At 34.2% G+C, this 144179-nt stretch overlaps 5 protein-coding genes across 11 annotated transcripts in view; 3 read left to right on the top strand and 2 right to left on the bottom strand.

Annotated features, from left to right (window-relative positions):
• The window catches only part of LOC106110484 (DNA repair protein RAD51 homolog 1), a 3796-nt gene extending 1093 nt beyond the window's left edge, over positions 1–2703 (top strand). For both annotated transcript variants that reach the window (XM_013292328.1, XM_013292329.1), the window contains 4 exons: positions 1–27; positions 691–899; positions 1828–1957; positions 2362–2703. The exon at positions 1–27 is cut by the window's left edge and continues 121 nt beyond it. In XM_013292328.1, coding sequence (XP_013147782.1) covers positions 1–27; positions 691–899; positions 1828–1957; positions 2362–2607 — 612 coding nt within the window. In that variant the 3' untranslated portion in view covers positions 2608–2703. The remainder of the gene's footprint in view (positions 28–690; positions 900–1827; positions 1958–2361) is intronic.
• A 350-nt stretch (positions 2704–3053) lies between these two features.
• On the bottom strand, positions 3054–9330 carry LOC106110482 (NAD-dependent protein deacetylase sirtuin-2-like). Its single transcript, XM_013292327.1, has 7 exons — positions 9138–9330; positions 8809–9051; positions 8469–8675; positions 7920–8069; positions 7456–7648; positions 6825–7008; positions 3054–6330 (listed from the first exon to the last, which is right to left on the bottom strand). Exons 1-7 carry the CDS (start codon positions 9250–9252, stop codon positions 6199–6201), a joined length of 1224 nt encoding a protein of 407 aa, XP_013147781.1. The 5' UTR covers positions 9253–9330; the 3' UTR covers positions 3054–6198.
• A 2317-nt stretch (positions 9331–11647) lies between these two features.
• On the bottom strand, positions 11648–17492 carry LOC106110428 (sodium channel protein Nach-like). The gene is made up of 9 exons (XM_013292252.1): positions 17386–17492; positions 16779–16985; positions 15341–15509; positions 14405–14550; positions 13978–14104; positions 13427–13576; positions 12573–12762; positions 11789–11966; positions 11648–11669 (listed from the first exon to the last, which is right to left on the bottom strand). Exons 1-9 carry the CDS (start codon positions 17490–17492, stop codon positions 11648–11650), a joined length of 1296 nt encoding a protein of 431 aa, XP_013147706.1.
• Positions 17493–27134: 9642 nt separating this feature from the next.
• On the top strand, positions 27135–135006 carry LOC106110500 (protein doublesex-like). Of its 6 annotated transcripts, none has more exons than XR_001226090.1 (5): positions 27135–27731; positions 64397–64540; positions 67653–67734; positions 70782–70956; positions 99407–99488. XR_001226090.1 is itself a non-coding variant. In XM_013292352.1 (4 exons), exons 1-3 carry the CDS (start codon positions 27224–27226, stop codon positions 99589–99591), a joined length of 837 nt encoding a protein of 278 aa, XP_013147806.1. In that variant the 5' UTR covers positions 27135–27223; the 3' UTR covers positions 99592–99615; positions 133595–135006. The 6 variants fall into 6 exon arrangements, 2 of the variants coding, with proteins under 2 accessions (XP_013147806.1, XP_013147807.1); XR_001226091.1 differs by having other exon boundaries at positions 70644–70956; XR_001226093.1 differs by having other exon boundaries at positions 67653–67751.
• A 6303-nt stretch (positions 135007–141309) lies between these two features.
• Positions 141310–142433, top strand: LOC106110443 (protein UXT). Its single transcript, XM_013292272.1, has one exon. The coding sequence runs from the start codon at positions 141437–141439 to the stop codon at positions 141884–141886; it is 450 nt and encodes a 149-aa protein (XP_013147726.1). The 5' UTR covers positions 141310–141436; the 3' UTR covers positions 141887–142433.
• The last annotated feature ends 1746 nt before the right edge of the window (positions 142434–144179 follow it).

Below are 144179 nucleotides of genomic sequence, written 5' to 3'. Positions count from 1 at the left end.
TGTCACACGTTAGCAGTGACATGTCAGGTATATTTTAATCTTCAATGTTATAACAAAGTTTCCGTTTACATGCACATTTTAGTACAATATCTGCATATAGTCATCATGTGAGCTAAATATCACTTCATATTTTCATGTATTGACTTGAGGAAATTTTAGTAAGTATTTGTTTTATAGTAGACATTAACTAAGATGACTGGATTTTCCATAACATCTGACAAATGTTTGTAGCTAACAAGATTGCAGTATTTGTATGTTATTTATGGAATAAGAATTTGACACAATACTTACTATTTACCACAACCCTAAGTACGACCTAGCAACCTACAATAAGAATCCTACACCCCTAGGTTTTTTTTAGTGACAGAATGGCCACTGTTTGCTTTAAAGAGGCATTTACAGATTCACCAGGCTTGAGTTGGCTGAGTGAGCTGTTACTTCGTTATTATTACCGTATTGGTTTTACTCTGGTTTCCCTTCAAAACATATAAATCTTTTGCCTTTTACACCCCTCGGTTCTCCTGATGAGCCAATGGCCACAGATCAATGCATAAGGATTTTTTACCCTATTAGTCATTTGAATGTATGGATTTGATAGGTCCAATATGAGAAAAATCCTATAGGTCGATTGGTCAAACTATATCCAACTGTGTGGTACTAGTTGTCTATAGTCTAGAAATTTAATTTCAGTTACCAATAGAACAGTCTGGAGGTGAAGGTAAATGTATGTATATAGACACGGAAGGCACGTTCCGGCCCGAGCGGCTGCTGGCGGTGGCGCAGCGCTACGGCATGGAGGGCGCGGCCGTGCTCGACAATGTCGCCTACGCCCGCGCCTACAACACTGATCATCAGACGCAGCTGCTTGTACAGGCCTGTGCTATGATGGCTGAATCTAGGTAAATCATCTTTTATGAAGTGAAAACTTGTGAAATCTAGTGGTAATAGACTTAAGCGACAATTGTATGAATTTTTCTTAATACTAGCAGATTTTTTTGTTAATTTCCTAATCTTACTTGTTACTAATATTATAAATGCGAAAGTTTAGATAGATGGATGTATGGATGGATGTTTGTTAGCGTTTGTAACCTAAACGGCTGGACGGATCTCCATGAAATTTGGCACAGGTTTAGAGCATAGTCTAGAAGAACACATAGGCTACTTTTTATCCCTGGAATAGTTACGGTTCCCGTGGGATTCATTAATTTAGTTTTTTAATGTTCACTCGATCATTCTGCAACGGTTCAACATATCTTATTGAAATTTGGCACAGATTTAAAACAAAGTCTGGAGTGAAACACATGAGATAAGCTTCATCCCCGAGAAATGTCCGGTTCCCGAGGGATACGTAGCTTTTTGTAATTTTTATAGTTCGCATGTTTTCTAATACCACGCGGACGAAGTCACGGGCAACAGCTCGTTACTAATATTTCCTTTAGCCATTTCTATTCGACCCTTGACTGCAAGATCTGTAGTCCATATTCCAAACCATTAGGCTATTAGCGCTTCGACATCGCTGTCGTATATCGCATGGATGACGCGAAAAAAATAACCAGATATTAAAATGAGCGTTAAAGCGCGAAGTTAAAAATAAGGAGCGTGTAAAAACACTGACAATAATTCACAGCTTTTTATTATGCTGTTGGGCGACTTATTGCTACCTAATTGCTTATTTGTAAATTGAAGAGCTTGTCTTGGTAAGATACAAGGTAATCTGTAAGTGGAAACCACAGATTTCAGCAACTGTACCAGTTTTGAGCTGCGAGTACCAAATTATTTTCATTTTTTAACATCAATTATACATGTCATTATTGTTTTTTTTTTCAGATATTCATTACTGATAGTAGACAGTGCAACAGCGTTGTATAGAACAGACTACTCAGGCCGTGGTGAGCTCAACTCCAGGCAGTTACATCTTGGCCGCTTCATGAGGATGTTGCTCCGACTGGCTGATGAGGTAATATTTATTTTATTTTCTTAAACCAACTATTTTGATAAACTATAGTTATTATTGTCATACTTCAAAGTTATAAATGCGAAAGTTTAGGTGGTTGGATGTTAGTTTTTGCAGCGTAAAGTACTGAATAGATCTTGATGATGTAGAACATAGTTGGGAAAACACATAGTATACTTAGTTTTTTTTTTAATTCCACCTAGATTGAGTCGTGGGTGAAAGCTCTAATCGTTCCCCAGTAAACGCGATAAGTAAAATAAAAAAAAATAAAATTGAATCTCACTTCATTTTTTTTCTGAATCTTTTTCTCAATATTTTATAGTATATTCATCTTTTATAGTCAGTCATGATTTTTTTAATTAAGGTAAAAGTCGTGTTACTCTTTACTCACAATTTTATTTTTGTAGTTTGGTGTAGCGGTGATAATAACCAACCAAGTAGTTGCCCAAGTGGACGCTGTTGGTGTATTCAATGCTGATACAAAGAAGCCAATTGGAGGCCATATTATAGCACACGCGTCCACTACCCGGCTGTACCTGAGGAAGGGGAGGGGAGACAACAGGGTATGCAAGATATACGACAGCCCCTGTCTGCCGGAGACGGAGGCTATGTTTGCTATCAGCACGGAAGGTATCACCGATGCAAAGGAGTGAATTGGAAAGCTGGCTTTTTTAATTAAATGTATTTAATATTAATGTGATGTTTAATCTGTAAGTTTTGGTTATAATAAATATCTATTTTAATACTAATTATTATCTTATTTAGACTACCTTACATATTGTAAATCCTAGTTTGGATGTTCTTTACTACGGTTATTTAGTATAAATATAAAACATAGTCTGAAAGTACATGTAGACTAAGTTATTTTATTTTGTAATTCTGCGGGGACAAAGTTAGGCGAGCTAGTATTATAAAAAAGTTTATTGTTGGTATCCTAGACGTACATCCATTTACACAAATACTTGTGAATTTTACTAACATTATAACTGCGAAAGTTTGATTGGATGGATGTTTGTTGGAGTTTATAGCCTAAAATGCTGAACAGATTTTGATGAAATTTGGCATAGATGTAGAACACAGTCTAGAAAACATACACCAATTTTTTTTTTTAATTCCATGTCGACAGAGTTGTGGGCAGAACATGATCATTTGTTGAATTATGATAGGATCATGGTCTCACTGATTTTTAAAATGCAATTGAGAAAAAAGAAGATAACTCAGGGCAGAAAATCATTTTATTAACTCACTAATTTAAGCACTTCAACACTAAAACATGCCTTTATTAGGTAAAATTTTAAATTAACTTTAAATAAAATCCACCTTAATGATTATGATATAAAATTGATTTTTTATATATGTGTTACATAAATATATGGATATACATAGATACATGTTTAAAGGCATTCAGCATTGCTTATTGTTTCAGTCTTTGACTCTATGCAGTATTTAAGACTCAAAAGTAAAGCATCTCTTTTTATTTCATTTTCTGAGAATTTCGAAACATTTAAAAATGTATTTATTTGAGTCTTAAATACTAACGAATCTCACAACTTCATATATTGCTAATTAATATTTTTGTTTAACTTTTGTATAATGGAATCAAAAATATTCTCAACATATTGACGTTATTTTACTGTAAGCAGTCCAATATGATAGTATTTTTTATTATTATTAATATTGTACATATTTTAAGAATAAACGCATGTTCGTTTTAAAAATAAATAAACTCATCTACTCAAGTTTACTCAAGAATCCATAATTAATAAAAAAGTTATTTTTTTATTAACAAACAAGCAAATAAATAATTGTACTTCGTAAGTAACTTATTATAAGAGGAAAAATTAAGAATGCATGCAATATAAAATATTATATTTGGTTTTTAAAAATTATCTCAAAGGTAGGAGAATATTTTTTTATGTTTTAATAATTCAGTGATTAAAAAATACCGATACCTAGATTATCTCATGGGCGTCACCACATGCCCCTTCCGAGACAGTCGAAAATAGTAAAAATAAATAAAATAAATTAAAAAACTAAGATATATAAGCAAAGACCCACATGTTAGCTTTTTAACTATTTCGATATATTCTGTATTCTTAAAAAAGTTATTTGGTCTGTTTATCGATAATATTTATCTTTATTTAAACAATAATATTGTTAGGAAAATATTAGGAAACGGAAGGAATAGTGGGGGGGGGTTAGTTTTATAAAATACATGGCGAGTAGCTAGGGCGCTTAGTCGCCAACAAGTTCAGTGTTGTTCTAGTCACCACGGAACGTTCGATATCTTTGCGTTGTCGCATTGGAGTTCAGTTTGTGTTTTAAATTTATTTACAAGTCATTGCCTCCGTCTATATTATAAAGGAAGTCATTTGAGGAAACATCTAACATAATTAATTAAAAAAAACGACTAATCAGTTTTTCAGTAAAATATTACTCTTTGAAATAAAAAAACTTAGCCCCCTTGATTATCAGTCTACCCCCCACTTGTCATCGCCTAACCCAGATCAGCTGGCGACGTCCATGGACTATCCTATGATTATATGATAATATATATAAGAATTTTAGATATTAATATTTATTGATTAAAGATTTTTTTTAGTTTTTAATTTAGTTTTTAATAAAACTATAGGAGGTTGTCATATGTTAGGAAAGAATTACTAAAGAGTATGAAAGCAGGTACACGGGTTATTTTCTGCACGAATGAAAATGCACTAATACTAAATTACAATAAATAACTCCCATAAAACTATTCACAATGCACTACTATAAATTAAAATGTCATTTGTTGATATCAATTGTATCAGGAATATATTTTAGGAATATTTTGAAAGACTTATTAATTGGAATTTTTAAACATTACTTTTGCAGCTTATAGCAAAATATTTTTATACATTCGTCTATGGATTAAGCTCATTATTGACGTATTGCATAGACAATTATTGCCATTATATAAACTTTTAGCTATATGTTTTTTATTTTTTTAATTAAATTATAAAAAAATCTAATGCTAGATATGAAATGCTTTGCCTTTTCTCATTGTATACACGATAAACCATAAAATGCACACATGCTAACCTAACCTAAAACTGTACTAGTCAAAGACAGACGCGTTTTGACAGTTTTAGTTGTCAAATAATTTACTTAAAAATGTTTTTTTTCGTTTTTGAAAATATGAAACGTTTGAAACTTGTCAAAACGAGTATAGAGATATTGTCAGTTAATAGAATATTAAGGGCGTCAATTAAGAGCGTCGCTACTTGATTTAGGTGTGTAGGTAGTAGTAGGATTTAGGTAGTCTCCCCATGACTACCATTAGTATTGTATTATGGTAGTTTTTATATTTATTTAACATTTTTAGTGTCAATAGGGAGAGGGGGAGTTGCGAATGAAATGTCAATATGTTCCGACGCGTTTAAAATAGAAATTAGTACTCTAGTTTAGTTAAATTATTGATGTATTTCATAATAAAATGCTTTAGTCAGAAAACTTCATGAACAATTCGATTGACACCATTAATATTTTATTACATTTAACTTTTAAGATATAGATTTATTATGTTGACTTACATTATCATTGACAAACAAGAGGAGAAAATACATGTGCCGTTGCAATGAAAATACTCTATTACTTGCAATCATAGACTATATTCCACTGGAAAGGCTAAAGCTAGTAGTTGCTAGTATTTTACAAAATGGTGGTAAATTTAATTTCCGCCATTTTAGTGGTGACGGTTGGTATCGGTATTAGAAACTGGAAATTTTCTGACTAACTTCAACCGGCACACAGCTTAAAAGCAATCTATCCAAGCAGCGAGCACTCCAGTGGATATTTGTAAGGATTATAAATGCCAGTAGCTGGCACATGTGCACGAAAACTTCACGTTCTAGCTGCAATCACTAGCATGGTTTAATTTTGTGACAGTTACTGATATACAAGTTATCCTTAATTTAGGTTACTCTTAACCCTTATTGGGGAGGAGCTGGTAAGAGGGGGATACAGAGCTCCTCTTGAACATTTTCCTGGTATGAGAACATATTACGCGCATGTAACTGTCTAACTAGTGATTTCCATTTTACTGGCATGTGTATTACCACCGTTTGACTGGTTCATAAATGGCCATTAGTTAGACTTAAGTGCAAACCAGGCCGACTTGGCAACATTCTTGTTGACTAATCCAGTGCTTGAGTACTATCTACCTGTACTGGCCAATTGCGCAGGCAGGAGCAGAAGCCATGGTTTGCTTACAGTTTAGTTTCAGAGCTGGTCCCCGCTAAGTCCGCTGTCTCCGGGATGGAAACCTGAACCTGTGGTGCAATGCCTACTTCCCGCTCCAAGCGTTCATGTTCTAAACTCACTAATGCTTGTAATTCCTCCTGAAAATATACCAGTTAAATGCATTTGAGGTCATGTAGAATTCTAAATAAACCAATGGTAAAGTGAATGGAATTGATGTCCTTTTATTCTAACTGTTTCTTGCGACTTTGTTCGCGAGAAAATAAAAAATATAGCCAATTTTGTTCTCAGATAAATTACCTTTCTAATGGTGAAAAAAAATTTTTCAGTTCGGCGCAGTACTTTTTGAGTTATTTCAATACGTACAAAAATACAAATGTTTTCTCTTTATACCATTACTATAGATTAGTATTGATGTTCAAACACTTTTTTTTAACTGACAACAGAACTATAGTAATAAAGCAATAAGACTATTCTATACATGTTGCAATGTTAACTTTTGTCATAACAGTAATAAGACTAATCTATACATGTTGCAGTGTTGCCTTTTGTCATAATGGTAATGAGACTATTCTATACATGTTGCAATTTTGACTTTAGTTGTAAGCTAGGGTAATAGTTATCGGTGACATACCCCCCATCCAAGGCGTTGTGCGAGGTCACGGCAGCCGTGGTCGCAGTCCCCGAGACGCGCCACGTCGCGCACGGAGCGCTCGTCCAGCTGCAGCCCCCCCGCCAGCCCGCACAGCCGCAGCAGGGGCGAACGCTCTCCAGCCTTCTCACGGTTGATCAACAACCTCGGACACCACTCCGGCACCCTACATATTACCCAATACTTGTCTTGTGTACTGTGATTGACAGTGTTGTAAATGTGACAAAAAAAAAAAATTGTTTTAAAATGTGTGAAGATAATGACTTTTGAGAAATTTATATTGCCCAAATTTAATATTCACTAACTTGACTTTTCATGGCTCCATTGTCTTTGTCAATATTTATTCTAGTTCAGAATTCATTACTTCCAAGTACTGGCATTTAAAATTCAATTTCTAACACACAATCTATTCCTTAGAAATGTAATTTCTTAAATAAGTCTTACATTACTTTTGAAGATTAAACATTTTTCAATATTTGTTACATAAGCCTATATTTATTTAATAAGGCGACTTAGAATTTTACAGTTTTCACCCCATTTCTTTTCATAAGACGCAATATTTACCTAATTCCCGCACATTACAAAAACATATAGTAATTAAATAATAACTCACATATCTATGAGAGATGCAAAGGGTTGTACTTCTAGGGATGATCCCATAATGATGAGCAAGTCGCACTTCTGGAAGTCTTCCTGGAGACAGGTCTGGAACCTCTCAGGCAAACTCTCACCAAAGAATACAATATCCGGCTTGATAATGCCTGGACATTCTGTGCATATTGGTATTTGATCGGCAAATATTATTTCTGGAAATTAAAACTGTGAATTTGACATTTGAAAATATTCACACTCTAGCTGTTGCTTGCGACTTTATCCGCGCGGAATTACAATAACGTAGCTTTTTATAGGTGACAGAATTTTTGAAATTGGCCCAGTAGTTTTTAAGTTAATATAAAAATACAAATTATGAATCCGCCATTTTCGAAATCGCCGCCATCTTGGATTTTTCGTAGATTTCGTTGTTTTAGCCAATGTTTTGATTAAATCGTTCTTGTTGTAAAATTTTGAACATATTACCTTTAACATATTCCAAAGAGTATTGTTTCCTACAATTAAGACAGTGTGAGGTGTAGAATGTTCCATGTGCTTCAACAATTTTGTCCTCCGGTAAGCCGGCGACTCTCTCTAATGTGTCAATATTCTGTGTGTAATGACGGAGCAATAATCCTGAAAACGCCTTTATATCAGTGTCAGTGTTAATATTTATTTCATACTATACTGTTTGCAAATTTATCTGTGGAATTTTAGCTTCACAATATTTTAATGGTAGTATTTCTAAAAATTCTAATTTAAATGATAAGTAAGATAATTAATTATTTATGGCTTACTCACATATACTTTTTTCCGAAGACGGCACCGTAGTATATAGTAGAGTAAGCCGTAAATAATTAATTAAAATGTCTCACGAAAGTTTAAATAATTTGATTTTTATAAGTAAGATTGTAGATTCCATACTACAAAGAAATGACATGAACACAATCATCTGTTTTGGTTTGGTTTATAGCACTTTTATATTAGTTTTTAACATGTTTCATAGTTTAAATGCATCGAAAATATAAACTTTACCTTTTTCATGTAGAAGTCTGATGAAATAATGTGAAATTGTTGGTTTAAAACTTCCCGGGTACAATTCTTTGGCCAATGTGAAGAATGGCTTAGGATTATCTCTGAAGAAGCTAATATCAAATATTGCTTGTGGTTCCGGGAGATTGTACTTTTGTAGATTGTGATATAAACCTGTTTCAGGACTCCTGAAGTCGGGAATTCCAGCAGCTAAACATATAAAAAAAAAATTAAGAGTGCATTAAAAGTGTGCTATGTAAAACTAGGTTTCAAACAAATCATAACATCTTTTACATAACATGTATTTTTTGATTTATATTAAAAAAGGTAAAAGACCACTTACAAGTAGAGATTCCTGCACCTGACAGTGTTATTATATTTTTGCATTTATCACTCTGTATCCATTTCACAATTCCGTCTAAGGAAACTTCTTCCAATACTTGTTCTGTCGGTGTCGAAGGTTCTGATGGCTCATAAAAGCCTAGCTTTGATGCTAAATAACGACGAATTGAATCAACATCTAGATCGCGAAGTCTGGAACCTAAACCTTCGAATGCATTTGGCGGGATGTTGTCAACGACAGGTTCTGTGTACAAATACAAGATAAAAAAAATTATGACAATGTATATCATGTAACATATTAATTATAGCACAGATTTTATAATCCCTTACCATCACTGTTTCCCGGTGGTGAATTGTCGGACATTTTTGATAAATATCGCAAATTGCGACTCTGAAACTTTGTCCAAACCTGCCACGGTCTTTTTGACAGATAAATGACGCGCATTCTCGGAAATAGCTATGGAAAAATTTAGCTAATGCTATAGACGCGTTTGCATTAACTGCGTATTTTGCCAAATCTAATAAGTTATGTAACTATTTGTAAGTAATTATTACATTAATTATATGAATTAAGCGAATGCTATGATAAATTATGTACAAGGAATACTTAAAATTAAAAAAAAACTTCTAGTCCTATTTAGTGTTGAAAGTACTACAAGTGGAATGTTAGGAAAATATAAATGTTGTATATTATAATTATGCTGTCTTATATCTATTAATCAACTGTTCTAAAAATAAGATATAATTTTTCTTTCTTCCAAATCGATTTTATAATCGTTAGTAGTCGTTTAATCGATATTTATGTCAATTCAGATAAAGTGTTGCTCCGAGAGTTTTGTTTGGTGTTAACATTATAATCTATTAAGAGTATCTTATTATATTAGTATTAACTAATTTTCCTATGTAATTCTACATCATTTTTTACTTAGCGACATATTAGTTGCGTTTAGTGTATAAACACAAGAAAGCTCACTGAAGATGGCAAATAATAATAAAAGAAGAGTTGCTTACATATATTGTAAATTATTTTAAAAATGCTACTGTTTGGTGTTTTCTTAATTAATATTTTATTGTCAATGGAACTAAAGATATTAATCCAAATTGTCAACTTTCAATAAATCTAATTAGAATTACTATATTTGATCCAAATAAACTGAGCAAGTTAAAATAAAATAATTAAATGATTAGATATAAATATTCAATATGAAATAGTTAGAACTTTTAGTTGCTAGGAATTAACGGCAGTAACAGTACTGTAACCTTCTCAAAAATAGCTTAATAACTAAAATAGGGAATTTAAAAACAAAAAAGTAAAGAACTTCAAATATGCTAATGATAGATATGCTTAATAAAATCCCAGCAACACTGCCGACGCTACCTGCAATAAAGGTAAATAAATAAAATAGTAAAAAGGAAATTTCATCTACCTAAACGTAACACCTGCAGTGATATTACGATTTTACAGCTATTACATTCTATGTGGAGGAATTTTAAAGTTCCGTCGTGTTGATTTATGGTTAACTTGCTTTCACCCGCGACTTTGTCCGCGCGGAATAAAAAAAAACAAAATCAAGTAGCCTATGTGATATTCGAGACTATGCTGTACATCCTTGCCAAATTTCATCGATATCCGTTCAGCCGTTTAGGCTACAAACTCTAACAAACATTCATCCATCCATCTAAACTTTCGCATTTATTTGTTAATCGGTGCAATTTATCAATACTATTTATCTTTATTTAAAACAACAATATTGTTAGGAAAATATTAGAAAACGGAAGGAATAGTGGGGGGTAGTAGTATAAAATACATGGCAAGGTGTAGCTCGGACGTTCAGGCGCAGTCTCAGCCTTCAGTCGCCAACAAGCTTAGTATTTTTCTAGTTATCGCCACGGAGGGTTCGATATTTTTACGTTGTCGCCTTGGAGTTGAGTTTGTGTGTGTTTTTTAAATAATTTATAAGTCTATATTTTAGAAAAGTCAGTTGTGTCGAAACATTTAATAGTACTTACTAACTAGTTCATACCAGTACTGTACCACGTCCAAGCGATTCAAGGTCCCATGAAATGCGGATTGGTATATGGACACAAAACATTTATTCGTTACATTAATTTTATGTGAGCCAACACTGCGAACAGAAGTATAATAATTTGCAACTCTTATTAATTATCATAAAATAGTTTCATCTGTATTTCGGAATATCGATATTGTTAATAATCGATTTTAAATGATTACATTTAAATATGTTCACAAATTGCAATAAAACGTCATAATGTTGTTTGCTTCTCATATAATTCATACTTTTTTAGTGGTGCAAAAGGAATTTTGTGATCAGTGACGTGGTCAAAATATTGGGTCGTGTGATTAATGGCAGGTGGTTTGCAATCCCTCTTCTAGATCAGTGTTCAAAATTTTTAAAGACGTTAGAACTAATTCATAAAAAAATTATAAGAATTCTTAAAAAAGGGTAATCTTCAAGGCTACTTAGCACGTTGATGAAACGTTACTTTATATATAATTAGCTTTTGCCCGCGACTCTGTCCGCGTGGAATAAGAAAACAAGAGTGAGTAGCCTATGTGTTCTTGTAGACTATACTCTATATCTGTACCAAATTTCATCGAAATCCGTTCAGCCGTTAAGGCTACAAATTCTTAACAAACACCCATCTAAACTTTCGCATTTATATTATTAGTATGAAGTAAAAATGAGTTATTATTATTCCATATATTCGCTTATTTACTACATAATAAATTTTAATTGATTTATATAAATATAAACATGCATATTTGAAAAAATAGAGCACCACCGGCTGCGAAATCCGACGTCTTAAGCAACCAGTGGTCAGGACTGCAGAGTCAGGAACCTCCTCACAATGCGTGCAGATTCTATTATTATTATTAAGTATGATAGTATGATTTGATTCAACTCAAAAGGTGGTATAGTTTTTATTTCGTATTTGGGTCAGAAGTATTATATACTTACCTATGTAATTTCAAGGTTTTAATGTATTGGTGTTGGTAGTTAATTTTGGTTGCTTGGCTTTCGTGCTTTGTAAATTCGCAGTCTGGATGACATTGTGGGCAGTATAACGACTCCTGGAACTCTCTATCTAAGCCTTCGGTATTTTTTGAACCAATTGGATATATGAGAAGAAGCCTCTCTAAAACCATTACAAAATATACATAATGATCTTCATACGAGATAGACACTCATTGTAGTTTATAGGATAACCTAACGTAGTCATAACTAGTGGTATTTAATGCAATATGTATTTTGAAATAATGTACTAACAGCTGAATATGGAAACGAAATTTAAACATCTATATTCTTCGAATATTATGGCGGCTCGATCGCACGCACTAGTCGCTGAGCAGAACACAATTTTAGGTGAAGCAGCACTTCTCGTGACGCAACTGAAGGTCAGCGGCCAAAAATATTGCAAGGCTTTGATGTAATATCTCAAATAAGGCAACGTTTCAATTCCAAATGCGATTAATCGGCGTTTATGAAGCGAAGTGTTTGAGTCATTACAACATTATCTAACTAGGTAAGTTTTGACTAGACGTATAGGTTGTTTGTTCTCACAACAGACAAGTCATGTTAATTTCGACCTAAAAAGGGGCACTGGCTTCTTTAGTAACCCTAGACTAGTGTCGCATATGATTTTTAAGGCAAATTTATCACCAAGTGGTCATACTATTTGGTGATAATTATAAAGATATCTTATTGTAAACTTCAGAATTTAATTAATTAAAGTTAACTTTACCTTTTATTTTATCCAGGCATGATAAATCATTTAAAGTGCAAGTAGGCTTATCTGAAACTATCGGGAAAGCGTATGGTGTACACCCACATAGTGCGTGTATTGCTTTTATCCGACAGTTGTAGATGCAGGCGCTATAAGAATACATGTCTTCGTATTCTTTCTTACGTTCGTCGCGGAAGAGACATTTCCGCTGTCAGAAATAGAATAATAGTTAGTGGCAACATTATAAATAAACAAATGCAATTCGAATTATTAAAAGACCGGATTAGCTGTAACTCCGACAACACATAAAATCGTATGACACCTTAATTGTCTAAAATAATGATATGAAATGACATAGATACAAACCAACATACATAATGCCATACTATTAAGAAGAAATCGGAACCGTGCCGGAGTTGCGGCACAACACTAGAACATTGGCATACACGTGCCAGCCCTATGACAACTGTCAATGTCAATCACAAGTACTTATGGATAAACGCGCCATTCTGGCAGGAATAAAGTAGATAGTACAGTAACAAAATAGATTTACGTTGTTTACGATTATGTTATTGTCTAAAAATGCATACCGGTGTAAAACATAACTATCTTGTCCCTCGAGAAATCTGGCGAAACTAACCTATGACAATGTTGTTATAATTTCCCTGAACTTCCGCAATAGATGAAACTTAGCAACAATAGCGCGATAATAAACTGAGCATTTAAAATTGAAGATGTATAGTAGGATAGTATAGGCTTGGATAGTCTTGGTAAACTTGTCTTCTGTCTGGTGATGGCAGAAGGAGTGTTACATGTACATTTCAGTCTCGTCTTCGGTCAAATGTAGCGGTGAAAGTGTTGGGTGTACGTACCGTTTCAGGGTTGTATTTGCGCACTTCGGGCGTGGCCACTTGTTTTATGGATTTGAGGCCGAGTTGCAAGAATTGACCCGGCTGTACAAAACGCTGCGACACCCTGCCACTGTTCGGGTCCGCGTAGTGCGTTGGCTCGAAGATTAGAATCTACGATAGCATATGTCATCATTACTTTGAGATTCGACTTGCGACTAAATTAAATGAATACCGACTTCAAATATGAATAAATATTAGTAACTATAAAAATTGATATTTATAGTTCTGTTTTTACCGACATCAAAAAATTAGGAGCTTCTCAATTTGTTTTTTGACATTTTTTGTAACATCTTTAATATTAACAGGTGAGTATTACAATAAATATTATGTCGTTAACCGAAATTTAAAAAATAAATGTATGATCGTCGCGCCCTTACAAGGTTAAGTTTGATGAACTGCTTAAAGTAGGTTCAACTAGTCATAAACTGCATGAATTCATATTCAGATAGAATCAGATAACTAGTTTGTGATTAAAAAAACAGCCCCTTAAATATGAATAAAAAATTTCTTACTTCTACACCTTGTCCAGGGCGAGTAGTATAAGTATAGTCTTCTATGAGAGGATCGATTAATAAATTCAAACCGAATAGGGGACCAGGATAATATTGACGTTTTACTTGGGAGATTCGTTTGGAGGGTCTGAAAATAAAAAATACATTTTTCACCTTAGTATAAGAACCTCGCACAGAAGAGCGCGGAACGCGGCCGGTGTTAGTGTGAGAGAGAGGCATCGGTAATGTAAATTATAAATAGGATAAATCGGTGTGGGCTTTCATTTGTAAATCATGTAGTATTGTAAAATATTAAATGAAAGGATGGATATTTGTTAGAAGTTATCTTTGAAACGGGTGAACGAATCTCGATGGCACATTTGTAGAATATAGTGTGGACGGAGTCAAGGGTACAGGATTAAAAAAAGTTTATATTATATTTCCGTACGTTCCAGCTGCGTTATAATTAAGGATGTAGTTAAAAGTGCAACAGAATCCCTTGTTTGTGCGCCGGATATCGAAGATGCTTTCGCAATCGACCTTCTTTCCTGCCCAGAAGCACAGCAGGAGCATTTCTTTACACTTTGGCGCCAACTGGAGGTTAACATTGGATTATGTCAGTGATGAACTGCAAACTCTGTTTATAACAAGTAGCAATATGAGGAATAACAGGAAAAAAACTTCGTTAATTTGTTATTTTACTAGGATAAGAGATCATACGGAGGACGCATAGTATTTTGCAGAATATCAGCGTTTTTATCCCCAGGGGTACTTAACATATAGCTGAGCGAGAGACCCTATCAGTTCTGCATTGCAGTGCATGGTTAGAATGTCTATCGGCCTTACAAATAAACGCGGTATAAAGTTAAATTTAGGAATAAACCAAGTATAAGCAAAATTTCTACCAATACTTGTTTCACTTATTTAAATAAAATAGATTTTAACAATAGTAGAGCCCGGTTTAACATCTTTGCACGAATGGGTCGGCTCGCCCGGTGTAATACCACGACTACACAGAAGACAGGCATGAAGTGGGAGCAATTCTGTGTTTCGTCTGATTCGTGTGGTGTCGGAGACCCAAATTTAGTTCCTCGTTCCCTTCCCATCCTTTTCTTATAAGAAATTTGATGAAAATGGATTTGACAGTGGAGGAGACGTATAGGAAGGGTAAACATCCTCTTATGTGCGTCTCGTCCTCTGTCACTTAAGGGTAGGCAACGCATCTATGGTCAGGGGTAGCTTCGCCAGTTTGGCGGATTCAGGTGGCCGATTGCTCGTTTGCTACCATATATAAAAAAAATAATTAGTAGGTCGTCACACTATCGAATTAAGGGTTACGAACGAATGTTCATTAGACTGTGAATTTGTTATTAAATAAACTCACTTTTTTCATAGTAGATATAACCTTAGGCTCATATTTTACTCCGTCATTATTGTTAAGGAATTCTTCATGTAGGAAAGATTCTATGTCAACGTCATAGGAATAATCGAGCAGTCTTCCCAATTGTCTAATTCGGCTAAAAGTTATGTTACCACTTACATTTGTCTTGAAACTGAAAATATTCAACACTTCGTATAACGATAAACTTAACTGAGTATGTGGGTTGTACAAATATTTTATTGGTAAAAGTTATTTTTTATAGGTCAAAATGTTATTTTTTTTACAGATATTCTGAATGGAAAACAAGACAATCATGGTAGGAAATTTCCTCCACACTATACAGAGCTTTCTGAAATAGCCAGGACCTAAGTTTGTTTTTAAATGATCGTTTTTGATGGTCGGACGTGTGCTAAGACGTGACGTAGTTAGTAGTATTAGTAGGGGCTAGAGTTTCCGCAACTCCACGGCTAGCGCTTATTTTGCGTGACGTAGTTATAGATTGTCTAAATAAGGTTGATTAGCTTGATAAATCGCGCGTATGAAGTATCGAAAAGTAATATATAAACGTAAATACCATACTTAATTAACGGGTATCATAGTGCCGAAAATGAGCGCAAAGTGACCAACTATGAACTATCGATATTCGGTTTAATTATACAAAAGTATTAACAATTTCCACTTAGATTATGCCCACGCACATCTACCTATACTTTGATAATAAAGAGTAAACACACACTTCTTTGTTGCATAAGATGTCAGCAATTATTGCATATTTTTGAAGAATTCTTTTTTAGTCAAACGCCCTACGCTTACGTCACGCTTTAGGTAAATGGTATTATATATATTAATTTATAACCATAATATATATAAATTTATGGTAAATGCTTTGGATTAAAGCCCTTATGTGGGAAAGAGACTATAAGTTGCTGCCAACATCAAGAAAGCAAGCTTGCCATGGTTTGTCAGCGTCATGTCATTTTGACATTTGCAATTGATAATTTGACACATGTAAACAATAAACTAAAATTCTCATAATTTTATGAGGGTGAAGTCGCAGGGGAACAGTTAGTTAGTATAAATATGCATTTTTCATTCTTTGTATTTGATCTTTACTTTTCATGTAATCAAATTGTGGTATCTTAGTACCATCCACCGGTCCACATCAAAACAATCCATTTCAGACAGTATAGTTTAACAGGTTAGATTTGTCAGAAAATATGTCCTATATTGACATAGAAAATAGCATAATAACTTGACATGACAGCCACAGGAGAAAGAACTTAGAAATATTCTGGAAGAGCAGTTTTGTTTATTTTTAAATTCCACGCAGACGTAGTCGCCGGCAAGAGTTAGTGCTTATATAATTATGTTGGTACGTCTGTGTGAGGTTCTATTTTTAATTATTGTTTCCCGGAGTGTAATAGGGTTACAATTTACTTACATGTTCCGCTCTAATTCTAATAGAGCTGTTTTGCTTATTATATTTATATTGCAAATGGCAACTGCTGGGAATTCTATTTTGGATATCGGGTACATAGATGATTCCATATTGACTATCAATGGGCTGGAGAGACTTCCGAACCATAGATACCAGAGAAAATAACCTCCTATTCCGCACATTAAACCAAAAACCAGCAACCATGCAAGCCTGCAATAAATAATGTAACCGTTATCTTTTTAAAATAAAGATAGGCATCGCAAATTTATAAAAAAAGTCTATAAATTACATTTTAAATTATCATTAGAATAAATGCAGAAGGAATAATATAATAATTTAAAATGTCACATTTGACCTTGACATTTCATTACAATCCAGCAATATAACCTTGTAATGGCGAACATATTTTTTTTTCCAATATGTACCTACATATTTAATGCAATAATGACCATCGTTACAATGTTGTATCAGTAAACCCTTCTTTTTGAACATTAAAAAATGTAACAAATAATCGAAAAAAAAAAACATCGATTTTTTTTTTTTTTGCAACTATTGAATTCGATTCAGACTTGATTAAAGTACGTATCGATTCATTCGAATTAAGAATTACCTTTTCGTGATTGACGTGTTAGGGTCAGTCATCTGCTTGAAGCCTAAAATGGAACTATTTTTTGTATATCCTACAAAACATTTCTTGAAGATATCCCTTAGAGCCATTTCCATGTTAATTTTTCTACGTTGACGGAACTTTTTGCGTCTATATTCATGCCACCAGAGTTCCCGCCCTTTTATCTTCAAATTATATAATTTTATAGCAGACATTATTGCGGGACAAAAATCAAATCCAATGTGACGAGCTTTGATTTTAAAAAGAATAAACTGGCGATTCAAAAATAGTAGGGTTCCGTTGGTTTAATATTATCTTACACTAGCTGTTGCTTGCGACTTCGTCAGCGTGGATTTAAAAAAACGTTTTAAAGCCTATGTTACTCAGTTGTTATGTAGCTTTTTAACGGTGCATGAATTTTTGATCTCGGCCTCGTAGTTTTTGAGTTATTTCAATACATACGAAAATCCAAAAATCCAAATCTTTCTTCTTTATAATATTAAGTAAGTATAGATATAGATTGAAATATATTGGTTGCAGGTTTTTGGTTTATTACGACAGGACAGGGTAATGTTTTTCGACTAATTTGTATTTTAATAAGAAAATGTTACATACGATATTTAGTTTTTTTTTCTGTTTTAAAAATAAATGAACCCTAACAGTGTTGCGTGTTTCAATGCAATTTCCTCATTATAAATATTTAATAAAATAATGATTCGTGGCCATCAAAATGTTCGCAATTAATGTACAAACTTTATTTTCTACTATTAACTACGCTGTAATATAAACATTAATATCTCTTATAATTATAACTTAGTTATAATGTAGCATTACTATTGGAAAAGATTTTTATTAAATCGCTTCAATACTTTTGAGTTTATTCGTCACATTTTAAAATATTTCCATTTTTTGTTTTTTTTTTATAACACCTGAATTCACCCAAATGGATAACGACCGCTGCCCACAAACATCCGCAATTGCAGATGCGTTGCATACCCTTAACTGACGGAGGAGGAAACGCACATAAAGCGCATATTTCCCCTGCCTATGCGTCATCTCCACCGTCAAATCCAATTTTCCTTCCCATCCTTTCTTCTTAATAAAACATTGGAACGGGAAAGGGACTAAAATTACGCCTTCGGCACCACACTCATCAGACGAAACACGGAATTGCTTTCACTTCACGCCTGTTTTCTGTGTGGTCGGTGTGGTCGTGGTATTGCACCGGGCGAGCCGGCCCATTCGTGCGAAGATGTTAAAGCGGGCTCTAACACTGTTCTATTCCTGTTCATAATATTAGTATAGATTATAACAGAATATTAATATTTTCACTTTAGTTTCCTTTCCTTCACATTGTAGACATCCTGTTGCTAAAACGATATTTGTGTTTATGTAACATACTGTATTTACTTTTAGTAATAATCTTTGAAACTATAATTTCTCAGAATTTGCCCTAGAACTGGTTAAATGCTATGGATATCATTCAAATCAAATTTGTACAGTTTTTTTTTTATTTTAAGTGCCATTTATATAACAACTAGCTTTCTCACGCGACTCCGTCAGCGTGGATTTAAATAATAAAAACGTAAGTAAGTGGCGTATGTTTACTTCCAGACTAACCTCTATCTCAAATTTCAAGATCAGTTCAGCAGTTTAGGCTACACAATGTATCTGTCTGTCATAATAAATCTGTCTTTAATAAAAAGTCACACACTTACGACACGCTTTAGGCTATATATTTTCACGGTATAAAACTTTTGGATAAACACGTTGGAAAAACGCCTTCATGTAGGAAAGGGACCATAAACTACAAGTTGTCAACATCAAGAAAAAAAATTGCCAGGGTTTGTCATCATGTCATGTCATTTTGACATTTGCAAATGATAATTTGACACATGTAAACAAAAAATAAAGTTCTTATAATTACACGCGGATGAAGCCGCGTGGCAACAGCTAGTAATGTTATAAAATGCAAATAGAGTAACTCAAATATTCACTGTCATTTTTTTCATTTTAACAACAACATGCGTCAACCACACACAGTACGACAGGCGCGAAGGGGAAGTAATTCCGTGATTCGATTGAGTGCGTGGAGACCTAATTTTCATTCATTTATTGAAAATTATACAAAACACAATTGAAATATACATACAAATATGGCCTCGCAAAAACCATATGATTAGTTTGTCCGCGGGTGCGGTTGTACAATATTATGTAGAGTGTAGTAGTAGAATATGCAATAACAATTTTTACGTTTGAGATTATACAACATACAAAATGTACTGTAGTTATGTAAATAAAATACATATAATCATCATTCCAGACCTCCTTTCTCACCCTATCCTTATAAGTAACGGATGGGGAGCAATGAGGAGGGAGAATACGACTAGAAAGCTGAATAAACACTCTTAGGTTTCCCACTTTTGTTTATTAACCTTTCTATAAATGCGGATGTCTGCATATGGCATTCACTTCGTTCTTTAGTTTATAGTATTAAATGAAATACAGATTATTTCATATGTCTGATAACTAAGTCAAATAATAATAAAAATAACAGCATCACGTCTAAATAATAAAAGTCAACATTAAAATATCTTTATTGTAATGTCAGGACGATGACTAGTTATACAAGTTCACTTTCATTGTTTATTGTATACCGGATGATGGAATCTATGACCCACTGTAAAGTGCCATTATGTAAACTCACCATTCGTCACACCTTGCTTTACTTTCACACTAACTGTAAATACTAAAGATCTTTAATTGTTCTATTCGTATTAGTTATTGTAGACCTTTATCGCCGGAGTTAAGGTGGCCGAGAGAAGATACGCTTAAAACTCGAATAAAAATCACGAAGCTTTTTATAGAGGGAAGAATGCTTTATAGCACTTTATAGATATGGGACGTACATGTCTGGTGTGTCTGGCTCAGGGTCATTAGTGTTCACCTAGCCTAGCATGATTCCCCCCCTTTGTCCCCCCACGGAACTACCTTGAAGTATTATTTCATTGGTATCTGTAATTGCGCTTTTCCTGCTTGCAATCTGCGCTTAATCTCATTGAGTCTGTTAGATTGGCTCTTCGCCGTTCTTGTTCAGTACGATCTACTTTCTTTAGAACTACGGCGGCGTATTTGCTCACTTTGTTCTATGTTTCTTCCATTAAAACATGTTGTCCATCATGTTCTCCACCGTTGTAGGTCCGATGATGTTCTCACTCCATCATGAAGCATAACACATACTGTATGCGCGTCGCCATCCGATGGTGAGACTGGGGGCGAACGATAGACGAGATGACCTCAAGGTCTACAAAGTATTGGTGTTATGAAAGATTTTCTATAATACTAGCTGTTCCCACGCGACTTCATGCGCATAAAATTATAAAAAAAATCATTTTATTTTTTACATTTGTCAAATTATCAATTGCAAATGTCAAAATGACATGACATGATGACAACCTTGCTTCCTTGATGTTGACAGCAACTTATATTCTCTTTCCCACATCAGGGTTTTTAATGGCGTGAAAATATATAGCCTAAAGCCTGATGTAAGTGTAGGGCTTTTTATTAAAAAAAAGAGTTATCCAAAAATATGCTGTAATTGCTGAGATCTTAGGCAACAAAGAAGTGTGTGTTTACGCTTTATTATATTTGTATAGATTGTTCAAGGAAGCAGATATTAACAGTAAAAGACAGTTTTGAATCAAATATTACTTGATAACATTACAGTAGATTATGTCAGATTGTACATTATGCGCCTTTAAAAAGTAAATAGAAGAATAAATAATCAATGGACCATGAACATTGTTAGATATCATTAACAACGGATTGTTGAAATGACAAAGTTAAATTTATTTAGTCTGTACTTTCAATTTCAAATAGTACAATACATAAGTACAAGCAACACTGGGCTTTTTTATTTAATTTATTCTATTCGATTTGCCCGTGACGTCTTACTAAGTTTATTTCTAATACGTGACGTATTAGAAATTAACAAAGCCTAGTGCGAAGTCGTTCGAAGCCTATGTGTTTTTTAAGATTATCTGCTATATCTGTGCTTTTCATCAAGATCCGGTAAGCATTTATAAGTATCTAAGGTTTCGCATTTTAAGATATATTACTTAGTGATTAACAGTATATTGGCACAATCTGTACACTTCTAATTTATTCATCTCTATTAATTTTTAATCGTCATATCTAAATTTAAGATGACAATTGACGTCAAAATAAAAAAAACATTCCGCTAGATTTATTCTGACCTAAATAATACAATGTTAATCAATTTTAATTTGTAATTTTTTAATAAGTAGACAAATGTTTCAATTGAACAAAGTACTCGTTAATTTCTAAATCTGTGTTGCAGTCGGAATAGAGAGCAAAAACTGTTATAATGGAAAAATTATTCATTTAGTTTGATCAAGGTCTAATTAGAATTGATTATTCTTTCATAGCAATTGTTCGATTGTTTTATTTTGCACAAATGCTTTAATATTTACAGAATAAAGGGACAGATAATATAATATAATAATTGAATTGAATGCCAGTTATTATTTGATGAAAATGGTGTGGATCGAAACAATGCATCGAAGTAATATTTAACTAAAAATTACATTAGGTGATTACGATATGATCACAAAGGTGCATAAAGTATGTTCGTTTGCATTAATATATGTTATATTGTCATTTTCTTTATAAATATAGTTGTTGCTCGCGACTTCACCCACGTGAAACTAAATACAAAAAAAAGCATGGCCTTTGTCACTCACTGATAATGTAGCTTTTTAATGGTGTAAGAGTTTTTGACCTCGGTCTAGAAGTTTTTGAGTTATTTCAATACCTTATTATAATCTTACTTCTTACTAATATTATAAATGCGAAAGTTTAGATGGATGGATGGATGGATGGATGTTTGTTATAGATTGTAGCATAAACCGCAGAACGGATTTCGTTAAAATTTGTTATAGATGTAAAGGATAGTCTGGATGAACACATAGGCTACTCACATTTTTTTTTAATTTCACGCGGACGCAGTCGCGGGACAAAAAAAGTATATTATAGATACAGATAATTACGGCCAGTTCACATGAGTTTGAATTTGAGTTCCAATATTCAGCCGTGAAACTTTATTCGAAACAGGAGAAAGCTCTACCCGTGATTTTTACGGCTGAATTTTTAAATGAATCTTGAACACTTCGGTTCGGACGTGCCGCTTATAATCTGATATTCAAAATTTTAATAACTTAAGGCGCGGTTTTATTTAAACGTCGTTTCAGAATATATTGGTTAATATAAAAAGTATACAAATCTCACGCTCCTAGCTCCTAGGTCAATTTGATTACAATTCTCCATAATGCACGATGCAATGATTACATTATTTCAGCATGTTGCATAGTTCCTTTTTTAAACATTTACATACCTATGTATACACATTTTAATATCATTGCTATGTGATAATAAATAAATAATAAGGTGACTTTTTAATCATTTTTATTATAACACTAACTTTTTCCCGCGAATCTACATCAAACGAATAGCTATCGATCGCTAATACGATGATACAATGTCAAAACTAGTTAAAAGCACTTATTTACCAGTAAAACAATACATTTTACAAACTTAATAAGACTTAGGGCCTGTCCCATCACTCGCTGATAGAAGCTCAGATAGTTTAAAAATCTCGTCACTGTCAGATAAGGTGACAAAATCTGATATTTCCATAATTTTACACGTTGGGTTGTTATCAGACAATTTACAATTTGGTGGGACAGGCCCTAAATTTCGATCTGTCTCGAATTATTAACATAATCAAATAAGTTAAAACTTTACGTATCAAAACTCTGATTACATGCAAAATTTAAATTCCACATCTGACATATTGTTCACTTTTTTCCAATGAAAAATGAGAGAGATGAGAATGTTTCTATACAAGTTTTTCAACAATGAGAACCGACAGACTGAACAAACATGAGACAACTCGTATGAGATGATGAATCATACTTACAGAGAGAGAATAGTGAACATTGTTGAACTATTTATTTAAAATCATTTCTAGACTGGCGATTGGTCATTGATTTCTATTGTTAATACATGTATTCAAGATCTGTCTGTATGTATTGTTTAATATGTTGCAATGTGTTTTTGGGCTGATTAAATGTTTATTATTATTATCCATATATCTTTATTTCTTACTCTCTATATAATACATTTTACAAGAACATAAAAATTAAAATAAAATATATTATATAAAAAATAGAGCACCACCGGCTGCGATATCCGATGACTCAAGCAACCAGTGGTCAGGGCTGCAGAGACAGGAACCTCCTCACTATTCGTGCGGTTTCTAAAATAACCGCCTCTTGAATCGTCCAACTGTCTAGCGAGAGCTTCTTGAGGTGTTGGTCGAAGCTCTTCGCTATCAGCCCGTGTACCGAAACGACTATCGGAATAATGGTAGTTATTATTATTATTAATGGTTAGATTATAGCTCATTTAACTAATTTTGACCGAATTTGGCATATAACTTTTGTGGCGCAAGACTAATTTGTACACCCAGGTAAACAATATGGTTAAGACAGACTCCATCAATCTTCAAATATACGTCATTCTCGGACTTGCTTAGTTTTGGAAATGGAATTAATAGTAAATGGTATTCTTTTAAAATGATAGTGCCGTGAATTCTCAAGGCTCCATAATCTATACTATTACAATAAAGCCTAAACACACACTTCTTTGTTGCCTAAGATGTCAGCAATTACAGCATATTTTTGAATAATTATTGTTTTTAATAAAAAGCCCTACACTTACGTTACGCTTTAGGCTATATATTTTCACGCCATTAAACTTAGGGAGTAAACGTTTTGGATAAAATCCCTAATGAGGAAAAGAGACCTTATGGTCTCATTATAAAAAATTATGATGCTGCCAGCATCAAGCAAGCAAGATTGCCAAGGTTTGTATAATGTCATGTCATTTTGACATTTGCTATTGATAATTTGACAATAAAATAAAAATTTCATAATTACATGCGGATGAAGCCGCACGGGAACAGCTAGTAGACACTAAAATCACTAAGTTTCACACATTTTTAAAGGAGAAGAGAGATTCGGCAGTTTTTTATACTTTTTATGGGATATCTTGTTTCTACAATTCATCCACTTTCTTCGATCTTTCTTTACCTTTCTTATCCACAAACAATTGTATTACTTTCTCGTTTATGTGATCGTCAACTGTCCTATTAACCTTTTGCTAAGCTTACCTTCATTAAACCATATTTCTTCACAATCCGCCAACCCTTAAGGTTGTTATAACGTGTTTAGGTTTTGTTTTCATAACCATTTCGTTACATAAATTCGGATTTGAGGTTATAACTGAAATAAACATTAAATTTCTCGTAAAAGTCATCAAGGACTACGTCTAAAGCGATGAATCTCATAAGTGGTCGCCATTTTGTTTTTAACATAAACAGCAAACAATTTAATTAATTAATTTTCGCAATAAAATAAAACAAGATCGCAAAAAGTAACAAGACTGTATTGTATTAGGAGTAAATTATTTCTTACCACAGAATTGTATTCAAATGTACAAACTTAGTTAATATGAACGTTTTCAGTAATGATATCCGTAAATCTCTAACGTGTTGACCACAACCGTTATTTGAGTATTCACTCTATTTCACAACTTGGTATACTATATCATTAAACTGTTAAAATAACAATAGTATTAGTGACTAATGCAGATCACACTTGGCCAGTACAGTTGGTGAGTAGGGCTCTGATTAGCCCGTCAATAAACTGGCGGAGTGCGAACCCTAACAGGCGTCAATGAGTCGCTTGCCGTCGCAACTGTACTGGCGTAGTGTGAACCGAGCATTATGGTCCGTTCGAACGGTGTAATACGATTTGACAAAAGACAGGTAAAATTGGAGGAATTCTTTGTTTTGTTTGAAGACTGGTCATCATCACTACTCGGAGCTACTGACCTTCTAATGGACTGAAGGACTGAGCTTGTTAGCGACTGTAGGCCAGAGAGTTGCGCCATTCCTTGCAGTCTTTTATGTAACTACCCCCACTATTACTTCCGTTTCCTAATATTTACTAACAGCAACATATATTTAACACATGTCAATGACTGATCTTATGAGCACACATAGTGATAGTTGTCATCATGTCTGGTTGCTGGTTTGCCGTTTTCTTGTAGGAATAAAAGTTTTATAGTAGCTGAAATAGATTGTTTTGACTAGAATTAATAGTCTATTCTATTGTTTTTAGCTTTGTCACGTTAAAAGAATTAATGAGACCGTGAAACGTAGAATAATGAGTGAAACGTAAGACAAGCTATTACATAATGCTTACAATATTTATGACAATATACTATGAAGTTATACATAATGTTTGCTGAATCATTAATTTTACTCTTACTAATATAATAAAAGTTAAGTTACGAAAGTTTAGATGGATGTTTCTTAGGGTTTTTTTAATACGGCTACATGCCGCTCTCTTATTCCCCTAACACATTTTAAGTCAAGGTGAACGGGTGTATCTTTATTTCTTTATTTTCAACTTAAAACATAAATTTACATTAATATCTTATTTCTATCTATCACAGTTTAAATCACTTTATTTAAGCCTAATTAAAAAACAATGCAATATTACAATACAATTAAATTTAAAATACAAGTTTATTAGAGTTTGTAGCCTAAACGGCTGAACGACTCTCGATAAAATTCGGTAGAGATGTAGTGGACAGTCTGGAACACACATATGTACATAGGCTACTTACTTTTTTTTATTTATAAATTATTTTATTAATAAATTATCTGGAATTGTGTAAATAGTAGAAGTGGAAAAAAAAACTCCATTGATAGTCTACAAGAAACGCATACATTTCACCTCACACATACGTCGATCACGAGGCATGCACACTAGCAACTGTCGTGTAACTACGATAGTATTACGTCAATGTGTGCGTACACACACACATGAATCTCGTCGTTTATCTACGATATGGATGTGTTAAGGTATGCGTTGTTGCACACCTGCAACAGACGTGTAACCACAATAGTATAACGTCTGTGTGCGCAATGTTGCACGCGATCGGATTTGATGGAAGTGCAACACGCTGTTGGGGCCTTTATTCGTGTGCTTCAATATCGATATTAACATAACATAATTTAAAGTTAAATCTTTATTAATTCCTAATGTTACTAAAACTTAAACGTGTATGTTTTCTCATTACTGAATGTTAATTGTTTTTACATAATGAAAATGTATAACTAACGAATATTTATAATCACAGTAATTAAATATTTCCGTGTTAAATATAATATCAAAGATAACTCAAGTCAGCTGTTAATTGTTGGCTCAGATTATGTAATCATACTTATCAGTATTTACTTAATAGATGCAATGCACTGTACGGATATCAACAAAACTATACTGTAGTGTATGGAGTTACGTTTTTATTGCTAATCTAAGACCTGGCAACGTAATTCCTATGCAGGCGTTAAGATGGCTTGTCAAGATGTACTTCCTTAGGTATTCTATTTTTAAATTGCTAATGGAATTTTAGTATTTTACCGAAAAAAATGGAATTAGGAATACTTTGTTTCCCGTGTCGTGGCCTAGAAGGAAAATGATTAAAGATAATATTAAAATGCACCGAGTTGCAATAATGCATCGCACAGCAATAAATGCAGGCATGTAGAGCGGTGGGGCGCGGGGCGGGGCGGTAGCGGTCGGCGGCAGTCGCATCGTGACCGCGCGACGTGCCGCCTGTGTAAACCTACGCCACGGGAACACGGTAGCGCGTCAGCCCGCCACCGACAGCCCGCCACCGACAGCCCGCTATGGTGTCCGTAGGCGCGTGGAGGCGCCGGTCTCCTGACGAATGTGACGACCGCAACGAGCCCGGGGCCTCCAGCTCGGGAGTGCCGCGCGCGCCGCCCAACTGCGCCCGCTGTCGCAATCATCGGCTCAAGGTCGAGCTGAAGGGCCACAAGCGCTACTGCAAGTACCGGTACTGCACCTGCGAGAAGTGCCGTCTCACCGCAGACCGGCAGCGCGTTATGGCCATGCAGACGGCGCTACGGCGTGCCCAGGCGCAAGACGAGGCGCGCGCGCGAGCCGCTGAGCACGGACACCAACCGCCAGGCATCGAGCTGGAACGAGGCGAACCGCCTATAGTGAAGGCACCTCGAAGCCCCGTCGTGCCGGCGCCGCTGCCTCCTCGCTCGCTGGGCTCTTCCAGTTGCGACTCTGTACCCGGCTCTCCCGGGGTGTCCCCCTTCGCGCCGCCGCCGCCCTCGGTGCCGCCGCCGCCGATTATGCCGCCTCTGCTGCCTCCACAACAGCCCGGTTAGTACTCCCTGCTGATTTGTGACCTCATTGTGCTAACATTTGTGTACCAACCAGTGCAGGTTGCCCGAGTTCATCTAAGATAATGGGAATTTAGTGGACAAAAACGTGACTCATTCCGATATGATAACGCGAGTTGTTCTTGATTGTAATAACGAATGTGCATTATTAAGTAAATATGCTAAACCTGTGTCGCCCGGCGCTAAATGCGCGGCCGATATTGGGTAGTCGTGAGTTACTATGTAGAATTATCATCGCTTCTGTTTGCCTAACTGCAGTTTACCTTTACCTATTACTGGGTTTGTTGTGTAGAGTAAGAAAATATAGACTAGCGACATGTTTACTAGGCTTATATTGTTGAGTACTGAAAGTATGCGCGCGACATTACCGTACAAACAAATGCCGTTGCATTGCGACAACGGTACACCGTGAATATTCATCGTTACCATTCTTTAAATTAAAGAACTGTATCTAAATATAAAAATAGTGTTACATATCTTTGATGATAGAGTTAAGATAGTAGTTATAAGGTAATCATTTATCTAGAGACAAAATCTAAATTCGATCTTGAATTTTTTTATGAATTAGCAAATAACTCTGCACATTTATATATACAACAATAGATAACATAACTGATAAAAAATGTTAGTTGAAAAGTAACATAGAAGTAGAGTCACCTTGCAAATATTTTTAGTGAAATACACACAATAAGTGATTACAGTGCTATAGAATTTAGATAAAAATATTCATTTAAAAAATTGGTATTAGAAATATCACTGAAAAGTGAAACATCCTGTACAAAATAATTACAGTTTAAATGAATATTACAGAGTCATAAATATTAACAAAATAATATATTTTTTAATAATTTAACAACGGCAACATTACATTTTCTTTCATTTTAATGCGACCCAAAATGCCGTCGCTGTACATCTAGTATTAAAATCAATCAACCTCGTAAAAGACAATAAAAGCAAGTTACTAAGGATCATTTTCTGTTTACAATTGTGTACTAATTTAAAATCTTAGGGCCTGTCCCACCACTGCGGATAGAGGCTTAGATATTTTAAAAATGACGTCACTGTCAGAAAAGGGAACAAAATTCGGTATTTCCATCACATATGTTGCACGTTGGATTGTTATCAGACAATTTACAATTTGGTGGGACAGGGCCTTATCTTCGGAGTACCTACATATGAATAGGAAGGTACTCTATCAGTATTTTATTGATATAAACTTTTCAGATTTATGATATACCCTCTGATGTTAAGTTTTGTTTAGTCAGAAATTGATATTGTGTTACAAAATAAATGACAAATGAGCGTTACGTGATCAGCTTTGTCATACAGCTATCGCTGCAACACACTAATAACATATTTACATCTTTCACTCTTTTAAAAAAAGAATAACATTTTTTACGCGTGTTTTTCTTGTTACTGTATAACATAAGTCAATTTTATCCACATTCATCATCATCAACTTGCCCTTATCCCTTATGGAGGGTCGGCACAGTATGTGCTGCTCTTCCATACATCTCTATCAGCCGTCATATCTGAAACCACTCCTTTCTTAAGCTTATCCTCTTTCACACAATCCATCCTTACTTTCTTTGGTCTTTCTATTCCTTTGTAGCCATCCACATTCATTTTTAACACTTTCTGGTTTATGTCTCCATCGTCTCTTCGCATAACATGTCCATACCACGCTAACCTTTTGCTTCTCAATTTCTCCACCACTGGCGCTACTTTCAAACTTCCTCTAATATACACATTGTCAACTTTGTCCATTCTAATCACACAATTTTTAATTTTATCCACATTATATAAAATTATTTCACATTATCTTACAATTTTTAGAAAACATTCGTAAAAACTAACACTATGGCCGTCGTCGTGGATTGAATTTGACGTAGTTTTGTTTTCATAATTTAGGTTTCCAATTGAAATGTGATATTACATCTTTTTGACACCTTAGTTTAAATCAGATAAACCTATTGTTTCAAATTTTGCAAATTATGAATTCTCGACATCTATCTATACGTATAATAAAATTAAAATGTCTGTTAAATTTTTGTCCGTGTGTCTGTATACCGCATTTGTGCCGGGTGATGTCCGAAACTGCTGGACCGATTTTGACGGGAAGGTAACATCTGTGAAGAAAAAATAATTAACCTAAAGTACATTCATCTATTCATAATATTCTCATCAGGCTAATTATTATGTTTTATTCATTTAAGTTCCGATCCGATGATATCCGCGATGAACGCTAGAAGGTAAAAAATTTCAATTACCTATTTACAATATAATAACATCGATTTAAAATCGTTTACTAAACGATCTAAGGTACGATTATGTAGCGTCGACATCGATTCCTTTAAACGAGGTTTAGAGGAAGCGCTTTTTGTGCTCCTTCAGTTAAATCAAGTAAACTATCGTGTAAAGACAGCAATAATTCGATAAAAAAAATACTAAAAAAGTCTTGACTCGTGTTCGCAGTTTAACCTAATATCCCCAATGACACGAACGTCACCAGGCAACACGATATCTCAAGTCTGTTACATCAGTGTAGATAAATGCCACTATTCAAAGTTGCAACTGATAACACACAGTCTGTTTATAGAGGTGAATATGATAACATTTATATGTTTATATTGAAACAAATTGCATATTATCGTGGTTGATACGCCCAGTGCACTCTGACGCTCGCAATTAAAATCTATTTTAAAGGACTTCATCCGTAGGATCAAGTAAATATTTTCTTAAACAAAAACAGTAAGCCAATAATCTATACTAATATTATAAAGAGGAAATTTTTGGATTTTTGTATGTGTTTGATTCACACAAAAACTACTGGGTCTATATTAAAAATTCTTTCAGCACTAGGAAGGTAATTTTTCTGTGAGTAACATAGGCCATATTATTAATTTGGACAAAGTCGCGAGCAACACCCAGTATAATGTAAAGCATTAATGTGTCGTATTTTTTTCTGAAAATTGGATGACACGATTATCTGTAATCAACTTCATTTGCTTTTCGAAATTAGACAGAACAATTACACCGACATCTTTTTCCCAGTTGTTTACTGTATTGTAATGAATGCAAAAATCGTTAAAACGTATTTGATTGTAAACTTCATATATTTTAGGAAAGTATTGTCTCTGTGGATCAGAATGGATGGTATTTGATTGCTGTTGACAGTGAAATCTTTAGCGCGGAATTGAAAAAATAGTAAATGATTCTCGCACACAAGCTATCTACAACACATAATATAAAGTTAATAATTAGGGTTGCATCATAAATATAAACATTACCTTAACAAACGATTTCCAGACATAAAAACAGACGAATAAAAATATTAATAAAGGCCACACAGTCCTAGAATGTGTTGATCATTGTGTAGGCATTCCGCAAGATGGACCGATGATCTGGTCAAGGTTGCGGGAGTTTCCTGGAAGAGGACAAGGTCCGATCATCGTGGCGTTCTTTGGGGAAGGTGATGACGATGACTAACATGATGATGATTAGAATAAACTACAATACAATAAGTTTAGCATTAAATCATAAGAGGTGGAATGATTTAGCGTTTTGTTTAGTAATTTTGATACCGCACTTAAGGAGATTGGATACGTGATAAAGTGTTGCATGCGATAAGGCAAAAGGTTATTTCAGAAATATCAATGTATCGCTATCATTGGGTCAATAATGTCGATGCTAAATTTTGTCATGTTCATAATCGGTTAGTTATTTTCCGAGACGGAAATCTACTCATGGTATTATTAGATGTAATAGTGGAAAAAAATGAGGTACTAAAGTAATTGAGTGACAAAATAAATCATTAGCGTATTCTTTTCTCTACGACGAGTCGGCAGAATACGTACTATGTATTCATACATCTCTATAGCAAATATGAGTTCACTCCCATCTTACGTATATCTTCTTTTGAACAATCCATCCAGACATTCTTCTATCCTTCGTTAAAAAAATCCAATGTGATGAAACTGATTTAATAACAATTTCTTCAAAGGAATCTTTGAAAGAAATGTATTGATGTAAATACTTAGTACGGATTTGAGTGAGTGCATTGTAGCATTGATATCGACGACCATTAAAATTGATAAAATAGTTATTAATTAATTTTCGTATGTGATGACTGTTTGTCCTTGCTTACTGCGCCGATAACAATGTAGATAACAACGAATTCGTTGTCCGCACAATGACTACCTTGTACACTACATTATACTAATAAGATGCAATGACGTTTTTTTTTTATTTTACTCATGTCGGCAATCGTGAGAGATATTCAGAAAAACAATACTTTTTGTTGTGGTAGAGCCCAGTTTAACATCTCCGCACGCATCGGCCAGCTCGCCACACAGAAGACCGGCGTGAATTGGAAGAAATTCTGCGTTTAGTATGACTAGTGTAGGCTTACTTACTTATTTTGGGCCTTTCCCCTTTTACCGTTTTCGTAGAAGGAAGAGATGGGAAGTAGAAGTGGATTTGGCGGGGGATGTGATGCATAGGTAGAGTAGATATCTTATTTCTATGCGTGGCCTTCTCTGTTGATTAAAGCTAGACAACGCATCTGCAAATACGGATGCCTATGGACAGAGGTCGCTTCGCTATTTTGGCGAATTCCAGTGGTCCAACGCTCAGTTGTTACCGTAACTATAAACGTGTTTCGTTGGTTTTTTTTTCAAGTAAAAATTTATTCGACACGCATGGTGTTAAAACAATATATAAAATTTTTTGTATTAAAATTACAGATTAAAATTAAAAAGTTTGCTACAAAGAAGGTTTTATTACATCTTTCAATTTATAGCCAGCCTGTTACATTTACTATTTTAGACGACAAATAAGCTCGTGGTTATCAAAATGGTCGGTTACCTGCGTAACGGTGTGACTTACGGAGGGAAAAAGTGGCGACGCCCAATGGGGTAATATCTTCCATCCTTACTGTTTGTAAGCTGCATTATTTCCCCGTCTCGCTTCCTCCTCAAGATCGTCCGTAGGGGTGAGGCATTCCGATAGGCCGCCGCTAAGCGGGGGTGAAATATAAGCCTACTGTAGGCGGTATGTATACGTAAAGCTTACGCGCTAACCTTTATGTTCCACATGGTTAACTTTGAAAGTTCTATCCCTTATTAAAATCTAAATTTCACACAGTTCTACACTGGCAGTTAAATCTTTAATTTATAAGTGGTAAATTACAATTTTTTTCGACGCATTTGATTTGATACTAGGATGTTGAAAAACAATTTGAAAATTAATTAATTTGCTTAGATTGTGTTACAATATGGAACAATTTATAAAAACTTTTATCTAGATTTAAAATAGTTTTATCAAAATGTTTTTACGTTATTTTAAATTGAATTCAAATGAAAATGATTGTCGGTGTAATTTTGTATTATTTTATTTTTATCTAGGCAGAAGTTACTAGCAAAAAATACAAATTAACGCGGCCTTATTTGTCGTGTAAAGTTGCTTAATTGATTATTGTTATTATTATGTTGAAAGTTGATTCAAATAAAAAAAAACTAATTGCGTGCAGTGTTGCCATTGTTTAATATTAGTTTAATCTGTTGTTCACACATTTATAAATATTTTCTTTTTAATTATATTAAATCAGACATAATTGTGTTTAATGAAACGAAAAAAAACTTTTATATCTTTATAGAATTAATAATGTTAATAGTCTCATAGAAAAAAACCTGTCAATCAAAAGTAATCTGACATTATTTTCTTAATTATTTATCTACTGGTTCATTATAAAAATAAACTAATGAAGGATAAGTTTTAAATTACATACTGTTATCGTTTTGATTACAAATCCCTTAGAGTTGATTTTTCTTAAAAAATTTTCAGTACAAAGAGTTAAAAATATTTTAATCAAACAGTGTCTATGGTTTTTGGTGGATTTAGGTGCTATTTACTCGTCATCCCTTCGTTCCTATCCTGCCCTCGTATTGGCGCAGGTTAATATCTTCGTTCATCTCAGTCGTCATTACTTAATCATGACACATGCGATAACTGTGGTAGAGTCCGCTTTAACATCTTCGCACTGCAGGGCCGACTTGCCCGGTGTAATACCACGACCACATAGAAGACAGTCGTGAAGTAGGTGCAATTCCGCGTTTTTTCTGATGAGTGTGGTGCCGGATGCCTAATTTTAGCCCTTTTCCCTTTCCCCCTTTTTCTTATATGGAAAAGATGGGAGGGGAAATAGAGACGGTAGAGGAGTCGCAAAGTAAGAAAATATCCTCTTTATGTGCGTAGCCCCCTCCGTCAATAAGGGTAGGCAACGCATCTGCAATCGCGGATGTCGATGGACAGCGGTCGCTTCGCCATTATGGCGGATTCAGGTGGTTGCTTGCTCGCTTGTCACCTTATAATATAAAAAAAAAACCATCCATCTCTTTTTAGGGCTACCTCTACCAGTGTACACTCTTTTTATACATAAACAATGAGCAATAAATGTCTTTCAATTTTCGGAATCGTTAAATCCGATACGAAATCTGAATACAATATAAGATAATCGTAAAACGGTGATTGTTTTACTACACGCGTTTGTACTGCGGAAACAAATAAAATATAAATCTCTTTCTTATAAAATACTCCGATTATATGTTTTAAGCTAGTTACATAGCTCGATATATATCGATGGGAGAAAGGCTATTCTTTTTTTTATAATATAAGGTTACAAACGAGCAAGCGGTCACCTGAATCCACCCAAATAGAAAGCGACCGCATCGGAGTTCTGTTACTTTTTCTTCCATGACTTTGGTTAAATTTTGAACTATAACTTTGAAATTCACACACACACACACTTCTTAGAATTAAGTAACTTATTATTTTAGAAGAGACTGGGCGCATTGTATTATGTCAAATTTTTAAAATTAATTTAGACTGTAAATTTTAGTGGTATGTATATACAGTTGTTTTTGCTAGGATGTGTTATATTTTTGTGGCAGTAGGTAAAGGCAGCCGTCAATCCAGCAAGGGTACAAGTTTTACGACGCATCTGTATTTCGGGCACTGGATCACCGGGCGAACGGGTGACGACGTGGGGCCACACTATTAGCGGTTACAAATATTATTATTATTTTTAATTATCTGAAGTAAAAATATAGTATCGTGTTAGATCATTTTAAAATACATGCGTCATATATTAGTACATACATATATTTTAATATGGTGAATTTAATAATTATTTAGACATAGGCATCATTCTCCTACAGTCCGTATTCTTAGATAGTTGTTAGTTTTTTTTTAAATTAATACCGGTAAGACATTGACAAATATGTAGTAAGAGTAGCGTTGTCTTTTTGAGATATCAATTACAAGAGTGTTTGAGATATTTTTTTTAAAATCGCTGAATCTATGACCATACATTTACGTGCCTGAATTCGCAGCTCCATCAAGTAGCGACGTGAGTTTAGCTACCCTTTCGCCTGCATAAACTAAAACTAACCTAATATCTGTTACAATTAAGACTCAACTTGACTTAATCTGCTTTCAAGTCCTTGAGTTTTTGTTCCCAAATATTACAAAGGAAGGAAAATAAAATCTCGAAGCGAGCTTACACAGTTTTGTTAATTAAAGTTTGTTTTCTTTGTGAATTTTACCTTTGAATTAATACACCGTTTATGTCATATTTCAGTAGTTTTACTTAATTAAAAAACAAAAAGTTTTGGAACATGATAATTTAGAGTGTGTGTTTACGCTTTATTATATTAGTATATATATTACAAAATTTTAATGCCAGATTTTATTAATAATTTCGAGACATGGCCCATGTTTTGTCTCTTGTTTACTATTCTGTGCAGAGTTAACAATCGATAGACATAATTTACGAAGAAAACAGTAACATTGAGTAGTAATGATTTATTAAGGATATGTTAATTTCTTACTTAACACGTTTCTAGCAACAACGGATTCGCTAAATCGGAGGACGTTGCTGTTTTACTAATAGTCATATAGATCATTTTACAAAACGCCTTAACTGTTACGCTTATAATTATTATTTTAAACTCTATGGTAATGTCTTTTAGGTTTAGTTTTGTATGCAGATATTATTTTTCTTATAAGAGTGTGCTATCTGAGTACTTTTTATACGATTTGAGAAATTAATATTGTCTTCCATTTAATATCTTTGGGGATCTCTTTCGTTGTAGCCATTTTCATTGTACGCATTTTAGTACTTCGCGAAGATGTTATGCACAAAATGAATTTTTAAAACGCATTTTTAGTTCCATAATAAAGGAATTAGTGTAATTAAAGTCTAGTACTATAAATTCCAGACCATATGTATCGTAAATTGTCCCTACATAAATAAGTTTTACGATAGATTTTTAATGGACATGAATGTTAGCAAAAATTTTAAACTCTCTCCATTGAATTGATACTATATTGTCATTTAATATTATTATTAAACTATGCCATTCGATATGCTGAGATTAAAAAAAATTGCCTGTATGTCTGTCTGTCCTCTAGCTGCATTTGTTCCGGGTAATCTCCGAAACGACTGGACCGATTTCGACCGGACTTTCACTTAATATTGCGCGGACGAAGTCGAAGGCAACAGCTAGTTTAAGAATAAAAGCCGCGTTAAAAACTTGACTAACTCATCGACTGGATTAAAATTGTTAATTAGCAACCGACTTACGGGTCGTAAAATAAACGATTTACAAAAACATCAAAACAGTCGCCACCTTGAGGTTTTATTTAGTAACTCATATATGTCTGATGTGTATTTTTATGTTTCTGGTGTGTCATTTCTGTATTAAGTAGGGCGTCGAGTTCAGTGGACAAATCGATTGGACGATACAGTTTTATTTTTACAAACTATTATAATAAAATATAAAAAAAATACTAAACTGATTTGATATATATTATAGAAATTGTCTTTTATGAAAATTCCGGAGTTAAAGTCACTTGCTATATTTAAACCTAATTTGCATAGCCATCTCATGATCAAATTCACTCGCTTTTTTGTACGTTAGTTTTATGTTATCAACTTGCCTTTGTCCCTACGGCCGTCATATCTGAATTCACTCCCTTCTTAAGCATATCATCTTTCACACAATCTATTCATACTTACCTCGGTCTTTCTCTACCTTTGTATCCATCCACATTCATTCTTAGCATTTTCTTGTTTATGTCCTTATTTTTCGCCGCATAACTTATGTAAGTCTTTTTATGTTTTACTAACTTTCGCCCGCGACTCCGTCCTTGTGGAATTAAGAAAACAAAAGTGTGCCTATGTGTTTTTCCGAAATCCGTTCAGTTTAGACTACAAATTTTAACAAATATCCTTCCATCCGTCTAAACTTTCGCATTTATAATATTAGCATGAAGTATTATGTAAGTAGTATGTATTTTTTATATATTACTAGCTTTCGCCCGCGACTCCGTCCGCGTGAAATTAGAAAAAAACAAAAGTAAGTAGCCCATGTGCTCTTCCAGACTATGCTCTACATCTATGCCAAATTTCTTCGAGATCCGTTCAGCAGTTTAGGCTACAAACTCTAACAAACATCCATCCATCAAAACTTTCGCATTTATAATATTAGTAAGATGTACTCTTCTGTCTGTTTATTCATTTATTGTCTTTTAAGTTAACTTATAAAGCATTTAATTTACATTTAATAAATAGTAACTATAGCCATAAAAGTAAAACAAATAATTTACCTACACATTGACAGTACAAAAGAAAGAGTTACCATTCCGAGTGCAGAAGTAACAAATCAAACCGAAATATATTGGTTATAAAAGTGCAACAAGTATGCGAAATGTACACTTCGCGTATATGTATACCCACTTGGTTTTATAGGCCATAAACGTCCTTTACGACCGTCCGGGTAATACCATCCGGCTAAAAGGGTTTGGGCTCTACACCGCCTTATACTCGTATAGCTCACGCTAATTAAAAACATCCGTACAAAACTTACCTCTTCTTTGACAGTTAAATGCTAGATAAGTACAATCTAAGCACTAAAAGTATAATTCTAATGGACCAGTTAATAAGTAACCAGCAGTTGCTTTTATATATTTTGTTCATCGGGAGACTTTTTCTTTTTTATTTATTTAACACGAGCTATTGCCCGTAAACTTCGTTAGCACTAATTTGGGCCACCCGTTACGCCATTTTGACAGAGCGGAATTAAAAAAAAGTAGCCTATAATTTTCTTATAATGTTACAAACAGCTACTCCAATTTTATTATATGTATAGACTAGCTTTTGCCTGTGATCCTTTTGCCAGGAATTAAAATAAAATAATAGAAATAGCCTATGTGTAAGACAAGTCTACCTGAAGTAAAACACCTCAGATTTACGCGACTGTATATCGTGAAAAGAAAATCACAATAGGTAATCCTATAGCTAATTCCTCAATAAATAGATTACAGTAAATGATGTACATTGTTCAACATAACCAGCTGTTTTCTGTTCTTTCCGGATGGAACCTTGTCGTACTAGTGAGAACCAGATCTCTGAAGCCTTCGCGATAACTGAAAGAGGTTAACTCTTGTGATAATAATTGTTTACTTGTGTAATTACTAATACAAGAGATATGAGACACGTGTAAATGTTATAGTTGCAACTAAAACTAAACAATGCTTTTTTGTTTGGTCATCTCCCAGGACTTTTCTACTCACGTGTGTGAAGTGAATAAGTTTTTATAAACTACTAGCCTTCGCCCGCAACTCCGTCCGCGTGGAATTAAATAGAACAAAAAGTAAGTGGCTTATGCGTTTTTCCAGAATATCCTCAACATCTATACCAAATTTCATCACGATCCCTGCAGCATTTTAGGCTACAAACTCTAACAAACATCCATCCATATAAACGTTCACATGCGTTATTAAGATAGTAAAATACTGCTTTGATTTTGAAGCGCAGCGTAGCGAAGTCTAGATTTACGTTTTTACTTAACTGACCTTAATAATTACTACGAGAATTAAACAATGTTTGAGTTTTAACTTAATGATAGAGTTTCTAATCAAACAAATAGAAGCATCTCCATGAAATTTGGCATAGATGTAGAGAATAATGTGGAAGAACACATAGGCTACTTACTTGATTTTTTTTACTTCCACGCGGAGTCGCTGGTGAATGATAGTAGTATATTTTCCTGGAGTCCTTGTACTTAGAAGGTTGGCGATTTTATTTCTATGCGGACATAGCTAATTGCGATTTGTAAAGTATATAAGTCGATAAAACGGCGTTATCTAAGGCCCTTTTTATTACTAAACCGTAAACGTATTGCCACGTAATTTAAATATTCTATTGCAGTTATACATCCAGTTATACTGCCAGTATTTTTTATACTGGCAGCACCGTAAATTACCTTATAGAAACAAGTGGTTTTAAAATCGGTGAAATGAAAAAAGAATCCTACTTAGTTTTGTTCTTCTAAATAGGACATAACTTTGTATTCTTCTAACGATCAAATCTGCGAGATAATAATAATCTGCATATTAAAAAAGTTTGTCCGTTCCCGGGTCGTTCATAACAAATTTATAGTTTGTGGCGATTATATTTGCTTTATCCTCGCCACAACAATAGCCTCGCCGTAAGAGTAATTATATTGCTTTGCATGAGCATTTATGAGTAACGTCAAACATAAACGACTGTTATCTACAATAAAAAGTTCTCATTTTAACACCAACAGAGTTCCCTTTTGTGAGAGTTTCAAACCATTAAATTCATCGCTGCCACTCTCTAAAGCTGTAAACGTCACCCGAACGCAAACTTGCCAGTCCGCAACAACGCTATCGCGGCGCGTTTAAGTTAGCCGTGCGAATAAACCGCCTTCGGGTTCGCGAGATAACCGGACGCCCGCCCGCGTTCACCCCAGACGATCGTAAACGGACCTACAAATCTGAAAAAATAAATTAAAAACAAATACTTTATACTTATAATTATATACAGAAGAAATAAAACGTGCTTTTATTACGACCGTGTTTATTCATTTTATGACCTCCCTGTATCACATTGGATAGATGTCAGAGAGCCTAGACGTCGTAAATAAGTATGAAATATGATAATTGAGAAATTCTTCAATATATTACGATTTAAACATTGATGATTCGCTTGACGTTTTGTGGGCTCATAACTCGGCCGTTCGCGGAATCAGCGCGCTTTGTCTCGCTCCCACGTCGTGCTTGCGTTTTCAAGAGCCCTTCGAGAGCCAATATTTAGTTTCAAGTGGTACAGGTACAATGTGTTTTGTTTGTTCAATTAGGCTTAAGTATTATGAAGCGTTTGTAGATGTCAACGACCTAAGCTTAAGATTTGTTTAGTCTGCAACTCTTTTGTTTCTTTTTTCTTTCTTTAAGGTTGAAAATTATGACAGTTCGTTCAATAGTATCTATACTATTATAATAAAGCGTAAACACACATTTCTTTGTTGCCTAAGATGTCAGTAATTTCAGCATATTTTTGAATAATTATTTTTTTAACAAAAAGCCCTACACTTACGTCACGCTTTAGGCTATATATTTTCAGGCCATTAAACTTAGGGGGTAAATATTTTGGATAAAAACCCTAATGTGGGAAAGATACCATAAGTTGCTGCCAACATCAAGAAGCAAGATTGCCAAGATTTGTCATGTTATGTCATTTTGTCATTTGCTATTGCTAATTTGACAAATGTAAACAATGATAAAAAATTTTCATAATTCCATGCGGATAAAGCCGCACGGGAACAGCTAGTGTTTAAATAAAAAAACAAAGTGTGACTTCTATATCTTTAAAACAGGATTACAGTCATACTTAACGTAATAAGATAAGTACAAATATGATGTTGACAGATATACTAATTTTATTACGCTCTTTAATCATGTTTGCATATGGTTATTATAAAATCTAAAAGTGTTGCTATATAAAAATGAAAATTAATCTATGTTTAGTCCTGCACTTCTTTGTTGTTTTCCAACAACTTTTAACCATTCGTTAGTGTTTGTTTCCATAACACCATTTAAATGAGTTTCCGAACTACGAAACTTGAGTTTCACTCCATTGAACTTTCAACTTAACATAATTAATCACTAGGTAATGATAAAATGAAAAGACAATCGTTTAAATACTTTTTTTTATTGTTACTTAAAAGGCAAGGTATTCAATTTATTTCAGCCAGTTTGGTTGAGTGACTTGATAGTCTTGCCCGCGAATATTTAAGGCGCATCGAAGCGTACCTTTTCCGTTAATACGTGTAAAAAGTTTTTGCTACAAAATTTTAATTAACCAACAAGTAGTTTGCTTTTCTCATTTGCAACATTAAGTCGTAGTAACGATAAGATGTAATTAAACTTTTATAGTCATGTTCGCAATTAGCGGGGCACACGGAGTATGATGTATGACTACTTTTACTGTCGGAGCAAATTACCTGTGACCCAATAATTGTATAGATTGATTAAATTTTAAACGAAAATTGCTTTTTTTATCGCTGTGTTATCATTATCGGATTGACTACTTTTTACGTTTAATTTAACTAGCTGTTCCCGGGCGGCTTCATCCCCATGAAATTGTGAACATTTTATTTTATTGTTTACATTTGTCAAATTATCAATAGCAAATGACAAAATGTCATAACATGACAAATCTTGGCAATCTTGCTTCTTGATGTTGGCAGCAACTTATGGTCTCTTTCCCACATTAGGATTTTTATCCAAAATATTTACCCCCTAAGTTTAGTAGCGTGAAAATCTATAGCCTAAAGCGTGACGTAAGTATAGGGCTTTTTTAAAAAAAGAAGGATTATTCAAAAACATGCTGTAATTGCTGACATCTTAGGCAACAAAGGAATGTGTGTTTATGCTTTATTATATTAGTATAGTTAAGATCGAGAATTTCGTGTTACCATCAAACTTAGAACATTTTTACCTTGGTATACATACAATAATTTGCTTTTTTTTCGTCATTCAGGTAATATAATTAAACCCTTAACATGTAGTTACGAGATGTAAAATTCATAAGAATGATTTCAATACCATGTCGTGTCTTGTATTCCAGTGAAAGAAAAGCGTCGATAACATTGGTACATTTAGCTTCAGTAACAAAGTAACTTTATAAAGGTTTTACCTTTCACCGGTACCTTAAAATGCTTTGCCTTTTAGGATACAAAAGGTTATTTTTAATGATTTGGTGAAGGTAAACTATCAGGGTTGTAACAAAATTACATTTAGCTCGGCCCTAATTCACCTTGTTCTCAGTACCCGTTTCAATGTCCTGGGCGAGATTGTTAGGGTGCCCAATCTTTAGCATTGTGCGATTAACAGACCTATGGTGCCCTTTACTGTCCAGCGCCCTGGGTGGTCGCCCAACCGCGCTTCATACTAACACCAGCCCTGCCTGTTTTATAGTCGGTAGAATCGCTATTGAGAAAATTTTTTATTTCTTACTAGCTTTAATCCACGACTCCGACCGCGTGAAATTATAAAAAAAAAACATAAGTAAGTAGCCTATATGTCTTCTAGACTGTTCTACATCTATGTCAAATTTCATCAAGATCCGTTCAGCAGCTTAGGCTACAAAGTCTAACAAACAACCATCCATCCATCTAAACTTTCGAATTTATAATATTAGTATGATGTTACTTCTTCTTGATATGTCTCACCGACTAGCAGATGTTGGCGTTCTTGCAAAGTAAAGCCGTTATGTTACTAAAATTTAAATTAAATTACCGGTATTGGTGGTAAGAAACTTTGAAAGTACTTAACGTATATCACTGATAAATCTTTTTTTTTTCTGATAAAGCATTCATAAAGACGTATAGTATTTAACTAGTATTGGACATAAATGTTCACTGGACGGATAAGGTTGCTTTACAATGCAAGGACAGACGTCGAATTTTGATGGAATTGGACCAACTCAATTATTCTCCAAATAGGTTACTAGCGTGCACAGTGGGTCAGTGCCGAGGAAATTGTGGTGGGACAGCCGGCACAAATCCCAATGCGTTATCAACAATCTGGAATACAACTTAATGTTAAAGGTACAAAGTTCAATATGCTTTGTACCATAGTTTCTTAGAGATATGATTATTTGGATATCGTAACATGGATACGACTGAAACTAGAGACGAAGTTATTTCGTAGAATTTTGAAACGAATGTGTGGTTAAAGTATTACTCGTTGTTTATCTGATCGTAGGATATTTGAAATATTTAAATAGATCTATTGCTATTAAACGGCCGAATACTGAAACGAATCTGCAATATTTCGTATCGTAAACACTTACAATTTGAATTGTGATATTTTAAGGCCGCGCGCACACCTTTGACTAAACTATCGCACAACTGTTTAGTCGCGCTTTGATTCCTATGAGCTTATATGGAGGTGTGCACACTACTTGACTTTTAGTTGTGCCAGTAAACAGTTGAATTGGCTGCAAAACGGTTGACAATCGAAAATGGCACAACAGTTTCTTTTTTTTTAATATCATAAGGTGGCAAACGAGCAAGCGGCCACCTGAATCCGCCAAAATGGCGAAGCGACCGCTGCCCATAGACATCCGCAATTGCAGAAGTGTTGCCGACCCTTATCCGACGGCGGAGAAGACGCACATAATAGGATATTTTTCCTTCCTATGCATCTCCTCCACCGTCAAATCCACTTCCCCTTCCCATCCTCTCCTTATGAGAAAAGGGTGGTAAAGAGAAAGAGACTTAAATTAGGCCTCCGGCACCACACTCATCAGACGAAACACGGAATTGCTTCCATTTCACGCCTGTCTTCAGTGTGGTCGTGGTATTACTGGGGGCGTGCCGGCCCTGCAGTGCTAAGATGTTAAAGAGGGCACTACCACTGTTAAAAAGTTTTGCAATAGTTTAGTCAGAGGTGTGCGCCCGCTCTAAAGGAATTTGAAGTTTAAACGTGGGCTTATAATTTAAGATGCTGTAACATATTTAAATGTCTATTTACAATTCGGAGTCTTAATGCATTTGAAAATAACGTTTGGACTGTTTCTTGTATGTAAAATTAAAACCAAACGTGTGTGGCTTGCATTAGGGTTCTCGATTTTCAATCGTAAATCAACAAGCGTATACCCTAATATATTACGTTATAAATGTTGATGACAAAATAATTGATGATAAATTAAATTAATAAAAATCACACATTACGTTTCGTTTAACGCATCAACAAAGTCACTGATTCTAATACCGTGTGTACATCGTTTTATAACTTAACAGTAGCGGTAGAGGTAATAAAAATGCAGTAAAACTTAATAAAGACATTTGTGACCCAAAAAATTTAGAGCCTGTTACAAGCTTTTAAATATAAATCGAATGAGTAAAATTTTTTTTTATTTTATTTAATTAGGGTAGAGCAATTAAACTGACCTACCGCAGTTTATAACCATAACATTTCTATTTACATTTTTAATTTTTACTTTAATTACAAACGCCTGTTAATACTCTCAAGAATAAATACTCGTAGAAATCATCACTACCATAACGCAGACTGGTAAGCAGTGATAAAGGATCCAAATAACGTTTCTCGGTATTTAATTTTACTAATATTATAAATATAAAAGTCTAGATTGATGGATGGGTGGATTTTTTTTTATAATATAAGGTGGCATACGAGCAAGCGGCCACCTGAATCCACCGAAATGGAAAGCAACCACTGCCCATAAACATCCGCAATTGCAGATGCGTTGCCTACCCTTCAGTGACGGAGGAGGAGACGCACATAAAGAGGACATTTCCTCTTCCTATGCCTCTCCTCCACCGTCAAATCAACTTTTCCTTCCCATCCTTTCCTCTTAAGAAAAGGGTGGAAAGGGAAAGGGACTAAAATTAGGCCTCCGGTGTGGTCGTGGTATTACACCGGGCGAGCCGACCCATACGTGCGAAGATGTTAAAGCGGGCTCTACCACTGTGAAATGTACGTGTAATGTACATGTATGTATGTGATGGATATTTAGATGTTTGTAGCCTAAATGGCTGAACAAATTTAGATGAAATCCAGTATATATTTAGAGCGCAGTCTGGAAGAACATACAGGCTCAGTAGGCATACTCTCTTATTCTTTTCGACGCGGATTGATTCTCGAGTGAAAGCTAGAGGTTTCGTATTTTTAAAGAATAATGCACTTCCAATACATTAGAATTGAATCCATCAATTACGTAAAGTATGGAATTATTTTTGACCTTTTTTAATCTTGTCTTATCTCTCCAGTTAACAAATAAACCCAGCCCTGATCCAAAAAATACTAACACTAAAGTAACCTCAATATCATCGAAAGATCAAATCAATGTCAATAATATGCAATATTTGCTTGTAATGCAAATATTTAGTGTACGGAACTATGTAAAAAAAGATCTTATCACGTTTACTGCGCCAAGTAAAATCATCATTCTTAACCAAAATACGCCCCCAATAATAATATTGCCAGTGCATGGCAGGTCTTTCTAGACCCACCAGCACTAGGAAAGATTAAATTGCTATATCTTTGTGGAAACAATGTATACATTATCTGTAATTTAATGTATACGTGAAATAATCGTTTCGCATTAGCGAGAGGGACATATGATAGTTTTCTTCGTCTGCGTCAGCTTAAGTGCCGCGGCAGGCCGATATCGTCCTGTTACGCAGTGTGCATGTTAATGCTATCAACACACCCGTAAATGGTTTACTTTATTGACGTTAAAGCATGTATTTTCTAAAAAGAAGAACTATAATAACCTATGTATTTTAGATGTATTGGGAAATAAATCACTCTTTTTATAACATTTTCCGTAACAAATCATTCAAAGCGGGTAAATGCGTTAGCATATAGTGTTTCAATAACCCAGTAAAATAGATACAGCAGAGAATTGATTCAAATAAATTTTAAGCTCCTAGTAAATATTTTTTCAGTGGTAGAGCCCGCTTTAACATCTTCGCACGAATTGGCCCGCTCGCCCGGTGTAATACCACGACCACACAGAAAACAGGCGTGAAGTGGAAGCAATTCCGCGTTTCGTCTGATGAGTGTGGTGCCGGAGGCCTAATTTTAGTCCCTTTCCCTTTCCACCCTTTTCTTAAGAGAAAAGATGGGAAGGACAAGTGGATTTGACGTTGGAGGAGACGCATAGGAAGGGTAAATGTCCTCTTAATGAGCGTCTCCTCCGTCAATTAAGGGTAGGCAACGCATTTGCAATTGCAAATGTCTATGGGCAGCGGTCACTTTCCATTTCAGTGGATTCAGGTGGCTGCTTGCTCGTTTGCCACCTTATGTTATAAAAAAAAAATAATCATTTCTAGACTGTCAGCTTTCTAAATTTAAGTGTTAATTGTTTTAACAATACAAATATATAGCTGTTGGTCGGGACTTCGCCCGCGTGAAATTTAAAAAAAAAATAGCCTATGTTACTCACAGATAAAATACTTTTCCGACGGTAAAATAATTGGCCCAGTAGTTTTTGAGTATAATTCCAATACATTTATCAATACAAATCTTTCCTCTTTATAATATTAGTATAGATATAAATCTGCAAGTTGTGAATACTATACTCGTATTATAAATGCGAAAGTTTACATTGATGGTCGAATGTTTGTTAGAGTTTTTAGCCTAAACTACTGAACGGATCTGGATGAAATTTGGCATAGATGTAGAGGATAGTCGATAGAACACATAGGCTACTTACTTTTGTTTTTATTTTAATTTCACGCGAATGAAGTTGTGTCGAAAACGTAATTCATATATTGTACACACTTTGATATACCTATTTTTTTAGTCGTTAATAAGTTGTAAAATAACATCGATTACTTGTAAAAGCGACACTATGACGGACTGGTAGCATCACTGATATACTTCGTCCGGATTAATGCGTTTTATCGCCGGCTCGCGACTTTTATGTCGCATTTTCTGGCGGTGAAATTAAAGTATTATAAAACCCGATGTGACTCTTTGCGATACAGAGAGCTCGTAAAATATTGTCGGCGGTCGTAAAGAGGCGAATAAAAACTGTTGAAGCAGAAACACGAATCGAGCGGCCGTTTAGCGTTACGATAAACTACGCGGCCGCGGTGTCTGTAGGGAAGGCTTTAATGAGCCGGACTAAGTGATGGGAGGAAAAACGGACTCAAGTATTCGATAAAAACTAGATCTATAAAAATTACCACTAAACATTTTTATAGCCTTCATAAAAGCTCATGTGCAAATGTTGCGTACTTTGCAGTAGAAATTAAAAAAAATGTATTTTGAAGTCAAGTTTTTTATTGTTTATTTTTGCTATGTCCGTTGTTATAACCCGTGTATAACCCGTGTATAACCCGTGTATAACCCGTTGTATAACCCGTGTTAGCATAACTTTAACAATTTGAAACAATTATTAAGTGTTATAAATTGCTTTACCGCGAACTTATTGTGGCCTATAAGATTGTTTCTCACTTCAACGTGCATCGATATTTAATAGCTTTTTTTAATGCTGCGACATCATCCTCGCAGCATTAAAAAATATAGAAAAAACAAGAAACCACGTATCCCTAAGGAACCGGGCAGTCTTTGTTTTATATGTGTGCCAAATTTCAATAAGATATATTGAACCGTTGCATCATTATCGAGAAGACAAGAAAATACCAAATTGATATATCCTACGGGAACCGTAACTATTTCCGGGGTCAAAAGTAGCTTTCTTCCAGACTATCCTCTACATTTATGACATATTTAAGCGAGATCCAATCAGCCGTTTAGGCTACAAACTCTAAAAAACATCCATCTATCTAAACTTTCTCATTTATTTCCAGCAAGATAGTCTCCAGTTTTAAGCACTTAATATTGTGTAGTATTTCTTTATATCATAAGGTGGCAAACGAGCAAACGAGCAAACGACTACCTGAATCCGCCAAAATGTCGAAGCGCCCGCTGCCCATAGACATTTTCAATAGCGGATGCATTGCCTACCCTTAAATAACGGAGGAGGAGACGCACATAAAGAGGATATTTCCCCTTCCTATGCGTCTCCTCCACTGTCAAATCCCATTCTTTTCTTATAAGAAAAAGGGTGCGAAGGAAAAGGGACTAAAGTTGGGTTTAATAGGTAGGTACTAGCTGTTGCCCGCGACTTCGTCCACGAAATATTAGGATAAAAAAAGTAGCGTATAATATGCCCGTCCATGTCAGCTACCTTTCAGTGAAAGTCCGGTCAAAATCGGTCCAACTTTTTCTGAGATTACCTGGAATAAACGCGGCTTGCAGACAGATCGATAGAAAAAAAAATTAAATGCAATTTTCTTTATCAGCAACGCAAATACATCATCTTCCAAAAATCTGGATTTTTTTTTATTGCAGACACAACAATATTATATGTAACTAACTGTTCCCGTGCGACTTCATCCGCATAAAATTATGAAAATTTTATTTTATTGTTTACATTTGTCAAATTATCAATTACAAATGTCAAAATGACATGACAGGATAACAACCTTGCCTTCTTGATGTTGGCAGCAACTTATGGTCTCTTTCCCATATTAGGGTTTTTATCCAAAATGTTTACCCCCTAAGTTTAATGGCGTTAAAACATATAGCTTAAAGCGTGACGCAAGTGTAGGGCTTTTTATTAAAGAAAGAATTATTCAAAAATATGCTGTAATTGCTGATATCTTAGGCAACAAAGAAGTGTGTGTTTACGCTTTATTATAATAGTAAAGATAGATAGATTAGTAAGTAATAATAGCTCAAAATGAATCGATAGCAGTAGGACAGCGGGCGGTAAACTCATCAATTTCCCAACATATTGACCGACTGATCCCATTTGCAGCCGATATGAAAACTTAATGAGGAAATTGACTAGAGTTTCATACGCTTTCATGTTGAGGTTATTTGGGAAAAAGTAAAACTATTTTGAACGACTTTGTAAGAATGTAAGTTTGTTATTGAATACATCAAGTATTATTGTGCATTATTCATTATTGAAAACTTACTGTACAACTTTTTTTTTTATTTAATAAAATCTTAGTATATTATCTGTAACTTTCATTATCTTGACTTTATAATTATTTTTTCACTTAAACTTAAAATTCACATAAAATAAAATTAACAATAATTAACATTCGTTTCTTTACATTGTATACAATAATTTAAATTATAAATAGTATTTAGATTATTTCTGGGAAAACTTTTAAAAACCCACTGATAAGGAAAAGGAGTGTGTGTCCGCTGAACAATGTTCTGTTTACATAACGAGCTGTTGCCCGCGACTTCGTCCATAACATACGTATATAACATAACATACGAACATAACATACGAACTATTTAAATTACAAAAAGCTACGTCTCCCTCGGGAACCGGACATTTCTCGGGTATGAAGCTTATCCCAAGTGTACTCCTGACTTTGTTTTATATCTTTGCCAAATTTGAATAAGGTATGTTGAACCATTGCAGAATGATCGAGTATACATTAATGAATCACACGGGAACGGTAACTATTCCCGGGATAAAAAGTAGCCTATGTGTTCTTCCAGACTATGCTCTAAACCTGTGCCAAATTTCATGGAGATCCGTTAAGCCGTTTAGGCTACAATGGCTAACAAACATCCATCCATCTATCCATCCATCTATCCATCCATCCATCCATCCATCTAAACTTTTGCATTTATAATATTAGTTGGATTGAAATATTTACGGACTCAAGAGTTCCGATAAATGTATTAGGCAAGTCATTGCAATCGGCAATTAATGTGCTACACAAATCATCCCAATTTCCTAAATAACAACGTGTTTTGTTCGAATAACTTGTTTTTTTTTTCAATTAAGTCACGTAAATATATCGCAAATCACGTGAATAAAAAACCAGTCACTAGACGTGTGTAAAACTGCTCTGAAACAGTTTAAAAGTTCAGAACTCAAATTTGAACCATTAAAAAAGGCTCACGGTCTAATTTTTCGTTCCCACGAATGTCTAATTTCGTTTTCGTTTTCTGACAATTTTATTCTTGCACATCTTACGAATATTATAAATGGATGGATGTTTGTTAGAGTTTGTAGCCTAAACGGCTGAACGGATCTCAATGAAATTTGGCATAGATGTACAGGATAGTCTGGAAGGATACGTAGGCTTGCTTTACATTTTTTTGATTTCACGCAGACGGAGTAGCGGGCGAAGGCTATTATAATTGAATCTAAAACAATTGGACTAAAATGGAACATTTTTATCTGTAACAATAACATTTTTACAGTCGAGTGTTCAACACGTGTGATTGTTTTCTTTTCCGTATAATAAGTGGCCACTCCACACTAAAGTGTCTACTTTGTTAGTGACTTAAGTCGACCTACTTCCCTATCTTAAACAAACATTATTACGATTAATACTTAATACTGGATTTTATAAAGATGATAGCAAACGGAGCATTTGTAATACCGTCTACTACTATTCATACTAGTTTTTTTTATATCATAAATGCGAAAGTTTAGATGGATGGATGTTTGTTAGAGTTTGTACCCTAAACGGCTGAAAGTATCTCTTTGAAATTTGATACAGATGTAGATGATACCTTACTTTTGTTTTTTTTTGTATTAATTCCGCGCGGACTTAGTCGCCAGCGAAAGCTAGTATTAAATACAGATAAAATTTTCCAGTTGAACATAAAAAACACCCATTATACCTAGTTGTAGGATTTCATGATTTGGTATGTAGTTTTGAGGAGATTAGAATACGATTTTATAGAACAGTCTGCATCTGTACGATTTGTTTTGTTATATTATTAAGCCGATTTCAATCGTCTATATAAAATTTGTCTCGAAAAATGTTTACTACCACTGTGTCGTAGGTTTCTTACGACTGCGGCTGCCTCAATATTTCTCGCAAACACGTCCTCAATTCGATTAAAGATACGACTCGCATTCAAATCGTAATCATCAGAATCGATTCTGGAAAATCGATGTCTCGATTAAACACAATAGAAATTCATGATGTACCACTATGCATACGTATTTGAAGTTAGCGGATGCACCTGGGCGTTAATGTATCGAAATCAGTAACTTCTTATGGTGGCCTTATTAAGTATTGTTTTTGCATCTATTACTTATGTACGTGTAAGTACAAGGATCCGTCCGTCCGTCTTTACCGCGTCCGGTGTCGAATTCGCACAATAGTTTCATAGAAGCACTTATCTGGTTCTCACAATGTTGTCGTTACGTGTTCTAAAATATTATAAACTAGTTATCTTTGTGGAGCTTCATCCGCACTAAATTTTGAAAATTTTGTTTAATTGTTTACATTTGTCAAATTGCAAATGTTAAAATGACATGACATAATGACAACCTTGCTTCCTTGATCTTGGCACTTATCTTCTCTGTCCCACATTAGAGTTTTTATACAAAATATTTACCCCTTAGTTTAATGGCGTTAAAATATATAGTCTAAAGCTTGACGCAAGTGTAAGGCTTTTTATTAAAAAAATTATTATTCAAAAATATGCTGTAATTGCTGACATCTTAGGTAACAAAGAAGTGTGTGTTTACGCTTTATTATAATAGTATAGATACGTAGAAAATGAGTTAGTAGTTAACACTTTTTACATATTAATTGTTTACTGAATATTACTATAATAATCGAAGATGAATATGCAAGAAGTATACAAGAATAAGAGTACACTATGGCCACCCCTAACTTAGGGTAGCCTCCAACCCCTCAAGGGACGCTTAGTGAGCCGATAATGATGATAGTTACAACTATAACCAAGTCACCCCTTATTTGTGTAGACTTCGACACCCTCGGTGAGGACATATACATGAACTGGCGACAATAGTTATATTAAATAGTACGAATTATGTACATTATCTAAAGAAAACACATCTTTCTTTTTCATAACATTTTAAATTTAGCAGACAAAGTCAGGAACGCAAGTATAATGGGTTAAACATGACCATGTTAAGACAATTGCTACGATTCCGTGCGGAATCGTGTCGAAAAGCTTCGTAGAATCACTTAGCATGTTGATGTGCTCACTCCGACGCATACACATGTCTTTTTATCACTCTGAGCTGGAATATGAATAATACTGACATTGGAATCAATATTCAGATGACGTGCATGCGACACGTTTTAAAATCGACACCTCAGACTGCGTGTTGTCCAGTAGGACAGAATTCGGAGTGTTAACCACGAACACTCATGGGAGTGTTTTCGTATCATCGCCAAAATTTGTATTAGACTAGCTGTTGCTCGCGACTTTGTCCGCGTGAAATTAAAAAAATTAAAACATATAGCCTATGTTGTTCACTGTTGACGTAGCTTTTTAATGGTGTAAGAATTTTTGAAATCGGATCAGAAGTTTTTGAGCAATTTCAATACATACAAAAATACAAATATTTGCTCTTTATAGTATTAGTATAGATTCGTGCAGCGCCTACTGTTATCTCTCACAAATCTTATACAAGTTTTATCGGTGATGTTAAGTACACTCACAACTCACGTAAAATTCGGGATAGATCTTCAGATCGCGCTGATATTATAAATGCCAATGTTTAGATGGATAGATGGATGTTTGTTAGAGTTTGTCACCTAAACAGCTGTCATAAACGAATCTGAATAAAATTTGGCATACATGTAGAGCATAGTCTGGAATAACACATAGGCTACTTAGTTTTGTTTTCTTTTTTATAATTCCACGCGGACGGAGTCGCGGGCGAAAGCTAGTTTTTAATAAGACGTTTTACTTTTTTTCATGTTTACTCGATAATTCTGAATATTTAAACACATCTTATTGGAATTTGTCACAAGTAATACTTGGGATATGGTTCATCCCCGAAATAGTTATATTCCCATTGTACTTTACTTGTACTTTGCTACAGCCGTTAAGTTATTCGCACTTTTAGTTCTCTTAATAAAATTAGAAAACATACTTAGCAGTCTAATTCATTTCACAATAATTTAAAAATCTAAAAATAGCGCTATATCATTGTTTACTTTTAAAAAGTACAAAGGGCAAAAGTAAAAATATGTTATACAATCGAATAAAACTTATTGTATCGAAAAATAATCGATTAGGTAATCGGTTACATCACTGATTGTGTGTCGAGTAAACAATAGTATTACAATGCCTTGACATCACTATGGGAGTGTTTATAAATATTTTTGATAATTTTATTAATCTACAACTCATTATGTTTACGATATAGAATATTTGTGAGTACAGCTTTTATCGAGTATTATTAGCATAAGTGATCTCATGAACATTGCGTAATTTATGACTAAGTTTCAGTCCCTGAAGTGACTAACTTTTATATCAAGTGTTATTTTCACCAACCTGTCACTAAAGTATACCTAGTCTATTTCGGAAAAAACGAATTCCTTACTTAGGGTAGGGGAAATGCCGCTTAAGGGACGAAAATTACTATTTGAATATAATCGTAACAACGTAAATCTACTTGGATACTCAGTTTATGATTCCCGCCTTCCTTGTGATTGACATTGACAGATGTCATAGGGACGGGACGTTTATGCTAGTGCCCTAGTGTTGCGCCGCTACTCCGGCACGGTACCGATTCCTTCTAGTAGGTAATAAGAAAGCTAAAATACAATATTGTAAAAATCGATTTAAAGTCTATAATGAATAAATGTTAAAACGTAAATAGACAATTTGCACTGATAAATGTTCAGCTTCGTGTCATTTATGAAGGGAATTTTGTCTTTGTAAAAAAAGGTCTATTAACCTGCCTAAAAATTTGTATAATTAATATAGGGTAATAAAACATTTTATATAGGCTTTAAAAAACGTATGAATCATATTATGCGATACAAGAATGAAAAAAATGGGCCAAAGATATAATAGATTGGTGCCCACGAGAAAATAAAAGACGTAAAGGAAGACAGCGTCGTAGATGGGATGATGAATTTAGGAAAATAGCTGGAGTTACATGGACGAGAAAGCCATACAACAGAAAGGAGGCAAGCTTTAGGAGAGGCCTTTAGGGGAGGCCTTTGCGGTTTCTGCAACGCAATCTCGAAACCGGTGTCAAGTTAATTATAAAATCAAAATTGTCAAGTTTTTTAATGTAAATTTTGTAAGATTGTCGAAAATAAAGGCTATTAATCTATACTATTATAATAAAGCGTAAACACACACTTCTTTGTTGCTTAAGATGTCAGCAATTACAGCATAATTTTGGATTTTTTTTTTTTACTAAAAGCTCTACTCTTACGTCACGCTTTAGGCTATATATTTTTACGCCATTAAACTTAGGGGGTAAATATTTTGGATAAAAAGCCTAATATGGGAAAGAGACCATAAGTTGCTGCCAACATCCAGAAAGTAAGATTGTCTATGTTTGTCACGTCATGTCATTTTGACATTTGCAATTGATAAATTGACAAATGTAAACAATAAAATAAAATTTTCATAATTCCATGCGGATGATGGCGCACGGGAACAGCTCGTATTGTTATATTAAAAGACGTAAAGAGTTAAAAATAAGTTTAAAAATACATTCCTATAGAAGCTATAAAAGTTTTTCAATAACTTCGTTTATAAAAGCAGTATATTGGTTTAACTTTATCATAAGTTAACGGCGTTCGCGTCGTATATTTAACTAATAACTTTCATATCCATTTATATTGCTTATATCAGAGTAACTTTCTATACAACGGTAGAGGAAATTGTTTTTTTTTTTATTTATTTTTTTAAGTTAGAAAATCATTAGTACATTTTTGTTAATTTACTAATATTTCCTTTAACTATTCGAATGGCGGGATTCGAACCTTAGACCGTAAGATCGGTAGTCCGTACCCCTATCCATTAGGATATTAACGCTTATTTGTTACGTTTTGATTTAATAACTCGTGCATCTTAAAAATATTGTTTGTGCTGTGTAAATTAAAGATTGCCTTGTATTATTTAATTAACTACAGTTCAAAACAAAGTTACATTTTTTTTTTATAATATAAGGTGGCAAACGAGCAAGCGGCCACCTGAATCCACCGAAGCGACCGCTGCCCATAAACATCCGCAATTGCAGATGCGTTGCCTACCCTTCATTGACGGAGGAGGAGACGCACATAAAGAGAACATTTCCCCTTCTTATGCGTCTCCACCACCACCATACTATAGTATATACTGGGCGAAAATTTTTACCTTTGTTAACTTGGACTTTTGACTAGGTCGACATAATTAGACTGCATTTAGATAATGAAACCGACTTAGAGTATCTGTATGTGATATCGATTTTTTTTAAATATATATAGTTCGCAAGACAGAAATGCGAATGTTAAGATGGATGTGTGGGGTAACACGAATGGATAAGATACGAAATGAGTATATTAGAGGAAGTTTGAGAGTGGCCCCCGTAGTAGAGAAAGTAAGGAGTAAAAGGTTAGCATGGTATGGGCATGTTATGAGGAGGCATGAATCATGTTACAAGGAGAACGTTAGATATGAGTGTGGAAGGGTACATCGGTAGAGGTAGACCTAGAAAGAGATGGATGGATTGTGTAAAAGGTGACCTGATCAAAAAGGTAGTGATGACTGAGATGACGTATGATAGAGTTATGTGGAGGACAAAAACCTGTTGCGCCGACCCTACGGGAGTAGGATAAGGAGATGATGATGATGATGATGATAGTACGCAAGACCTCGTTCGTTTCGACTGGACCGATTTAAACAGGACTTTGATGGGAAGGTAGATGTACGCGTGGATGATTACTTTTTGAAATATTCTTTTAAGCCGCAGTAGTGGGCGATTGTTAGTATAAAATATAGACCGTGATACCTAAATCTATTGATAATATTATGCTACAGTAATCTTAATGTGTCCTATAGCACTAAATCTTATAGGAAGTTAATATTTTATATATCATATCTCTATATGGAAACGATTACAGGAAAAGTTACTGTCCATTTCCGACGTCCGTTGAGGCGTGGCGCTGCTTGCGTTCTACTCCTCGAAGCCTTTTTCAACCGAATGGATCTTTGTATTAATCATTTTAATGTAAGTAGCCTTTATGCAGTTGATAATAAAGGCGATATTTGAACCGGAGAGTTACAATACAAAGCCGCAACTGCATAATGTGTCTGCGCAGTGGGTGGGGCCTGACTCGCTGACAGTTATTAATGATTCCTAGCAATAGCTCGGCCCTAAAGTGTATACATTTATGTATGACGGTTGGTACAGCGTTTGACTACAGTTATGGTGCATTGTTTTCATTTGAAAAGCCAGTATTCACATATCTAGGGGCACAGTAGTCCAACTAAGGCCAGTGCTATTTAGTAAATTATGATTTATATAATCATATCATTTACGTTCATTTGTAAACTGATAGAACAATGAGAGAAACAAAAAGAAAGAAGAAAGATTTGTAATTTTGTATGTATTGAAATAATTCAAAAACTACTGGGTCGATTTTAAAAACTCTTTTACCATTAAAAACCTACATTAACAGTGTGTAGCATAAGATATATGCTTTTTCTTTTCAGTGACTAATATAGTCTATAGTTATTGTTACTTTTTAATTTCACGCGGACACATTAGCGAGCGTCAGCTAGTATTTTATAATTGCGCTGATTTTGGCTAACAGAATATTAAAAGCGTGATTTCTACGGCGCCCATTTTTACTTGCTTTTAGGAGGCGAGGTGTAAACAGGAATACGTGACATTGTGTAATACATAGACCTTTTGCCTCAGGTCTTCTGTCCCTTACTGCCCAGCGCCATGGGCGGCAGACCAACTACACCATATCCTAACGTGTGCACTGCTACTGCGTATTGTCGATTAAAAGAGTTTTCTCCAGGTAAAGAGGCTTCATTTCTTTTTAGTAAATCAATTACAATTTCTCTCCTTGTTCCTCCCTCCTAGAGGAAGTCCTATCAGGTGGAAAAGTGTTCCTATTAGGTGCCTTATAGCGTAAAATTTTCTTTTAAACGTCAATGTCATTATTATTTTTTTCGTAAACTAAAAGAAAAGTTACATTTTGTAAATTTATGACCACGTATTTTACTTTTAAGAGTGCACTTTATTTTGTGTTCCTTCGTAAAAATATATTGCCTATAAAAAGAACTTTGTTCACATATGTGTTCGCCAATCGTGAGCATTAGTCAACAATTAAAACAAAACAATGGCGGCCATTTTGAAAAATCAGTCACGCCTCATTCACACCGTACAGTGTTGCTTATCACGAAGGCCAACGTTTACGGGCTCGTAAAAATTTAACATCTACAGTCCATTTACTACTAGATCCAAGGTGACATACGATTGTTACTACGTGCTTACATATATTCTACAATTGTTACTATTTGCTTAAAGGTCTGCCAATTGTGTTAGGTTTATTGATGGTATTCACAGTTATGTTTTACCGTTAACTCTTGTAAGTCTGTAATTTCAATGTTTTAAAACTTAATACAATGTACTAACTGATCCGTTCATAGATGCATACTACATGAAATGAATACAGTTACATCAGCTTGACTAGCAGGAATATCCCAACAGTTTATCTCTATATTCGGATACCCTCTCGAACACAGACTAAGTAGGATTGTTAAACGGCGTTCCAGTCTCTTGCCATTTGCAACAAAATGAATAGACGATATCTTGCAGGGAGTCAAGAAAGGTAGCTAAGCTGATTAACGAACAGACCGCGCGCTCCTTTTACCTCACACGATTCTGCCCTTATACCCTGAGGGTCATACGGGCCATTGGTAGTGGGTGGAAAAAAGTAATGTTACTATATATTTGTTGGCGATGTTAAAATATTTATGTACACATATAGAATATTTTTCAATGACAAAAGTTTATAGTGTCATCTAGTAACGTAATAAATTTGATAAATTCTAAGAACAGAAATATCTTTATCTTTGTCTCCACTTTCTTAAATTCTGATTGTTTTTATAGATGTTTACGTGTAAGTTAAAAAAATGGGGGGGGGAAGTTATCTAATTTGGGAGAGATATTATAATTACTATGATATAGGGGTTAATGGCTTAAACTCATTATTAGTAAGACTATTAGTGGAGTATAATTTAATAAACAAAGCAAAAAATCATCAAAGCATAGAGACATTTTTCACCCACAGTTACTAGTTGAAGGTTAATCGATTAGAAAAATTCCTTAATCGATTACGGCTTTAATTGATGTTTAGTGTGAAACTGGTCGTAATTCTTGTGTTAATAGGCAGTTTGTTTTGCTCGCAGGCGGGCTTAGCTTTAACGTTATGTTATCGCAAAAGTCGACTTCCTGCGTAGCACGCATAACGGACAATGTTGGACGTTTTTGTGTTCGCGCCGATTGTTCGGTGTGAATGAGGCCTTGTGTCGATATCACCGGACGTGTCGCGCGACACTCGTATGTTATTCCTGTACTTTCAGCTTTGACGTTTTACTTATAGGTACTATATTACTAGTAATAGTACTCGCCTATTGGTTCTAATACAATTGCATTGCATTCAGTTTTATTTTTATTTTTAAACACTTCTATATAACTAGCTTACAATATACTACGATACACTGACATCACTGTTAGTAATCGAATTATAGACCTACAAGGATCATATGGCTGTTGCAAATTTTGTGAACTAACAATGTAATCTTGAAAGCGTCAGTCATATTTTGACCAATGAGGAAGCGGTAACTGCACAGGTGAATGTCGTCAGTTTTACAATTTCGAAATTCGATTTCCAAAAATAGCATATACAATAGTTTGTTTTTTTTTTACATGGAAGAATTTCGAAATAAATTGGTATTTTTTGCTTGTAGGTAATTCTAAAAACTATCGGGCGCTCCCTGTAGATATAAAAAAAATCCGTAAAATCTTTAGAGCAGGCGCACATTTTGACTACACTATCTCACAACTCTTGTGCGATTGTCGATTATTTCGCAGCCAATTCAACTGTTTATTTGCACAATTAAAAATTGAGCTATGTGCGCACCTCCATATAAGCTCATAGGAATCAAAACACAACTAAACAGTTGTGCTATAGTTTAATGTCAGGTGTGTACATGCTATTATAAGTTTTCAATAGTAAAAGTATGTTAAGATAATGCGCTGTCATAATTTAGTTTGATAAATTAGTCAAATGTTTAGAACTCAGTTATTTTATTTTCATTGGGTACCACTGTTTCGATCCTTCGGGAAAGGCTGATTAGGTTTATACTAACGGGTACAATCTTTCAACCACATCACCAACATCGAAGATCAAGCGCGAGTTCTTTCATTGCAAAAAGTAAACAGAGTTACTATAGCATAGAAGCTTCTGGACTTAGTAATCTTAGTATTGACTATTACGTTACCTCGTAAAACCACGTCCTTGTATCGGAACGTTACGGCTAATTTATGATCTACTCACGACGGCCATAATTCCCTATTTAATTGTGCTTACAATGTATTTGAATGGTGGAGTGGCGAATTAGGATGTACCGAGTTTAGTGCGCAGTGTCGTATATCTTACCACGTTATTACACCTTTGGTGACTTAAGTGAGGTTATTGCGATTATGTTACTAAAATACAGCACTTATATCTTAGTTCTTATTAATAATATTAATACGCTAGTTAAGATCGATAGATGAATGTTTGCCAGAGTTAGGTAAACGGCTGAACGGATCTCGATGAAATTTGGCATAGGCTTGTTTTTATTTTAATTCCACGCGGACGGAGTCCCAGACGAAAACTAAATTACGATGTAAAAAAATTTTTCATTAAAAAAAGATTATTTTGTACTGAACTAAAAGAAAGATATACATGCGATCTTAGATTTTTCTAAACTGATACTCTTGTACCTTACATCGTTTAAAAAAAGAAGCCTCGAGCTACTGTTGTAACGGATGTAGTAATTGTTTTTTTCTTTTCTTTTAGAGATACAAAGGAAGTTGACAATATGAATTCGTAGTTGTTATAGTAGTGTAAGGGTTATGGAATGTTTGCGCTATGAAGATTGCAGCCTACATTATACGTTGGTAATTAGTAGTACCAACATTTGAAATAATTATGAGCCCTCCATTTTATTGCTCTGATGCTTATAATTGCCGCGCAAGTTCTCATAGGACTGTAATTATGAAATGTTGGCAACAAATTGCGGGCACTTAAAAACGGCTTGGGAATTTCAATTCTGGCTCTTTTATGGTCTTTGATGTGAAGAAATTACATACTCTTTTTATATTTTTTTAGCTTGGAAGGCAGATGCTGTTGAAATGTCTATTGTAGTGTATACAATAGTTATTTTTGTTTACACAATAGATGTAATGTTTTAAATTGTAGAGAGTTCAATTCATACTTGGATGACAATCGATATTATCCTTTTATATTTATTTTTCCAAGACTTGCAAATGTTTTGTGTATGGAATATTGTAAGAAATAAGAAATAATTTCCATGTTATTTTTCAAATTGGTTCATTAGTTTTGGAGCCAAGTTAATGCAAACAATCAAATCTCTCCTCTTTATAATATTTTAGTAAAGATAGAGCGTAATAATAGATTTCACCAAAAAAATTATAACATTGCCATAATATTCATAATTGACTGAAAATTCCCATTTTAGTCAAGGTCGTCCATCATTTAAGTATGAGAAATCGGAATTTGTAAAATGATAAATTTCTTCCATATTGGCAAAGCAACTTGAACAACAAATTTTTCCTATCGAAATCTATGAAAATTATTAGATTTACGGCGAGATATTTTCTTAATTTGTAGTTTTTTGTCAAAATGCAGTATTCGTTTGTTTAAAAAACTACATTTAAATTTGAATTTGGAACGCTCCATCACGCTATCTTGCCACAGCACCGCAGGGCGCAGCACTGTCTACGTGCTTAAGCTTATGTAGGCGTTAGAGAAAAAAAGCGGTTCTATATTCAAAGTTACAATAACCAATAGCGAGCGCTGTAGGCGGGGCAGGCCGCTGCTATTGGCGGAGCGCGCTCGAGCTAACGATGCGTCGCACGATTACGACGTTACAACGCTTTTCAATCGTTACGCGACTTGCTTTATGGCGGGGATTTTTATTTCGTTGTCACTAGGTGTTGCCATTAGTTTTACCAATGCCATCTGATTTTTTCTCAAGTTTATATAATACATATTTTAAGCAGTAATAAATTAAATAATGGCTTATTACTAGTAAGATTTTCGGTTTAAAAATGAGAGGGCATGAAGCCGTACTACTTCGACCACAAACTCGACAAATAAAATCCTACTGACCTATATTACAAATCCCGACGGAAGTTTAACAGTCAATTAACGGTTTATTAATCTATCTATACATGTAATAAAATTGGAGTGCCTGTTTGTAACATCAAAAGAAAAATTACGGATTTCGGGAAGATGATGCATTTGCGTTGCTGATAACAATTTTTTTTGTCTGTCTGTCCGAAAGCCGCATTTGATTCGGGTAATCTCCGAAACGGCTGGGCCAATTTCGACCGGACTTTCACTAAAACATAGCTGACGTAGGCATATTATAGGCTACTTTTTTTTTAAATTCCGCGCTGCCAAAATGGCGTAACGGCATCTTAAAGCTATACCTAACGTATACATTAATTTTAGTAGCCAATCGCGTAATTTAAAAAAATCAGATAAAACTGTCGATACTAATCATAATAGGTAGTTGTCGTACTTAATGTAGTATCTATTTTTAGTTACTCTTGTTGAGGCTTTGGTCTAGTCTAGACTCTAGATTTAGTACCTAAGTGTACTTTGTGTGTAGTATTTTAAAATCAGTAACCTCTATGGCTCAACATGTAGAAGATTAACTTCTCATAAAAGAGTATTTAATCGTCCTATTATGAATACGAAAAATTACTTTAATTTTTTACAAAAAAGTGACATGGTCAAGAAGGGAGTGATGACTAAGGTGACGGATGATAGAGTTGTTTGGAGGACGAAAACCCGGCGCATACGGGAGTAGGATAAGCTAGGAAATTGAGCATTTTAATTTTTACAAAACCTATCTAAGAAAGACGAAGAGTTATTTAAACTTTTAAAAGCTTTTACGGAACATCAGCGCTTATTTTAAAAATAAGCATTATAGCTGAGTAAAGGCCTTATCCATTCAGCACTCTAAAGTTAATAAAATATCTGTACAACTTTTTTTTTATACACTTGCTAATTATGTATGTGCTTTTTGTATATTCCATTATTCTGTTGTTCTGTGTCTTAGCATGTATATGTTTTATTATTTTTATTCCCTCAATTTTTTATCTGCTACTGGTATGTTGTTTTACGTTCTGAATGAATTAATTGAGTTATTATTGTTATTATTATTTAAATAGTATAAACATAGTAATCTGAAATACGTCAATTGAATTGTTTAAAGTGCATCCGTTTGTTCGTAGCGGTCTCTTGTCTTTCACACGTCTGTAAATAAAAAGAATGGACACTTCCAACATGAAGTGCATCTTAACAGTGTGCGAGGCGAGTGATGTGGAACTGAGTGTCCTTTGGAAGCTGAATAGGTCTTTTATTGTCGTCTCGGACAAAGGGAAGTCGTAAAGGAGGGAAGTGCGGCGAGGCGCGACCTCCTAAGCGCTAGTGATGTGCGTTACAATTGTCAAACTTATCAAGTCTATTGACGTAATGTCAATTGACTTTTTTCATGCGTCTTGAATGTTTGTTATTAATTAAAAATTTGATTTTCTATTTACATTTTATAAGAAGTGGGAGGAAGATAGAACATGATTTACAACTAAGTGGCTAACGCCTGCGATTTTGACCGCGCATTTTGTAAATACACGAAAAAAAGCAGCATAACCCTCGGGAACCTGATATTTCAAGTGTGACGGACTTAGTTTTATATCTCTGTCAAACTACAATATGATATATTAAACCATTGCAGAATTATCGATTAAACATAAAAAACAAAATTAATGTATGGCACGGGAACCGTAACTACATATATTCGGTATCGAAAGTAGGCTGTATGTCTTCCAGACTACATAGGTTTCTCATCTAAATCAAATTTCATCGAGATCTGTTAAGCAATTTACGTGGTAAACTCTAAGAAACAGCCATTTATCCATTGATATAAACTGTCACATTTATAACATAGTAGTTGTTTTTCGCGTCTTCGTCTGCGTAGAAATAAAAATTGTAACAAATATAACCTATGTCACTGATAACGTAGCTATTTATTGGTTACGAGCTGTCGACCACAAACTTCGTTAGATCGGGTTTTTTAAAAAGTAGCTTATAATATGCCTATCAAACTCAGCTACCCACCAGTAAAAGTTTTTTTTTATAACATAAGGTGGCAAACGAGCAAGCGGCCACCTGAATCCGTCAAAATGGCGAAGCAGCAAGCAACCGCTGCCCATAGTTATCCGCAACTGCAGATGCGTTGCCCACCCTTATCTGACAGAGGAGGAGACGCACATAAAGAGGATATTTCTCCTTCCTATGTATCTCCTCCTCTGTCAAATCCACTCCCCTTCCCATCCCCTCTTTATAAGAAAAGGGTGGTAAAGAGAAAGGGACTCAAATTAGGCCTCCGGTACCATACTCATCAGACGAAACACGGAATTGCTTACATTTCACGCCTGTCCTCTGTGTGGTCGTGGTATTGATTGCACCGGGCGTGCCGGCCCATTCGTGCTAAGATGTTAAAGCGGGCACTACCACTGTTAAGTCCCGTCGAAATCGGCCCAGCCGTTTCGTAGATTTGAAATTGGTCCTGTAGTGTTAAAGTTCAGAATAGTTACATGATACATATTTAGAAGGTTTGTTTTTGGTCTTATCAAATAATATCTGTTTATAAGAGCAAAGAATGTTCCTAATAAACATTGCTCGTGTCCCATGGGATTGTTGGCGCTTGTCTCCTGTTTATAATGAATCACAATCATTTAGTTTACATTATCGTTTGACGTAAACACTCTTTAAGATTAACGCGCTTCATAGAAACGTTTATTTGTGGTCTCAGTTTACAGTTCCGGGCACTGATGTATTGTTAGCGCTAAATATAAATGACCGATTTAATAGTAGGAGAGCTCTGTCTATATTATCTATACATATAATAAAATTGGAGTGTCTGATTGTAATATCAAAAGAAAAATTCCAGATTTCGGAAAGATGATGTATTTGCTTTGCTGATAACGAAAATCGCATTTAAAAATTTTGTCTGTCTGTATGTATGAAAGCCGCGTTTGTTCCACGTAATCTCCGATACGGCTAGGCCGATTTCGACCGGCTAGCATGTTTGTAAATACAGCTAGTAAGCTGTTGCCCGCGACTTGGTCCACGCAATTATTAAGATAATTAGGCTATTATATGCCGGTCTATGTCAGCTACCCTCAGTGAAAGTCCGGTCGAACTCGGTCCAGCCATTTCGGCGATTACCAGGAACAAACGCGGCTTGAGGACAGATAGAAAAAAAAAAAATGCTGCAACGCAAATACATCATCTTCCCGAAATCTGGAATTTTTCTTTTGATATTGCAAACAGACATCCCATCTATAATATTATAATAAAGCGTAAACAAACGCTCCTTTGTTGCCTAAGATGTCAGCAATTACGACATATTTTTGAATAATTCTTTTTTAACAAAAAGCCCTACACTTATGTCATGCTTTAGGCTATATGTTTTCACACAATTAAACTTTGGGGGTAAATATTTTGGATAAAAATTCTAACGTGGAAAAGAGACCATAAGTTGCTGCCAACATCAAGGAAGCAAGTTTGCCGTGGTTTGTCATCGTCATGTCATTTTGACATTTGCAATTGATAATTTGACACAATGAAATAACTTAACCGTTTATACTATTTGTTACAGCGGTGTCACTTGAAACTTTGGTGGAGAACTGTCACAGACTACTGGAGAAGTTTCACTACTCGTGGGAGATGATGCCTTTAGTCCTGGTCATCTTTAATTATGCTGGCAGCGACCTTGACGAGGCATCGCGAAAGATAGATGAAGGTTAGTGCCATAACTGACACAATTACCGTCACACTCATTTACTTAGGGGAACCTTAGTAAAGTATTAATGAGATGTACACTAAGGAACCGCGTAAGTAAATGAAGTGTGGCAGTAACGGATCTTATATGTTATTTTGCACCGCGAATTTTATGTTTTCAATGTGATTTTTTATTATTGTTTAATGTCTCAAATGGTTAATTAAATTAGTAACTTTATATTACTAGATGCTTCCGTGCAGCTTTCCGCATGATATAATAATAACTATATTTGATTTTTTACATTCCGGTTAATTGTAAAAATCAAAATTCTAAGGCCCAAATGACAACGAAGGTCTTTGCCTTTGGCTAACAATTACCGTTACCATGGCAATAGGGAATATGCATGTGTTTTTTTTTTCTTTTTTTAAACGATTCTACTTGTTATAAAATGACCAGAAAAAATTTACGCGAAAATATTCAACCATTGAGCTAAAAATAATAAAATAAAATTACGACCATTTTCGAGCGACTAAAACGCGACCGGAGTTGTCATGAGACAATTGACGTCAATCGTCATATTCCATTCATAACATACGCTAAGATGTCACTTCGAAGTAAAAAACAACAAAGTATCTCATTGCTTCTCAAGGTCAAAAAGTCAAAAATCGATTCATTTTTATAATTCCTGACACAAATAAGTGGTAATTAATAATTCTATACATCATTTTTTTATTATAAAGTTGGTTTTGACATCGTGTTTACAGTAAAATACTTTTAGAGTGTATTTATATATAAACTAACGTAAATGATCTGTGTATTAACAACACAGCGACGCCATATTGGATAAGCCACTTGCACTAGAACTTAACGAGGAAATTTGAAAAAAAGACGCTTTTTAATGATTAAATTTTGCCACTAAATCACATGATATTAAAAAAATCTTTGCAGGCATGTTTTTATAGTAATAAAGTATACTTAAAAAGTTTGGTACAGTTTGGCGTCATATGCATGTTGCCTATTGTACTTCTTTGCTGATATTGACTTGTGGTTTTTGTCCTTTTCTCCCATGACGGTTATACCCAATTTATTCAACCCCTAAATTTTATATCTGCTGATATTCTACATAACAAAGAAGTGTTTGTTTACGCTTTATTAAAGTCGTATAAATTTAATTACCATTTGAGACTTTTTAATTTAAATATTTTTATTGAAAGTTTTCATTAATTCATGTTTTTATTCGGCTCAAGAGTACTTTTAAAGTAAAAAAAATTTCCAATTGAAGTCACCTCTCGCTTGTTTACCACCTTTTAATGAAAAAAAAACCGTGTATGAAATTGAGTAATCAGAGATAGACAAGGTAAATCCTTGTTTGCTTGTTATTGTGATAGCTTACGGAAGCTATTGAAACGAATATTTTCATCTTAAGCGCCGTTTAAAAAGTCGCAAATTTATAAAAAGACAGAATTTAATTGGATTGTGGAGTTTAAGACGCGGTTTTATTTGTCCATGTGTCGTTTTATTACTCAGCCGTTATTGTAACCTTCCTGCTTGTGCTGAGAATTTCCCTTAATATTATAACATCTTAAACATAAATACTCATGGTAGTCTGAAATAAATTATGAAAGTATATTATTAGTTTTTACAACTAACATGAATTGTTTGAATACTTTTAAAATATTTAGGTTTATTGCAATAGCATTGCATTTTATGCGATTGTTGAATTTATATTTAAACTGGATTTGTTTTATTATCATAAAAATTACAATATTTGATGTGATTCATCAATTTTTAATTCAAATAAAAAGACGAATAAGAAGTAATAAAAATATTAAGTCAAGTTAAGATAAATCCAGTTCTTTGCAATGGCGAATTATTATCAAATTTCAAAATGGAAATCCTTTGCTGTATTTAACTATTGAACTTTGTAAAGAAACTATACTTGGTACTGTGATTTTTCAATTTTCATATGTACATAATTTACCCGACGTTCTTACGGTAAAGGAAAACATCGTAATGCCTGCACATATCGGCGAAGAAATTCAATGATATGTGTGAAGTCAACCAACCCGCACTTGGCCAGCGTGGTTGATTTCGATGAAATTTCGCATAGATGTAAAATATAGTCTGAAAGGACGCATAGGCTACTTACTATTGTTTTCTTTAATACCACGAGGACGGGTCGCGGGCAAAAGCTAGTTTGTTTATAAATCTCTCAACCGAATCTCCGTCATTGTTTAATCTCTTTGATTGAATAACTTAACCCTAACTTAACACTCCACTTCTTAACGACGACGAATTCAATCTGTTGAAATGTATTAAGCCAAGAACATAAAAATCCTAGCTCGAGAGGCAATCAGACTTTTATGTCGCTCTCTTGCGCAAACAAATAATCTCATGTTTTTCTCTAATTTGCCGAAGGTATTTATATATCTGGTCAGGGTATTTAGATTATTTCGTTTAAGAAATTCTAACTTAGAACGTCTAAAAGGTATCATCTCATTGTATTTGATACTGAGATAATGTTAAATTTTCTTATAAATATTGTCACGTTATTCTAATAAAATCCTTAAACTTTAAAGACTGCATTTTTTATGTTTATGTCCTTATTTAATAATCGGTCGTTCTTTGGTGGTATCCCCAAACCAGTACTATTCAGGGTCCTTCAAAGCGAATCTACCATTTCCACAAAGGCAATGTATGTGTGCTTAGTTTCCTTAGAGTTCAGGATGTCCATGGGCGTCGTTGATCACCTCGGTGTTCCCGACGCTTGTATCTATCTCAATTCAGATATGTTATTCTCTTTAGATATCCTGTTTATTTATTTTCTGATATGAAACAGCAAATGATTTTCATTTTTATACCAACATTGGGTCGTGTTGATCGAAAAAACTGCGCTAAATATTCTCTACATAATCACATTAAAAATGTTACACGGAGTAACGAAATAAACTTGTTGTGAACGTTTTAACATTCTCGATATTTTTAGCACAATATTTGTATTCGACGTTACATAAAACATGTAACAGAAAATCTATAATATACAGTAACTTAGTCAGTTTACTGTTTTATTAATAAGCAGTTTTTTCTTTGAATCGGCCCGCGGTGCGTTTAAAAACAAATTATTTGTTCGCAGGAAAGCTCATCGTGAACGAATACGCGAGGAAGCACAATTTGAACATCTTTGATGGTCTCGAGCTGCGGAACTCGACACGCCAGTATGGACTTTAATACAGTAATAATTAGTTGTTCTAAAAACAAAACGAACATACAGACCAAAGACATTAAAAAATGTACAGACGAGGCATAATAATCAAAAATTTTACCAGTACTTTCTCTGACAGGTACTATATCAGTTGTTAAGTTTACTACGCCACCTCGTATCCTTGATAAACTTCATCTTTTGTTCTAAAATGAACTAAACAGTGTTAAAAATAAAATACAAACATTTAAGTATGATTTAACATTGACTGTTCCTGTGCGACTTCATCCGCATGAAATTATAAAAAAAATATTTCATTGTTTACATTTGTCAAATTAAAAATGACATGAAGTGATGACAACTTTGCTTCCTTGATGTTGGCAGCAACTTATGGTCCCTTTCCCACATTATGGTTTTTATCCAAAATATTTACCCCCTAAGTTTAATGGCGTGAAAATATATAGCCTACAGCATGATGTAAGTGTAGGGATTAATAAAGAATTATTCAAAAATATCCTGTTATTGCCGACATCTTAGGCAACAAAGAAGTGTGTGTTTACGCTTTATTATAATATAGATCACCTATTCACAATTAGTTTAAATACAATTTATTACATTTGAAGCGTGGCTTTGAAGTAAAGTGTCAATTATGCCTCCTCTATATATTTTTGAATCTGTTTGATACATACATACAATTGCTACGCTTAGGTACACAACAAACAAAACTATGCAATCACAACAACAGACCTGGCGTACACCTGTGGTAAACTATCGCACAACTGTTGTGCGGTTGTCGATTGTTTCGCAGCAAATTCAACTGTTTAACACAACTAAAAATCGAGTAGTGTGCGCATCTCCATATAAGCTTATCGGAATCAAAGCGCGACTAAACAGTTGTGTGATGGTTTAGTCAAGGGTGTTCATGCTCTTATGCAGATGAAATTAAATTCCGTCAAAGATTATGAATAATTGAGTTAATTTTCCCGTTGTCGAAATAGTCAACACTCGAGCAATTTTTAAATTTATTTGCTCATTTCTAAGTAGACATTTTGATTAGTAAAAGTTAAATGCTTGTAGCATAGAACCTTTTTAAACTAATTGTCTTTAATAAATATAGTAATAAAATTACACAAGTATTAAATGCAAAATATGTCCAATTATATTCTGTCATAATAAAAATATGACAAATCCTTAATTTGATATTGGTCGCTAAACATTACATAAACTGTAAAGCTGATTCTTTTAAATCATTGTTTAAATGTATATCTATATACATTTTACAAAATTTTCAAATACATTCTCCTGATAAATGGGTTAACATAAAAATAATAGATTATTTTTCCCCAACCTAAAATTAAAGTAACAATGAATTCGGGAAATGATTCATAGAATGTGACACTGTTCACAATTCCACAGAGTTTAAATTTAGAATTGCGAATGCGAATTCGCAATCATAAAACCGTTGTAAAGATCAAACATGAACATGTCAGCCGTTACTGGCAACATTCAAAGGTGACGTTTATGTCGGACACGGCCTGCGTGTCGTTGGACATTGCTAATAAAAGCTTATCCCAATTAAGTTTTAACTGATCAACTTATGATTTAATTCTTGTTACTATAACATTCTATTAAAATTGATTAAGTAAACGTCATCATTTAAATTCAGTTTCGTAACCAAAATGATAACACATACATAACCAGACGAAAATGTATTTGCTTTGAAATAAAAAGTTCGTGCATTTAATTGACTGATGACAGCCGTTAATTTAATGAAATTAGTTGAGTGTTTATAACAGAGTTGATTCTACCATTTATATTTAAAATTATAACTGTATTATAAGGACGAAACCTACTGATTAATTTAAACAAGTTTTAGTTCATTAGAGGCTCAGTTTAAAAATGACGTCACTGTCAGATAAAGTAACAAAATCCGTTATTTCCATCATATATTTTACACGTTAGATTGTTATCTGACAATTTTGAATAATTTGGTAGGACTGACTCTTAATGTCGATGATGTCTATTTTAAATAAGGCAATTAAAGATATTTTAATCTGTATTAAAATATTCAATTATTTTGTATGTATCGATATTGTTCACGTCACTAGAGCGTGCGTGGTGCGCGCAATTAGAGTCAGTTGCTAATGGTAATTAGAAAACTTTGATGCTGCCATAGATATGACTAATGAGTTACGGCTGCAATTCGTATTTAATATTCATGAGGGATCATTCCCAAGTATTGGAGCATTGCCTTTAACTTCGCTGAGACTTTAACCTCATTAAAATCGAAGACGAACACAAATTTTAGTTAGAATACTTTAACTAAGGTTGATCAAAACTCAATCAGTCGATAGATATCTTTTAAATTGTTAATAATTAACTAGTTTTCGTCCGATTTTCAAAAACAAGCAAGTATATGTGTTCTTCTACGCTATGCTTGAAATTTATGCAAAATTTCATCCAGATCTGTTCAGATGATGATTCTGATGGATGGATGTTAGTTCTCTAAACTTTCGAAGTTATAAATATACTCATACTAATCTTATAAATGTGAAAGTTTAAATGTATGGATGGATGTTTGTCTGCACAGTATCGATTAAATTTGTCATAGTAGTGGATAGTCTGGAAGAACACATACGCTACTTACTACTGGGTTATTTAATTCCGCCGGAGTCGAGAACGAAAGCTGGTGATTAAAATAACGCGCTGCGACTTTCGGAACAAGATGAGAGACTGATGGTTTTTGAATGTAAAATATTGCAAATACATTTTCGTCTGACAAAGTAACACATTCGCCCACAACACTGTTGCTTTAAATTAATCAGAACACGCACACTACAATAGTTGTTACTCTGTAGAAGAATGTCAGCGGATACACAAAGTGGCAGTACACAGCTCTAACCAGTAGTGATTTCCACTTTACAGTGACCGGACGAAGGTGGCAAAATTCGAAATATAAATCTATCGATAATTAGTGGACTCCGTACGAATCTTTCACGAATAGTGATGTGTTTGTGCGTGTTATATCGATTATTTTATTTAGTGCTGTTTTCTTTTTTGTAGGAAAATGCTGAGCGAAATTAATAATATAAGTGGTGTAGTATCGTCGTCTCTGAAGTTGTTTTGCGAATGATACTATGTTTTACAAGTGCTGTGTTTTGTGTGGACGCGTTCTGTGCTGTGCATTGTCGCTTATTGCGAAATATGGACTGATTGGCTGTCAACACAACGGATGCAGGTGAGCTAGATGTATACTTACTACTTTTTTAATTATGTACTGTTCGTAATTATTCTCACAATTTACAAAAAGCCCTAATCGCGTCTTTATTTAGAATTTTAGTTACACGTTGAGGACAAAAACGTATGCGTATCAGATTTTTAAAGTATAAAGGTTCCAGCACACTGCCGCAAAAGCGAACTGGAATTTGCGGCTGTTTGTTCGCTTTCGCAGTTGTGTGCTCCAGTCACTAAACAAAGTTCAAATTGCAACTATTGCAAATATCTGACCGTGCTTCGGCCCCGAGGGTTATTTTAAAGCTGAAGCAATAAACGAGGTTTTATCACTTTTCCATTTATAATATTTTATTCGCGGGCTCTACAGCGCCGCGTCTATAACTTCGGACGTTTATAATATGCAATTATGGATTGTAAAAATGTTAAGCGGAATCTTCTTAATGGTTTGCGTTATAAAAGTGGCCGTAATGAGCGGCGTGTAGGCAAATTGTATTTCACCAGTAGATTCCTCGAAGGGTAATAAAATTTTTGCAATTATGTTATGGGCTTGTTTTATATTGGGTTGAGTTATACATATGTAAGGGTTGACTTCTTTCATTTTAATAACTACGTAAGTAGTGTTATGTTTGATATCTAAATTACAAAGACTAAATTGATGAAATTTTGTAATATGTTATTGTAAAAAATTACCCAAAAATTGATCTAATTGTACTAAATGCGAAAAAAACAATGACGGATGGCTGGATGTTTGTTAGAGTTTGTACCTAAATTGCTAGACGGATATCAAAGAAAGTTGTCATAGACCAGACTATGCTCTAGTCTGGAAGAACACATACTTACTTTTTTTTTTATTTCAAGCGGACGGAGTCGATTGACAAAGCTGATTTTTATATATTTGATATTTATTAAATAACTGGTATTTATATATAAATTATAACACGGCTAAACTCACGTGATAACATTCGGTGTAGGCACCGACAGTTTCAAATCCGTTGGGGGTCCTTCTTCATGGTAAGTTATTAATCGGGTATACTCGCTATCGCGTCGCGACGGTCACATGTGTCCGTCACACGGTGTTATCACGTGAGTTTAGCCGTGTTATAATTTATATAGTATAATGTCTCACGAAAGTTTTAATAAGTTAACTGATATTTATCTTAATTATTCATCTTACTAACTACTACTAACTAAATACTAATTATCTCAATTGCTAAAAACGACTACCTCTGATATATTCTAACAGAGACGAAAGCCCAGAAGTTTATTTTTGTATCCCTTTTACAACGTATGTGGCTTCCTATACTAGTGCGCTTTCCTGTTGCTATCTCCCTCATTTACTTTGAAAAACAGAGATAACAGTATGTCTTAGTACAAGTGGTTCAACAGTGACAATTAAATGGAATCGCTCGTTTATGACTCGTGGATTGGCAAGTTGCAGTTCAAAGGTTCAAAGGAAAATTATGTTAATGTACACATACCTTAAAATCGGGTGTACACTTAGCCGAGCACGTGCTAACCGCAAACGCATTTCAGGAATGTAGACATAAATATCCGTTTTTTAACATTATTTACTTAGCCCTAATGAACGATTAAATACATCATTAAATTAAATTGCGTTTTTAAGTAAATGTCTAAGGTTTTTTGTAGCCCAGAATTGGCGCTGGCATAAGATCGGAATTGCGTAGTTAAGACTTAAAAATAAATGTTTAATAGTGGTAGAATCTACGGTAACATCATGGGTGTCAAAACACCAATGGGCAGTCTCGCTCAATGCTGCGATTACACAGGAAACAGGCGGCAAGTGGAAGCATTTCCGCGTAGTTTGCTGAGGACGTTTGATAAAGGTGTAATTTTAGTCCTCTTTCCGTTCCCACCCTTTTCTTACAAGAATGGACAGAGAGGGAAGTAAACTTATCAGAGGAAGGGACAATATCCTCTTTGTGTGTGTCGCTTTATATAACTACATTTCTCGTAGACTTCGACAGTTGCACCGTCATTTAAGGTAGTTCGCCAGCAAAGGTAGCCAACACATCTGCAAGTTCGCATATTAATGGGCAGTTGTTGGTCTATTTCGGCGAATCCAAGTGGCCATTTGCTCGTTTGCTACCTTATAATGAAAAAAGCAGGCAGTCAATGAATACATTTGATGTTTTATGTCGAATTGTTGCTTAATTGCATTTTTTATGGGTAAAATTGTACTATTGTGTGTCATAACAACGTAATTTTATGTATAGTGTAAGCAAAAACTATGACATACTAACTTTCACACGCGACTCCGTCCGCGCGGACTTAAAAAAACAAATACAATTAGCCTATGTGTTCTTCCAGACTATCCTCTACATCTATGTCAAATTTTATTGAAATCCGTTCAGCCGTTTAGGCTACAAACTCTAACAAAAATCCATCCATCCATCCATCTAAACTTTCGCATTTATAGTATGGTGTAACATAATGACATTTTCCTCTGTAGTTGTAAAATATGCTGACACCTAGCGTTAACAGTGAGAGATTATTAATTAACAATATGAACTCTATTGCAGAAACTACGATATCTTTTTGCTCAACTAACCTCTGTCTAAGTAAACTAATAAATACATAGACCATTTTCAATTATGGTTGGTCGCGTCGTAAAATTTTAAAACCATGTATCCGCCAATAGAATACCAGCAATATAGCTGGCAATATTATAAATTATAATTTTACATAGCCTTTTTCACAACCACAAAGTAGATTACCCGTATCCCCTATGTTAGAATTGTTTTCTACTCTGTGGACAAAGTATTATATTCATTTAAAATAAATAAAAGTGCATTGCAGGAGGTCTTGTCTATGGGTGGCACATGACTTTATGACTATCGTTGTGTGGTCGTGCTTGACACCCGCCACAAAACTAGTAACCAATATGTATCAATAGACCACGAACTGAACAATAGTCGTGTCACCTCTAGGTTATAAGTCTAGTTTGTAATGCCCGCATGTGATGGCAGTTGGTTTTCATTGCGCTACTGAGGGCCTAACACGAATAATCGTAATAACATTTTCGTCACGTCATCGACAAAATTCTTATTTCATTTTTGCAGCGTAACGACCGTAAAGTATAATACATTAACAAATTTCAATGACGTTACGAATACGTTCTCACAAATGTCACGCAAGTATTTGTCAGACACTCTGAAAAGTGTGATGCGGACTTGTAGGGTGATGTATCGAATGTCTGTTGTATAAATCTTGAAACTCATCATTTCCTTGTCCGTATCCCACTTTCGAAGGGTCGGAGAACTCCTTGTCCTTATCCCATTTTCGAAGGGTCGGAGCACCTTGTTATCGTCCTCTATCGATCTGTCTTCTCGTTAGTTCCTTCTTGATCATTTCCATAATTAATGTTCTCCTTATACAAGTAAAATTCGATTCTTCCCTCCTCGTAACATACTATGCTAACCTTTTACTTCTAAATTTATCTACCACTGGTTCCACTTACGGTTGTGATTTCTGAATTCACTGCAAACTGTCCGCAAACACTGTCCGCGCAAAAAGAAAAGTTTTAGCCTTTGTGTTCTTCCAGACTATGTACAACATCTATGCCAAATTTCATCTCAAACTCTAACAAACGTCCATCCAAAATGTCGCATTTATAATATTAACCGTAAGATTATTTATTGTATCCTAACAAGCTAATTCGAAGGCAATACCTAGTTTGTTAAACTATTGATCTTCATCGATTTAAAATAATAAAAATAAAGCATACTTTATTACAAAGTGTAAATTTTCGTTCATTCATTCGTTAATAATTCTGACAGTAACTAGATCGTATCTACGTATCAGAGCAGGCATTTCTGAGCTTCTGTCCGAGTTTGCAATCATTTTGACGATGGTATGGATTTAAAAATACCTCGATGCAATATTAATATTTATTCTGCTGCAGTGAATTGTCTTTTGAACTGAGATACACTATCTTATTTAGATTTTATCTAAATACACTGGAAGGAAAGCGTATATAGCCAAGAAAGGAAAGAGTTGGAAGAGGTCTACGTGTCACAGGACACGACGACAACTAGCTTAGGATAAAAAATTACATTATGTATATATGCTAAAAAAAATTCTATGTTAAGTGTTACCTACAATTGTAAATTTATTCTTAGTTTCGGAAATAAAGGCTTAATAATAAAAAATACACTGGATCATAGATGACCCGCTGTGAGGTCCTTAGTTTCTGCTCTAAACTATCAGGGGGCGCGGCAGTGCTCCGAAGTTAGTATGGTCGAATCTTAAATAAATAACCATTACGTTAATATTATCACATTTAAGTATGCTTTTTTGGGTGCTTAATTCGAAATAAATTACATACGTTATAGGTGAATAGTACAATGTACAGTCAGGTGCATAAATATGCATGTTTACAAAATCTTACCCTTGTATATGCCTTAAGTTTTACGTATGCGTCCGTATGTTTTCTACCATTTATACAGGCTCCTGACCTTAGTGTATACGCATTTTTGAAACCGAAGATGTTACAAGTTCCTGGATTGTTATTGTAAATGCAAAAAAATTGCGCTGACTGTACCTACTTTCGTATTGTTCGAAAAAGAATTTAATTTTCAGTACTTTTGTTTTAAACTTTCGATATCTGGATAAGGTTATGATCATCATCATCGTCATCAACTTGCCCTTATCCCTTATGGAGGGTCGGCACAGTATGTGCTGCTCTTCCATACATCTCTATCAGCCGTCATATTCTTTCACACAATCCAAGGTGGCCGCTTGCTCGTTTGCCACCTTATGTTATGAAAAAAAAAACAGAGGCTAAGTAGCCTATTTTTTCCAATGCGAGTTGACATCACACATATATTTGAATTTCTCCACCGATATCTGCAGGCATGACGATGTTTACCTTCACCGTAACAACGTTAGGTAAATTATGAACCTACTAGCTGTTCCCGTGCGGCTTCATCCGCATGAAATTGTAAAAAATATTTTATTGTTTACGTTTGCCAACTTCTCAATTGCAAATGACAAAATTCAAATGCAAAAAATGACAATGAAAGCCATTGACATTGGATACCAATTACCGTACCGTGGCAATTTTGTTTATAGTTCCTTTCCGACATGAAGGTTTATTTCAATGTATTTACCCCCTAAGTTCAAATAGCGTAAAAATATATAGCCTAAAGCTTGTCGTAAGTTTTGGGATTTTTAACAAAGAAAGAATTACTCAATAATATATTAGTATATTAGTATATTAGTACAGATGAATTTCGGAAATCGTAAATCACAGTGATAGATGACGGGATTCGATGTCGGGACCTGCAGAATACAAGTCAGTCCCTGAGCCACCGACGCTATCCACAGATATCTTTAGATAAATAAATAGAGCGGAACATTTTGTGTCTCTCGGTCTATACAACAGATAAGGCGTCTAGTAATTTATTTAAAATATTGCTTGCATTAGTTTATAAGCGATAAGAGTTATAATTTGGTTATAAATACGATTTTAAGTAACATTTGTAGAACACGCGATAAGTTATTCCGTCGTGTTAAAATATACCACTTCACCGTCTCTTTTACCGGTATTGACATGGACCATTTGCCAACAATGTTGCAACAACCGTCTCCCTCACTCCACCTATTTTATCAGTATGTTAGATTGAGAGAGGGAATTTTACGACGAACGCTCGTGAACAGCTTGAAGGGCTTAAGCGTTTTCATTGCTTATTTTGTGCTGTGACTAATTTTGCGCCAGCGTTCTGTGCTAGGGTTGCCAAATTCACTAAATGGAAAAATAATTAACTTTTCATAAAACATTTTAGATATTTTTAAGAAATCGTAGGTGCATTATATCAGATAAAAAATGTTACGTTAGGTAATGGTCAAAAATAATAATTTATCTTTAATGATTAACCTTAAAAACGAATTTTAGCAAAAAATAACAAAGACGTTTGTTGGAGTTTTTACTGTATAAATTGAATTGCTAATTCAACAGTTATAACGGTGGCAACCATACTTCAATTACCAGAACCTAACATAGGTGTTCCGAGAAATTCTATACAAGTGAGAAATTTTATAACTCCTATACGGCCGTTTTATGTTAACTAAGAAGTACGTTAAATGGAAACAACTAAATAACATTTTTTTTTATTGATTTGCCGTTTTTACAACATAATAAATAATTTTCATAATTTGTTAACTATTTCTTTTTAAACCACTACCTTTTCAGGATTCCTTGATGACAGAATAAAAATAATGTAACCATTTATCTAAACTTTTTTTTTTGTTTTATAACATAAGATGGCAAACGAGCAAGCGGCCTTCTAAATCCGCCAAAATGGCGAAGCGACCGCTGCCCATAGACATCTGCAATTGCAGATGCGTCGCCTACCCTTATCCGACGGAGGAGGAGACGCTTCACGCCTGTCTTCTGTGTGGTCGTGGTATTACACCGGGAGTGCCGGCCCATTCGTGCTAAGATGTTAAAGCGGGCACTACCACTGTTAAGGTTAAACTAGTTTTTGACTGCGACTTCGTTGCTTAAAATAACTTAGTATGTCGGTGTTCTTCCAGATTTTATGCTTTTACTGTGCCAAATTAATAGAGATCCTTTAAGACGTTTTAAAGATACATAGTGACCAACATCCATCCAATTTTTCTCGTTTGTAATACTAGTAAAGTGGTAAGATTACTGTGTCAGCAATTACGAAATGTATGTAATTTTGATCCAATAAAGAAGGATAAAGCAAAATTTAAATTTATAACATAACTTTTACTGTATTAGATCACGTTGAACAATTATAACATCACTAGCTATTACCCTCCGGCTTCATCTGCCTGAAATTATAAAAACATTTACATTTGTCAAATGTCATAATTCAATATACCATAATAACCTTGCTTCCTTAATGTTGGCAGCTTGTAGTTTGTGGTCCCTTACCCACATGAAGGATTTTTTTTCTAATTTATTTACCCCCTAAGTTTGATAATGTGAAAATGTATTAACCTAAGCGTGTCGTAAGTGTAGGGCTTTTTATTAAAGAAAGTATTATTCAAAAACATGCTGTAATTGCTGACATCTTACGCCACAAAGTAGTGTGTTTACGTTTTACTATAGCATAGATTAATATAACGTTTGATCTGTAGCTAATATTATAATCCCAAAGCTATACTTTATAATTAATTTTCTTTAAATATGGGGCAATATTTAACTGCGTTGTGGCCTGAACTGACTGCAATGAAATCAGCGTAAAACGCCCCATTCGTTTGCAATAAAACTGCAACAAACTTGCTGTGTTCTATTTAATTAATTGATAAACATTTTATTAAAACTTGCTTATTTAATTTGAGTTGCTTATTTTATCGAAATATGAAAGTTCATTTACTTTTACGTTTATGTTTTTTAAGAATAATGTATATATAATTAAATCAAGATGTTTCTTTTGTTACTTGATAATATTGCAGAAGATTTGATTGATGTTACTCTCTACCCTTTTTAGTTCAGACGCCAGTTACTTTAGTATATTGATATCTGAATGATACACAAATTTAATCAAAGTAAATTCAATATTTACGTAAACACCAAAACAAATCTATACTGTTATACTAAAGCGTAAACGCACACTTCTTTGTTGCCTAAGATGTCAGCAATAACAGCATATTTTTTAATAATTCTTATTTTAATAAAAAAAACCTACACTTACGTCACGCTTGAGGCTATATATTTTCACGCCATTAAACTTGAGGTTAAAAATTATGGATAAAAACCCTAATGTGGGAAAGAGACCATAAGTTGCTGCCAACACCAAGGGTGCAAAATTGCCATAGTGAGGAAATTGATATTTTGACATGTAAAATGTTGTTGAAATGTAAACACTAAAACAATAAAGTTGATATAATATCATGCCGGAGGACGCCGCATGGGAACAGCTAGTTGTATATAAAATATTTGCAAATGTATTTCGAATTATGTAATAAAAAAAAACTTACAACAGTAAATATGCAAAATACTTCGTAATTCAATTATTTAGTGGACAACTAATGGCAGAGAAGGGTTTTCATTAATAGTTGTCTGTTGCATTGTTACCTTGCATATAAAGTTCTAGAAGAGACAACGTAAAAATATTATTATTGTTTATAGACTGAGCCCCTACATCTGGATGGTAATACTTACACTCACAAACTTAATTGTTATACGATTAGATACTACTCGTTTGTACTGTAACCGAATGGCTATAAGTTATCCTGTTCAAATGGGCAGTTATTAATGTCAATTTTTTTGAAGGAATTGAATAATGTGAGTTTAACATTAAATATTTTGCTGGATTTTATACTATGCTATCTACTTGTATGCAACGCCAGGGCGATTTACTAATTCATATTTCTCTTTTTATTACAATAATTTTAGGATTAACAATTGCACTTGATTAGTGTCTCTTCCAGTTACGTTTTTACTTGTCAACATGGAGAGCTGTTCACTGGTCAGTTGCTAATTAAATTATCTTGCTCCATGGGTTGTTAGCATTTGAGATAGATTTTAAAGAGGGGAGAAAGTTGGATAATTGAAAAATTATTGACAACATATGGTAAATGTTTCGCTACGAATTGCTATGAATAATTTTCATCGTAAACTTTTCTATTGAATATAATCCTGATTTAAGAAACTGTTGGTTACTTTAAAAAAGTCAAGTAAAGGATACGGGGTGTTTTTTTTTTATTTTTTTCATAAAAATCATATAACGATCACTAAAACTTCTCATTTATGTAACTTAATTTAGCAGAACAAACTGTTTATCTAAAAGTTGCAGGACAAACTAAATGTTCGCTTCAAAAGTTCAAGCAACAGTTACTACAGAATATGTTTGCGACAGTCGAGCATTGCGGTCTGTCTTTATACAGGATGTTTTCGAGTGTGATCCAAAGTTTTCAACTCTGGCTTAACTTTTTGTACGAGACAGTGTATCCAAAGTTTTCAACTCTGGCTTAACTTTTTGTACGAGACAGTGTCTTGTTACGTAAAGGGGTTGGAACTGGTCAAGCAATTTTGTTTGTACAAAACGTGCGGTTTTGTCAATGTAAAGTTTCGGGCACTGTGACCGCAATTATACGGGATGTTCGGAAAACAATCAACGCAGCGGAGCCGATAACTGTTCGGTTTGCGGTGCTCTTCCTTAATTAATATACGGAACTTTTAATGGGTCTACTGTTAGTTATACTGCATGATGTATTTTGTATAATAAACTGCTAGCTTTTGCACGTGACGTCTCGTTTTCTAATTTTTCGAAATCGTTTATTCGTCACATACATAAATACGAACCTTTCCTCTTTAAAATAGTAGGAAAGATTTTTATATTTCTAACTTATTTTTATAACTATTATTATTGGTCAAATAACTTGTTCCTTTCGTTGGAAGAACTGCAAAAAGGTCTTATAGATGGAAAATCACTAAGTAAACCGAAATAAGCTAAGGCAAGTCCAGAATAGTTACGGTGGGACTTTTTAAAGTTTAAAATGCAGTCATAAAGCTAAGACGATACACGTCGGGTCTTCGGAGTCCGGTAGTAAAACGAGCTCCCATGCGGCTGCAAGCGCTGCCTTTCTAAGGAAATACTATAAAAGCCATCGTAAATTTAACTATTTCCTTTATGTTATTTGATTTTGGAGTAAACAAACTCTACTGGCTGTGTTAAATGTAGATTAGCTGATAAGTCCGGAGAATCTTTATACTTGGCTGGAGCGGGCCTTCATAGAGTCGCTGTACGACAAAAATAAAAATCAACGCACCATCTCTTGCTCGAGTATCGATTGGAACTAATTCATTTAAGTCTAATTGATTTTTTAAACAATACCTACATGTTAAAGGAAATCCTCTGAACAGCAAGAACGTTTGAAACAAAATTACGTGTTTGTTGACGATACAACACTTGTCTTCATATACAGGGAACTGTAATTTTAACACGGCTATAATCTTGTCTTGATGCAGTATATTCTAACTTCATAAAAGAACGGTTGCATTGCGTAATGCAACGTTTTGCAAGCTGCAATGTTCTCAAATAATTTTCACTGTAAATATAATTTTAGAAGACAGCAAGAAGATTTTTCGTGTACCTACTTAAACCGACCAGTTATAGAAAATATTTTGTAGGTAACAAAAAACCTAAATTCAATAATAAACCAGTGGACGGTCGAAAAAGGAATATCCCATTAGACATTGTAATTAAAAAACATGTTAAAACAGATTGTTACAAATGAATCAATGATAATAGCACATAAAGAATTTTATTACGTACATTCCTGTTGTTGAGATTATTGGAAATAATATCAATTGGCTTACGCCCGCGACTCCGTCCGCGTGGAATTAAAAAAAAAAAAACAAAACCAAGTAGCCTATGTCCGTCCGCGTGGAATTAAAAAAAAAAAAACAAAACCAAGTAGCCTATGTGTTCTTCCAGACTGTCCTCTACATCCTTACTAAATTTAATTGAAATCGGTTCAGCCGTTTAGGCTATAAACTCTAACAAACATCCATCCATCCATCCATCTAAACTTTCGCATTTATAATATTAGTATGAAGTATTTTATATCGTAAAAGATTTAGAAATAAAACTATTTTAACGGAGACATTATGTAATGACAAAATATGTGCAGAAACAGACTAGAAAAAAAGTGATGACGTCGAAAATGTGTTCTAATTTTGAATAATTCAATTTCTTCTTCTTTTCTAATGGCTTGACTCTAAAAACGTGTAAAAACTCCTTGAACAAGTATGATTAACGACATAGGTTAACATTTGTAGATAGTGATGTTAGAAGCGTAGGGCGACCTCTATGGAGCTATTTGGTGCGCACGGCGAGAAGTCGTTTCATTCTGTGGATGGTATTAGGGAAGGCGTATGTTTAACAGTTGACAGATAAAGGCTGATGATGATGATGATGATGATAGTAATGTCTAAGTAAAGAAAGGCGATTGAGAAGTAAATATCCGTTCGCAAACACTGGAATGAAATATCTACCAGATCTGTCTTAATTATGTTTGTTTTTTTATCTAACCCTAATAAACATTTGACCATAATTTATGATACTAAATAGAGATTAGACGTATTTAAGATTGCCGTACTAAAGCAATGAAAAATGCATCGTAGATAAATTTACGTGCAATTCCTGCAAGCGGATTCTCGTAAATATATTCCGAGCTATAAAAACGGGACGCATTCGGTTATAAGATTTTCGACGCAGGCTACTGGATTTACTATAGGTTCCCTTCAGGCTGCACTTTTATTATCCTATGCCTGCAACGCATTTTGCAGTCTATCAAATGGCCCATAAATATATCGAATAAACTATTTTTTTAGTGATTTTGAATATCTGCATTTAATATATATACAAATTTAAACTCTACTCCAAATTTATATTATATCGACTTTGCCGGAGACTCTTTTCGCGTGGAATAAAAAAAACAAAAGCGAGTAGCGTTTCTAGACTCTCTTTTACATCTGTGCGTTTAGTCGAGATCCGTTCATCAGTTAAGGCTACACTAAAAATCCATCCATCCATCTAAACTTTCACATTGTTGTGTACGAATAACAAAAAATACAAATATTTTATTACGGTTTAAGAGTGGTGACGGACGCGTTGGATTCTAACAAATCCTTGCTATACAAATGCATCTAACCTTTTGGTATAAGAATCTGTATCATAGTTTGTTTTGTTGCTTTTTATTCGCCAAAGCCATTGCTAATTTGTAAAAGTAATTTACGGAAGGAAGTCTCAGAGCGGTAGTAACAGCGATATAACCTGGACCTGACATAATTCGCCGAAATGATTTCGAGTTTCGAGTTCGTGCACTTTAATTAAACTAAGGTGAGCGTCGCGAACGTTAAATGTAGACCGGAGCGGCCATTGTAAATTCCTCCAGCGTTTCAGTTTCATATGTGCACGTTTACGAGGCACTAGTTTATGGAAAATGTGTAGTAATGCTCGCAGAAGCGTTAACTGTACGTAAGAAATGAGCTGTACATCTTCTCAGCCAAATGCGCGTATTGATAATTTTGCACATGTTCCGGCCCGCCTCCGGGAGCGGTGAAAGTGTTTATTAGACAGAGAGCTCATAACAAATTTAAAACGAAGATTCATATCTTCATCTATACAGGAGTTGGAAACTCTTTGATTTTTCATAATCTAAGTTGATATCTTCTATACATATTATAAAATTGGAGTGTCTGTTTTTGATTGTTTATCTGTTCGTCACAAGCCACGTTTGTTCCGGGTAATCTCCGAAACGGTTGGGCCGATTTCGACCGGACTTTCACCGAAGGGTAGCTGACAAAGACGGGCATATTATAGGCTTTTTATCTTAATATTGCGTGGACGAATACGCGCGCAACAGCTAGTTCTACAATAATCTTCAAAAGATAGCACAGATTATTATGAGAATTGAAAACAATTCTCCTTGTTAACTTTAACTATGTTACAGTGTATTTTATTTATTTTTGTTATGTCGATACAGATTAAAAGATTATATGTACATTCTCCTATCGCCTTAGGCATTTTCGTTGGCAATATTGTAATAAATAGAATTATTATACTAAATACTATATTTATTAAATTGACATTCAAAATTCAAATCGTACCTTACATATCTTTAATGCAGCAACATTTTTACGAGAGTGAAGCCGACCTCGCGAAATGTAGCGCTGCCGTGTTTGTAATTTCATGTTTACGCTAGATTTTATGTCCTTGTTGATATCGAGTTAGGTTTAACGTGCTTTTATCGGCGATAAGTGTTTTAGCAGCTTGTAGAAACTGCTACAAGCAAACTAACAAAAGTTTATTTTTATAACACTGCCAGTTTTCCTATGACTCCGTCTACGCGGAACAAAAAAAGATATAAAGTAGCCGAAGTGTTCTTCCAGAATACGTTTTACATCGGTTACAATTTTCAACGAGATACGTTGAGCCGTTCTCGAAACCTTCTATCAAACATCCATCCATGACTAATGTACTTTAAAAACCTATTGCTATATGCTATGGACAAAATTCAATGTAAGTGAATTCAACCAATCCGCACTGGTCCAGTGTAGTTGAATAATAGTGCGCACACTTGAAACTAAACTTTCGCACGTGCTTAGTTTCGCTTTGATTCTTATGCGCTGATGGACGTGCGCACTACTCGATTTTTAGTTGTGTAACTAAACAGTTGAATTGGCTGCGAAACAATTGACAATCGGTCAACATTTGTGCGATAGTTTAGTCGAAGGTACGCCCGCTCTAAGTCGTGACCCCTGATTTTATAGGCTCTGAGCCACTCGGTATGTTCTTAACTATGATATCATTGCAATTATTGCATGTTAAGTTAGATATCGAACTAATATTCAATATTTCACGTATCCTTACGTATTGTAGTTAAAAAAATATTCATTTACAGTTGTAATAGGGTTTTTGCTATTCAAGTATCATTGAATAAAAAATGAATCCTAGAATTCAACACTAATTGTAATAGGTAAAAAATTCTAAGACATGTAAAGGAGCTTTAAAACTTTATGTGCTTTCTTCGTTGAGGAATAAAGTTATAAAATAACCTCTATTACCTTACCTGTTGTAATTGTTGCGCTCCACACTTGGTACTGCGTTGTATCATTCCCAATTAGTCTTTCAAGGTACACCGTGCTGTGAAGATGTCATAAATAGAATTTTACGAGTGTCTCGTATGGAGTCTAATAAAGTTTGCGTTTAGTGCGGACTTCGCGCAGTATAAATGAACGACTTAGCAACATCCGACCAACAATTACTTGCAGAGTATATCGGTGATGTTTTATATCACACGCTTGTAATTTATCGTTAGTTTTAATAGAGCAAGAAATGTCATGAACGAAACGTTATTCAGTACCTGTAGGTCTATCAGGAATATTTGCGACAATCTAACGTAACTAATCGAATTTTGTATTAGATTTGTTGGTTTACTTTGAGATTGAGATGTTTAATTAATTAAAAATTAGTCAGTGAGGTTACGAAAACATTTAAATAATTGTGATAAAGTCTTTTGTTTAGTTACTGCGCTAGAAGGCGCTGTTTTTCTGCAGGGTTAAAATTGAAAATAATCTTTACTAAAAAGTATAAATTCTTAGATTATTTTGTTTTCACTAGCGAACATCCTGTATTATGACATTTTGTGCTCTATTTTTTTCGTAGAGAATGAGAGAAAAGACAGTCTGTTTCGACAGTGAAAAACGCTGTAGTTAATCTTGTTTTATAGTTTGGAGGAAAACAGAAGCACATTATACTAGCCATTTGCAATATTGATGTAAGGAACCTCGTAAGCAGCTCATGAGTATTTTCTAGAACTAATCAAAGCACGTACTCAGCTAAAAAGTCACGCGCCCGCATCGAGCAAACACTGGGCCGTAAACCAGCATGTGCTTTACTGCCATCGAATTTCGCTCGAAACGTGGCTAGCAAACACTGGGCCGTAAACCAGCATGTGCTTTACTGCCATCGAATTTCGCTCGAAACGTGGCTAGGAAACGAGCGTTTTTACAGGCTTAAAGGCGAACTTCTTTTATTACTGCGCACAGTTCGAGCAGTAAAGGCGCACTTTACTACCAGCGAGTGGTGCAGTAATTAATAACTTTTAATTAGTCATCTCGCGCCACACTTCCGGCGGTTTAGTGCAGGGCTTATTCATGTCTTTATTATCAAACGTTTAAAGTTGCACCGATCAATTTTCTATCAAAAATAGGAACAAGGGCAAGTTAATGATACTTACCTCAGTAGATTTTCATATTTTTTGTTATGTGATCATAATTAGTAAAGATAATGCTAAAATGTATGTAACAACTTACCCAACTTTCAGTCGAATAAGGGACAATACAAAGTAACAATTTTTCTCGACTAATTTTAATTGATCATTATTGCCATTGATTGCAACTTTGCCCGGTCCTGTGCCGCACGTATCCATTGCGACAACAATGATAAACGACAGGTTTAAACACCCAACATTTTTCCCTAAAGCGAAAAGTAACGTTGCCTTTACTGTGTATGGTTGAAACGCTTTAAAGCAATTTTCCTTTTTCAAAATTTTAAATCGACTCGTTTAATGTTTTGCAAGCATTTGTACGCGGTTCCTTGCTATCCCTTAAATGTCTTTCATATTTGTTGCCTGTAGCTATAACTTAAGAAATTAACTCAAATTCAAAAGGATAAATTATGCTAAATATTGTCAATTACAAATATAATGAAGCTTAATTTACCCATTGATACAGACGTCATTTAAATTTCATTGTCTGTTTCAGGTTTGAAATGTTATAACTCATTATATTGTCTTCATTATAAATAGTGCGGTGGCAATTCAAAATGTTCTTTGCATATGAATTCTAACCTTGAGATCTCAGCTTAGTTTAATTTAAAATTAATTTTATTAAAAAAAAAAAAAAAAAAAAAAGAGTTGCTGAGAATTACTCAAAAATATGCTGTGATTGCTGACATCCTACGCCACAATGTAGTGTGTGTTTACGGTTTATTACATTAGTATAAATAACTTTAGCAATCATACTTCATACTAATATTATGAATGCGAAAATTTAGATGGATGGATGGATGGATGGATGTTTGTTAGAGTTTGTAGCCTAAACGGCGGAACGGATTTCGACGGAATTTGGCATAGATGAGGATAATCTAGAAGAACACATAGGCTACATGCATTTGTTTTTTTTTTAATTCCGCGCGAACGGAGTCGCGGCCAAAAGCTAGTCAAATATAAATCGAACGAAAAAGACGTCAGTGGCAGCTAGTTTCGTTGCACGTGTAACCTCGTCTGCAAATCATTTGATCCTTCCAACTTACCGAATGGGAAAGTCGTAAAGCCGTCGGAGGCGCCGTTCTGTCGTTCTTCTCGAATCGATATTACCAAAGTATATCCACTTCTTTACAATCTAACAAAGTTGCATTGCTTCCGTAAATAAGCTTCCAAATAAACCCTTCCCTTTGTTAATTTAAAAGTTTTAGCTAGCTTTTCCCTAGCTAGTTTTGACTAGCTGTTCCCATGCGGCTCCATCCGCAAGAAATTATGATTTATATTTAATCCAAAATATTTACCCCCTAAGTTCAATGGCGTGATATTATATAGGCTAAAGCGTGACGTAAGTGTAGGGCTTTTTATTAAAAAAAGAGTTATTCAAAAATATGATGTAATTGCTGACATCTTAGGCAACAAAGAAGTGTGTGTTTACGCTTTATTATAATAGTATAGATTTAGATAATAAGTTAATTTAAAATTTAGTCTGAATAATGAACTATAACTATATATATATATATTTTTTTTTAGTTACGTAAGTATCATTGACAATGATATGCTCACGTATACAATTATTGGTTAAACAAGGGTCATCCGTCATAACAGGTCTCTAGACAACTAACACTATTACTCCATTAAAGTATTATAGTGACAATCACTACTTCGAACTTCTTTATGTAACACAAAAGCTGTTGCTCGCGACTTCTTCCGCGTGAAATTAAAAATAATTAAGATATATAGCCTTTTACTCACCTGTCACTCACTGATAAAGTAGCTTTTTAAAGGTGAAATATTTTTTTTAAATCGGCCCATTAGTTTTTGAGTTATCTCAATGAATACAAAAATACAAAGCTTTCCTCTACTTAATACTAGGTGTTTCCGTGAGGCTTCATCCGCGTGAAATTATGAGAATTTTATTTTATTGTTTACATTTGTCAAATTATCAATAGCCAATGTCAAAATTATATGACATGACAAACCTTAGCAATCTTTCTTTCTTGATGTTGGCCGCAACTTATGGTTTCTTTCCTACGTTAGGGTTTTTATCCAAAATATTTACCCCCAAAGTTTAACGGCGTGAAAATATATAGCCTAAAGCGTGACGTAAGTGTAGGGTTTTTATTAAAAAAAGAGTTAGTCGAAAATATGCTGTGATTGCTGACATCTTAGGCAACAAAGAAGTGTGTGTTTACGCTTTATTATACTAGTACAGATAAATTCAAGTATAATGTAAGATATAAATGTTAAACCTTGATCTTTAACATAATATAAATAATGTAAAAAAAAGGTAATTAGAGGCAATGTACCTCGATATTTTCCAATGCAAACTACTATTTTAATATATCGACTTATTTCACTCGAGTTTCTTTCAATTTGTTACATTTTAAACGAGCCGCGACCTGCGACTGTTGTAAGCTTGGTTTCCCTTTCCCACCAAAGTACTGTCAAATTCGGAGCAGCTGTTTTGCGGACATACAAACAAAATGTAAAAAAATAACTTCCATTATAACCAACATTTGCGTTGTTAATAAGTTTTTTTTTCTTGATACACTTACAATAATTGTACTATCGACGTTAATTAAGCAAGTGGGTGTATTAATGATGCATTTAGCATAATTTAATACGTTGATTTCTTTTGCCTGTTGTAATTAAAAAGAAAAACTACAAATATGACGGAAAGAAAATGTAGCATGCCTGTCATTGTTTTGTTGGCGGGAATTAGAATTGCATGACATTCTCGCGTCATAATAGCAGAGGGCGCCACGTGCATACAATGTGGGACGACCTTGACCGTGCCGGTTCACCGACTGATTCAGAAAATAGCAGAGGGCGCCACGTGCATACAATGTGGGACGACCTTGACCGTGCCGGTTCACCGACTGATTCAGAAATAGCTGCTATTGCGTCTATCGTTTTGTATTGCAATTTTCCATTGTAAAATCTGATTATTTGTTGCCAGGATTTTTTATTAGCTTTTATTTTTTTTTTCTTTTTCTAATTGAAATGTAATCGTCATACCTTGTGACTTATGTTATTTTTTCCACATTTAAGTGTGATGGAAACAACTTTATTTAACATGGTATATTTATATAGGTAAACTAACATTTGGCCGCGATTTCGACTGCGCCATTAAAAAAAAACTTAAGAGCCTCTTGTGGACTATGTTCGATATTTATACCAAACTAGCTGTTGCTTGTGACTTCGTCCGCCTTAAATAAAAAAAATATAGCCTATGTTACTCACAGATAAATTACCTTTTTAATGGAGAAAGAATTTTTGAAATCGGCCCAGTAGTTTTTACGTGAATCGGATACATAAAAAAATCCAAATTTTTCCTCTTTACAATATTAATATAGAAGTATAAATTAGTATACATAAATAATAACTACGATCCTAATGTTTTGCATGGAACAATACAATAATCTTATCTTTTTAATGTTTTAGATAACAGTATTGTTTATTATATATCCCGGGACTAAATAAAATGGACGTTACTTTATTTCTATAGTTAACAATTAGCTGTTCCCTTGCGACTTCATCCGAATGAAATTATAAGATTTTTAACTTCATTTAATTTGTGAAATGTCAAAAGTCAAATTCATAAATGACAATTTACTTCCTTGATATTGATAGCTCGTAGCTTATGGTCTCTTTCCCAGATTGGGGTTTTATCCAATTTATTTACCCCCTAAGTTTAATAGCTTGAAAATTTATAGCCTAAAGCCTGTCGTAAGTGTAGTTCTTTTTAAAGAAAGCAGTATTCAAAAATGTACTGTGATTGCTGACATCCTACGCCACAAAGTAGTGTGTGTGTCGCTTTATTATATTACTATAGATTAAAACCATTTGAAAATGTTTCGCAGGAAAAAAACAAAAATAACTTCACAAGACAAACGTAAATCTTAATTGTTTTCAATACAACTTTCTATTAATATTATCGATAGGAATGATTTGTATTTTTGTATGTATCGAATAAATAATAAAATTACGATTTAAAGAAAATCTTTCCATTAGAAAACTTCATTATCACCGAGTACCATAGCAACATTTTTAATTCTATTTTTTTGAAGTCGCGAGCAAAAGCTAGTTAGCTATTATAGTGAAGTGGAAAAACCTTGTTCGGTCTAATTTTATATAAAATTCTTTTTAACTTCTTGAGAACCTTTTAAGGTAACATGTGCTCTTCATCAGTGAATATAATAAAACTAATTGGCCGCCAATTTATTTCACTTTAATAATAGTTAATTAATATAATCCTTTAGTTAATGTCCATGAATTCCACAAGATTGCACCTTGCGGTTTTTCGCTTTGTTTGTTTAAAACCGGGTTGCCGTAGTACAGTTAGTTAAATAGGTTTTAACGAATAGCTTTGTTCGTGACTTTTTTAGCGTAGTATTATAAATACATAGTAAATTAAGCCTATGTTACTCAGTGATAGTGAAACGTTCTAATAGTTAAAGAATTTTTGAAGTCGGTACAGTGGTTTTTGAGTTTTTTCGTTCTTCTTCTTCTTTACCTCTACAGCTCTTTGTGTGCCTTGGCTTGTTGAAGCAATTTTTTCCACTTCGGTCTATTAGTGGCTGTCGATTTCCAATTTTTTATGGTCTACCCATCTTAACTTTGGTCTCCCTTGAACTCGACGACCTTCAGGTTTCGCGCCATAAGGGATTTAGGCATCCTGACTTCGTCCATCACCGCCACGTGAGCAGCCATTTGAGCCTAGTTAACTTAATGTTTGAAGCCACATGCTGTTCTTGGTAGAGGTTGTACAGAACTTGATTAAAACGACTCCGCCTGTGATATCCCTCTCGCCAGATATACGTCGAATTTATTCGACTTTCATTGTTACCTAAAATAGAAACCTTTACTATTTATAAGATGTACGTAATTCATCACTTCTACTTATAGTCATTGTCAGATATTTTAGATGCTCGGAGCATAAAAGTCGCTGCGAAAAACTCATGCACCGCGTGCTGACAAGATATTTGAAAACATTTATATACTCTCGTGTCCGCCGTACGTAATACATATTTCAGACTTTACTCCTTTTGGTAAGTTTTTACGATACCGCCCACGTAGACCGAGAGAACAGTAAAGACTGTAGGTTTCCCGCAGGCTAACGGTATATTCTAGCTCTTAAGCGTGCTCATTGTCCATGTTTGAAAACACTAACTAATTACTGCGTTACATTTATGAATTGGTCTATAATATTATCTTTCGAGAATTGTAAAGAGAAAGTCAATTTCAAATTATGTCTTATTAATTTATCATAATCGTTACGTTTGAGTAACAAACATTTATATATTTGCAGTTACTATTTATGCCCTACGAAGAGAAAGAAGTTTTTTATTATTACTATTTATTGTCCGTTTTATGACACGTTTTACCTCTGGTCTACATTTATAGTTAAGTTCTTCTTCCTACATGCTAATGTTTTCTCATAACATGCCCATACCGTGTTAACCTTTTCTTTCATATTTTCTCTGTCACTGTTGCTACTTTTAGATATCTACTTTATTACATGCATTACAAATAAAATGTGCGCGTCGATATCCACAATCTATCAAAAATATACTACAAAGTACAAATTAAAAACAAGCTCATGCACGTGTACATCATCATTTTTTTTTTTAATTATATCATTCCGATCCATTTGCAAGAGTCGCTTGTGCATGTCATCAAAGTCAAGGCCCCGTCGACAATGTTGTAGGTAGTTGAACCGCACGTCGCGACCAATCAATACATTGTTACATCATCTACCGTATTATACATTGTAATACTGACTCAGATACACGACCCCGACCTTGATACAATGCCCGACCTATATTTGGCGAGGTAACTCGACAACATTCTTAAATTCAAGTTATACGAGTAATAGCATTTAAAGTACAAATTAAAAAGGGAGTGTTGCAGAATTGTGAATGTAAACCGATTTGGAGAGGAAAAACCTGTTTTGCTGTCCTTACATCGAAATAAGGAAAGAGACAATGGTGCAGCATATATTCAACTTTAAGATAACCATTTTTAATTCCGCGCGGACGAAATCGCGGGCGACAGCTATCTATGCCAGATCCAATCACATAGGCTGGACTAACGTGGCCACAAAGATCCATCAATTCCAATTTTCACAAATTTAATACAAGTAAGATTGTTACAATACCAGCTATCGCCCGCCACTAAAAAAATATAGAAACTATGAAAAACAAAAAAAATAACACATCCCTCGGGTACCTGACATTTTTCGGGGACGAACCGTACGCCATGTATCTATACTAATATAATAAAGCGTAAACACACACTTCTTTGTTGCCTAAGATGTTAGCAATCACAGCATATTTTCGAATAACTCTTTTTTTTTAATAAAAATCCCTACACTTACGTTACACTTTAGGCTTATATTTCAAGCCGTTAAACTTAGGGATTTTGGATAAAAACCCTAATGTGAGAAAGAGACCATAAATTGTTACCAACATCAAGGAAGCAAGGTTGCCATGGTTTGACATCATCTCATGTCATTTTGACATTTGCAATTGATAATTTGACAAATGTGAACAATGAAATGAAATATTTATAATTCTATACGGATGAAGTCGCATGGGAACAACTAGTTACTTATAAAACTTTGCTAGATAGAGATATACTCTACTTGCTAAGTTTCTTATCATAACACCATTTTATCGGCCTTCGCTTGCCTTAGGTCTAGCCTAGATCATTAGGCATCATTATGGCGACGCGCATGCATATTTTAATCCTAATAATAAAGAGTTTTTCTATACCCTATCTATATCCATACAAATATAATATAATAAAGCGTAAACACACACTACTTTGTGGCGTAGAATGTCAGCAATCACAGCTTATTTTTGAATAATTCTTTCGTTTATAAAAACCCTTACACTTACGACACACTTTAGGCTTTATATTTTCACGTTATTAAACTTACGTCGGAGGCAAATTAGTCCAACTGGAAAAAAAACTTCAAGTGGGAAAGGGACCACAAACTACAAGCTACCAACATCAAGGTAGCAATATTGCCATGGTACGGTAATTGGTATCCAATGTCAAATGCCTTCGTTGTCATTTGTGCATTTGAATTTTGACATTTGCTATTGAGAATTTGACAAACGTAAACAATAAAATAAAGTTTTTATAATTTCACGTGGATGAAGCTGCACGGAAACAGCTAGTTATATATAAAATGTTGCACCTTTTTAGAATTAATTACAAGTGTTGAAAGGAATTCGATTTAATGCAATAAAATGTAGTTCAACGATAGATTGTTTCTAGTTAGCTAACGCGGCCGTCCTTGCCACGCTTACACGTGTTCCGATACAAATACATGTTATATTATGTTTAAATAAATAAACATGATTATAGAAAGTTCTATATTGTACTATAAAACTTTTATTTACGTTAATAGCATTAACAAGATATTATTATCAACCTCATTTCCGGTGTACTAAAAATATTGACGAAAAACCAATGGATACGGTTGTTGTTTTGACTTTTAGTATAAGAGTCCAGGTAGATAGCAATGTGGCGTATTTGCATATCTGACATGTATAGTGGGAACATCTCCTTGCTAACGGTTGTTTTGCATTTGCATTATAATTATTGTCTATGTGTTCTTCCAGACAATCCTTTACATCTGTACCAAATTTCATCGAAATCCTTTCAACCGTTTAGACTACAAACTTTAACAAACACTCATCCATCCATCTGAACTTTCGCATTTATAATATTAGTATGAAATAAGATAATGTCGGTTTAAATATGATCGTTTAACGTGTCTTAAGATTTATTAGGATTCACTTTTGGTAATGCGGTAATAGTACCAGAAAATGATACCATTAAGATGCTTCTTGTAGTAAATGTAGTAGACAAGTATCAACTAATTAATCTAAGTTTAACCAGCTCCGCGTTGTTAAGATGTGCGGCTATTTTTAGACTAGCTATCGAGCTAATCCGGTCACTGATTGGCTATATATTATCACGGATAGTTGTCAGTCTGGCTGTCTAGCCTATAAATTGTAACATTTAAAAATAACAGTTAAAATGTTGGCTACACACAGTTTTCATTGAACAGTCGCTCGGTAAAATTCGACGTGATCATCGCAGACCTAGGCACGTTCTTGACTTCCAAGACGAAACAATAACAATCGCTCAGGCTAGGATTAAACAATTACGCAGACAAACATGCCGTAGTAGCCGTCGACTACGGCAATCATTCTCGCGATACGGTCCCATAGCAGGCAGGTTTTCTTTTTTTTTTTTGGGCGGCGCTATGATTATTGAGTGACAGTCACTCCATGGAGCGTCCACCAAGTCGATGTAAGTGCTCGGCGGTCTCCCAATCCGGTAATAATAACGAAGTAACGGCTCCCCCCCCGAGCTTAGTTACTCATAAACGAGGTTTAGGGTAAGCGCCATCTGCGCTCGGCCACCTCAAGCCCGGTGAATCTGAAAATGCCTCTTCAAGGCAAACAGTTGCCATTCGGTCAAAAAAAAATAAGTTAATGCTTTTGATAATAGGTTGAAAAAAAAGGGCGAACGTAAGTTTTGAACTTTCAAATTTCACGCGGACGAAGTCGCGGGCAAACGCTAGTATGTTATATGTATATGTAAACAGTATTAATTAGAGTATTTCTCGCTAACACTAGATTCGTATGGAATAAATTGGAATTATAAATAGTTTTTTTAACTGCTCTGTTTATATAAAAGGAAACTTTTACCAAGTAATGAATATCGAAGAATTTTATAATAGTTTAACGTATTTGTAACAGTGCAATGTTCTATAACAATTACCTCTTAACTTATTCAGAGATCATTTACGTCGATGTACGAGTATGTAATAAATTTCATGTCGGTCTGCTATTGACATTTCTTGAGCGGTCAAAGAAGTGTGTGCTTACGCTTTATTATAATAGTATAGATACTCGTATATAACATTTGCGTATAAACCGCAATAACAACTTACATATTTTATTATGAAAGTATAGATCGATTGTGTGAAAGATTTTATGCTTAACAAGTGATTTAACAGTAGTAGAGCCCGCTTTATGTCCGTCTCCTCCTCCGTCGACTAAGGGTAGGCAACGCATCTGCAATTGCAGATGTCTATGAGCAGCGGTCGCTTCGCCATTGCGGCGGTTTCCGGTGACTGCTTGCTCGTTTGCCACCTTCCTTTAAAAAAATCAGATATGACGGCTGATAGAGATATATAGAATACCAATACATACCGTGCTGATATCCATAGGAACAAGGGTAGGTTGATGATGATCACAGCGACATGCGAAAAAGTAGTTAACCCATGAAAGGTTAGAAGATCGTCAGCAGTTTGATTTTTTTAATTTCTCAAGGACGATAGTTAAACTGTCTCCTAGATAGCGTAGGTTCATGAACATTTTTTTTGGACTATTTTTTAAAATATTTCTACATCTGCTATGACAGATGCTGTTATTTGAAATCGATATATCATTTTAATCGCGTTCTCGTTTTGTTTGAACTAATCACCCGGTAGACTTCACGCCAACATTGTATCACAATAAACTCCTCGTTTTTATTACATAACGTCACATTTGCTCCAGAGCTGAGTAAAGGGGCTCCTTGTTTATGTGAATAGGTTATCATATTTGTGTTCTGAGAGTTATCTTAACTAGATAGCACACAATCGACTCTTTTGAGACAAATTTGCACATTTTACTTGACAATAATGCTCTGTTACTAACAAACTAATTTAATAATTTACAATTAATAATGTAATAAAATACAATTTTAAAACGCTCAGTTTAATCTACGCGGCATACCACATTGTTTGTACTGTGCGTTGATTGTAAAGAAACAAACGATCATTAAGATTTCTATTATTCTGTAAATGAGGGCTGAGCAAGACAATTTCTATTATGTTAAAACTATTCCTTCCCTAACAGTCTCAAGAGAGTACATTGATAAAAGTTTGCTACAAAGATTCTTTAACTATAGAGTCTTGTAAATGACAAACGTAGTCTGAGGCATTTCCTACTTACAAGTACTTCCTTTACAATTTGCGTTTTCGTTTTCAAAAGGAAAGAATTTCCCTTTGATGTGGACATATTACCTTGCTGGTAACCCTAAATGCTCAGAGGCGCCATCCTGTCAATGTCAAAAAGGTGCCAAAATATCCTTGCGGCACTATATTAAAGATAAACGCACCATTATGACGGGAATTAGTAGACTGAGTATCGAAGAACATTTACGTTGTTACGATTATATTATCGTCTAAAAGAACATACAATAAAATTGTATGGTACATAAGAATGGAGCATCCTGCTACAAGTATTAAATACTTATAAGGATGTTCCTACAGCTGATGTATGTAATTATGTTATGTTTTTTGTATGATAAAAAGTACCTTATCATACAGGCCTTTGATATGACGGATATGTTGACGTCCCGTGCCTGTACAAAGTTCTATTACATTGTATTTTATAAGTCGACTAGATGTTCCCGTGCGGCTTCTTCCGCATGAAATTATAAAAACTTTATTTTATCGTTTACATTAATCAAATTCTCAATTAAGATAAGATAAGGTAAGATAAATTGTCATTCACAAATGTCAAAATTACCGTTACCATAAGGAGCTTGCTTCCTTAATGTTGGCAGCATGTTTAAGATCCCTTTCCCATATGAAGGTTTTTCTAATTTATTTACCCCCTAAGTTTGATAGCGTGAAAATATATACGCTAAAGCGTGTCGTAAGTGTAGGGTTTTTAATTATAGAAAGAATTATAAGAATTAGCTGTGATTGCTGACATCCTACGCCACGAAGTAGAGTGTGTTTACGCTTTATTATAGTTTAGCGATTAAAATCGGCAGGTTCATTTACATCGCCTTATATTCGAATTTCAATAAATTTTAATAAAAAAAATATTTTAATACAAAATGTAAACCTACTTTAAGACAAAAAATACGATTTTTGATTCGCTTTTGTTTAAGAAAAACTCAAAAACTACATGACAGTTTTTAATTAAAAGAAAATGGAACCAAATGGCAGCTGTACAGCTTCTAACAAAAAAATAATCAAGTAAACCGGATCTTAAAGGTCTAAGAAATCGTTCTACATAAAAAAACGTATCCTCTACAAAGGTAGCGTATCAATAGCACATTTCTAGTATAATAGTATTTGAAAGTAATTTATTTAAATGTTGCAATTACGTCGACACTGCTCATGGTTTATGCATACCGTTTACTTGTTACCGTTTAATCGCACATTATCTATTAACGTGTAATTCCACTGGAGCGTAAAGTCACGCGATTTATCAGGAAAATCTAACAAATCACAATCCTTTTTATCAGTATATGTTAGTATATGCAAGGCTATGTTTAATTGATCTCTGAAGTGAGCAATTTTTGGAGCAAAAACCCCTCATCGAGTTTCCTGAAAATATTGTCACCAATCGATAGTAGGTTTCTATCGTATCGATATCGTATCGATTCTATTTATTTATTTATTTAAAACTTTTTGCACAAAAATTACATAATAATAATACAAATGTTTAAACTAATACAAAAAATAAAAAAAAAATATACAGACGAATTAAGTACCTCCTTCTTTGGGGAAGTCGGTCAAAAATATGTGCAAGGGCGGCCATATTGCTATGAGCAATTTCTTACAGGCAATCTTATAAGGTACGGGTTTCTTACCACGGTTGGGTTGTTTTAGCTAACCGATATTTCGATTTTTCCGCACTACAGCATTCAGTCAGCCCGTGAACATGGCATGCAACTATGCCGAAATATCGGGAGCTAAAACAACCCAATCGGGGTAAGAAACCCGTATCTTACGAACATTAGATTAAGTTTTTTTTTTAAATGGTCTATCAAAAGCCATGGTCCAGTATCGGACGTAGAGTATACCAACAAATCTCATTTGTCAATAACGTTACAAATGCGATATCGCCACTATACCGCAAATGTCCTAGAAACTCTTTATTCAAAACTCGCTGTTCCCATGCGACTTCCGCATGAAATTGTAAAAAAAATCATTTTATTGTTCACATTTGTCAAATGATCAATAGCAAATGTCAAAATGACATGACATGATGACATGAAACCATGGCAACCTTTCTTTCTTGATGTTGGCAACAACTTATGGTCTCTTTCACATTAGGGTTTTTATCCAAAATATTTACCCCTAACTTTAACGGTGTGAAAATATATGGCCTAAAGCGTGACGTAAGTGTAGGGCTTTTTATTAAAAAAGAGTTATTCGACAATATGCTGAAATTGCTGACATCTTAGGCAACAAAGTGTGTGTTTACGCTTTATTATATTAGTATAGATTGTAAACAAAAGTTGGTGTAGTCTTTTGTTTTGTACAAGTGTAGGCTTGTAGTGTCGCTAGGAAAGGAAGCGATTAAATTCGTTATACCATGACTGGAAGGAAATTGCACGTAATCACCTTTCTTGTTGAACCTCTCATTTTGTCTCATGGAATTATCTTCTATTCAAATCCCTTGTTATTCAGGTTAAATTCTCGTCATTTTAGTTCTAACTAGATGTTTCTTTTTAAAAATTTGTTAGTAGTCAAAATAACTACTGAATTCATGTAATTGTAGTTCGACAGAATTATTTAATTTCACATTAAGTAGATTTCCGTCATAAACGTGTGATCGACCACATGATACGTGGAGTTTAATAAACGGAAGTTATGTGTCAATAAACAATTAAATATGCCGCAATAAAACGATATCAGACAGCTTTGAACGTTTTCTATCTGTCAGAGCAAACCAAACCGTCTAGACCTCCCCTGCGTTACGTGCTCTAAGCTGTATGTCACGATTGAACGAGGTTAGTGCAATGTCAGGTGTCTGTTTATATTGGCCACCACTGAGTGCACATGTGAGAAAATGTAGACATATATAAATAGTACAGCGCGTGGTACGTACATATTACTACTTGGCACTATCGTCAACTCAAACATTCGCATAATACAAGTACTGTGTTGTAACAAAACGACGTACTCTCCCGGATGTAGTCGTTTTAAAATCAATTTTATTTCCTGGTGTTTAAATACATTTCTGTTTGATCAGTTATAATATTTGTAGTTGTGTGAAGAAAATAAACATTACTATAACGTAGGATTTAAATAAAGATCGTGCGACAATGTAAGCGACTCGTTTGTCTTCGTACACAATTATAGTTCATTACTTCCTTATTTTTTTGCTATTATGCGTTAAATTATATTATTTATTTATATGTACAACTAATGTATTTATATGGTCGGTGCAGAATTTAAAAAACTCTTCTTTTAAATATTCCAAGTGCACCCTTCCGTCAATTATTTCAAAAGCCGGCAACGAATCTATATCGTACATCTATAATCGTTTTTATTACCGCTTCTCTCTTCATTTTTACTATATTATATGATACTACTTTCGCCCGCGACTCCTTCCGCGTGGTATTAAAAAAACAAAAGTAAGAAGCTTATGTGTTCTTCGAGACTATAGTCTGCTATAGTATACTCAACATCTATGTCAAATTTAATCCAGATAATATAATAATTCACCCGTTTAGACTACAAACTCTAAGAAACAATCTATCTAAACTGTCACATTTATAATATGAAGTAATATTTGCGAATGTATTTGCTTGCTATGTGATCGTATATATGAAAGTGTATTGATTATCTTTTGTGCTTTATGTAGCTCAATGGGTGGTGCACCAGTGGCGGTTGTACGAGCGATCACTATGCTCCCTGCTGGAGCTGCAAGCACGCAAGGACACATACTGCTGTTCTTCACAATACGTGCTCACTCCGCAGTACGACCAGCACCTGGCGCCGCTGCAACTTACCACGCGGCGCAACTCGCCGCCGCCCGCGCACTTGTAGCGGTACGACCACGCGCCGAACTTGGTGAGTAAAAATAACTAAAGACATTACTTGAAAACATCACCATCAGCATAATCATCAACTTTTACCTACCCACAGACATTTCTTCAATACATTAATAAGCGTACGAATATAAAGAAAAACGGTTAGAAAGACAATCTTGCTTATGCTAGTATCACAAGGGTAGACGACAATTGCTGTCGCATAAGTATTGTTCCGTCTCGATGCGTTATTATTCTACTGTGTTACTGTTGTGTGAGCATTAGGATTGGCAACCGGTGCGGCGTCGACAGCAACCGTTGAAATAAAAGATTCTACATCGAACGTGGACCGTGTCTTATGGGAATTACAAAAAAAATTTGCTGAAAAGTTGGAAATATACAGTCAGTTTTTTAGTGCACAAGCACTAAAAAACTTTTGTGTGGTGTAAAATTTGCTGTATCTACTTTAGTATGAGATACCGATACAGTGTATTGTAATTTTTATTACTAGCAGTTCCCGTGCGGCTTCATCCGGATAGAATTATGAAAATTCAATTTATCAATAGCAAATGTTAAAATGACACGTCATGTCAAAATCACAATGACATGACAATCTTGATTCCTTGATGTTGGCAGCAATTTATGGTCTCTTTCCCACATTACGGTTTTCATCCAAAACATTTACCCCTAAGTTTAGTGGCGTAAAATATATAGCCTAAAGCCTGACGTAAGTGTAGGGCTTTTTATTAAAAAAAATAATTATTCAAAAATATGCTGTAATTGCTGACATCTTAGGCAACAAAAATAATTATTCAAAAATATGCTGTAATTGCTGACATCTTAGGCAACAAAGAAGTGTGTGTTTACGCTTTATTATAATAGTATAGATTTAATATATCCTACAACTGCCACTTACCTGCCAGAGTATCCTGCGCTTTATCTTAACGATGCCATCAATTCTGCGAAGAGCCCGAATGATAGGTTATAAAGTCTTTCTAGTGATAACTATAAAGCTAAACTCACCATTGTAAACACCGCTCTACCCCTCACTTATTACCTATAAAGACTGCAATACTTTTATATTTTGTATTCCGGATTTACTGTTGATTGTTTATTCATTTGTCAAATTAAATTTTTAATGAATTTTCTTTTCGGTAATACATGAATGTATTAGTTAGGATGGATGTATGGTGTGACAAGAAGATATAAAGTTAAGAATGTTTATGTGGCGGAAAAATCGAGAAGTAAATGGTTAGCGTGTTATGGACTTGGTAGATGGGGAAACACACCAAAAAGGGGTAAGATTGGCCTCAAATGTAGAGGAAAACCGAAGAAAGTACGGATGGACTGTGTGAAAGAGTATATGTTTAAGAAGGGAGTGGATTCAGATATGACGGCTGATAGAAATGTATGGAAAACCAACATATACCGTGCCGACCCTTCGTAGAGATAAGGGCAAGTTGAAGATAATGATGAATGTATTAGTTATCTCTTATTTTTCAAACGTTATGGGAGTATTTCGTAAAGGTTTCTATAGTGGAAAATCACAGTGGCGTCAAATATCCGACTAGAAGTACATTTTTTTCTACTTCTAATTTTTTTTTTCAAACACCATGTATATAATACAACACTCTGTATAGTCTGAATTTTAATGTACTATTTCGTAATAGTGAAAACTGAAAAGCAATTTCTTAAAACCAAAAGTAGATATGTAGCGTGTTATGTGCAACAGAGGCGTCTGGCGTAACGCGTATATGTACTATCTATTTTCTAGTAACCCGGCTTCCTACCACTTCAGAGTTGCTTCAGTAATAAAACTACCGGTGCAATAATAGCTGTCTTATACTTTCACGCCTTCGTAGCCGCGGCAGAGGGAGACAGAGTTACGCTTTTATAGCGTCCCGCCGTTTTTCCCCCAACAAAAATTTTAACTGCAAAGCACTCGTAAACTTTAAGCAGTCTCGCATCGAGAGAAGTTTTAATACGATTTGTATAGGTATATATTTTATTAGATTAAGAATTTTCAATGTGACAAAATGTGACTATTTTTGACGACCAAAAGCTGATTTACTTTCAAATATATTCAGACTTACTCTTTGGCTCTTTCACCTTTAACTAAATTTTCGCATAACTCTTTAGTCGCGCTTTCATTCCTATGACCGTATATGGTGGTACGTACACTACTTGAAATTTAGTTGTGAAAATAAACAGTTGAATGGGCTGCGAAACAATCGACAATCGCACAACTGTTTTGTGATAGTTTAGTCAAAGGTGTTCGCCCGCTCTAACATCCAAACTGATGAATTATCTATTAGGCTTTTCACATATATTGGAGGCCAAAGGTCATCCGCTGCGTTGTGTCATCCTGCTATACGCTACATTAGTTGTATGTGATCTGCGTTCATACGCGTGAATTTACGTACCACCAAGATATATGAAAACTTTTGTATGACGTGAAGCCATTTTGTCCATTTTCCCTTTTAATTTTATTGCTTTATCTCCCTGAAGTGTCGCTGATATAGGTTATAGCTAAATAGTCCATAGTACTCGTCATAATACTGATTCATTTAAAAGGCATTTAACTAATAAATATTTTTTATTATCTCATTTATATTCAAGGGCATAGTATAAAGTACACAAAGGAGTTTAATAGTATTTGTCCAATGACCTACCACAAGGCGAGACCCATTTAAAAATGGAACACTGGTACCAGACGCTCGTAAAACCTTTGAGTGCTTGCCCTTCTTTATATCGACAGTCGGGGATAAAAGTCAGTTGCTAATTTATTATATATACTTCGAGTGCCGTTTACTTTAGCAAATACATTTTGATTACAGAGTCATAGGGAAAATAAATGAGATAAAAAGTTTAAGGGACTTTTGGTAGACAATTTACACTTCGATCGAGATATAGTAAAATAATTTGAATTTAATATGCAAACTGCAAACGTTTAAGGCAAGATAGATGGATGGATGTTCGAAGGTATCTCCAGAACGGCTCAATGTAATGAAATTAATTTTGTTAGTGGTGTGAAACGGTGAATGCATCGACACTACATGGTTTTTATGTGGATGTAATTTGTTAATTAACCACAACAATGGTGCTATAGCAAATGTCAGGTATAAATATATCGATGATGAAACGCTGTCACTGCACTAGTGTAGCGTCTGCCGATCGTAAAACTTTTCGCGCGTAAACGTCACTTTTGACATTCGCATCTGTAGAATTTATGTTGGAAGTCTAACCTATGGAAACTGTGTCCAAACAGTGATATAAAATATGCTATCATTCTCTCAAATTACCATTAATCTATCTTATTAGAGGTATCATAAGCAGTACCGATTTAAGGGATACTAGCACCCTAGGTGCCGGTTTTTAATAACTTTTGAGCTTATGTAACAGTGGTAGAGCCCGCTTTAATATCTTCGCACGAATGGGCCGGCTCGCCCGGTGTAATACCACGACCCGAAGGAAAAGGATTTGACGGTGGAGGAACGCATAGGAAGGGGAAATGTCCTCTTTATGAGCGTCTCCTCCTCCGTCAATTAAGGGTAGGCAACGCACCTGCAATTGCGGATGTTTATGGGCAACGGTCGCTTTTTATTTCGGTGGATTCAGGTGCCCTCTTGCTCGTTTGCCACCTCATATTAATTGAAACTGTGTAATTTTTAAATGCAAATTATAAAGATAATTGCAAATTATAATATTGATCATAAAAATATTCTATATCTTAAAGTAAATCTAAAATTTACGTTCGTATTGAAATGCTTGGACAATATTTTATAGGTTATTTTAGGTAGATACGGTTTACGACTGGAGACGGGCACGGCTCTATCTGTCTAGATTTTATATGACCTAGCGTAAGTCTATTTCGAGATAATGTTATGCTTTTATATTGAGCAGTTAAAGATATACCTCCATGGAGTTTAAAGGTAGAAGAATCTTTTACTTATTTGAATATTGTTTAATTAACTTTGATATCTTATTTTTTAAAAAAAATCGTAAGCAAATCGTCATTTTAACATTGGGTTTTAACTGTTTTCATTTTTCTCATTCCTTACACTCTCTTTGAGAAAATAACAACAATATATGTTTAAACAAGTGTCACGAGAATCAAAAGCCACGGTAATATGTTTCAACCGACAAATCGTTTAGTAACCGAGAAAACAAGTGATGCGGGAGAGTAAATAGTAGGGCTTCATCTTGGCCCTGCTACGGTTACGGATTAGCAGCTTAACGTCTCTGTATCGCTGGAGGCATTACTGATACACTGCCAACGTTGTCCATTAAAAAATTAAAACATTAACAAATTGAATTAAAAAAAACCTTTATTGATCCAAAACAGTTTTCTACAGTTAGTTTACTTTACTCATGTAGCTTTTTCTATATTATAAGGCGACAAATGAGCAAACGGCTTGAATCCTCCGAAATGGCAAAGCGACCGCTACCCATAGACATCAGCAATTGCAGATGCGTTGTCGACCCGAAATCAACGAAGGAGACTCACATAAATAGGGTATTTCCCATCCTTCCGTCTTAAAAGGGTGGAAAGGAAAAAGACAAGCCGTTTAATGTGAAGTAAGGGTAGCTATATATAGCTAGGGTAATAAATTTAGTAACTAAAACATTCTATTTCACAAAAAGCACGCAATATTGTACATAATTAATATGTTTTGCAAGTTGAATGCTAACATTGACTAATGAATTCGACTAAAACGGCAGCAGGCGGCAGGTAGGAAGTGGTGGAATGCGATACTCGGCCAAAAAATAGAACAAAATACATTAAAACCCCTGAATAATTTACTAATCTACTTAATTTTCGTTGTTCAGACAGGTTTCGTTCCTAAATAACACTGTACTCAACTTGATAACTAGCCTAGTACGAACTAGGCATAAGCGTTGCCCACCCTGGCAACAAATTCGTGAGTCGCAACTTCAAAAACAAATTGAAATCATAAAACCAATGACAAACCGGTGGGATATTTTTTTGATAAATACCCGCTGCCTGATTGCACACAATCTTTGTAAGGTTCAGATTTAAATTATAAGGCAGTATATTTACTACGTGTGAACATGTGTTTACCGTGCTCAGATAAACATGGCAGAGGGCGCAGTGATAGTTGCTCAGATAAACATGGCAGAGGGCGCAGTGATAGTTCCATCTGCATTTCGTTTGGCGTAATCTCTGACATTATTGGCGCAATTTGTCCGATTGATTCACTTACGAAGGCACGCTCGTAAATTATGGCATAACTAGCTTCGCCGCCGGCTCTCCTTGCCATACATTATGTTAATACAACCCCGACTAAAATACAAAGTAAGCCATTTTTTCTGTACACAATTTAATGATATACGAGTTTTTAATGTTAGGTTAACGTAGCGGCTTCAGTTTCTTGAGTTATTGCTAATTCATGAGCCTTGATTCAAGCAAACTATGATTGACGATCTTTTGAATTGCATCGACACTAAATGGCTTTATTTTAACATGGTTCCAAATTGTAAATACAGTTTACTGTTGTTAATTTATTTATTACCTATATTAATTCCATAAATAGGTATAAACTTCTATAGGAACAAAATAATATACAAACATTGTGTAATAAGTATGGATCCCGTATAGTATAAAAGCCTCCTCCGAATATAGATTTTTTTTAATACAACTTTAAAATAATTGTTAATGAAATTACAAAATAACCTTTCCCAAGCTATAAAAATGTTACAACAATTACAACATCGTTAATGTTTTATTATTTATACTGTCTCAAATTGATTTACAATGCATATAGTTTTGCCTAAAAATTGTAATGTAAAATGTACTATACTGTAAACTGCCTGTTGTTAATTACGCTTTATTAATAACAAACTGTGTAAATTATCATTAAAGCCAAAGTATGAATAAACAAAATAGGTTAAATGTCATAGAGCATGCAAACCCTTTTTCTACTTAATATTAATTAAAATCTCAGCAGAGTGATTTAGATAAATACATTTTTATACAGATTTCGAAACCGGCATATCTTTATAGATATTAATACTACCAGAATAATAATAATATTTAAGATTAGTTATTCCCGTGCGATTTCATCAGCATAAAATTGTTTTATTGTTTACATGTGTCAAATTGTCAATTGTAAATGTCAAAATGACATAACGCAAAGCAACTTATGGTATCTTTTATCCAAAATATTTACCCCCTAAGTTTAATGGCGTCAAAATATGTAGCCTAAAGCCTGACGTAAGTGTAGGGCTTTCAATTAAAAAATAACTATTCAAAAATATGTTGTAATTGCTGACATCATAGGCCACAAAGTGTGCGAATACGCTTTATTATAATAGTATAGAAGTATGCATCAATATAAATTAAGGTTTTTTTTTATTTGCGATGTCCGCATAAGCAATTTAGTTAGATGGTCAATTTTTATAAGTAAAAAAATCTTGACTTTTATAACATCCTCAAAAATAAATGCATACAAACTGAATCGGAAAATATAATTGTCGTTTAAAGCAAACAAAGGTACAATCAAACACAACAATGTAAATAATTCCCAGAGATTAATGAACAACAAGAAACGTATAATTTCAGTCCACAATTTGAAACTTTTTTTATTTATTGACGTGCGTTCGTATCAATTGCTTGTAATAGATGTAAGGCATTACATGTTTATGTAAATTCTCTGTCCCCACTGAGATTATAAGATTTGATCCGTGAATGATATAACCGTTGTATATAATTAGACTAGCTGTTACCGTGCGACTTTACAAATGTCAAAATGACATGACATGATGACAACCTTGCTTCCTTGATATTGGCAGCAACTTGTGGTCTCTTTCACACATTAGAGCTTTTATCTAAAATATTTATCCCCTAAGTTCAATGGCATCAAAATATATAGCCTAAAGCGTGACCCAAGTGTAGGGCTTTTTATAAAAAAAAAATAGCTATTCAAAAATATGCTGTAATTGCTGACATCTTAGGCAACAAAGAAGTGTGTGTTAACGCTTTTTACATTAGTATAAATATATGGTTCCCTGTTCTGTTCCTGTGCGGTTTAATCCCCATGAAATTATAAAAACTTTATTTTTATTGTTTACATTTGTCAAATCCTTATTTGCAACTGGCAAAATTACCGTTACCATAATAACCTCACCTCCATAATGTTAGCAGCTGGGAGTTTATGGTCCCTTTCCCACAGGAAGGTTTTTTTCTACGTATTTACTCCATTAGTCTAATAGCTTAGAAATATATAGCCTAAAGCGTACCGTAAGTGTAGACCTTTTCATTAAAGAAAGAATTATTAAAAAATATCCCGTAATTGCTAACTTCATACGACACGAAGTAGTGTATGTTTACGCTATATTATATTATCTATGTCTATACATATAATCAAATTGGAGTGTCTGTTTGTAATATCAAAGGAAAAATGTCAGATTTCGGGAAGATGGTGTATTTGCTTTGCTGTTAACGAAAATCGCATTAAAAAATTTGTAGCTGTCTGTCTGTCCGCAAGCCGCGTTTGCTCCGGGTAATCTCCCGACCGGACTGTCACTGAAGGGTAGCTGACATAGACGACCAGACCGCTATCTCTGGAACGGGTGGACCGATTTGGAAGGTAGCGGGTAAAAAGTAGATGCACGCGGGAATGTTATAGACGACTATTATTTTTAATTATACGCCAACGAAATTTGCGGGCGACAGCTCATGTTACTATAAAGGTATTGATTTACTTTCTTCTTAAGTATGAATGGTACTAATTCTATTTGACGCACTGATTGAGTGGTCGTGTTGCCTCGGACGTTCCATTTGTGTAACTACGAGTAACACTGAACACTTTTGTTAAATAAAATAGGTTACGTATCTCCTATTTGATTTAAGGTAAAGAATATCGTATTCTTTACAGACATGCTGCCGACAGCCCCGCGGCCAGCGAACGGGAGACCGAATTAAATGTGAGCAACGAGACGAGTATCGTTACACATACGAAAAAAAATATAAAAAAATAGATTATATATCTACGTTATTTCAAAGTTAATAAGTTAGTGAGTTATTTACGGGTCCGTTAATTATCGAATATTTTAGTTAGCTTCATATTCCATCTCTCTTATAAATGTTTATTTTTAAAGTTAATTAAAGGAATATAAATATAACCTAAAATAGTTTTGTTTTTACTTAAACCTACGTTTCGGTTATCGTTAAGTTATAAATGAATGTACGAATGAATATGTATTTATTGCATAAAGATATGTTATATATTAACAGTGGTAGTGCCCGCTTTAACATCTTAGCACGAATGGGCCGGCACGCCCGATGTAATACCACGACCACATAGAAGACAGGCGTGAAATGGAAGCAATTCGGGGTTTCGTTTGATGACTGTGGTGCCGGAGGATTAATTTAAATCCCTTTCTCTTTACCACCATTTTCTTATAAGAAGATGATGGGAAGGGGAAGAGGATTTGACGGTGGAGGAGATGCATAGGAAGGGGAAGTGTCCTCTTTATGTGCGTCTCCTCCTCCGTCGTATACAGGTAGGCAACAGGTAGGCAACGCATCTGCAGTTGCGGATGTCTATGGGCAGCGGTCGCTTCGCCATTTTGGCGGATTCAGGTTTCCGCTTGCTCGTTTGCCACCCTATGTTATAAAAAAAAATATTACATAAAAGGACTTATTCTAAAGAAAACATACAATCGTTGCAAAAGGTAGCCAGCTCAGGGTATGCAGGACAGACTAAGTCGTTCCTGCGCTGATTTTCAGCTGACTCGTTCGCACTCAAGTAACATATACCTTAATTATTAGGGTAACACAAATAAAATAAAAATAAAAAAATATTCATAAGACATTTTTATGGTTAAAACAAATTACAATAGTCACAGTGTTTAAAACTAAAGTATTGTGATAAGGAGGTACTGAGTTACGCGATGTAACGTTACGAAGTGTAACATTCACTGATCGTATGAATATTCGCCGTGTTACATATTTACAGTGCTTAAAGACGGTCACCACACGCTTTTATTGTTAAAGTTTAGATGGATGGATGAATGTTTGTTAGAGTTTGTAGCCTAAACAGCTGAACGCATCTCGACGACATTTGTCATAGATGTAGAGGATAATCTGGAGGAACACATGGGCAACTTACTTTTGTTTTTTTTTTTTAATTCCATGCGGAAATTTAATAGGACAGTTACGTGGCGTTATTATCTATTCTTATATTACAAAGAGGAAAGATTTTTATTTTTGTATTTGTTGAAATAACCCAATAATTAATGGACCGATTTAAAAAATTCTTGCAGCTTTAAAAGGCTATGTTGTCACTGAATAACATAGGCTATGTTTTTACTACTTTCTTAGCTTACCTAGTACTGTATATAATCGATCTAAAAGTTTAAATATTAGTAAGAAATATTTTTATGTTGTATTTTTTTACCCGTACTGTTATTTTCGCATGCAAGAAATATAGTTATACTGTGTGTAAGAACGTGTAAAAGTTGAAAAGTAATTGATGAGACGATTTATTACGATATTTTTCAACGTACAAAATTTAAATAAGTAAAGACAATTATTTGACCCGTTGGGCATAAATGAAATAAAATCACAATAGGTCACTAGCATCCTCCGTTAATGTGAAACTACCACAGGTTTTGTCGGACTGTAGTCGGATCTTGTAAACTAACCGCGATAACAGTGCCTCCGACTAAGCCAAATGAATGTCTCGTCCTATTCTATTTCTAAGAGCGGGCCCACCTTTAACTAAACTATTGTCGATTGTTTCGCAGCCCATTCAACTGTTTAGTTGCACAACTAAAAATCGAGTAGTGTGCGCACTTACATATATGCTCATAGGAATCAACGACTAAACAGTTGTGCGATAGTTTAGTCAAATGTTAACTTATCTAATGCATAGTAATGTCTATATTGGTCTAGGAACACTTATTTCATACAAAAGTTGATAAACTTAGCAAGAATCAATCGTGGCTTTCATTTCTAGATTCTCGGATAAAAACACGAGTACGGATGGCATGCCGATCGCCTTGTTTAGCGAGGCCGGTGTGGTGCGGTTTGCAACAATGTTGCGTTGGAGGCAGGCGCAAGTTAATGATTGAAGCGTGTCATTTTTATTTTTTTTTTACACCTTAATACATTTTCGGCCTATATCTGGCATTGACGACTTAATTTAATTAACAGTAGTAACTTAATTAAGCAGGTAAAAGACAAGAAGCGATTAACGAAAGGAATTTTCATGAGAAACAATTTTTATTTTTGTTTTCACTTGTTTCTTATTCTGTCCGTTTTTTACATAATGTTGATTACTTGGTGATCGCTGGCCTGTAATAATATATAGCAGCTAACTTAATATCCTTGTCTTGTATTATAAATGCGAAAATTTAGATGGCTGGAAGTTTGCTAGAGTTTTCAGTTTAAACGGCTGTATGGAACTCGGAGAAACTTGTTATAGATGTAGAAGATGGTCTGGAAGAACATATAGGATACTTTTTTTATATCTTTATTTCCAAAAAATAATACATAAATAGGACATAAATCGTACCCGCCAAACCACTTACGTGGTTTATAGGCGTCGCATTTTTTAATCATTTATACATATTATCAAGCAAAATTACAATGAAATAAGGAAAAACATAGTATATAAATCAAATGAACAACAAAAAATGTAAGTAGTAACAGCAAAAAATCCTAACTATAATTTTTTTAACAATATTTATATGAAATGATGAAAAAATGAAATATGAACATTTATCTTAACAGTAATAAGAAATTTCTTAGTTTTCTCTTCAGGGAGTCCCTGCTGATTGGTGTTGCGCTAGTTACATGTTTTAAGAATTTATTAAAATAATATATTTAGTTGTACTAATTAAGTTTTTTTTTTTTAAATTTGGGCGGACGCATTCGCAATCGAAATCTAGTAGATAATAAAATTAGAACAAAATCTAGAAAAAATTATTGACCTTTTACACTCCGAAGCGGAAAATAATCTTGTTAATTATTAGAGCAATGATATCGTACTCTTTAGATAAGGCGAACCTGCTACTCTTTTTTTTTAACTTAAGGTGGCAAACGAGCAAGCGGCCACCTGAATCCGCCAAAATGGCGAAGTAACCGCTGCCAATAGAACCTGAATCCGCCAAAATGGCGAAGTAACCGCTGCCAATAGACATCCGCAATAACAGATGCGTTGCCTACCCTTATCCGACAGAGAAGACGCACATAAAGAGGATATCTCCCCTTCCTATGTATCTCCTCCTCTGTCAAATCCACTTTCCCTTCCCATCCTTCCTTATAAAAGGTGGTAAAGAGAAAGGGACTTAAATTAGGCCTCCGGCACCACACTCATCAGACGAAACACGGAAGTGCTTCCATTTCACGCCTGTCTTCTGTATGGTCGTGGTATTACACCGGGCGCGCCGGCCTATTCGTGCTAGATGTTATAGCGGGCACTACCACTGTCAAAATGTCTCTATACTCATCAGGCCTATAACCAAATTTTTAATTTCTTTGGTCAAAGTGTACGTCTGTACTAATATTATAAAGGAGCTGTTTACACCATTAAAAAACTTGAGTGACTGAGATAGACTATGTATGTTCGATGCAACCTAAGTTAATGTAATGATAATAAACTAGACTACTGGTGTAAAATGTAAATAATAAAAAAGTGTTTCTCATCAAGTAAATTGTAAATTCTTAAGAGAAAAATAATTATCTTCAACTACATGTTTTTTAACTTCACGCGGGCGAAGACGCGAGCAACAGCTGGTCACCTATAACATGAACCACAACAAATAAGTAGTCGCAAAGGCAACAGGTGGCGAGTCTTGCACGTTTTAATGTAATGGTCACCGGACCAGTGGGCCGACGTTCTGTTCTAGGTCCGTAGAAGTAATAACTGTTCATAGATTAAAAAATACCTATACCGTTATAATTTGGAAAATAACTGTATTTAGCCAGAAAAAAATGATAAAAACCTCCTTACTAATATTTTTTATATCACGCAATTCGAGGATTTTGTCGTTCATTATATATGAGTGTGAAATCCCGATTTAGTTAGTTTTCGTTTAACATTCTCAAAATCACATAATTTTAAAGAGAAATATTACTCTTACTGATATTATGAATGGGAACGTTTAGATGGATGGATTTTTGTTAGAGTTTGTATGTAGCCTAAACGACTGTACGGATCTCAATAAAATTTGGCATGGATGTAGAGGATGGTTTGGAAGAACACATAGGCTAATTAGTTTTTTTTATACCGCCGGACGGGGTCGTGGGCAAAAGCTAGTTATTGTCATAAATGATATGAAATGATATATTAAGCTCACCGAATATTATAAGTATATAAGTTTGCCTGTAATATATTTCGTGTTCCGTTCTGTTTGCATGGCAGACAAGTTTTGCTCGTCTCCACCGCAAACGGCACCACAAAGCAGGAATTTCAAAAAACGACAATTGCTTTTGAAGTACTTTTCGATGAGATATCGCCGACTTATAGTTAAAGAGCTTTTGGTTTTAGGTTAAGTTTAATAAACAGTCAAAGATTATCTACGACGTAATTATTTTTTAACTACACACAACTATGATATTTTTTTAATTACTTTGTTTATACTCTCTATGGGAGTTTTTTCTTGTTAGTTTATTGAGTTAATAACTAAGGGACTGCTTAAGTCACCACGAAAAACAACGTTTTTTATATAAGAAAAACAAGCAAGCGGCCACCGAAATCCACCGAAATGGAAAGCAACTGCTGCCCATAAACATCCGCAATTGTACATGCGTTGCCTAGTCTGAATTGAAGGAGAAGGAGACGCACATAAAGAGGATATTTCCCGTTCCTATGCGTCTCCTCCACCGTCAAATCCACTTTTACTTCTCATCCATTCCTCTTAAGAAAAGGGTGGAAAGGGAAAGATACTAAAATTAGGCCTCCGGCCCCACACTCATCAGACGAAACGCGGAATTGCTTCCACTTCACGCCTGTTTTCTGTGTGGTCGTGGTATTACACCGGGCGAACCGGCCCATTCGTGCGAAGATGTTAAAGCTGGCTCTTCTAATAAGATAGATTACTGGTAACTAATTTGAGAGGATGATAGCATATTTTATATCACTGTTTGGACACAGTTTCCATAGGTTAGACTTCCAACATAAACCACTGTAAACGCGTGTGGCAGTTAGTCTGCTATCATACTAAATAATACCAATAATACTAATACAAATACTAATAAATATTATAAATGCGAATATTTGGATGGATGGATGTGTCACAGCTGTCAATCATAATTTCAAAAAGGAAGAACCGTCGAAAGGACACTGTAACTTTATAGCGTCTCGCCTAATTCTAAAGTTGTTAAAACTCAAAAGTTCTCCGCATTTTGTATAGAGAATTTATTCAATTTTAACGCGAGACCGTGTCCCCGGAGCGAGGGCCACACTTAAGTCTGTATTGAAAACACGCGATAAAACACACGAACAATGCGCCCTTTCAATACCAGATTATTCTTTAATAGTTATGTTTTTATGTCCTCAATAGTAATAAATCATTAAATACTAGTTTGAAATTAAAAAAACTCTACAAATAGGACCGCTATTCTTTTGTTTTAATCTACATAATATCATCTATTTTTTTTAATAATATAGATTAGCTGTTTCCGTGCGGCTTTCTCCGCATAAAATTATAAGAACTTTATTTTATTGTTTACATTTGTCAAATTCTCAATTGCAATTATTCAAAAATATGCTGTGATTGCTGACATCCTACGCCTCGAAGTAGTCTGTGTTTACTTTATATTTATAGTATAGTATACTTTACATTTATACCAATAGTATAGATATGTGGTGAGAGTAAATTTTAAGCAAGACAGGTTGTCACCAGTAATCAAAACATATTTTGATAATTACACTTTCTTGTACCTTCAGAATAAAAAGTCTTATTGCTTTTATACAATAATTCAATAATAATAAATGATTGTCATTTTTGTTATTGTGATTACGTCTCGTTCAAGAATGCCAAATAAAATGCGGAAATAACCGGTTTCGGTCGGCTTCATAAAATGACTACCGAATCTTAAGTTACAATTCAAGAGAAGCGGTGTTATTACTCGATCCATTTGATTTACGATCGTTGGAACAAAGTTTTTTAATCGTCTCCCGAACTATTTTACACGTGTCCAGTCGTAAACAGCCGTATCTTATTAACATGCTCTTAATTTACACAAAGGAATAAACTTTTTCTTGGGTGGCCGCGTCAAATGTATCGTTTAATTCGATATCGTGCTGCGGCACTTTTTATAAATCAATCTGTCATTTCGATAATATCTGAACAATATGATCACTAATTAATTATGTCATAAGTTATGCTCAAATTTTGATCAGTGGGCAACCACTTTGTATTATACAAAAAACAGGCGTCTTTTTTTTATAAATGTATACAAATTATGATGGACTGTTTAAATTAAAAACTGCTTAACGTTTTGTAAACTAACCGTTCGTGTAACAGTTAATTTGTTCACTTACACGAGTGCGTAGTTAAATCGTGTTTTCTTTGTGTGGTAATGTATGAATTATTAAAACTTGTCGACTTTAAGGGTGTCGGGTATTACGTAGTTTGTCGATAAAAATTAACGATCCGTGCCTTTTACGAGTACCGTCCCCTTGTTGGCCACATACGATGCTCTGTTCTGTTAACTTCTTTCACGCTCTGTTAACTGAAGAATTTTAAATTCATTGCCATCAGACCAGTCTCTGTTAAATAAATAATAAGGTGTCATTACTATTTTGTTTGTGACTCTTGATGCTTACTATATTCATTACTTTCTCTATTTTAACAGTGGTAGAGCCCAGTTTAACATCTTCGCACGAATGGGCCGGCTCTCCCGGTGAACACACAGAAAACAGGCGTGAAGTGGAAGCAATTCCGCGTTTCGTCTGGTGCGTGTGGTGCCGGAGGCCTCCTCCGTCAATTAAGGGTAGGCAACGCATCTGCAATTGTGGATGTTTATGGGCAGCGGTCGCTTTCCATTTCAGTGGATTCAGGCCGTCGTTTGCTCGTTTGCCACCTCATATTATAAAAAAAATATCCATATTATTCATGTTAAGTATAGAGAGGAGATATGATAACCTTAATGGTACCTGCCCCCTTAGACCTATCATCGGGTGGTCACCCTGGTGTTAAGTTCCCTCGTCATTTCATGTTATTTGTTTGTGTGATTCGAGCTAATATTTGCTTCGCAAGTTATTATATCCATTTTTATTTTCATTTTTACTTATAAAAGCTTAGTAAGAGCAACTCTGAGATCAACTTTAATAAAGACTGGGTATTAGAGTTTAACTCGTTACCACGCGTTGCCCACCAGTTGAGGATTGGTGCTTTTTGAATTTGATATGCGGTTGAATAAGATATGCGGGTAAAAGTTATGTAACAATCTGGACAAGGGTTAAACAGATGCACGAATAGATCAAACAGATGCTCATATAGGTTAAACAAACGAATTACTCGCTGCTTGTCCTGTTCAGTAGCAGTTTGCGATTTAAGGCGTCGCTACATTGAAAGGCTGGCAAATACAATTCCGATTGCATCGATACGCTCCGGATGTATGCGGGTAAACATGAATTTAAATCAACGGAAAACGATTTAGCAGCACCTTTAGGAATGGTCCACACTGGAACCCCTTTAGATGGAAAATATTACAATTAAATTACATTAAATCTTATAGACAAGTACATTGATAGAAGAGAGTGAATTTAAAAGAAAGCAACGTTTGCATTTGTCTGTATTATTAAATAACTTTAACAACCTTTCTAGACTTCATCGATAGATAAGTTTATATGAGGTATGTTGAAAGTTATTCCTAGTTCTATACTTTTCTTCTTCTATACCAATATTATAAAGAGGAAGGATTTGTATTTTTATATGTATTGTAATAACTCAAAAACTACCGGGCCGATTTCAAAAATTCTTTCACTTTGACTAACATAGGCTTTTTAATATTTCCTTAACGTTACGTGGACCAAGTCGCGAGCAACAGCTAGTAGACAGTAATGAGAAAAAGTATCCATTGTGAACGTTACCTATGCAAGGACTTCGTTGTATCGTCCCGGTCGGTCCTCGCGCCTGATTGTTTTGGAAATAATCGGCGTGGTGTGGTCACGCGTGCGTGATTTTAACGTAAACAAGCGCCCGCCCCGCGCCCCGCGAAACCGTGCACAAAAAGAAACGATTTGTCGTGTGTGCTGAGCGTGGACTGCCTTTCTTTAAAGCTCGTACCTTTTTATAAGCTCCTTTATATTCAAGCTTTGTCGTCGTGTAAATATTTTTTGACTTCACTCAAATCGCGGAATTTTTCTTTGTGATTTGAGGCGAGACAGATTTTTTGTGACTAAATTAATACAAATCAGTATGTTAGTTTTAGATGTGTTGCTTACTTTCGACTGGGGATGGGACATAAAGGATATTTCCCGATTAAGCGTGTAGGAAACACGCTCATCGTCTTTGCCGTCTATCTGTACAATGACACATCAAGATATTCTTCGCTATGTTTTAAATGATTTACAACACAGTACTAAAATTATCTAACTATAATAAACTTGTTTGAAATTACATTTCCATCGTAAAATACAAGCGTAATGTTGTAAAATGTCTTTGTTCTGTGTAAATTTAGTGTCTCTAATCATATGGGGCTTAGTGTTTGGACTCTATTCAATAACAGTATTTTTGGATTACTGTTTGAATATTCACAATTGTTTTCTACATAAGTACAATAAATGATTGGAGAATAAGTAGGTTCGCCAACAGCGTTTCGGTTACGGGGTACTGAACTAGCGGTCGTAGGTTCGAATCCTGCCATATAACTATTTCCTGAACAAGTAATATTAGTGAATTAATATTAATATAAAAATAATAGTTACTATACGGTCTGGTATAATAGTATGATGATGCATTTCATTATGTATTATCTGGAATTTTCAATAATGCATGTAATATTGAGTTATGAGGCGGTATTCGGAACTCCCGCTCGCATAGACTGTCATAAAATTAAGCAGATGCAGCATGCATGTAATATTGAGTTATGAGGCGGTATTCGGAACTCCCGCTCGCATAGACTGTCATAAAATTAAGCAGATGCAGCGTTTACGGGCAAGGTTTATGCGACTTCGTATAACTTTAGTAGTATCGGAGCATTTCGCCTGATTAAACTGAACTATGCGAACTGTTATATAACCCAGCTAAATTGAGAAGCATCGGAAAGTAGAGATGCGACGTATGCATCGTGGGCATTAATTTAAAGTGCGTTATTTCACGCTTTTTACGAGTGTACGTGTTCTGATTGGAAGTTAGTCGGGTAAGTCCCGTTTTACGATCGGCTCGCCCTAAAGCCGGCACTAAAACATCCGCGGAAGCTTTAATGTGGACTTTAGTTTGTTATTAAGGAATTAGTTTAGACTTCCAATTGGAATTTTTTTAACATATTTTTATGCTCCACTGATAGGCCGGTAATGTTTTTCGCGAGTATCAATGCTGGCAAGTCTTCCTCTTAATGTAGAATATAGTGTTGATTGTAACTTTAACTCCTCAAGCCAGATGTCTAGGGCACCCTATACAGTCTCTCTGTCAATTCCACCTCGCCTTCTAATCCTCCGGCACGTACACTCTTCAGAAGAGTTCCAAAATTACCTCTACATCACGTCTGTTTTCTTTGTAGTCTTTAGTATTGAACCTGTTGTTGACTCTCCCTCTATTAAAATGTCTAGTGTGGGTTTAAAAAGCGCGCGCACACCTTTGATTAAACTGTCGCACGACTGTTTAGTCTCGCTTTAATTTCTATGAGCTTAAATGGAGGTGCGCAAACTACTCGATTTTTAGTTATACTACTAATCAGTTGAATTGGCTGCGAAACAATTGACAATCGCACAACACTTGCGATTGTTTAGTCAAAGGTGTGCGCCATCTAAAAAGTTTTAATAAATTATTACATACTATAAATAAACTTATATATACGAATTCCTGTTCTGTCGTTAATGTTTCTACTGTAATCACTTAATACGTTATCGATTAAAATTATAGATTATTAATTTTATCACCTTGCAATCTATCCATAGCTGTCTGGGTACCCTCACATACATATAGACATGATCTCATATGTCCATACAAAGATGAGGTAAACCACGTCTGTCGATGTTGGTCTTGGACATTGAAATCCTTCGATAAGATCTTTAAATGTCCGAAAAGTAACATGTTCCAATACATTTATTGCAATGACAGTTTAATACATTTTAATATTCATAAATTATTCTCTTACGAGCTGTTGCCCGCGACTTCCTCCGCGAGGTATTCGAAAACATACAAACTATATAAATTACAAAAAGCTACGTATCCCTCGGGAACCGAGCTGTTGCCCGCGACTTCCTCCGCGAGGTATTCGAAAACATACAAACTATATAAATTACAAAAAGCTACGTATCCCTCGGGAACCGGACATTTCTCGGGGATGAACCTTTTCCCACGTGTACTCCAGATTTTGTTTTATATCTGTGCCAAATTTCAATGAGATATGTTGAACCGTTGCAGAATGATCAAGTAAACATTAAAAAACTAATTTAATGAATCCCACGGGAACCGTAACTATTCCTGGGAAAAAAGTAGCCTATGTGTTCTTCCAGACTACGCTCTAAACCTGTGCCAAATTTCAGCCGTTTAGGCCACCCGTAACTATTCCTGGGAAAAAAGTAGCCTATGTGTTCTTCCAGACTACGCTCTAAACCTGTGCCAAATTTCAGCCGTTTAGGCCACGAACGCTAACAAACATCCATCCATCCATCTAAACTTTCGCATTTATAATATTAGTAAGATTTAGACTGTGCAAATGCTTCGTCGCGCTTTGATTCCTATGAGCTAATATGGAAGTCGCACACTACTCGATTTTTTTGTGCAACTAAACAGAGCTGCGAAACAATCGACAATCGCACAACAGTGTGCAATAGTTTAGTCAAAGGTGTACTCCTTTTTAGTCTCGAAAGACGAATTGCTTAACATTTTCAATGGCAATAAGGTTATTTCGCGGTAAAGTAGCGTCGTGGGTCGAGTACTGCACGTGTTTACATTTAAATGACGATTTGTCAGCACACTATAAACTATGTATTAATTTCTATTCAAAAATATTGCTGATATATCTAGTATCCAGTAGTGCGGAGGTAAGAACCAGAGAAGGGCAATGTTTGCAACTGCATAACGAAAGATGGGCGCGACCGCATTCCGAACTAAATATAAATTCGAACATCTCGACGCTCCCTGATTAGTATCTCATTTTAAAATCAGTAGGATCTAGATTATGGATATATTTTAAAACCTATAAAAAACCTCACAATTACAACTACTATATTACACTGAAAATTCGTAGTTAGAAATTTTAGGATATAAAAAATTGTATTTCCTAAAAAAACAGTACAAAAATTTTTGGACAAATAAACGAACCCACAATCAATTTCTAGTGTGTTCCATGCGCTACTAAACTATAGGGTTTCGCATCGTCTAGTTTAATATTGCTAAAAATAAAAATCTTAACTCCATAACGATTCAATCAATTAATCGCCTTGGTAGAAAAATCGACTTGTTTCGCCTTATTTGAATTAACGATTCCACTCTGTTCGCCTTGGTTGTCAGAGGAACGCCATTTTTGTTGACAAAAAATTACCTGTCCTTTTAAATGTCTCGTTTAACGCCCTTTAAGTTACATATCACATCTTAATATCTAAAATATGCACAAATGTTTAACCAGAAACTTAACGGTGTATCACAATACTGTTACAATTTGTAATTCAAATGAACAATACAATACAATGATAAATTCCAAATGAAAAACATTATAGTATTTTCACTGACGTAAATCTGACGATTATTAGTTCAGGTGTCCCGCAAACACGATGAAAGCCTTAACTTACCTCAAACTCATATCAAAATATTAACAAGCTATTGTTAGACGAGGTAAAGTAAAATCTACCTAAACAGTAGTAAGCATTAGTAACGTAGTAGTAACTAGTGACGTCATTCTTGAATAACAATGTAACGAGAGTTGGGTTGCGTATTAATTTACCGAGGCCGTGGGTACAAGTCTCGTGAAGATGGGAACACTGTTTAGAACATCCAATAACTCGGTGCTCGTTCGCTAACATTCTCATGCGTGTTTACAGTCTCTCTCAAACGTTTGCTTATTAAACATAATTGCCAGTTATTTGAGAAACATCGTCTAATATTACTAATAGGACAATCGAAGAAAATTGTGGAAACATATGTTGTTGTATTAAATTATAGGGAAACAATGTAAAACAATCGCACCTACATTAATTCAACAAGCGTGTGTTGCGAAACATTTGACGGAGTTCACGGACTGTTTTTGTTTATTCCTATACACCTTTTAAATCGGCTAAAATGATTAAAAAAACACCGTACACTAAATACATTTAAGAAATATATAGACTACACATAGTAAACAATATTATTTCACCGGTAACTTCTTTGAAAGGTACGTACTATGTTAATTGTCTAGTTTAGTACGTCACCTCATGTCCCTGTATAGACATGTTATAAAACATTTTAAAAAATTTTGATAAGTTCAAATTTTTGTTATAAAATTAACTTAACATTTATGACATCTATTAGCAAATAATTAGAATCCAATTTATTACTTTCTCATGTAGTTTTGAAGGTTTCTTAATAGTTAGCGTTATTGAGGACTAGCTCTACTACAACTACTACTTCATCCGCATGAAATTATAAAAAAAAATACTTTATTGTTTCATCATCATCACCAGCTCACTATACGTCCCCACCGAGGGGCTCGGAGCCTACCCTAATAAGGGGTGACTAGGCCATAGTCAACCACGCTGTAAGAACGTCGGGTAAACTATGCACATATGAAAATTCGAAAAATCGAAAATCACATTGGTACATGGCGGGATTCGAACCCTAGACCTGTAGATTACAAGTCAAGTGTTCAAACCACTGAGCCACCGACGCTCTTTATTGTTTACATTTGTCAAATTATCAATTGCAAATGTCTAAATGACATGACATGACAAAGCATGGCAACCTTGGTTCCTTGATGTTGGCAGCAACTTATGGTCTCTTTCCCGCATTGGGGGTTTTATCCAAAATATTTACCCCCTAAGTTTAATGCGTGTATAGCCTAAAGCATGACGTAAGTGTAGGGCTTTCTATAAGAAAAATAATTATTCAGAAATATGCTGTATTGCTGACATCTTAGGCAACAAAGAAGTGTGTGATAACGCTTTATTATAATAGTATAGATTATGTGAAAAATGTCTTAAGTGAAGTATTAACTAGGCTTCCTTATTATTATTTATATATATATTTGAATTTATTTGCCGTACACAGACTCATCTACGTCACTATGAGAGTATTTTAGAAAATATTTCTCATGTATAGTTTGTCTAAATAAGATAATTAGTTTGATAAATGACGCATATGAAGTATCAAATTCAATTTGTATGAAGGCAAATGCCGTACTTAATAGACAGGCATCGTAGTGATGAAACAAACACGCATAGCGAACAATTATGAACTATCGATATTCGGTATAAAAAAATTATCGAACTTAACTAAAACTATTATTTTCTTATTATCTAATTTAGATGATAATTCTAGTATTGACTATAGTGTAGAGAATTTAGCTATAACAATAATAATAGCGAAATCCTAGAGGAGGCTTAATTTAAGTCCACTTTCCGAACGAAATGGATTTAAAAGAAAGGGACACAGGAAAAGCGGTAGCTGCCTATTTCAACGAATTCAGGTGGCGTGTTACTCTTTGCCACCTTATACCAGATGTATAAAAAACAAAGTGGTCCTTAATAATTAAGTGCGACATTTAAACATAATAAGTAACTCGTATTTTAACTTGTATATTTAAAGATGCCTATTCCGGAACGCTAAAGTGAGGCGATAAAACAGGATTCCCGAGGCCTTTTGTTCGGGTGAATTTCTTAGTCGTCATTTACAGAATCGAAAATCGACACTCTATTTATAAATTTATAAGAAACACTCCATCTATAGATTGATTATTGTTATCTAAGAATGTGTAAACAAACACAATTTATGACCAACGTACATATAGGTAGACATTTATACACAAAAAGTTATTGACAATTTACATCTGCTTAGACTTGTAACCATTATGATCGATTTGCTTCCTAATGTATTCATTAATAGCTAACGTCTAGTTGACATACTTAAAACAATTTTAATCATTAAAACTGTATAATTAAATACTCCTTTATGACACATACAAAAACCTGCAAAACAACTATATAAAAAGGTGCTGGTATAAAAATAAATATATAAAAAAATATATATAAAAAAAAATTATTTGCAGTAATTGTTTTCATTCACTCTTCTATCTGATCATATCTGATGCTTTGCAAACGACTTCAATTTGTAAATATAAGGCTTACAATACTTATTTTACAAAGAGGAAAGATTTGTATTTTTGTATGTATAAATCAAAAACTATTGGGCCGATTATAAAAATACTTACACCGCTAGTAAGGTAATTTATCTTTAACATAGGCTTTTTTTAATTTCATGCAGGCGAATTCGCAAGCAACTGCTAGTCACTTTATATAATACTATTATTAGCCAGCAACGCCTCCGCGCGTTATTAAGAAAATAACTTAGTAAGTAGTCTTTGAGTTCTTTCAGATTATATTTTACATCCGTGCCAAATTTCCGAAGATCCGTATTTAGTAAGATGTAGAAACATTAGTTTATAGGATCTACATTAATGTAGCAAAGGGGAAAATTATTATTATTGTATGTTACGAATAAATTCAAATCCTAATAGAACGGTTAAAAAAACTACAGTATCACTGAGTAACATAGATTATTTTTAATACTTAACAGTTCTTTAATCCCGCGCAGACGAGGTGGCATGCAAAAGCTAGTAACGCTTAAGGTGTTTGAATCACAATCTTTCGAGGTCGGTCGTAAAATGTACAACTTAAAAAGTTTCCCTCTAAAAGCCCCGACACAAAGAGACTCGTAAATTATTTCTCAGACGTTACACTTTAACGACATCTCGGAAGCAGTTATCAATATCTATTCTAATACTAATACTAATACTAATACTAATACTAATACTAATACTAATACTAATACTAATACTAATACTAATACTAATACTAATACTAATATAATACTAATACTAATACTAATACTAATACTAATACTAATACTAATACTAATACTAATACTAATACTAATACTAATACTAATACTAATACCAACACCAATACCAATACCAGCACCAATACCAATACCAATACTAATACTAATACCAATACCAATACCAATACCAATACCAATACCAATACCAATACCAACACCAATACCAATACCAATACCAATACCAATACCAATACCAATACCAATACCAATACCAACACCAATACCAATACCAATACCAACACCAATACCAATACCAATACCAATACCAATACCAATACCAATACCAATACCAATGCCAATGCCAATACCAATGCCAATGCCAATACCAACACCAATACCAACACCAACACCAACACCAACACCAATACCAATACTAATACTAATAATATTATAAAAAGGAAAGATTTGTATTTTTGTATGTATATATTGTAACTACTTCATTGTTTGAAAGGTAATTTAGGTTGCGAGAAACAACTAGTCATTCATAAAATATCGTAAATACGATCGGATAGATGAATCTTAGAGTTTATAGTTTAAATTCCTGAAATTTGACACAAATGTACAACATAATCTGGAAGAACATTTGGCAACTTACATAACTAAAAACTTACTGTTTTTTTTAATTACGAATACGAAGTCGCGGCAAAAAGCTAGTAGACATAAATATGTCTATGGTACACATAATAATTTATGTCTGGATTAATAAGTCTGTTTGCGATATCGATCTCATGTATTTTTTGTCGTTAGTAAAAAATAAACAATTTATTGTCTACCCATTAACATTTATTTATACTATGTTAAGAAGCAATTAATTTCTTTTACCATTATTAATCGATTAAAAATTAAGATCCACCACTTTTTTCGATCTTTCATAATTGGCTCCTAACCTTTTGTGCCTGTTCATTTGTTTTTATTTAATTGTGACATTTATATTTATCTGTGGCGGTCAATTAAGTATTACAATATCAAGTATTGGTATGATAATCGATTCTCTTATTAATGAAACATTGCTGACTTTATAAAAAATAACTTTAATACATATGGGAAGTTGCAATAACCAAAATAAAGTAATAAAGCTGGCAATACACAAGCGGGCTAAGCAACTACGCTGTTGTCTCTAAAATGGTGGATAAAGTGAACGAGACTGCGTAGGACTCTAGCTTTTATGTACAATCCTGCTCAAGCGGGGTGCTCAGTGTTGTCATCTAAATGCAGTGTCGTCTTCTTCCATACGGGGTTGCCATCTTGAGGTCTCGTCTACTAAGAATGCTATATCGACGAAATTAAAAGATTTTGTACCTTTTTTCAAAGTAAATAAATGTTATGGTTTTTTTTGACTTACTGAAATTTGGCATAGATATAGAACATGCTTTGGAAGAACACATTAAACTTCTTTAAATTTAAGTGGATGTAGCCGCGGGCGAAAGCTAGTATTTTACACGTAACGGCTTCCCCCGTACGTTAATCTACAATCTTACTTCTTACTAATATTATAAACATAAAAGTTTGGATGGATAGATGGATGTTTGTTAAAAATCCTAAACAGCTGAATGCATCTCTATGGAATTTGGCTTCGATGTAGAGTAGTCTGGAAGAACACATAATTCACTTTTTTTAATTCCGCGCGGACAGATTCGCAGGCGAAAGCTAGGCGTATATAATGTAATTCGACATGTAAAGTCGGAATTCGAATTAAACAATGAATTCGATTTGTTAAAGTGTGTTTGTAATCAAATCCTTGTTACAATTATAGTTTTGATAATAAAATTATTTCGAAGCATTGTAACTTGTAAGTAAGGACGTCAGATGGCCTCGGAAGTGTTTATGTTACTAGACATTACATTATAGAATTCTTTAAGTGGTAAATTAATTATATTTTTATAACAATGAAGATTAATTCTTAAGTAATAGATTTACTAAAAAAAAAAGAAAAAGAAATATATCGACGAATTGAGTACCTCCTTCTTTGGGAAGTCGGTCAAAAAGCACGCGAATTGTTCCGAGCGGTATTAAAAAGAAAACTAAGTAGCCTCTGTTAATCCTGTTCTTATTCTTGGTAATTTTGCTTCTTTGACCTTGAATTTTTTTTTATCCAATAAAAGGACTTTTAAGTGGTCACATATAATAGTGTGTCGAAAATTGTCTTGAACTTTTGCTCTATGCAAATTATATTAACTTTAATATTTAATTTAATTAATTTGCATTAATCTAATAACGTCACTACCTAATCTGTTTTAAATTCCGAATTATTTTAAACAATTAAATATAGATTATTATTAATTAAAATTGATTAACCCTTCAGAATCCGGGCAATCTTGCTGATAAGGGTTTACATTTTTGGTAACGTTATATTAAATAAAACCATCCATCAATGTAAAATCCTGACAGACATTCGAACAGTCTTAAGTTATGCATCATAATTGTCGGATTTCATTTATCAGTATTTAAGATCGAAATAAAATAATACTTCGCATTTCACAACTGCATTTCGTAATGTATTCTGCAATAATCTTGTCATTATGTGTTTTTCATATTATTGCCTTTATACATCTACATTGTAATGAACAATCGAGTTAAAAAAAATTGTTTGTGGATTGCCAAGTGAATACCACATTTAACAAATAACAAAACAGTTGCAAGGAAAAGAACAATTTATAATGTTTGTTTTTATTGTATTACTAGCCGTTGACTGCGATTTAAAAAAAAAACATACGAACTATAAAAAACAAAACTACGTATCCCTCGGAAACTTTTCGGGAATAAACCATACCTCTATGTTACTCCAGACTTTGTTCTATATCTGTATTAAATTTCATTAAGATATAATATGTTGTACCGTTGCAGAATTATCGAGTAAACATGAAAAACAAGATTATCGTATCCTTCAGGAATCAAAAAGTCTTTGTTTTCTTCCAGACTATCCTTTACAACTATGCCAAATTTCATCGAAATCAGCAGTTTGAGCTAAAAACTCTTACAAACATCCATCCATCTAAACTTGTGCGTTTATAATATTATTATGACAAGATAGCTAGAAGCAAGTAAGAAAGTATGGAAGAATTGTTTAAAGAAGATTTGCGGTAAAACGGAGTAAATTTAGATATGTCGACTTATAGAGATGTATGAATGTATGTATGAATGCTCATAGACGAAGAACTAGCGTTATTGGGTCAAGGATAACACCTTTCTACTTAATAAATAGACCTGGATTTTTTTTACACCATAAGGTAGTAAACAAGCAAGCGGCCGCCTAATTCCGCCAAACTGGCGAAGCGACTGCTGCTCATAGACATCCGAAATAACGGATGCTTATGGAATACTTAATCGCCGAAGAAGGAGACGCACATACAGAGGACATTTCCCCTTCCTATACGTCTCCTGCACCGTTAAATCCACGTTCCCTTCCCATCCATTTCTTATAAGAAGAAGAATAGGTAGGAAAAGGGACTAAAAGTACGCTGCTGAGCCACACTCATCAGACGAAACGCGGAATTTCCTGTCTGCCTGTCTTCTGTGTGGTCGTGGTATTCTACCAGGCGAGACGGTCCATTCGTGCGAAGATGTTAAAGCGGGCTCCACCACTATTACTACATTTAGCTTGCCAAGTCTGACGATCTTACGTCCATACACTTAATGTATAATGTTAAATTTGTTTGACTTAATCACTGAGCTTGGATGAACCAATTGACTACTAAATCGATGATGACACTACTAGGACTCAGGTTTCTCGAGTACTATGAAATTTAATGAGACCGCAGCGACGACGACGCGACGTTTAGCTTTTTTATAGAACAGATACCGCGAACTGATCGTTCACTAGATCGCCACCATCAGCGATAGACGATCCATAACTATGAATCAGTTTATTCTATGTTCCAAATGTACGCCAAAAATAAAGTGTACTCGTATCTATATTAAAAAAAAAAAACAAATAAAACACTATTTATTGACCAAAAATCACAAAAAAAAATTACGGAACATATTAATTAACAAATAAAAAATATCATTTCTCGGCTAAAAGGAGAAAGCTCAGATAATGCGTCTAGCTTGTCACTAAAGTTCGCGCTGGTTTTGGGAAGGCTTGGCAAGATTGCCAAGGTGTGTCATATCATGTCATTTTGACATTTGCTATTGGTAATTTGACAAACATAAACAATAATATAAAATTTTCATGCTAAAATTATCCAAAAACTTCAGTAATTCAGCATCATCGATATTACGATTTACGGTTATAGAACGACCAGCTTATCTGACCCGGTGAGATAAGAGATACTAACGCAGTTAGTTCTGTAAGAAAATATATAAAACTCATAAAGGCATAGAAAATGGGAGAAATAAAGAAAATTAAGAAACAGTAATACAAGGAAGTCCTTATCAAAAAGTTTTGACACTCTTTTTCATATTGACAGAGGGCGCTAGTGGGCTATCGTAAATAAAGTTTGACATGGCCACCGGGTCAAGCGACTTTGTTTAATTATTTACTATCTTTTTATCGTAAACTTCTTTAAAGAGGTAACTAAACTTCTTGCTCAATACGAGTATGTGCTATTTTTTGACCGACTTCCTAAAAGAAGGAGGTACTCAATTCGACGGTATGTTTTTTTTTTAATGTGTGTTACGGCATAACTCCGCCGCTAGTGGACCGATTTTGATAATTATTTTTTTATCCGAAAGGTAGTGCTTGCATGTGGGTCCCATTTTTTATTGGATTTTTGGAGTCAAAGACTACGACGTAGTTAAATAGTTTATCTCAAAATCGCGTGACGAAGTTTTGGTTCTTTTTTTGCTTTCGTACCCTAATTATTTATACACTAATAAATTTTATACACAAATTAATTAACATCTTAATTTAATATTAGGATAATTTTAGCATGAAAAATTATAATGTTCGTGTTCGAACGTGCGGTGTTTTTTTTAGAAAAATAACGTATGTTAAACGCAATGTATCAGTTTTCAAGAGAATCCGCCTAACTTGTAACTTAAGCTGGGTACATCGATGAAGGTAACGTTAACAGATTGCCAAATAACATGATGGCTGTCTTCATCTTTTTTGTCTAAACTTCTTGATCGAGACACGATAGTAACGCTAAGTACCGCTGTAATCGAACTGACGTCGCTCCAGCAAGCCGCGCTGCAACTTTTATACCAGCGAGGAAAGGAAAGCACACCAGGGCCGCACTTAACGACATTTATCAATAAAGTTACATGATAGTCTAGACATTTTTTATTAATACAAATAACACGATCCGATTATCGATCACAGTGTTTCATAATTATGATCATATCAAGATTAATTTTATATCCTAACTAGCTTTCGCCCGCGACTCGGTTCACGCGGAATTTAAAAAAAAAACATAAATGAGTAGCCTATGTGTTCTAGACTATCCTCTACGTCTATGCCAAATTTCATCGGACTCGGTTCACGCGGAATTTAAAAAAAAAACATAAATGAGTAGCCTATGTGTTCTAGACTATCCTCTACGTCTATGCCAAATTTCATCGAGATCGGTCCAGCCGTTTACGTTACAATCTATAACAACAATCATACATCTAAACTTTCGCATTTATATTATTAGTAAAAGTCATAGGTGTTTAGACCTGTTTAATATAGAAACTTAATATAATGTGTAGCAAAGAATGCTACAAACATATGAATTTATACAATTCTTTCACATTACTCGTCACAGCCGATTCCTAAGGGAGTCGTAAAATTTTATTACACTCATCATCATCATCAATATGCCCTTGTCCCTATGGAGGGTCGTCACAGTATGTGCTGCTCTTCCATGCATTTCTATCAGCCATAATTACATGACACTATGAGTACAATAAACAAAAAAAGATAATTTATTTTGCAGTTAGTAACAGAGTACAACCCTGGCTGACAGGTTTGCGACTTTGTTGTTCACGACTTCACGAGTAATTGTTTTATTAGTTTCTTTTGGTGCGAGCGAACGATCCGGTCCGATATGCCGCCGTGTTACATTGGCCCTGTGACCGAGATCGCTTCACCGATTTATCTCGATTGTATCGAATATCGCTAGTTATATCTAGCTGTCGCCCGCGACTCCGACCGCGCGGTATTCAAAAATCATAATTAGTTGTATGTGCCGAATTTCAGCGAGATCTGTTGAACCGTTATGGCGATACGTAGTAACAAACATTCGTCTATATATTGGCATTTATAATATTAAGTAGAAGTAAGTTAATATCAGAAGAATGCAAATAACTATTCGATAATCGCGACGTGATGTTTGAAGTAACAGTCGTAGGATCCTCATTTTATTGTCATTAAATGTCTTTGCAAATTTTTGTTTTTTAAAAAGTAGAATGGACTCATTACCGACAATTATAGGCAGTATTCGATTTAGTACATTTCTTATGATTTAATATTATATGTTATTGTTTTTTAAACCCATACTGGCTGTTATTATAATTAGCTCTTCTATACATATATAATAAAATTGGAGTGTCTGTTTGTAATATAAAAAGAAAGATTCCAGATTTCGGGAAGATGATGTACTTGCGTTACTGATAACGAAGAACGCTAGCTGAAATAGTAGTGCATATTATAGGCTACGTTATATCTTAATATTGCGTGAACGATGTCGCTGGCAACAGCTAGTTATGAATAATTTATATAATTAGTTAATATCAGGCTATCGTAATACAACTGTTGTTGCAATTATAATGTTTTCATTTCAAATAAATGTATTAAAAAAATTGAAGAATAATAATTCTACATTTTTTTTTAATTCATTTTATTAAATGCGTGAAATGCCAATAGTCGACAAGAGGACTATAGTGATGTATGTATGAACTTATAACAGGGGTTAACAGCTTAGAAAAAACCTATTCGTTTCCTTGAGTGGCTTTTTCAACTACTGGCGCGTTCTAGACAATTTACTGTCGTTGATTCATTCCATACTGGAAGAGACTATATAACTTTGCATACTATCCGGTGCTCGCGACTTCGTCCGAATATAAAAAGTATAGCTGTTACTCACAGATAAATAACATTTCTAATGGTGAAAGAATTTAAAAAAAATGGCAAAGCTGTTTAGTGAGTTATTTCAATACATGCAAAAATACAAATCTTTTCTTTTTATATTATTAGTAACTAGCTGTTCCCGTGCGGCTTCATCCGTATAAAATTATAAAAAGTCTAATGTACATAATCCGTTCATTTGCAAAGGTCAAAATACAAATGCTCAAATAACAACTTTGCCCTTTGCGAACAATTACCGTTACCATGGCAAACTGGCTTCTTCGCTGCTATTGGTTTGTTGTTTTCGTCCCTTTCCCTCACAACGTATTTTCCCAATTTATTAGTCCCCTAAGTTTAATAACATGAAAAGGTATATAGCCTAAATCATGTCGTCAGTGTAGGGCTTTTTATTCAAAAATATACTGTGATTGCTGAAATCTTACATCTTACTAATGTTACTTCTTACTAATATTATAAATGCGAAAGTTAAGATGGATGGATGGAGGTTTGCTAGCGTTTGTAGCCTAAACGGCTGAAAGGATCTCCATGAAATTTGGCACAGATTTAGAGAATAGTCTGTAAGAACACATAGGCTACTTTTTATCCCGGGAATAGTTATGGTTCCCGTGGGATTCGTTAATTTAGTTTTTTAATGTTTACTCGATCATTCTGCAACGGTTTAACATATTTGGCACAGACATAAAACAAAGTCTGGAGTACACATGCGATAAGCTTCATCCCCGAGAAACGTCCGGTTCCCGAGGGATACGTAGCTTTTTGTAATTTATATAGTTTGTATGTTTTCGAATACCTCGCGGAGGAAGTCGCGGGCAACAGCTCGGTTCCCGAGGGATACGTAGCTTTTTGTAATTTATATAGTTTGTATGTTTTCGAATACCTCGCGGAGGAAGTCGCGGGCAACAGCTCGTAATATTATAAATGTAAAAGTTTAGATGGATGGATTGATGGATTGATAGATTTTTGTTAGTTTGTAGCCTAAACGGCTGAAAGGATTTCTGATGAGATAATCTGGAAGAACACATACTCACTTTTGTTTCTTTTTATTCCACACAAACGGAGTCGCGGGCGAAAGCTAGATATATAAAGTGCCGAGTTAATCTGGGTCTTTAGTAGGGTTTCGTGACTGCGTTATGGTGGACATTGCAGATTAGAAATCGAGTAAGGGCTTTAAATCCAATATTAACCGAACAAGTAAAATTAACACTAATATTTTAATTATATTTTTAACAATTTTAACACTTTGAATTTGTTCTCAATCTTACTTCTTCATAATAATTTGTATATTTGTTAAAGGATGAATGTTCGAAAGAACACATAGACTAATTAGTTTTTTTTCTTTAATTCCGCGCGGAAGAAATCGCGGGCGAAAGCTAGTATTGACTCAAGTCGTCTTTTTTATTTTCAAAGATAATATTCGGGATTTCTACGTATGTGAATTAAAGTGTTAATTATTATAAGCCACACCAAAATTTGATAATCCTCATTTAAATACGTCAATATTAATTATTCCATATATCTTTACTTCATATCTATCTATTACTTATTACTTACTTTACTTACTAATATAATAAAGCGTAAACACACACTTCTTTGTTGCTTAAGATGTCAGCAATTACAGCATATTTTTGAATAATTCCTTTTTTAATAAAAATCCTTACACTTACGTTACGCTTTAGCCTATATATTCACGGCATTAAACTTAGGGGCTAAATATTTTGGTTAAAAACCCTAATGTGGGAAAGAGACCATAAGTTGCTGCCAACATCAAGGAAGCAAGGTTGCGATGGTTTGTCATCATCATGTAATTTTGACATTTACAATTGATAATTTGACACATGTAAACAATAACATAAAATTTTCATATTTTTATGCGGATGAAGTCGCACGGGAACATCTAGTTTTATATTATCACTATTTGTTAATTTAGCGATGTCAGTTCCAGCACCGACTATGTTCCGTGTCGCGGACACGCATCGAAGTAAAGGTCTCGCTTATATGTTGCCATGCCAACATACAATAATTAATGCCAATTAAAAATTGCAACTCTTACTTCTTGTCATACCTTTGCGTTGATGCTTTTCTAGATATCGAGTGGAAACGTATAAACATCAAACGTCACCAATATTTTATATAAAAAGATAATTATGAATATGTTTTTAATGTTTCTCGAGACATCCTCAGCGTGGAATTAAATAGGTAGCCTATGATATCGATTCGAAATTAACCAAAACAAATGCGAACAAGAATAAGACACACAGACAGACAAGAATTTAAAAAGAAATCGCTATGAACAACCCAAATTTTTCTTTTCATAATATATATAATATAATAAATATTATAAAAGCGAAAGTTACAATGGATGGATGGATGGATGTTTGTTAACTTTGTAGTCTAAACGGCTGAACGGATCTTGATGAAATGTCGCATAAATGTAGGGGATAGTCTGGAAGAAAACATAGGCTACTCACATTTTTTTTTAATTCCACGCGCACGGAGTCGCGAGCGACAGCTAGTATTACATAAAATTTTAATCTGTTAACAGATAACATATTGCCATACTCAAAGTGACCAAATAGTAAAAATTTTGTATGGAATATTTAGACAAAGGTACCCTTATAGTGTGTCCAAATAATTTAGATTAGTTTGACAATTCATTTCAAATTTAGTAGGGATGGGTTTTGTAATTAGTCATGAATCTTATCGATTTTCGATTTTTATTCTTATAGAAGTTGAAATCGATAGATTTATAGTTATAACTTATGAATTTAAAAAAAACACTGTTTTCTCAATTAAATTGTTTAAACTATCGTGAGACATTACTTTAAGCGAAAATTAATTAAAAACGGCTCAAGTCACGCTTTTTTCCTCCGGTGACGGCACCGACTAGTTTCGGATCCTTCGGGGATCCTTCTTCAGGGCGAGTATTATTTAACTTTTGTTCGCGCGCCAAGAGCGTTGTGGCCGCTTCGTGCTTCGGCGACGGAGATGTCGACGGGTTCAAAAATGTTGAAGTGTCGCTATTGTTGTTATTAAATGTTTTCTCAAATTAATAATGACCATAACAAATAATGAGTGTAAATAAATGTTTATTACTACTACAGCCGTACGTAATCGAATTGGATTTGGCTATTATTTCTGTCATCGCTAAATTCTCTACATTACAATCAATACTAGAATTGTTCTATAAATTAGTTAATAAGAAAATAATAATTTGAGTTCGATAATTATTTAAACCGAATATCGATAGGTCAAAATTGTTCGCTATGCGTGTTTTTTTCGTCACTACGATACCTGTCTATTAAGTATGACATTTGCTTTCACACAAATTGAATTCGATATTTCATATGTGTCATTTATCAAACTAATCTATTTTATTTAGACAAACTGTAGTGACCAATTGTTAGCGACAGTAAGAACGCAACCATAATTTGTAAATTGGCAACATTGCCGTAATTTGACAGCTCAGTTTGTAATCTTTTTGTTAATTACCGTGCATTTTTATAAGAAATCGTTTTTTTTTATTTCACAATTACCATCAAATATCGATTAACGAATCGTGTGAACCCGAGTGCGGCAGTTAACGGATTTCAAGTCGAAATGTAACATTTTACGTACAAAAATATTTACTATACTTTAGTAATCTCTGTATCTTGATTGAAACAAAATAAAATTGTATAAGAATTTCGTACAAGATTCATCTCAATTAAAAACAGGTTCAAGATTGTCTGTCGCAAGAACAGTATGCAGATTTGATTTTCTTTTTCTTATTTTTCAGGCGGCGCCCGATCCCACCGAGCCCCCGTCGACTTCGAGCTCGGCGGAAGGTGCCGGCGATTCCTAAACGGGGCTGCGGCCGGCGCGTTTGGGACAACTTTACGCACCAATGTGTTAGCACACTTAACCGCGAGTGCAACACCACCCTTGTGCGCGAGTGCGTAACCACTCTTAAGTGCGAATTCCGGACTACAAAATACCATAGTGTTAGATCTGTATAGACATACAATCGTTTTTGTATATATGTTACGTGTAACTTACGGGATTTACTTAGTACCTAATAGTTTTTATATAATTTTTTGTCTATTTTTAACGAGTCGAATTACACAAATAGAGTGAATAATTTTATGACAGCGTTGTATAGCGAAACATTATAATAATAGTAATATTAAGATATTCCAAATGGTAATTGATAAAGGCCTGTGCCACACTACATAGGAAGCGGCATCGAAGCGAACCCGTAATTGTTATGAATATGGCATTATTATTATCTCAAACGAACAATTTAACAACCGTTCTTTCAGTGGAAAATATAATCTAACGTGAATTAAACACACGGAATTTTCCCGTTTTTTCATTATTTGGTAACGCTTCGCTTCGGTTCCTATTAGCTTTCGCGGTTGTGTGCTAGGGCCTTAAAGTTTTATTTTTCCGTTTTCATTTCACTTTAAGATATGTAAAGGGACGAACAATTTTATTTTACATACCAAATACCATGACTGAAGTCATAATATGTTTATGCAAAAATATAATAGATAATAGTTAGGGATAAACACTAGTGATGACCTTTCTTTATCAGATTTTCTGATAAAACCTATATTATATGAAAGAGCACATCTTTTTAAACATGTAACTGGGTTGCCTAATCCTAGCCTGACAAGGCTATGTTTAATTGTAAATAATAAATAACTAAAGTAGTCAATTTTTGGAGGAAGAACACCTCATCGAGTTGTAGCTGGCTACACTTAGCCTATAAATATGGTCGCAATTGTGATAAAATAAATTATAACAAAGGCGAATAGTTTTCTAGCCCTTTCTATTGTACTTGATTTAAAAGAGATGCATATTGTTTTGCATTATTGAGAGATAGCGAGATATGAATCGAATAGTGCAGGGATGGAATCATTGGCATGTGACACAATATATTAGGCACGTTACTGGTCAATAAATGCATTATTCACTATTAAAATGTCAATAAGGATTTAATAATAGGGATCGAAAAAGAGTTCTCCCTTAGCTAAAGAAATATTTAAAGTCAAAATATTAAAAGCAGTCTATGAGCTCATTGAACATTAATTTATAGAGAGAAAGAAAGACAATAATATGTCACTTCTTAATAGCTTACTAATATTATTAGATTTAACCTGCGACTCCGTCTGGGTGGAATAAAAAAAATAAGTAATCTATTTGTTCTTCAAGACTATCCTCTACATCTATGCCAAATGTTTATTGATTCCCGTTCAGTAGTTTAGGCAACAAACTAACAAACATTCATCCATCTAAACTATCGCATTTTTATTGTTAGTAATATAAGATATGAAAGTTTGGATGGATGAATGTTTGTTATTACGTGCCTACAGCATTCCTAACGGTCCTGAAATTTAGCATAGAATATAGTGTAGAACACATAGGGTACTAATTACGTTTTTTAATTTTGGTAATGCCGCGCAGACTAAATCGATGGCGACTGCTTGCATGTAATACATATTCCACAGTTAGATTAAAGTGAAGACATAGTAATACTGGATCTACTTACGTCACGCGTTCGATACAAGCCACGTAAGGTTTCGTACTTGGCCATTGATAAAATTAATATTTCATAACTGAGGAGTTTCAGAGCAGGCTCAGTGGTTTAAGAACTTGACTTGTAATCTACAGGTTTTGGGTTCGAATCCCGCTGTACCAATGTGATTTTCGATATTTAGAATATTCATATTTACATAATTTACCCGTCGTTCTTACGGTGAACGTAAACATCGTGATGCCTGCACATATCGGACAAGAAATTCTAAGATATAAGTCAAGTCAACCAACTCGCAGTGGGCCAGCGTGGTTGACTATCGCCTAGTCACACTTACTTAGGGTAATCTTCGAGGCCCTCAGTACGTATAGTAAGCTGGTGATGATGTGATGAACTGAGGAGTATCCGGATTATCAAATGAAATCTTACTTCATAATATTTATTTCACCCTGATAATTACCAGCTGTAATAAATTACCGATGTCAACAAACAAACGTAACTGTTGTTTTTTAGTTTTCTGAAGTTTGTGAATATAAAATGATTTGGAAAATTTCGGTATCCGATAAGGTATTGGCGAGATCGATATGCGGTTTATATAACACTAGCCGTTGCCCGCGACTTTAGCCTTTCTAATGATAAAAGAATTTTCAAAATCGGCCTAGTAGTTGTACGTGAAACAAATACAAAAATAAAAATCTTTCCACTATATAGTATTAGTACAGATTATAAGTTACATACGATTACATAATGTTTTGATTAAAAGTGTTTCACGGTAGTCGATTATAATTTAATGAGAAATTATTTGCATTATACCCTGTTATTTTTCGTTATATTTTTGCCAGTAATTTGTTGTATTTTGGCAACACTATTAGATAAGACTCGCGCATGCGCGGCCGGGCGGAGCGATACCGGTTCCGCCCTTATGTAATTTGATATATAGTCTTACAAGGTTATTTTGTGGTAAATCCTTGATTAAAATGTTCTTTTTATACCAAAAACTTGTTCGCTTTCAATTCCCTGAGAAGGAAATATTCTTTACTTATGTCATCATCTTCGGTCGGTGCAACAGGTTTTTGTCATACACATAACTCTATCATCCGTCATCTCAGACATCACTCCCTTCTCTTTCTAGGTCTACCTCTAGCGGTGTACCACACTAAATAATAACTAATGGTGTTATCGTACTTCATACTAATATTATATATGCAAAAGTTTAGATGGACGGATGGATAGATGGATGTTTGTAAGAGTTTTTAGCCTAAACGGCTGAACAGATTTTGATGCAATTTGGTACAGATGTAGAGGATAGTCTGGAAGAACACATAGGCTACTTTTTATGCCGGAAATAGGATTTGATGCAATTTGGTACAGATGTAGAGGATAGTCTGGAAGAACACATAGGCTACTTTTTATGCCGGAAATAGGAACAGTTCCCGTGGGATGCATTAATTTCAATTTGGTACAGATATAAAACAAATTCTGGAGCACACATGGGATAAGGTTCATCTCCGAAAAATGCCCGGTTCCCAAGGGACACGTTATTTACATTGTTCGTCTGTTTGCTAATACCACGCGGACGAAGTCGTGGGCAACAGCTAGGAACTAAATATTCCTAAGTATAAAATTTTAGAAACCGCTACAGAACCTCAGTTCTGAGAGTTTTCAATGAACAGTCGAAGTGTACAGTTATTACTGTAGGTCAAAAGGCAAAAATAGAACGAGTAGAATTGGTTTTCGTATTTTACTCTCGCTATTTCTCTATTGTTAAGACATGATCTAAAATTTTAAACCATTAAGTTTTATTGAAATTTACTTCATCACAATACAAGCAGTTATTCGCGACTTCATCCACGTGCAATTAAAAAAAAGACGAAATTGTATGATTGAAAATAGTGAGCATTTTTTTTTTCAATTTAAAACATAGTTGTCAATATAATATTTCACATTAAATTTATACTAAGTGGCTCAGGAGTGACCAAACAACTCGTAATGGTGAATCCTTAACAATCCAGTTTTGTTTCCGAAACACATTTGTGGTTTGATAGTTGTCTAAATTATATAAAAAATGATCTCATATAAAAATTCTATAGTAAAAATGTAATCAATTAAAATTAATTAAATCAAAACTAAAATTAATTTATAGAATTTCTAATTAAGTGTAACGTTGGTAGTAATTGTTACAATGGTTCTAAATATATTTATCTAAAAAAAAAAACTTTTTAGAGACGTTTCGGAAAAGAAAATATTTTACCAACATACAGATAACAAATATATTGTTTTTATACTTAGCCCCAGTGAGTGATGATAACTACTATTTGTAAAAATATTTAATTAAACCAGTATCTTATAAAATAACTTACAAAAACGTGTATATGGCAATTTACAAAATGAAACGATACCAGAATCGAATTAAAAAAGAAACAATTTAAAAAAAGAACAAACCTAAGTCGTTTTGCGCAAAAGATGCTCTCAGCGGGGCACAACACGCCCACATATAGTTTGTCATAGGTTTATTAAGATCAAGTAAATACGTCCTTATTTGTGAAAATTGCGTCTATACCATAACGAGCCCCAGTACAGAGAAATAATAGATATAATTTACATTGTATCTCCAGTTAAAATATCGAGAAATATAATTTTTGATGTTTTATCATAGTTATTTCACCTTAATTATTATAAGATTGTAAATATTTTGTATATAAAACTGTAACGGTTATAACATAGGACAAGGTTGGTTTAAAATGTCCATAACATAAATAGTCCTAGTTAAACTTTTCTGAATCTTTATTACTTAAACGAATTAACTTTTTCATATTTATGTAAACGATTAAAATAAAAAAAAAACTAGATGTAAACAATATGTAATTCTCTAAAACATAATTATTTTTTAATAATTTTCATTTTATTAATGTTTGTAATAATATGGAATGTCAAATAAACTGTCGCACAACTCTTGTGCGATTGCCGATTGTTTCGCAGCCAATTCAACTTTGCACAACTAAAAATCGAGTTGTGTGCGTAAGCTCATAGAATCAAAGCGCGACTAAATAGTTGTGCGATAGTTTTGTAAAAGATGTACGCGCGCTCTAACTGTATAGTCGAATTTAATTAAAATTATTATTACCCATGTCACTGGCTGGTTTCATTTATTATCTATGGATTTCTTTTCTGAAACTTTCTGTTTTAAAATTAACGAAAGAAGCATGTCTGGTGTTAAATTAAAATTGTTTATAAAGTATAATTTTTTATTTCTATTAAATTCGACTATAAAAGCCAATGATTGTTCACACGATCTTAATCTACGTTAAATTCATTGAATCCTAATAATTTTAAGATGTAGTGATTGTTAAATATACTTAAAACACTTAGTAATTGTTGTAAAAGCTAGCTAAGTTCTTTTACTGTTAACTGTCTCAGTCGAATAGCAAAGTATCTTGCATTAAAAAATCATTAAAACGCCCTTCGTAGAAGGCGATATAAATTTTCGAAACCTTCTCTCTCCATTAAGAAACTCGATTTTAATGGAGAGAGAGATGGGTTTAGAGATTTAGATTTTAGACACACGCGTGGTCATTTGCATATGTCATCGCTAAAGCCAGTCAACCAATATCGTCATGATTAAATTGCTATGTAGGCGCTAAGCCTGTACAAACCGAATAGACGACTCGCGTCGCCGATTAATCGCTGTGTGTGTACACACAACGCGATACGACGCAAGCATCCAATATTAGTATCGAAGATATATGTTGCTATACGAAAGTGTCAAATGTTCCAAATTATATGTATATTATTAGTAGTAATATAAAATGAAACGCAAATTTATCGTTATGCGGTTAACAAAAAGCCAAAGTTCTCTTAATAAATATATATCCGCTTAAATGTCGGCTGAACGTCCAACATTTTAGGTGCTTTCGTCACAAAAAAAACCAAAACGAATTCCTTCCAAAGAGGTTGGCATGAATGAGGTGCTTAATACTGGCACTTTAGACATAATTATAAATGCACGTGAAGTCAACTGTCAAGATAATGTTGGCAATTGACGATAATCTGTTTAACATTTTAATCTGTTCCCCTATAGAGTGACAAACTTATCTGGGCCGGTAAGAGAAGCCCTGTTATTTCTATAAGTAAATATGTTGAAATTTCTTAGGTATAGAAAATGGCACACAAGACAACATTTAAGAAGACAGCTACAGTCCGACATGATCTTGTGGCACATTGTCAGGGGCATTACTATGCTATAATGCATTGGGTCAAATATGTTTGTCTGTCTATAATAGCAATTAAGTCAGAAACAGCACATAACTTTAAGCGACGAAACATCACATTCACTAGAGCTAACAAATTGTAATGTAAATTAAATGTTAAGTTAGTTTTAATTTATCTCTTATGTTACAAATAAAGGTTTACTGGGTCATGCAAATGTTGATAAAATTGCACTGAAACGTAATAAACCATAGAGGAATGATATCTTTTTAGTAGATTTACCTATGTGTTACGGATATACTTATATATAATTAATAAATCGATAGACAGACAAAGAATATAAAAACGCTCGTTATAGTGGAAAAAATATGGAACTATTTCCTTAACGCACATTAGAAAGTTACAAAGAAAAGCCAATTGAAGAGCCCCAGGCTTAGATTTTTAAATTCTTAGTTCAATCATAAATGAGTACAGATTTAGTACAGATTTGTAATATAATACATTTTAAATAACGAATATTAAACATCAAACTTTTAACAATTGTATGAATTAAAAAAGTACTGTCTAATAAAATATATGTCCATTTATCTGTAACACTTAGGTCTCTCGTAAAGTCTTGTTTAGTTTGTGCTTAAATGTTGCATTCGGAATTAATTCTTTGCTTTAATTGTAATAGAGTGCAAAAATCCTGAATTGGTTTAATCGTTTTTTTTTTTATTGATTTGTTATTCCATTACACGTAAATCGTATTATGTTTTTCACTTTGTTAAATTCAGCTTTTGGCTACGCTGTGTATGTCATGTGTAATCATTTTCATTAAAATATATATGTATTTAAAATGTTTGATTTATAAAATTTATAAAAACGCGTATGAATAAAAAAATAAGTCATATGTGAATCAATTGAAACAACTAAAGTGAGATTTAAAACAGATCGATACTTCATACTCTAAAGCAATTAAAGCAATCAAAATAAAAAGTTGTAATTGTTTTTTTAAGCTTGTAAAGATTTTTACTTCATTGATTATAAACGATTAAAATTTCCGCAGCAAATTAGGCGGGAATGTGACATTAAGGATTTATTAACTATTGTCAAAATAAAGAATTTCATTGACTACTGTTGTATTATTTTACTACTAAAATAACCAGAAAACGAAGAAATAAACATCCCATTGCTTCTTTCCTGTCCGCAAAATAAATTATCATCATAAAAACAGTTTAAATATTGCTCAGTGTAGCGTTCCTTGAGAAAGGTCTGGTAATAAACTGAATAAATTAAGACTAAACACCCTGTTATGTGAGTAAACGTCCCGAAATCTAATAAAGAAGTACACGCGCCATGAAATATAAAAATTCTGGTTTCGTGTCGGCTAAATCGACGTCTTTTTCCCGTTTTTAGTTTTTACCTTTTTGGTCAGGATATCAATCTAATTATTACTAAAAAAAATTATGACCAAAAATTTAAGCATCTTACGCCATCTAGTCAGTACGGACCGAATAAAAAACTCCCACATGTTTCTTCTTCTAGTATAAACCTTTAACGTTAGATGGCGTCGTACAGGCAATTTTTTATTATTAAAATTCACAAAATCCATAATAGACATTCTTAAATTTTAAAAAAGGTAATTTCAATGGAAACCATACTCATAATGTGGTAATTTTCACTATACCTAGGTATTTTGGATAACCAAAAACGAAATGTTAACATTCGTTGACAATAGACATTTTATCTTGATGTGAATGACAATGACATTGACATTTTCTTTTAGTATTTTCGAAATAATAGACGCGATGTTTTTAGCTTTTTACAATTTTTTACTTGAATAATATATTAAATCACACTTATTTCTTCTTACGATAGGTTCTAAATACCAATTGATTTTTCCATTTGTTAAGTATGTCTCTACCAAATGTTGATACCGCTATTGTTAGATACGAAAACTTCATCAATAACGTTTTAAAAGAAAGTCTTCGTGTTCAGGATCAACAGTTACATAAAATAAATGAGGAAATAACAGCATTAATTCAAGAAAAACATACATTAAAAGTGATAACCGACCAGAAGCTTCATCCGGATGGTTTCAAAACGAAATTAAACATTGGTTGCAATTTTTTCATGGAGGCTTCAGTTCCTGATACATCCAAATTATTAATGCATATTGGTTTAAAACATTATTTAGAATTTACAGCCAATGAAGCAAATACCTATTTAGATGCAAGAATAAAGGTGTATGAAGATAAAGCTGAAGAAATTAAAAAGAAAATTTATATGACCAAGGCACATATAAAATTAATGTTATTTGGCATCGGGCAGTTAACAAATATGAAAAGTGATGTTAAAACCTAAATGTTGTAGATTATCCTTTAATTAATTAAGTGAAAAAGTAATAGGTTAGATTGTGTACATTAGTGTGTCATTTTTTCAAAAACAATGCATAATTTTTAATAAATTCTGAGAATCTAGTATTGGGGGTTGATTGAAAGGGCATAGCTGTATACATATATGTCTGGGGTAACCTTGTAGCATTATTACAAGGTATCTGCTCATTTAGACAAAGTAACATTTGATTATGGCTGTAGCTCATCCAAAAGTCAAAGATGTATGGAACTGACAATTACTTTTGATAAATCATGTGCTGGTCACATGACACAATGAATACTTATTCATTTCTGTGATTTTTGTCACATTCTGTTGATTCTACTAATAATATAGCTAATTGTAAGTTAATTTGTCTAAGAGGGCAGTAACTTCCTAAAATTTGGTTCCATTTTGCCTACCTCATATTCCAAGCTCCTAAACAACAATAATGCATAGGATTTTATGTAATACTAGCTGTTCCCGTGCGGCTTCATCCGCATGAAATTTTTATTTTATTGTTCACATTTGTCAATTATCAAAAACAAATCTTGGCAATCTTGCTTCCTTGATGTTGGCAGCAACTTACGGTTTCTTTCCCACGTTAGGGTTTTTATCCAAAATATTTACCCCCTAAGTTTAATATCGTCAAAATATATAGCCTAAAGCGTAATGTAAGTGTGGGGTTTTTATTAAGAAAAGAATTATTCAAAAATATGCTGTAATTGCTGACATCTTAGGCAACAAAGAAGTGTGTGTTTACCCTTATTATAATAGTATAGATATTTCATTTTCAGTAGTTTAAAATGTACTTAAACCATAGCCATTGTTTTTATAGTGAATACAGCTTGCTCTTTGCCACCATAAAATATACTGAAAAATATCAGTCTATCAATAACTATTCTTCTTAAAGTGCCAAGTTCTTTCGCACTTCAGTAGTCAATTTAACTTCAACTTCTTGACACTGCGACTCTAAGATCATTATGGATAATAATTTTTGGATGATGTTTGTCTTATTTTAATGGTGCAAGAAAAATCGTGTAGTTTAAATATGTAATTGTATTATCTAACTATTTACAATATTTATATGAATGTTATGTTTCTATACATGTGAAAAATAGAATATTGTTTTAAAAATGTTTGTAAATTTCTTTCTGTTGCTTTTGTATTACATTTTTCTGTAAAAATTGTAAAAATATCTTAAAATTTTCTGTAGAAACATTAAACATTTTTTTAAATTTAATATTGTATTGTTTAGTAAATAGATTAAAATTGAAATGTAATGGATTTTATTTCAATTACTAGATTCAACCCAAATAAACAAATAAGTTAAATGAGACTGTTTAAAAATACACAATAATTTTAAACAAAACCATGTTGCTTGTAACCAGCCACAACTTGGTACCTAGTTAAAATAAAAATTTGTTCTAAAGCATATTTACTTTTATATTCCTTATTTTACGCTAAAAATATACATTTACAGATAGATATTTGTGTAATTACAAATTATTTATTATCTACAGCATTAAAAAAAACTTAGTACAGAGTGTGATTCCCAAGTAAATTGCAATGCTAATTTTATTCAAGTCCTCTTTGTAATCAGGCAATCGTGGTCCCTTTGCATTCTGCCAATATTCAAATTGCCCCTAATCGTTCTCTTAAAGCTTAGAACAGCACCTTTCAAGCTGATTCCTTTGTTTGAATGAATTCTTGAGAACACTCAAGCGAGTGTGATTGGCGTCGTAAGCTATTCAGTTCATTACCCAATTTCCTTGTTATCTGCTTAGATCATTTGAGTTTTAATGGGTAATCGACTAGAACCTTTACAAAGTTAAGGAGCGTAAATGAATGAAATGAGTGTTTGACACCTTTGATTTGGCTTATTAATAATAAATTTAGTATCGTCAATTTGCTAATCTGCTTTTTAGGGTTATTGAAAAGTTTTTATGTTATGCTTTTTTATTCAGGAGTTTATGTTTAAAGATATAACACATGTATAAAATTTGGTTTGGCTAACACATTACATTTTTGTAGCCTTTGTCTTTTTAATATAATTTTGACTTTACCGCCATCTATTAGCACAAACTAACAACTTGGTTAAATTTAGATAAAACAGTTCTAACAATGATTGTAATTGTCGGTAGATGTCGCATTTATAAAAAAGCTATTGGAAATTAATTTTGATAAATAACCGTGTTCGGGATATGTCTAATAATATTTTTTTGGGTTATACCATGTTTTTGATTTCGCGGACACATATTTTATAGAAAGAAAAGCGGGAAAA

The sequence above is a fragment of the Papilio polytes genome, unplaced genomic scaffold, assembly GCF_000836215.1.
Source record: "Papilio polytes unplaced genomic scaffold, Ppol_1.0 DF820622.1, whole genome shotgun sequence".
Classification (NCBI taxonomy): Eukaryota; Metazoa; Arthropoda; class Insecta; order Lepidoptera; family Papilionidae; genus Papilio; species Papilio polytes.
Note: the sequence above shows the minus strand (reverse complement) of the source record. Positions and strands in the feature narration are given on the sequence as shown.

What these genes read in the sequence shown, in the direction of transcription:
- LOC106110482 (XM_013292327.1), bottom strand. Translation starts at nt 9,252, where the DNA reads ATGCGCGTCATTTATCTGTCAAAAAGACCGTGGCAGGTTTGGACAAAG. An exon ending in CAGACTTCTACATGAAAAAG is followed by an intron (nt 8,070 to 8,468) that starts GTAAAGTTTATA and finishes AGGCGTTTTCAG; the next exon opens with GATTATTGCTCCGTCATTAC. An exon ending in CACAACGCCTTGGATGGGGG is followed by an intron (nt 6,331 to 6,824) that starts GTATGTCACCGA and finishes GTATATTTTCAG; the next exon opens with GAGGAATTACAAGCATTAGT.
- LOC106110428 (XM_013292252.1), bottom strand. Translation starts at nt 17,492, where the DNA reads ATGGCTCTAAGGGATATCTTCAAGAAATGTTTTGTAGGATATACAAAA. An exon ending in GCAAATACAACCCTGAAACG is followed by an intron (nt 12,763 to 13,426) that starts GTACGTACACCC and finishes TATTTCTGACAG; the next exon opens with CGGAAATGTCTCTTCCGCGA. An exon ending in AAAACCTTGAAATTACATAG is followed by an intron (nt 11,670 to 11,788) that starts GTAAGTATATAA and finishes CATTGTGAGGAG; the next exon opens with GTTCCTGACTCTGCAGTCCT.
- LOC106110500 (XM_013292352.1), top strand. Translation starts at nt 27,224, where the DNA reads ATGGTGTCCGTAGGCGCGTGGAGGCGCCGGTCTCCTGACGAATGTGAC. An exon ending in GCTGCCTCCACAACAGCCCG is followed by an intron (nt 27,732 to 64,396) that starts GTTAGTACTCCC and finishes TATTTGTTACAG; the next exon opens with CGGTGTCACTTGAAACTTTG. An exon ending in ATCGCGAAAGATAGATGAAG is followed by an intron (nt 64,541 to 99,406) that starts GTTAGTGCCATA and finishes TGCTTTATGTAG; the next exon opens with CTCAATGGGTGGTGCACCAG.
- LOC106110443 (XM_013292272.1), top strand. Translation starts at nt 141,437, where the DNA reads ATGTCTCTACCAAATGTTGATACCGCTATTGTTAGATACGAAAACTTC.